The 138,497-nt window shown below is 48.5% G+C and overlaps 1 protein-coding gene across 1 annotated transcript; it reads left to right on the forward strand.

Moving 5' to 3' along the window:
• The first annotated feature begins 28,842 nt into the window (after nucleotides 1–28,842).
• On the forward strand, nucleotides 28,843–121,397 carry LOC131211163 (AF4/FMR2 family member lilli-like). The gene is made up of 2 exons (XM_058204537.1): nucleotides 28,843–29,151; nucleotides 118,556–121,397. Exons 1-2 carry the CDS (start codon nucleotides 28,957–28,959, stop codon nucleotides 120,671–120,673), a joined length of 2,313 nt encoding a protein of 770 aa, XP_058060520.1. The 5' UTR covers nucleotides 28,843–28,956; the 3' UTR covers nucleotides 120,674–121,397.
• Nucleotides 121,398–138,497: the final 17,100 nt, after the last annotated feature.

The raw sequence follows: 138,497 nt of genomic DNA on the forward strand, positions 1-138,497 counted from the left end.
CGTGGCGATTCCGGCTTTTGGGCCCGGACACCTCACCTCATCAACTACTTATCAGCAAGGTGTCGTTGTCGTCTTCGCCTCAACTGAAGCAACTCATCGGGCTCATTTGTCGCCACCACGCCTTCCGCTTCTGCCCGCCGGTCATCATCTTCGTCATGAGAAAAATGTTCCCGACTCGGACATTGGTTTCATTATGCGTTCCCGCCTCGAACCAACGGCGGGAGGCTCGTGTGTAGGCGCGAACGGACTGTTTGGCTTCGATTCGTCGATTTTCTCACGTACACACTGGCACGTCGATGGCCAAACAGGTTCCGCGGGGGGCAAAATCATGGGGTTAGTGTGCCGTGATTCATGAATCGGATCATCCGATGTCGGAGTCGCGGAACGCAGCCCGTGATTAATAGTGGCAATTTGCGTTTGAAGTTGAGCCATTGACATAGCATAGTCACAACTACGGTGCGTTACCTTCGAAGAGTGGCTTTAACTAGGGGCGAGAAAAGGGCGATGTTTTGTGCGAAGTTCGAAAAGAATAATGCGGAGCGATTAACATTTGCTTTCTGGTCCGGTTTAACACGAAACCCCTTTAAAATGTCTCACACAATTCACTTATGTGCTGACCATGAAATATACATCCTGCCGAATCAGACACTTGTTTCTTTCTAAACTTTTTTAACCGCGTCCTATTATGTCCTGATCTAATTGAGAGATAGTGATTATTGATCAATAATCGAGCACGGATTGTTTTTGTGGAACGTGAAAACTCATTCTGTTAATTTTATGGGGCGTTATGATTTGCCTACGCATCTTATAGGCAAAACAATAGATCGAACTGTAAGCAAAAACCCCGTCAGAACGCGCTTGGCATTTCGCTAGCGGAGTGATAAATATTAATCCGGCTCTTTCTCGAAGCATGACGACGATGCCGAAGAGTGAAAATTATTTTATCGAGCAGAAACAGTCAAGGATGGAGAGCCGACACTGCCGTTAATTGCCACCGGGGAAATCGTAAAACAGTGCGCATCGTTAATCACGCGGTAAAGTTCACCCGAAAGCCCGAAACTATCTACACGCCAAGAAAATTGCCGCCAAGTATATTTTTCGCTACATTGAAACTTAACTGCCTTTCTCTGGCCGCCGTGGCCGTCCATCATGCGAAGTAAACAGTAGTAATGTCTCGGAGAGTACGGAAACGTACGGTTTGAAAAGTTTGCCATCTAATTGCAAGAGAACATCCCATTAACATCCCACATCATGTTTTGATTCAGCGACCGTGACTCATCGTGGTCAGCATAACGCCAGTGAGCGGGTTTTTTGCTGTCCTCGATCGGCTGGCAACGTTCTACTCGATCGTCAACGCGTCCTGCAAGCCGGCAAGGCTAATTGATTTTGCCCGCTACCCCGTTGGCTACCAACGTGCCAATAAGCTTCGTTAATACCGGAGACGGAAAACAATCACCGGAGCACTGGCGTGGCGGGCGTGCAGGAGTAAACTAAAAGGACAATAAATCGCACCATCGATTCCAGGGAGCTGTTGTAAAAAAAAAGAGGATGCTTCTGAAGGGGCGCCAGCCTGAGAAAGTGGCGTCCGTCCCATAAATAAATTTTATGCGATTTCGGTCCACACGTTCCAGGCAGCAGCATACACAGTCCTACATGGAAGAAACGCCGCGGCCGCCACACGTCCCGGTTCCCGGAGCGGTCAGCTCGGGCCTCGATAGCTCGTTTTCCACACGAGATGTTTGCCAAAACTAATAATTGGCTGCATTATAAATCATTGTACTTTTCTGCAAGTCTCTGCACCTTTCAGCCATCGCTGCTGCTGCTGCGGCCGAGAGGTTCCGGGACGAGAGTCGAGAGCACGATGGATTGCAAAATATATTCGGGGTTGCTCCCCGGACGACTTTTACCGGGGTCCTTCCTGCTTCGGGGCAATCGCTTATCCCTGCGGCGTCCGTTGTCCGGCACATTCTTGGCCCGGAAAACGTCTTGGCCGGTGGCCGGTGATCGCATTCTTGTCTCGGTGCATCCTGTCTCCACCCCGTGTGTGTATGTGTGTGTGGCAACACAGCTGGATATCTCTTGATGATTTGCTCATAACAGCGCCTGGGGGGGGATCGCTGGAGTCTCCAGCAGCTGAATGGGTTTTCGGGCAAAAAATAAAAACCCATCGCCAAGTGCCAAACCCATCGTATTATGGTTTCCGAACGAATGCTGATGCGAAGGGATTTGAAGCTTTGCCGAAACCCGAAAAAAAATGGATGCTCCTTTCTCTCGTTTTTTTTTTTTTTTTTTGGTTGCCATCGGCGGAAGGTGTCCTTTTCCGTACGGATCGGGCTCGATGATTTCCGTCGAACGGGTTGACCAGAACGATCGTTAAAGCTGTCACCCATGGTTATTTCTCTTCCGCCGCCACCGCCGTTGCTGCACAATTTTGAATTCCTTTCCTACACGAAATGCAGCATTCTTTTGTGTGTGGGAATGGGCTTGGGAGGTACACAATTTTTCATTGCAGCACCCTCCCCGTCGGTTCCCGGCCGGGCATGTTTCACTTGACCGAAATGTGCATATCAATATGGTATGTTTTAATTTTGGCTACCCGAAGAACCTTCTTTTGTGAAAACCTTGTCTAAAATATATTCTGTGGAAACGGTGGGTTTAGTAAAGAGCAGAAAGCATTAAAGGTTTAGGTAGATCACCTCACTGTCTGCCGAACGATCAGCGCTATGTTATGCTGATAACAGCTTTAGCGTGGTTTTGGAGCATAAGATTCAGATGTATTCGCCGAATGCCGTGGCCACACATTTGTTGGCGTGTTGTGTGAAGCATATCCGTCTTCCGATAACGTCATGCATCTTGGCAATACTTGGCCCAGCAAGATGGGGAATAGTTTGTAGGGAAAACAAAAAATAGATGGATAATGCGGGCGCACAATGTTAATGTGCCATTCATGTGTGTTAAAAAAACAGAAAGAAAACTCTTCGGTGCGATCGATTTTTTTTTGCTGCAGCTGCCCTTACCAAAGATCGATAACTTTTTTTCAGCCGCCAATGAAACGAGCGTGAAAAGCGAACAAACGTGGCTTAGGTTCGGATGACCCCCCCAACCATTGGTCATGTTTTATCGTCGAAGATAAAACGAAAGAACCAGAAGAACCAGTGTGGTTTGATGAACACAATAGCTCCGGAGAAAGCCGAACCGGGATTTACGCGAGTCCTGCACGCCGTCTGACAAGTATGTGACCTCCGGGGGGTGGCGGTGACGACGTGCGTACGTGCAGCGTATTTCTTTTGAAGCCGATGGCCCAAAGTTACGGTACGCCAAAACTTAAACACGCCGATTCCTGCTCCTGCTGCTCCTGTTGGCTCCCAAATCGATGACAGACGATGATTTACCACTTTTATGTGACTGTTTTTGCCAATATTCATGACCTTCGCCGTCGTCGTCGTCGTCGTCGTCGTCGGGAGACTTTCCGTTCGTTTCGCCGTTTCGAACGGGCAACTTTCCGTGGCTCCCGGCTAATATATGGCGCCATTTTCGCAGATTTACACTTTTCCTTCGCCAGCCATCGGTGGCAGTGAATAACACTTCCTCGCCGGCGGGCGTGATCGATGGAAATCAATATCACAATAAGCTCCCGGGGAGTAATTCGCATCGATCTGTCCGTTTTGAACTGAAACGGTACAGAAATTATGTGCCCGTAAAGTTTACTCACATTTGCCGTGCGATGAGTTATCGGAGGAAACAATTATTACAACAGCCGCTTGGTGGAACGGGGATGTGGTAATTGATAGTACGCTTATTTTGATATAAAGTCAGTCTAGTGTGGACACGTCATACTTTTCATCTTTCACCAAAGAAGTGATGAAGGACTTGCGATTGCGAGACATTCATCCGTGTTACAAATGGCAGTCTAGATTTTTACACTTTCTTTGGATGACCAAAGCCAAAGTTTAAACAATAAATTTGTTATTGCTTTGTTTTTAAAACCCTCAACCATGGCAAAGAACTCATGTCGCAAGCGTAACTTCTTAAGAACTACAGTTTTCTTTCTGATTGAAAAAGTGAGATTGAATGTTGTACAGTTCAAGTTTACGAAACCTAAATAAAGGCCTAATAAAAATGAATATTGTGCAAAAAGCTGCTTAGGCCTCGATGGCACGTCGCGTATTTCTGTTTTCCGCGCGCGGTCCACGCGGCCGATCCCATTTGGTCAGGTCGACCTGCAACGTACTATACGGCTAAGCGTAAACGAGGCGAAGTGTTTGCGCGAGTGTGCGTTCCGGACCGACTTGGTATGGGTTGTAAATCGAAGCGTTTGCGTTATAATCCGAAGCGTTTCGACTCGCACACGCACACGCGCGCACACCACCGACCGGTTGAACAGCTGAGATTTGACGCCAGCAGAAGGCCACTCCGACCTGCTGCTTCCGGGACCGACCGGATCCGAACGAACTTGAACATGATTTTCCACCACCCCAGGTCGTTGATCGTAGAGTTAGGCCTACGGGCCGTGGATTGACAAGTTTTTGTCGAGTCAGCGAGCTTCAAATGTAAGCGAGGAATTTAAGTTTACGAACAAGATTTTTTTGGAGACGATGGAGTGACTAAAGTAAGATAAATAAAATCGGACGTACCTTATTGCTTTTTAATTATTGAACGAACGCGGATATCAACTGCCAAACTGAATATTGAACTTAAAATATTTTAACGGTAACATCTCCACTTTTCTCTCAAGTACTTATCCAACCAAAGTGTCAAGTCAAAAGAACGCCACGCCAAAGTTTCCGCCAGGATCCATTGCCCGTCTGTCTATGTGCGCGGAAAAACCTCGGCTACGACGAAAAGGGACGTCGCGATGACGACGTGTGCAGTATGGGCCCTACGAGACTTGCAAATCACTCCGAAGACGCTGCGAAAGCGGAACACGGCCGTGGAGAACATTCAACAGCTATTTACGTTCGGTTTTTCCTTATTTTCCTCGGCGTTGCCCTTCTGGGCGTGCGTCCGTGCGCGTGTATGTGCTTATGACGCGCCGTGTTTTCCTAGAGCCGGGTTTTTTTGTTTGTAACCGCCGCCCGTGCGACCGTCACAGCCACAGGAAAATCGGACGACAATCGGGGGGTTGGTAGATTTTCCTTACACCTGCCATAGGGTGGCGCATAAATTTACTGCGCCTTGCGTTCACCGCCATTCCGACGACACACCTTCTTCGTGTCTTCGCCGCCATCTCCCAAGCAGTGGGGGGAGGACGGGTGGCCAAAAACGTGGGCCAAATTTTGGCTACGCACTTTTGTTTACCAACAACGCCATTTGTTGGCGTGGCGTCCGCGTGTTGGAGGATCAACAGAAAACGGCATGTCGCTCAGCAAATTCGATTTGTGTTTGGCGTTGTTAGTCCGGTGAGTCCATTCACGTCAACCTTGTCCTTAGGTCGGATGATAAATACGTGAAGCTCGAAGAAAAATGGAAATGGAAAATCAGTGAATGAACTTCTTTTCGAACACTTTTCAACATTCAAATGCGTAAGCTGTTTAAGGGTGACAAATGGAACTGATATGATACTACACAAAAGTGGATGTGCACAATAAATAGTATGAGGTTGGGTTGAAGGTATAATGACAGAATTAAAATGCCTGAGAGTCAGTACAAAATAACATTTAAAAAATGGGTATTCAAATATGATTATAATCAAATTGGCAACTTGGAGTTTTTTTCATGCGATTACAATTTATAGCAATCTATACATAATTGTGATGCGTATGTTGTAATAGTTCTTACGATTGCGTGGCAAATAAATAGACTTCTTCTTAAGGCTGTGATTGTCAATTTATTAAGAGAAAAAATATTCTAAAAGCATCCCTAAGCCTAAAGGTTTCGTTAGCTAATTTGTGATCTATTTCATTCCAATGCAGCTCAGAACACTATTATTCCAAATTTTGTTAATTTACGAAAAAAAATTGAGTAGAAAATATTTTAATAAATAATAAAACATAAAATTGATGATTTGAGAAACAATTGCTTCGTTCGACAATGACTACGTTCGATGAACATCGATCGAATGAACAAACATTGATTTTGTTTAATCTTAGAAGAACAGACCAGGCCGGATTTCTAACGAACATTGTTGTTCGACTGAAATTCGACGAAATTGATTGACAACGCCCTAATAATTGAATATTTTAAAGCCAAATTGAGCAAATGGGCAAATTTTTCATCTCGTTCAAGAGATTCAGAATGCATTCGCAAGTTATTAATGTATTTTTATCACCATTTTTTAACCCAGTTTTTATCCTAATTTCTACTTTGGCTGTTGGCTTTCGGTGCACCATTTATTGATGAAAACTGCTCCGACTGTTAGAAAAACGTTCGGCGTCGCTACATCCAATATGTACGATATGTTATTTTCATCAATTCGATTGAATGACATGAACGAACGATTGTACATTGGGACGCAATCAACCTTTTATGTTGAAAACAAATTGAAGAAACTTTTTGAAATTCAAAATGCAAAAGTTGTACAAAATTTTAGAACATACGAGCGTTGTGGCGTTGTGTAGATGCTGAAAGTTCCCTTTCAATGTTCCATCCATTTATTTCCTTACATAGCCATTCGCTTGTAGCTCACAAGCTCTCTAGTTCGACCTCCACTCGTGTGCTGTTCGCGTTGATACGGCGAAAAACATGCAAATCTCTGCAATCCCCGACCACCCGCGCCCGATTCCCGATTCGGGAATCAATCAATCGTAAAATATTCAAATTAACTTAGACTTTCATTTGGCGGCGCGGCCAGCAGATGTCGCAGAGAGGTTCATAAAATATATGCCGTGCGGTTAGAAGTACAGTTACCGCCGGGAGTGCAATAAAGAAATATGATTAATTTGTTTCACCGCGCCACTGCCGGCGGCCGGAGCTAATAAAACATCCGAAACCTAGCCGGGGTGTACTATTTTCAGCCGAGTGGTGGTGGTCCCGCCAGAGAGAGCATCGAGAGTACGCAAATGCTGGCTAGTGGCAGTCAGGCGTGTCTTGTCTCTTCCGCATCTCTGTCACAGCGGGAGGCCGATTCCGCGGCGTCGATGTGTTTCGATCTCGAAACAGAAGCGAAACCCCTAAAACAAACATCACCGCCGTGCAGGGAGCAATAGGAAGGAGTGGGCTAGGGGCGGCACACATGCACCGGTTGGCGCAACTGCCACCGAGTAGTACTAGTTGGCACAATACGATTAGGACAAAGTTTTGTCATTGTCACAGCTCGCGGCAAAACTGTTGCCTTCCATACCGCCGCCGTCGTGTCCTTGATAAGTCCACGGTGGTTTGCGCGGTAAAACGTATGCAGACAGAGCGCGCCCCTGGCCGGGGGGAGGATTTGATGATTAATAAAATTTTCCTTGCAATTTTCCCGCCTCATCGTCCCGCGGGACCAACGAACCAATGGGACCGACACGGTGCACGTTGAAAGAAGTGCACGCCAGCCCGGGTGCGTCGTGGGAGAGAATTTTCCGTTCCATCATTTGCCGTGCTCCTACCGTGTGCTGCGGATGTCAGGGGAAAAAGTTGGAAAAATTCTTGACTGATGCACATTGTTCGCCGTGTCGTGTGCGCCTGATGATGGACGATTAATTCTGGAATGCACACGTCGTGCAGTGTGTGCCAGCGGCGGTGAATCGTTACGCTTGTCGTTGAACTATAAAATAATCATATAATAACGTTTTCCTTACTACTGTGGTCGCGAAATATCGGGAGGTCGCTTATAACGTGAACAGTTTTTATTTATTCCTCCAAATCTATTTCACCAATAAAATTCAACTCTACTCAATCCATCTATCTCTAGGTTTGTTTCAATGTTCGAAACGGTCCGACAATCAGTCAGTTCTTTTTTGGGAAAGCCTTCAACACATCCTTCGTTTGGGCACCTATCTCAACCATTGACCTGAAGAAGGCGACCTCACGGATCCTCAGGAGTCCTGGCGTCCTCAGGACCTCACACTGGATGATTTTGGGGCACCAATTCTTTTATTGACGCGAAGCTCATCAGTTGATGTTGATGATCCTCGTGCTCTTGTTTTCTATAGAACTTGCTCACCGAACGCTTTCGGCAACATTTTCAACGTTTTAACGTCAGAAAATTCACTCCGCACACAAAATTTAATGGAACCGCGTTGATGAATAGTTTCAGACAGTATGGCAAATGAAGAATTCACTTTTAACCCAATAGCAATTATTATTTTGACGTTTAATGGGTCCCAGATGTTGGTGAATCACAAACAAGTTCAAAATCAAATTTCCCTTCCCTTTTCGGCCACAGTATTATTTCGTTTTGAATTTTCATTTAGCATCTAGATATGTTATAGCCGTGTCAAAAATGACAGAGTTCCATTGCACCTTTTGCCTTCATCGATTCGCCAGTGTATCAACCAGCACCATCTGAGTCGAGTCTTGGTTCGTATTAGGCATGATTTGGAATTTGTTGCTCCACCGCGGGACACGTGCCACGTGTTTATGAGCTCGTAAACTGCGTGCCAAAGTTCAACGTGGCCGTATGTCGTGAGGGTGAATATATTGGTACGAGTCGCGGGCGATTATTGTTTAACGCGTCATTGCAAACCAACCGCAACCGAGCATAAGCTTGAACTTTACGAATTCAGATGGAAACGAGTAAATGTTGCACCATTACTGCTGGTCTAAGTTCAAACGGCGACACGGTGGTCTATTCGGTTCCCTGTTTCCGAGCCTACGCTCGATAAAGCGTAGAGTGCTCCAAAGTAATGTTTTGCCATTTCTAATCGTTTGACATTTATTTGTTTGTATGATCATTTTAAGCGGCATAAATGTTTCGCGAAATAACCCTATCACTGGGGGACTGTTTTCCGATCAGCCATACAGCCTGCAAACACAGCTGGTTGAGCCATCGGACTTGCCCAGTCGTCGCTTCGTTTGCATCAGACATTCTTTTCCAGCGCTCGCCGCTCAGCTGGGGAGAAATTCTTCGCACTAAACGTCACCGACTACACCATATGGCAAGCAGGCAGGCCGTCTGTTGGAGACATTCCAGGCATTACTCAAATCAGCAAGGTCTCGTTCGTAGTACGTCCACTGTTTACCGAGTCGCGGGCACCCGTCGCTGGCCCGTCTCTAAGGAGCGTTGCCGGTTGCTGGCCGACTCCGCCGTTACCTAGACAGATGTTTGTTCAGGTGGCTCGGACCAGCGGACAGGGCGAAAGGTGCTACGTGGCAATGAATCCTCAGATTTCCTGGTTTGAAATTTTTATTTCGCGAAAAAAGGGCATCGCAATCTTGCTCCCGACCACTGGCTGATTTGGTACGTAAAATGAACTGATATGTAGAGTCTACTAAATGATGTTGGGGTTTTTGACGCGGATTTTTGTGCGGATACTTGGCCTGTTGTTGGATACATGGAAGGTGAAATGGATACAGTTTTGCATATTCGTTCCATTCAACTTCGTGACTCCCCAAGAAGTGATAAGAATAGGGTCTAATTTTTCTCGTTCTAGTTTCGTTCAGCAAAGTGAAACCGGTAAAAATCGATTCGAATTTAATATTTGCTTCATTGTGGTGTGGCTCTGTGGCTTTGCTTGCTCGTAACTCGAGCACATGGGGTACGTCTGGAGGGCCAGGCGTGGTCATTCAACCGACAAGCCCTCTCGTGCTGGTCGATGCTGTTTTGTTTTGCAATCCACTCGGACAACCGGACGTCCGGACGATGCACGCACAACACGGGAACTCACCAGTGACTCACGATGAGGTTCACTGCAACGATTATCACGCTCAACTCCGATTCCCCGGACTGCATTGCGATTGCGAGTACTAGTTGGCGGCTTGATTTATGGTTCCTTTAAAGAAATTTGATTTAAAACCATCAAACTAAATTTCATACTTTCAAATGAAGGTTATTTCACGAATGGTTTAATTTATTTCGTGTTTAAAGGTTTCCGTTAGATACTATACAGCGTTAAGCTAATTAATTTTAATCAGTGCGATTAGCCTGAGCTGAAATTTCATTCTCGATCCGAAAGATGATATAAAGCCTGTAACGAAGATTTATTGGCTGTCAACCGTCAAATGCTGTCGTTTCGAAGGAGTTTAATTACGATATCAATTTTATTACCCGTACTATCTGTACCCGTGTGCGATGCGCGATCGATGACCCATTAGATACGGTAAACCTCCCAAATATATCATTAATATTTTCTTCGACCATAAATTGCCAGGCCGCGTAAATGATCGATTGTTAATGCGACGCGCGTTCGTTCGGTCCGCTTTTCGGCAACTGTCCTCTTATCTTACCGCCTTGGGAGCGAAGAACGGCGATCGTCTTGGAAGTTGCTGCGCAAAAACCCATCCAAGGGACAGTGGGCTGACTAAACAGATAAACGCGACGGCTGGTAAGAGAATTTTGATACGACGCATAGGACGGCGGGGTGTCACCGCCGCCGCCCACCCAGCAGGGATCACGCAGCAGGAACGCTCGCAATCACCCGGGTGCAACTGCGCAACCCGCACGCGTGAGCGCAGCGTTCGGTCATAAATCAGCGTTCTGCCCAGTGGCCAGCATTAATGCGCAGCCGCAAGGCAGCATGTTAGTAATTATTTTTATCGGGAAACCTATCAGCTTCCGAGCGGGTGTCTCAAGTGTCCTGCGTACTCACCGACCGCGTAGTATCCCTGCCGTGTGACCCGGGGGATCTCAGCGGCTTCTCTCCAACGAAGTCGACTAGTGGTGTGTGTCTAGTCGGTGGCTGTCAGAACGAAGATCAGAGCCGCCGCCCCGGTTCGCCGTTCTTATCGCGATTCTTTCATCCTGCACTTTGTCGGAAGAACTGCAGCTCCCACGACTGAGAGAGGCTCGTCCACCCGGGCTCTGAGCGCTCCAATCCCGGCGTATCCTTATCAGCGCCCGCGCGCGCGCCTTTGTGCGTGTATCGGTGTGTTGGGTTGTCGGTTGTAATTACGTGGCCAGCACACGCTATATGCGAAAGCCAGTAGTTTCACAGGCGTCGACGATCATCACTCTCGCGATCAGCGTTCGCGTGCTTTAATGACACGCGGACCGACCGACAAAGGGCAGATCCTTTGATTGACCGCCAGATCCGCGGTGGCCCCGGTTGATCGACAGTGGCACTGGTGTGCTTGCACTAATTAATGCTGATAAAAATAAAGCTTGACGTCCAGACATTCGTTGGTTCGTAAGTGGTCAATCCACTTGTCTGCAGCGTGCATCCGTTGCGAAAATTGCAGCGTACAGAGTAGAACCAAAATAAAACTGCAACTGAAGACCTGGGAGGAATTGTGTGACAGATTTTTGTTTATTTTATAAGCAATTCTTATCATATCATAGCTCATATCAGCAAGAATCATTGAAAACCTGCGGGTTTTGGTAATCAACTTTCAGTGTCATGTCAATCAATAAAGCTGTAAATCTCCTGTAGAATTCAGTAAAATTGATAAAATTGCAATTGCTGAAATGTTTCAGGACACTAAAGTCGGATTGTTTGCACCAGCTTTGCCTCTTTTAACGAGCAAAGCAACCGACCGACGAATCTAGGAGAGCAAAACAACAAACGCAGAATGCCGAATGCACATCGAATCGTTCCGCAACCCACAGCACTCGGGTTGGTATACTTTCGCAGAATTTTTTAATTGCTCCCGTCGCCATGATAGGAGCCTTGCTGTGCAGATGAAACAAAACGACCCAATAGCCGGGCCGCGAACGCTCGAAACTTGTGATGAAAAATGTTTCCAGGACCAGGTTTCCATCCGGTGGACCAGAGCTCGGAACCGGGCCCTCGGAGTCTAGATCAATGCGAAATCCCGGACTGGGCTCGTCCAGTTCCCGAGCTTTGATGTTGGCGAATAAAAGTGAATTAAACAGCGACGCAGCGAGGACGGTTCACGTTGCCTGCACTTCATATAAACTGGCCTTCCCAGGACGGCGGGCCGCTGCGATCTTCGGTGTCCATGGATCCGTTACAAACGGAGCGACTACTTTTCGCAAAGTTTCCTTTTTTACATGCCTCTCTAGGCTCTAGGCGAGATGTTTGCTGGGGAACCGTTGTTCCGGTTTTATTTTCGTCGTCGGGATGCCAGCCAAGCTTGACGGGCGAGCGAGTGCGACAGCGGCGACTGAGGACTGCTAAACCGACATAATTGAATTACCGTTTTTTTCCGTGGAGAAATAAACCCACAACAACCATTTTTAAGCATTACCACGGTTCGTATCCGATGCCAGTCGATCCGGGAACCGCATCCCCGGTGCGCGGTGCTGTTGCTCCAGTTGCTCGGGGTTCCCAACCAGTTTATTATGTTGGTTTGGTTACTGAAATACCAGATGCAGCTATTAATTCGCTTAGCAACGGTGTCAGCATCTAGTAGGTCTGCCGGTCTGCCAGCCCTACTTTTCAATTGTTAATCATATTAAGTTGTAATAATTTTTGGTGTTGTACTCCGCAGTCGCTGGCGAGTTTGTTTCGTCTGCATTTCGTTCACGTGACGTAAGAAAATATTATGATTTTGGTTCTTCTTGCCAGGCAATAATTAGGCATGAAACAGATCTACTTCTTTTTCAAACCTTGGCCAAAATCAAATGAAAATAATATTTGGTAAAAGTACAAAGTAACTGGTTTGATATCATAATGACTGTGATAAGCCAAAATTACTCCAGATGGTAATCGATAGATTCGAACTAAATTGTCAAACTGCATGTTATCGAAACATTGATATTTTTGCAGTGGAATTTCAAATTCAATTGCTACGTGTTGCGCGTTAGACGTTACCATATATCTAAACTAGTTTATCTTATGGTAGTGGATTATATGAAAAATATTTGATATAAAATACGATGATTTTGTTTGAAGTGTTGATTAACCATGCTTTGTTTCCTAATTTTTAGAAAACATTTCCAAAACGAAACGATTTCCTGTTTTCGTAGCCGGTTTGAGAGCGATATACTGTCCAGTGGATGAAGAACATTGGCTAAAATATAAAAAATAAGTATAAAAATAATGATAAAAAGTATGCTTAAAGATAATATAAATAAGCTAAGTAATTGCCGTGAAATCTGTAATCGACAGTTATTTTAGAAAACTGAAAAAGTGATTTGGGAGTGAAGCTTTGGCCCAAAGATATTCTTCCCGACTATGGTCATTCAGTTCAGATGCAATCATGAATCATACTGATACCTTAGGAGCCCGATCCATACATCTATCTCAAGTGGATTCGCTCCGTACAAACGATGGCGCAGCACAACACTTCATCGATCTTCCGCCCAACCGTGTAACAATAATAATAACCCCAATTAGCCGTGGTGGTTCTGTTCTATTTTCGTGAACCGACCGGCACACAGAAATGGGAGAAGGTTCGGTTTCGTGTTTCGATCACCTTCTTGCGTAGCTAACGCGCGTTCCGCGTAAACGCTAATAAACGCTAGTTCGGTGCCATCTCTGCTCACCGCGCCGCGCCGTGTTTTGCTGCGATGGGCACGTCGATCGAGCGGACCGATTCCTGCTGGAAAGGGTGCGATTCGAAGGGGAAGGTAAGCACGGTGTCCGCGGTTGCGGGGAGTGACCGACAAATGCTGTATGTTACTGCGCACTTTCCACAGAAAACAACATTACTCCACGACAATGTTGCGGACGGTGGACGGCAGGCAGGCAGGTCCGCTCACCGGGTCAGGAGGCAGATCATGAATCAGTGCTATGCACCCCCCGTATGCACCGACACTGACACCGACACCGACGTCGATCCCGTGCCGCCCGTCCGTAGAGTTCAGGGCTAAATTGCTCCATCATCGCAAAAGTAACTGACCCTAATAATATATTTCCAAGTTTGCTGGCCGATTAAATAGTGCTCATGTTGGCGTGGCACGGCAGCGAGGGTGGCGCGGGTGCCTTACCGTCGCCGGAAGTGAGATCAGGAGCAGCACCGCCCAGGACGGAGCCCACAGGACGGGCCGAGGGACCGGTCTCGGATGCCCTTCAAAACCGCGAGCGAAGCGAAATAAAACTGTCTATCAGTCGAAACGTGCTGATAGCGTGAACGACAAATCCCCGAACCGGTCCCTCGTTGACCATCGCCCACCGTGAGCAGAAACCGCGTGGCTCACAGCGAAAAACAGGGAGAGAGAGGGAAACCGAGAAGAAGTCGTAGGCTGGGCTGCAGCACCGTGGTAAGGAGAATGTCTCAGGTCTGCCTCATCGACAGGCGATGGGTGAAATTGGCGGAAAACAATGTATTACTTTCTGCCGGCGGAGTAAGACATCGTTCGCTAACCATCCGGTGGGGGGTATCCGCGATGTCTGCAGAGTGCCGGACAGCGACTTTGAGGATGATTTGTTTGGATTGATACGCTGGAGTTTGATGGTTCGGCGACGGTGACGGATTGTTTTGAGGTTAGTTTTTCGTAAATGTCCATTTCTTTTGCGTAGCATTCGAGCCACTTGGTTGCAGCAGAGTGCATTACATCGCTATGGTTCACAGTTGCAATTCATTTTTACAGAAAGACAATGAAAATATGATAAATTTTCTCATTTTTGGAGGATAGGATCTTAATATCTTCCATCTAAGAAGCATTTGTCGGCCAAACATCTGTGCTGGACATCTTCCTGATGCGGTCAAGAGGATTTTGTTAGTTTTTAATAAAGCTCATGTCTCTGCGGAGTTCGCAGGAACTGAGATTACAAAAGTTCTATCAGTTAAGCTGGAGAGGATTTCGCACTTTAGGTCAGCTGTTGCTGGTATTACCCGGTATTATTTACTTTTGTTTAATCAGCATGTGAAATTCCTTTCCAAACTTGAGCTACATCGAAGAACCTTCGACCTATATTGTCTGTAAGGTCTAAACCTATGAACAAACTTCTGTATTTTCCAGTAGTTCAACGTCTAGCGTCAAATTAACAGCTAGATCCATCTGTTTACTAGTTTCCTTTCATAGAGCTATTCGCTGATATGGCTGGACTTGTGGTAGGATAGTCCCTGAGTTCCGTATGGCCCCCCTTTTAGGTAATATTTTAAACTATCCTGCGTTCTGTACCTGTCAGATTTTTTTCGTTTTATCAGAGCTCTACGCTACACATTTAACAAAACGTTAAGCAATATTGGGAAATAAAAATAGGCGACACACTCGAGACCCAGCTCATTCAGATGACATCATTCCAATTGACGTCGCCCGGTTGGCTGGTTTGTTATCATTTCACGCCTAAGCCACAAAGAAAAGGGCTTCGTAAGAGATTACTTTTTATTCTACTTTTACAGATCGGACAAACCCCGATCTCTTATCAAATTACGTTTTTAATTTCATAAGCACAGCCCTGACGTGTGGTGGAGACGCGATTGGTTTACCAGTAGCCAGCCGTCCAACCAGTACCGATAATATCATTGATAAAAAAAATCGGACCGTTCATTAACAGCCAATAGATTTGCCTCTAGTGTCCGTATAATATGCGTCATCGGAGCAAAGGACATGTTATCTAAGTAAAAGTTCAGAAATTACGCGTTGCGATGGATTGTCAGATTGTTCACACATGTTTTAGATAGATAACGAAAGGTATAATTCCGTTATCGATGGACACGGTTCCGCCTACCGTGCACCGTGGCTGATGCAATGCTGCGTACTTCTCAACCGATGTGACGATCTATTTCGTGTCCGGCGACTTTATCACGCGATGCGTTCGTGGCTCTCCGATCGGATGCAAATGAATCACATTTGGGGAAAATTTCCTATTTCCCACAATTCCCCCGCTTTCCGAACGCGTATTTTCCCGCACCGCACCGAGAGAGGAATCCGATCCGATCCGAAACCGAATGGTTCGTTCTGAGGGTCTTAGTCAGGCTTTGGGGGGGCAGACGATGTCAGACGTAGAAGCTTCTAGGAACTGTCAAACCAAGTTCTTACTCGCAGCCCTGCGCTTCCTTATCAATCCCATGTGGCCCATTTCTTATGATCACTCTCGGAAATGGGTCACCACAGAGGCATCACGTCAGCGGGGGTCACTTATCACTGTAGGAGTCACTATCACAGAGAGAGAGAGCGGCCAAGGAAGGTGGCATGAATAGCCAATCATCTTCGCCGTTTTGCGACCCTTCCAGGCCAAAGGGTACCCCCGATGCACTCGATGCACCGACCGGCCGTCAGCCGCGCTGTGCGCCAGCATTGCGTAGTGGGCCGCGAGTATGCGCAATGCGCTTTCGTGCATGTGCTGCAACTGCGTCCGCCGCTGCACTCGCCGCGCGACTTGCGCATTCCGCCGCGGCAGACATCGGCCCCATCGTTACTGATGTAACGCGCGATTATAATTCATTTGCTATTTGCTTATTATGCAACCCTCGCTAACCGATCGTCCGGCCGGTCGGCAGTTGCAGCAATCTTCGGCTTTCCGATACATTTTCTGCTCTCCTGCACCGGCACCACCGGGCCACGGTGAGCAAAGGACGTAGACGTAGCGAGGGCCTCCAGTATGCCACCCGGACGCCTTTCCAGCGTCAGGATCGGAACAAAAGGGTGAGAAGCAGTGTTTTCGGATTGTTTTCTACGTTTTATGGACTATAATTATGTTTACCCCATCGTTTGACGAGCGTCAGCCCGTTCCGTCCGTAGGATCGGCCGCCTCTCGAGGATGAGTAAATGCCAAAATATTGTGCCTTCCGTTATCAAAAGCGTGATTTATTGCCGTTTAATGAGCTACTGATAGCAACTGTGAGTTGCGTTGAGTTGTGTGTTGAACAATCGATCGACGGTGATAGTCCGGGTTCCGGTGATAGTCGATCGTACGGGTGAAGTTTGCTTTGTTTCAACCATCAACCCCGTGGCCCTGAACCGTGGTGTACAAAGTTCAGATAAACAGCGATACAGGTGTCAGTTAATACGCATTTTCTAAGGCCAAGTTCCGGCAGCAGGACACTTGGACACCCAACGAGAAGGGATCAAACGACATGTGCTGGATTGGTGGCGCAATAATTGCTGCGTATATCAGTCTAATCAGTATTTTATGGGTTTTGTTTTATTTTTCACTATGGCCATAAGCCCCTTTATTTTCGGGTGCTCTGATTCATAGAATTGTTTTTATCAGCGTTGTGGTATAACGTTAATACGTAATTTTGTTCTCCGAATCGAGTACGCACACCACCGGAGTTTAGTCCGGAATCAAAACGATCGTCATCTGAGTGGGAAGCAACTGGTGAACCTCGTTCAAAGCGCCCGAAAGCACACCAATCGGTTGGGAAGGCCTCAGTACTTTTTTTTTTGGGATCTTGAGAAGAGAAATACCATCAAAAGCGAATGTTATACTACATTATTGGAGAGTTTTAATTGCAAAGAACAACGCACCGTGTTGTCAGATGTTGAGGTCTCTCAACAAAATGCTCATCGGTAAGAAGTTTCGCTCGAACGATGAGGCTATTTTGAGACAAAAACTAAATCGTTCTACAAAAACAGGTTTGAAATTTTAAAGGCGACCTTTATAAATAAAGCCCATTTTGAACAAACAAAATGCATTTTATTTTATAGCCTCGGGACTTTTCAGTTCACATGTTGGCACACTGGAGCTGCTGTGTGTCCTATGTCCGCATCTCGCATTAGATCTCCGTTTGAGCTGCCCACCATTCGGCATGGTGACGGAACGGATGTTGGCTTAAGGTCACAATTCGCTCACATTGGCATTGAAGTACCCGGGGGGGAAGGTCTCCCGGCTCAATGATCCCGGTGACAGAGCGCTACTACACCGACGATGATTGATGAGTCTGATCTGCAGACGAGCGGGATTTTACGCGATCACTATCTTACGGTGGAAACATATTTTCCGTGTGCGGGTCCGTGCGATAAGGCCCATCTGACGCAGCGTGGCAAATTACTCTTTTAAACTGTTTAATGATTTTCTCAGAAGTCCCGGGCAGGCGGGCGCGCTCTCGGAACTGCAACCACCAGCTGGGCGATGCACTGGAAACTGCACCAGAACTGCACACTGACGTGTCCGGCTACCGGGCGGCCGGGCATGTTGTGTGAATTTTTCAACATCTGCGAACACGTGGGAACTGTCGTGTGCGATGTGTGGCGGACCATGCGGTGGCCGGCGACCAGCTGATGCCCCCTCCGTTGGCTATGGACAGTAGATTGAATAATTAACGCTTAGTCAGCGGTTTCTGGATTTCCGTATTTCCCCGCCTCGCGTTTGACCGGAGCCTTCGCCGGCCAAAGGGGTACAAATTTCCAAGCCCCCCAGTTCGTTTGGCTCAATTTCCAGCGTTGGGTCTGCGATCTGCCTTTCTCCGTTGGGTCCGTGTTCAGGTCCAGCCAACTCGAAGGGGGGACCTACGCTGGTATGAATTATTGAAATTTAAGCTCCACAGCGGGGATGTAAAATTTGGTTGGAGCCAAGACTCCAACGGCGTGCTCAGCGTATGCATGGTGCATTGTTGTGTACTTTGGCGTAATTAGAGCTCGGAGCCACTTGGGGGCCCCGTAGACAACACGAGATGCTCGTGGAATGATTGACGGCCGCCGCGATGGAGGGTGCCAAGAGATCGAGCTCAGGGAAATCTAGGTCTTCGGTGCAATGTCGGTGGACGCGTTCGTTGAACTGCTTGCCCTAGCGTTCTTAGCTGGGCTCTGGGATTCTGCATTGGTAGACCCAGGTCAACCTCTAGATCTTCACGGACTCCCGTTAGCTCGCAAAGCTCTTGACTCCAAATTCAAGAGACGGTTGTGAGGGTTCGCCGTCGATAAGTCGGTTGACAGAAGCGAGCCAAGCGAATCGAACAAACAATCTATGAAGGGTTAAGGTACTTGGTTGCATACATTCATGAGATACATTTTCAACCCCCGTTTGAGAACTAAATTAACCAACGATCTCCTTTTCTGACACGACCTTGGCATCGACTTGCAAGGTTAGATAACAGAGCACCAGAAACAATCACCAGTTCACCAGTGCCCCGACACGGGGTTTTTCTGTGTGTTCGTGTGTCCGTTTTCCATTCGATCCCCGTAATCCTTATTCTTCGCCCGACCGTGACGTATTGCTTTGATCAGTGGTGCCGGCGGACATTCCTGCGTGCCATGGCTCCGTGGCGAATGGTGACCGACCGCGATGCGCGAAGCCGCCGTTCGTTAGTTACTTCCAATCCGGGCCGAGAAGCAAAACGAACAAAAAAACCCGACTGGACTGGAATTTCTGACGGTCCAGCAGAGCGCACTTGAGAAGACGATCTCATTTGTCTACGGGCATTCCGGTGTTACGCATTCCAATTCGACACGGAATTGGAGATTGATCGGCCCAGCGGGGGTTGTCGGCCGTCCTAAACTCCACTCTTTCCAAGTCGTTGCTTCTAAACCTCCCCAGTGAGCTGGCAGTAGATCGCGGTTCTAATAAAATTAATTACAGCTAAATAAATAGTTGAGTTTTTTTTGCTTCTCGCGCTGTTCGATTGTGCGGTTTTTAAGGTATGAGATGAAGTGTTCCGCGAGAGTTCCGCGAAGTTGAGATTTCAATGTGCCTCCAAAGAAGACGAAAATCACGCAAACAATCTGCAAAGTTTGGTCTATAAAGCAAAACTGCTATCCAACAGTAGCCATCTGAAGGGACTGCAAAATGTACCACAATACACGTAACGTCCATTTACTTTGAAATTTACTATTATACAAGCCTGAAATCTCAAGTTGATTTTTCTACATGAAAAAAGGATCACGTCGACAGAATGTTGAAGATCACTGATTCAATAGCCGCGACTGTTGGTTTTGTTAGCGTACCGAGCGGTAAACCTACTCAATCAATGTCCTTAAATTGCTCACTTCGAAGACCGTTTCAAAGTAAAATGTCCAATGAGGTATCAGTTGAACGCATTCCGTTTCCATCGTAGCCTATCCACCGTTTTCCTACAAGCTTTGGTCGCTGTACTCACTCATCCAGCATCTTTACTGCATGTTCGCTGTTCCAGGCTGTTTCATAAGTTTCGCGGTTCGATAAGAAAAACACAATTTTATGGTTTGAAATACATTTTATTATCCTCCAGGATCCAATTTATGAGTTCCATCCCTGTAGGGAAAATATAATATTATTTAGTCAAAATATTGCTTACAATGCCCAATGAAATACCTAGGGCTTCCAATATGATATCCTGTGTTTTTCTACGATTTTAGGTATTGTTGCGGTTCTTGAACGTCCTTGACATGCATAGATCAACGTCCAAAAAAAGTCTTGACGTTTTCAACGCTTCTTGGGGCCACGTGCAACTACAGCAAGTTACATTCTACCTTACAAACGTGCTTTCAACGTGCGTTTATAAATTTTCTTTGCTTTTAAGGCTTCCGAAAATAACAATTCAATCACTGCACGATGCTTGATAACACGTCGATACTAAATGGCTTGTAAACAAAAAATGAATGGAAAGAATAAAATTAAACTTCACTTCGGGTAATTGAAGCGCAAAACTTATTGAACAACCCACAAGCACTCCGCCTTGCTCTTGCTCTGGGCCGGCTGTGACCGCTTATCGCTGTGAGGTTCGGTCCGGTTCTTCGCATAAATCGCCATTTATTCTCACCCTCACTCGTTCTCTCTCTTTCTCTCTCTCTTTCTCTTTTCGTTGCTTTGTCTTTCTTCTCCAACCCGTCTTGGTTGTGTTTCTGCGCGCTCGCCTCATCTTCGTCATGTGATCGCCGAGTTCCCAGGGCCCCGCATGTAATCGTATGATGCTGTGTCAATTAGCGAATTCAAAGAAAATGATTATCAAAACTAATAATTTGCATGCTCCGTGGCAGAAGGGGTATCGTCCAGTGTCCAGTGGTGCTGGTGGGTCCGGGCCGCCGGCGATCTGTTTCTCGAAACTCTGCCCCAGTTCCGGGCCGTTGTCACGGTCATCATCCGTCGTCGGCGTAGCGGTTCTGTGGTGCGCCCCTCGGCGGTGATAGTTTTACCGTTCTTAAGAGGCTCGGTGGCAAAACGCACGTGTCCACCGTCGTCGCATTGACACAGTCACTTACAAATGTTGGTAGCAGCAACAGCAACGAGCCTTTGATCATCCGTTGATGTCGCGATCGTAGAGTATCAATTTTAACAATCGTACGGTTTATATTTTCCTCCAAAACATTCGATTAAAAAAATGAAAAATTAACGGTCAAATTATTACGCTTCGCTAAATTTGCCGTAAAATTAACACATGCTCCTGTGGTCTGGCCGGGTCGCCTCGTGCTGAAGTGGCCACCGTGGAGGGAGACATAGAGACGCGCGTACACTGCAGCAACTTATGCGACGTGCCGCACGCGTTGGCCGCAACGCGTGGTCAAATGAATTGGACACGACGCACGATCCCGGAACGCGGTATTATCTACGCCACGCTCTCGCCCTCGCCCTCGTCAGTAGTGGTCCCGGGTCGACCCGGGAACGGCCATGGTACGCGTTACTGGCCCCTTTTTTTTCGCTGCCTCCCATGTTTTGCATGAGATAGCATAAACTGGTCCATTCACACGTGGCCCTCGGGGGCTAGCGCGCGCGATAGTGGATGCAAAAACAAAACAACAAAAAATGCAGCCTCCGTCCATTGGCCACAGTGGGCCACGGTGGGCTGTGGGTTGAACTGGTGGTTTAGGTTTAATGTTGGGGCTTGTTTTCTTTTTCCTTCGCTCCTGCGGCCGTTTGATTGCAGGTCGCATACATAGTAATTTGCTCGCTTTTCTCTAATGTGCAGCGCTTCGCCGGTCGTGTGCCAAACGCCACTTGATTCAGTTCGAGTTTTCGTCTGTTTTGTAAATAAATAAATGTATTTATATTGACATATGGATATATTGATTCATACATAAATATATTGATTTTGTAAAGCTCTACTAATCGATGCTTCGCTGGGTGCATCAGTGCACCATGCCTTTCACGAAACATGAACAAGTTATCAGGAGGATCACAGTTTTTTGCTTGCCTTGCCAAAACGCATCAATTGGTGTTTCGGTCAATACACACATATTATTGACTGAATAGCTTATAATGAATAACCTCCAGCTGATCTCACCAAATGCACCAAATCGCGTTCCGAAAACATTTTCAACAGGTTTTAACACATCTTTATATCACAACAACGAATTAGACCTAAAGCTGACACAGTCTTTGCATAATGATATTTCTTGGATACCAATATTTAAATTACGATTTGAATGGGACCATCTGACTGTGAAGATTTGCATCTTGAAACCTAGTAATTGTACGTTAATTTTATACGCTAAGTTTCTACAACATGTCTGGTGCACCCTCACCAGTAGCAGTTTCCATCCTCAACATTCTTCAGAGTAACGTTCGCTGGAGACGTGAAAACAAACAGTATACGCAAAATCAACAGTTTCGGCAAGAAGTCTGCGGTGCATCCCGGACCCGGAAAAGTGGCAACTTTTTTTTCTCTCTCTCTCTCTCTCTGTCGAAGACTGCTCCGGTTCCGATATCAGCATTTCGAGTTCAGTGTCAACAGTGAAGGAAAATGCAATATTTGCTTTCCATAAAAATAAGAATAATGACTGCATTACCGCTCGCCGGCGACCACCGGAGAGTACGCTCTGGGTGTTGACTCACCGATAAGACGGCTGCTGGAGAGTTTAATTTTTGTGAGGTTTTTTTTTGGTACGCCCTCGGTTTACGAGGAAAGAACTGTGCTTTGCATAATGCATGCCGTGAACTCCTTGTCGCTCCGCCCTGCGGGGGGGGCTTTCAGAAAGCCAAGACCTGCCGATACCGCCACCGATTTTGTCGCCGATGTGCATCGTGAAGACGTTAAACAAATCGTTTGTCTTTTGCAGATGAGATTTAGGTTGTTTTTTTGTTTGGTTTTCGTTGTCCTCCCCACGATACTTCTATTCGTTGACGCCATTTCCATCATTCATTGCAAGTCCACCTGGTTGCGGACGCGTCACTTTACATTCTTCATTCGCCCGACTCGGCGCAAAAGGACTTTTTGTCGATTCGACGGACGGTCCGGTTCGAGGAAAATTTTGGAGACCACTCCAAACCAGACGCCCGACGGGGCACTCGATTACATTTTGTCAACAGGATCCGTCAACCTGTGCACGGCACCGAACACGAGCAACTTGCGATTGACTGATGGGCACTTGAACGTTCCTGAACAAAAAAAGGCTTTGCGAACAACACGGTTTGCTAATGTTTTGTACAACTTGGAGAGCGCATAGCTCGTGTTTCGCAGCGTCCCGACATGATCCGGCCAATCGCAGTTCATTTGCCTTTATTGATTTGCAAACAAACACACCGTGGGGTCGATTTGTTTCTTCTTGCACCGAAAACTGCCAACTTATGCTCTGTCGCGGCAACTCGTTCTATCTGAAAAGGAATAGAAGTGGTAGCCGTTGGACAGTGTTAAATTACAAATTCTGTATTCCTGTGTGTTCTTTAAAGTGCGTGGTTGGCCACCCTATCAGCTATTCGAATCCTTCCTCTGTTGATCTCGAGAATCACTAAAAAAATGTATTCAAAGCGTAGGCATCCGCTCCCGTATCAGGTTTCAAACTTTCACCCTTAAGATTGCTCCCGAATGCCAGGCCGTTTTCGATCTGGAAAAAAAGGTCACAATGGACCAAATCGTTCAGCAACCCGGAAACCAGAGACGAGTGAAATTTTTCGTGTGTACAGCGAATTGTCAGTGACGGTTTATCGCAATGCACCGCGGATCAGCTCTTGGACACAGGAAATCACTTCCGTTGTCCGGTTTCCGATAGCCAATCTGTGCGCAAGGCATCGGCTGCTTATCGTCCGCTCTAAGATGCTGCGGAACTTCCGGCCAGCCCATCGATAGCGGAGAAAGGTCCTGGTCAACGGGTAGCTTGTCATTTCCGGCAGGTTCCTTCGTTGACGAGTCATTGACGGTAACATGATGATCGCCATTCAGAATTCATCGCTCTACATTGCACAACCGACGATTAGTTTCTTTTGCTGATAATATTGCGACGTTTGTATGGCCGTAACGTTTTCCCAACTTATTCGCACAACACTGAAATGAGATGAAAAATGCTGGTAAACGGTGAGGCTCGTTAATGGTGCCGTTTCTTCGATCAGTTTTTACTAAATATTTATTTAACAAACTAGATTTGGTTTGTTTCATTTCCATGGCTGAGTTTGGACCTTGCCTTCAGCTACTCACAGTCTGTGTTTCGTTCAATGAACATAACGACCCATTTAGGTCGCAAAGGTAAGCGGGAAAATTAGATGCAACCTACGCAGCAAATGAGCGATGGCGGTACATTAGCAAACAACATGATCACTCTGTGCTTAATAAACGCACCGGCAGTGCGGTTCGTCCTTAAATTGGCGCTACCAAATGTCGGTCCGGAAGGCCACCCGTGGCGGGGTACGGGGGTACGTAAGCCAGCAGGAAATAGGGTCGTCATTTTGCTACATCATCATCAAAACCAGCAGCAGCAACAGCAGCATCGTCAGCAACCGTCGTCGTCGTCGCTGCCGTCGCAGTTACATCCGTGGCGCATCGAACACACCGTGCCTGGGACACTTCGTCTATACCGTGTGTCCTGCGTGAGGAACCGGGCCTGGATGCTTAGGAGCGCAGCGCATGATGATAGCAATCGCGCCCGGCAAAGGTCGGCAGAACGAAAGGAACAATCTTCTGTGTGTTTATGTAAATACCTGTGTACATTATAATATCACTTTATGCTAACAGGCTGGCCGGGTCGGAGCTTCCCGAGAGCGACTGGGGTTTGGTTGGAGTCTGATCCTTGTTCCTGTGCTGGTCGTCATTTTCCTTTTTTTCCCGGTGGCGCAGATCGTTCGATTGTGTATCCTTTTGGGTAGACCAAAGTCTCTCCATTTCAGCTCGGAAGTAATGCACGACCAAGCGGAATGCAGAGGACACGTCTGGTGTCTGGAGGTTCGTCTCTTGCAGAAGCTGCTAGTGTGTTAGTCGTCATCGTCGTTGTATTGGTTGATTCATAAACAGTTCCCGTTCCGCAACTACGCAGTTATGTTCCAGGTGCATTACAATTGTTGAAAGGAATCCCATTACAAAAATCAGTTTATTTGGTGTGTTGTTTAGCTACTTGTTTAATATGGTAGTAAAAATGATAATGCCAAGAACAAACAGCGCAGATGGTCTTCCGACCCGTGAACATGGCACATATAATTGACCATGGGAAAAACATTGATTTTCCAAATTCAGACCACAAACTTTCAAGGATTGACTAAATAAATAAATAGTAAAAATAGTTGTAACCCTGTCCAGAGACGGCCGCTGAGATGGTCGTGACGAACTGTGTGAACCAGAGTCGGCCTGTGCATCCGAAAGAAGCCAGCCAAAGTGGAGTAACTTGAAAACAAGTTACGCGAAGGAGACATAAGCAAAACATAAATAAAGCACTACGCTCTACGGAGGGCGATCCACCAACACCAGAACGCGGATCATATGTTTTATATTTTTATTTACCATTCCGGGCCGTGCTCGATTCTCGCAATCCTGTTCCTCACACACACCCACACGCACACGCGGACACACATTTTCAGGGCAGTCGTGTTATTGCGTAGCGGTGAAATTATGCTCTCCAGGGTGGCGGGGGTGGCACGGAGACGAGAACTGTAACGAAATGGCATGGCGTGAGCCGCGGGGGGGTGCCGCGGTGGAGGAGGTGTAAAAGGACCGAAGGAACCCTTCTCATCGATTATTTTCCACTTCGTGTCCCCAAGGAACCGAATGTGTTACTCACCACTACCACTGTGCACACCATTGGGTTGCATCGGATGTCGATCGGAGCAGCGGCAGGAAGTACGAGGATGGAAGAATGTTTATGCTGCAAAGTTGCATAGCACACAATACACATACACACCAACACTCCACCTTGGGGTACTTTAGCCGAACGACGAAAAGTATTGCAATTTTGGAGTTGTTCTAATATTTTTCAAATTTCAAACATCTTATATTACCTCTTGATTGAAGATAATCGACGGTTTGAAATCAAATAAATTAATAAGCATGAAATTAATTGACGATCATACACCATGGCCTTCTGCTTGAAGTGCCAGTACAAATTAAACTGTAATTACACGAAAAGGCCAAAAAATCAACGAATGAAATTGAGGGTCTTTCCATCAACGGCCCAGCTAAATATTATACCGTATGAAGTTACTTTGAAGTTACAATTGAATTAAATGTTACACAAAATATTGCAACATTTTGCCGTGACGCTTTGACGATTGGAAACCGGACGTTTTGCGAACGAACCCACGCCCGGCAATAAACGGTGTCTGTTTGACCGATAATAACGAATCGAGACCCGACTGATAACAACGAACTGATGTTAAAAAACCGCTTTGACCCACAAGCGAATCGAATAGAATTGAGCGCGGTGGATCATACGATGTTGTATATCGTACGATAGTATATTCGTACGCGGGGTATATCGTACGATATTGAAAATGTATTGAAAACGCTCTGACTCACACGCAGTGCGTTCGCAGAGAGTAGTATGCCCCCTTGCAGAGCGCGAACGCGCTCACGCACACCAGAGTGCCGTGTCGTGTAGAGTGCAGCGCGTAATTCGTCTATCTACGCGCGACAGCTGATCGCTCCCGTGCCGGTGTGCGTCTCGCTGTTCCGCTGTTGCATTGCGTGCGAACACGTAACGTTCCGTGGTAGTGTGGTGCGGAGCGCAGGCAGGCATTCTAAAGGCGGAAGACAGAGCGAGAAAGCACGCCCGAACGGCTGGTGCGTCGGCTGTGGTGTTGGTGAGCCCGCTGCAGCCCGAGAGCCGAAGCCGAACACCAGAGCACCAGAGCGGGTTGCTGTGTCGCTCGACGTGTTCAGTCTCCGGCGAAATTTCCGGCGGAGCGGACGAAAAAATCGCAGCAAGCGTTGCCGTCGCCGTGTTTCACATCGCGCGTATCACCGCACACACAACACAGCACACCTCTTCCAGGTCGACATCGGCCGGCCGGAAAGCGAAAAGTGTCACGACGAGTGAACGATCAGCGAAAACTCATAATCGACCGCGTGTGGACAGTGTTTCGGGTGTGTGCGGAAAATCGGTGTGACACGAGCCAGAGGAGCATATTGGCCCGCGCCCCCCATTGGAAGGTGAATATGGAAATCGGTTTTCCGGCCGAGTGTCGCCAAATTTTGCCGATGAACCGGAAAGACCCGTCCGCGGTTCATCTCACGTCGCAGCGCCTGTGGACATACGCGCTCGTGACGTGAGTGACGGGCGCACGATATTAGTGACCAAATTTCATCGAGTCAATCCGAATCGGTCTGTGATCAAGATTTTCGTCAACCGTCGCTCTGCGCGCGTGTGTGTTTAGTGGAAATATTATTTTGCCAATCACGACACTATGGCCGCTATTTCCTCGTGCCGAACGTAGAACTTCGTTGTGAGATCGGTCGGTCGGTCGAGCGCAGTGAAAAGAAGATTGTGCGGAAACATGATGTTCCTAGAGACCCTGCGATTGCTATGACTGACAGTTGATAACACAAGACCGGAAGAGAGTTGCCAATTTTCGGTGCTTGAACTTTCGGAGAACTTTCCACGACCCGATCGGTGAAAACTGATTAAATGGTGAAATTTTGTGGGATTTTTTCTCGTTCGAGATGATTGCTACAGTTAATTTTTTTTTTTTCAATTTTTCATCTTTAAATTAATATTCCGAAATACGTGGTCCCCTCGGCACCTGGTGACTTCGAGTGTCGTCTTCTCTACGGATTTTTTGTTTTAAATGTAAAAATCTCCACACACACTGCATACGATGCAGTTCTTGGAGTTGCTTGGATTGAATAGAAATCAACGATCGGAAATGGTTTTTGTTTTCCTTGGCTCTTTGTCTCGGCATCTCTGTGTTGCATACCGTACCGTTGTGTTTCTGTAAGGGTGGTCTTTCGGAGATCGAACCAGTGCATCGCTTATGTGTATTAGCTTGCCTCTTTTTACGATTCCAAAAATGGCGGAATGATTCGTGGAACGTCCATAAAGGAACTCTAGGAACTTGTGGAGCCATTGTTTGCCATTGATTGTGGAGCCAGCCGTTGGTCAATCAATAGTGTCGTCGGCTGTGAACATTGAACGTAGCGTGGGGATGCTGGAAATGGACCCAGATGACAGTGCACAGTATGTCGGCCCAGGACACAGAACCAAGTATTTTTTTTCTTTTGAATTATAAAGCCCTTTGGCAGTAAACAGAACCATGATAATCGCTCGATCGATTATGGCGAAGGAAATTGGTGTGCCTGGTGTGTGCTGTCATCAGAACTGTTGCACTTTGTGTGAAGTTGAACTTGATTTCTGTTGAAATCAATTATCCTGAATCCTCAGGTGACATACCACACGGCACACAGGGAGGAGGACGTTGTGCGTGACGCTCGATCGATCGATCGCGACCCCGTGTTAATGGTTTCCTCGTTTTTCTTTCCCACTACCAACCCAACCAGCTAGAATTGATCGCCCAAGCCCCCCAGAAACAGAAAGTGCTAGTGAAGTGCCCCGAGAGTGAAGAGGTGAAAAAGAAACGATTGGCCCCCGGCGGGCACAAGTGTCGAGAAAATGTTATTAACTGCCGCCGAGCGCCAAGTGCACCCGGAACCGAAGTGCTGCGTGATCGCGAGTAGTAGTGACCCGAGCGAGGGTGATACAAATTGATAATTTTCCGACTTCGAAACACGGTGGCTGCGCGCCGTCTTTTCTGTGTGTCCGCCGGATGTGAAGAATCCGCGCGCAATAGTAGATAGAGTGTGTTTGGTGGTTGGTGCGCGAAAGGTTGGAAGGAAGCCTGTCTTCTGTGGCTGGCCTGGCGCACAGCAGGGAATTGTTTGTTTGATTTGCGTTTTCTTACGTTCGCTGCGTACGTGCTCCGTTTCGGGAGTGGTTGAAAAGGAAGTGTGTTGAGTGGCCCGGAAGAAGGAAGGAAGGTGGTGTGAAGTGCATTCGGGCGGCTTTCGGTGCAAGTGTCCAGGTCCCCGTCAGTGCGATCAGTGATGATACCTCAGCACAATCAGGTCATCAGTGGCGCGTTTTCTCAAGGCGAGATGGATGTGATGGTGCAGCAGTACACAGAGGCCGGTGGTGGTGGCGGTGGCGGTGGCGGAGGCAGTTCGACCCCACCTCCACCCCTGTTCGGCTCCCAGATGGTGGATAAGAATTCCATAACGCCGTACACCGATGCCACGCAGGTGAGTGAACTCTCCGCGCTGCATAAGATTTCGGGCAACAATTATCTCTCGCGGTCCGCGGTGCATGTGCAAGTGTGTTTGTGCGAGATCTGGCAAGTTCGACCGTCTATTTTTGACCACACGCCGCCGACGACGACGACGATGGGTGATGGGTGTTTTGTGCCAAGTTCGCGCGAGATAAGATGTTGGGCTGGTGACGTGTCCGTGCGACTCTGGGGCTTGGGTGTGTTATCAGTTGACGCCTGTAGACTGTTTGGTGCTGCGTTTCTTCTTCTTGCGCGAACTTCTTATGCTTTGAACTCCTGAGCGAGAGTGTGTTGACTTCTGGGCGTCAATCGACGTGTGATTGATTAGAAGGCGATCGCCGCCTCGGAACTGGAATCAGCAAACGCGCATCGTATGTTGGTGGAGAGCGCTGAGGGTTAGCCTGCCACCGCCTTGGTCAAGAATTTAATGACGGAAACACCGGATGGTGGCGAAAGTTCCAAAGAAAGTTCCCCAACGACGTCGGGTTCCAAGATTTGCAGAAAGATTTGCGCAGTTGCGAGTGTTAAAAGCGGAATAAGGTCACCAGATCAGATCGGCCCCGGTTGGGTCGCGGATCCCGGGCCTATGATGAAGAGCTAAAAAGGACATAAAACAAGAGGACATCAGAATTCTTCCCTCCTCTGGTTGGGCCCGAAAAATAAATCAAACATGCCTGCCCCCCCAAAACGCATAAATTCCTCTTCGGGTCGAAGAAAACGCGTCCTCCCGGGTCACTCCGGACGCGGTCATTGATCGTGGGGGGGTTTGTCAACCACCGGGGAAGAGACCCCGATCCTCTCACAGGATGCCAGAGCGCGCGCCACCGATGCCCCCGTAATTTATATCGTCTAGATTAAAACATAAATTTCCATATTATCTGCTTGTTTGCCCCAGAACGGGGGGCAAGGCGGCGGGATACACGGTGGTGGTCGTGTTTTTCCATTTCCGTTTGGCGGCTTTGGCTTGGTTTGGCGCGCACAGCTGCTGCCCTCGTCGTCGCCGTCTGGTGGCCAGTCGGTGGATCAGTTTTCTTCACCGTTGACCGATTTGGGAAAAGGCCCGAACTGGGCTTAGGTTAAAAGTTTTCCGGCGCGGCGAGCAGACGGCGCTACCGCCAGCCGGCCGGTCGCGTTTGTTCGCCAAAAGTTTGCCCCACTTCTCCCGCGGTAAACGCGCCGACACCTTTCTTCCGGTTCTTCTCCGGGTTCCGTGTGTTTCAAAGTCACAGACAGTGCTATCTGCATAATATTTGCTTTGCCGTGCGCGGATTCGATCGGATCAGCGAGGAGAGCGAGCGTATCCAAAATTAAAAGTTGAACTACGGAAAGGTTCTCGGATTTTTAAAGATAGTAGATAGATAAAAAAAAATCACTCCGTGTTTGGTCCAAATGTTTCCACGAAACGCAACAGTCGCCAGATGGACGATAGAACGTAGAGAGATTATCGCAGAAATTGTTATTCACCTTTCTGACACGGGGGGGTCTGCCCAAGGGGCCAGATTAACTCAAGTGGTGGTTCAAAACAATACCGTTGTGCAGCGTTGGTCTTAGCCCAGGATTACGAAAGGTTTTACTTTATTTTTTGTAATCCCACCTTGCGACTTTTGGATTAGCCGTCTACACGTCTCCAGGAACTCGGGGACCTAGAACCACCTTATCTACCAACACGACGCTCTACGTGTGACTCAACACGGGGCCGTCATCCGCTTGGTCTGCTATAACTAGTCACCACTCCTGATTTAAAGTAAACCGTGGTGGTGGATTGTTGTAGCAAGAGAAGATGGCGTCGAAAGCCCCGCCAAAAGAAAGAAAAACGATATTATGAATTATTAAAACTGAATTAAGGATGATGTATTTTTTCGCTCTTCTCGCTTCACTTTTCTTGCGCCCTCGAGGTGTGTATGTTTTGCGTCGTCAAGATGGTCTGATCTGGTACGTCGACGGGCCATAATAGGCGCGTCGTTTTTTTTTAGTGTCCATCGCACGGCGGATTGTAGAGATTTTTGCGCTAGGTGTGTGCCGCGGGTCACGGTTGTTTGTCAAGGCTCGTGGCCCGCGCCCGGCAGTTAGGCAGACAGAGGCCGGCATTGCGAAGAAAGTGCGAACGAAAGGGCGAGCTAAAAAGGCGCGCAAAGTGTTGGGGAGAAGTGTTAATTGGTTGATAAATACGATCGTTTACGCGAAGGCGAAGAAGGCCCGACGGGATGGGCTTTTCTCTGGTCACCGGATTGTGCCAAAATTATGCGCTATAGCTGCCGCCCCGCCGGTCGGTCCGCTATTTTTCCGCGGAAATATTCCGGGCGTTGGTGATGGTGTGACGCGGCCACTTAGCTGTGTTGGCCAACGCTGCTCGCGGAAGTAAAATACTGAAAGTGTCAGAATCTACGGCGCGAATCGGTATGGGTTGTTTCAGCACCACCACTTGGTGGGCTTGGGTAGTTTATGTTTTTGGGTCTAGTTCGGTCTTAAAAAAATGAAGAATTGGACTAGGCGAAAGAGAGGGAAACAGTTTTCCTCCGTAGGCGGGCGTTGCTAATGTTTGCGTTTGGCTATAATCTACAAGTGTTGAAGCAGAATCAGGTTGTGGCGCGTTTCGTTTTTGGGAACCGCTTTTCGTAGAGGAACCGCGAGCTCTGTCCGACTGGCTGGTTGTGATGGCAGCACACCCAACTGTGCAACTTTCAAAAATCGATATAGATTGTAGCCAGGTATTTGAAATGGACAAATAACTAGACTAAATCACATGGCCTTGGAAGAGGTTTGGTTGCGGTCTTATGTAGTCTAGCCAAACTTCCAGGCGGTCAAGCAGAGAAAGCTACTGAGCGGTACTGGGCTATGACAACCTCAGCTATAGAAACAAATGAAGCAGATTGCTGTCACCTACGCTACACCACGACATAGCTTCCCCTCTCGGCGTGTATTTACCTTCGTCCGAAAACGTGATTTGTGCGGAACTACGTGACCTGCTGCTGCTGCTGCTGTCAACCACGCGGCTGTCGACGGCGTAAAATGACGCCACGCGTCCCGGTATCGACGCCAAAGAATTGTGGTGGTCGGAAAAATTCAAAACACAAACGGGAAACTGATACCAATTTTCGGAACGGCCGGCAGAGCATATCTATCGGTCGTGGGTGATAAATTCGTTGGAAAGATGATTCAATCGGGGCCGCTGTGCAAATTATCCGCCAAGCTCTAAAGTGCTATCATGTAGCCACTAGGGCGGCGCGTACTTGGAGGTTGAAGTTGTTTTCAACCGGCCGTGATTTAATCGTTGTTTGCCTTTGGTCAACCAAGTGGCCCCACGTAAGTTTCGCGTCGTCGTCGTCGTCGGGGAAAGATTACGAAGCGCGTCGCAGCTCCTGGTGCACTCTCTGAACGAGGGTGACGGAGGCTCTCCACTGCTAGTCTCAAGAGCAGGTGGTGATACTTGCACTTCGCCACTATTGTAGAACTTGGTTGGCAAAAGGGTGTCCCTTCTCGACCACCCACCAGGTTCTCGGCGGAGATACCGTGGAGATACCGAGAGTGAAGATGTGTTTTGAAGAGTGAAATATGATTTAACAGCTCTCTACACAGCTAGCCAGCCCAGCTATCTCTTGGCGTCCTGGTGGTGGTCATACGTGAAGTGTGTTTGCGAACGGCGGAACCAACGGTGTCCCGTTGTTGGTGTTGTGTTCCCAGGGCACTCCTATGCAACGGGTTACGACTAGACTGCTAGACGACTGCGCAGTGCATTGCTCGCGAGACCAGAAGCCGGTACGCTCTGGTTATTTCGGCGGAAGTGCCGGGTCAGCTTTCGGCAGGTGGTCCCTCTAATGATTCCCAACGAATCTGCAACATATTCTCACCGATAAGAATATTGCAACCGGCGCTTCCCAGACCCCGCAGCACCTCAGTTCAGTTGTGGTAATCCCTTCCCGACTGTGGTCAGTCGGGATTTTTGACGTATGAAGAGAGTTCGTCTATCCGGAACTCTGTTGCCAACACGACGACGACGCTGCCGGGGCGAAATGCTTATGTGTGCTTTCGTATAAAAAGCCAGGCTGTGCCAGGTGATTGTGATGTAACACAGAGACCGCGACCGGCTCCGGTCCTCGGGGTTATGAGTTTGTGTCCGTTATTTTCCGCCGTGTGGTGACCTAGCCTCCCTTCGGCCGCGCATTCTCCACTCCCTGTACCAGATAACTTGCTGCAGAGTGTCCGTGTCCGTGGATGGCTGTGTTTACTAATTTCCTGACGATGGGGCGCTGTCATGACAGGCCCTTCGCCAGGCCTAGACTTGCAGTTTGGACGCCCGATGACTCAGGGCAAGTCGGCGAGGCACCAGCCCAAATGCGCCTGAGATTTTGTGCCGTATGTGTGTTTGCGTGGAATTCATCGGACCCCGGAATGTGGAGTTGCAATTGCAAATGAAGCCACAGAAAGGGAAAGGTTAATTTTTTGCGCCACTGCCCGGTGGTTTGGTTGTCATCGGGTGCCAAGTGCTGGTCCGATTTTTATTTTAGAACTTTGCACAATCTTGCCCCCCCCACCCGGGGATGATGAGGGACGAAATTCAGGTCTTGAGTGGCGGAGCTGACGCAGTTTCGCGGACCCCTCCTCGAAGACCGCGCGAGGTGCAGGTTTTGCGCTAACCCTAATGCATCCGCACGCGGCGCACCGTATTCTAAATTTAGTCCATCGGTCATTTACAATCGCCTAGTTATGGTCATACGGTCTTTCCCCGCACCTTCCTGAGTTTTGTGCCCTTGTTTGATGACACCGATTGGCCGGGGTGGCGGTGGGGGCAGGCTGTGTTGCATGCGTCATTTAGAGGGGCCGGTCTCTCTCTCTCTCTGAGCTGAGCGCACATGAGGCGATTTAACGCCTTTTGGTCGAAAGGTACTTTAACTGTGTTGTGTGTACATTGTGGTTGGTTATGGCAGGAAAAACAATTATTAACTGTGAAGCTAGTGGTTTCCGCTTAATGGAGGTGCTAATTATACGGTGTTCTATTCTCGGAACTTTTTACACAGCTAGGCTTTAAATAAACGTCCACAGAATTAACCTTATTGGTAGCATCGGACTCACTTTTTTGGATATTGATATTCGAATCATTTCGGATTTTATCTATTTCTATTTTATTCAAAGTATTTGCCATCCGTTAGCTATACATTTCTCTCGTCTTTCTCTGGTAATTCGTGAACGCTTTCCAATCTTCTGGATCTTTCCCAGAGACTTTGAATTTTGGGGTACGGGGTGTGTTGAGACACATTTAGCTAATCCGCGAGTTGTCGTTGCCTTTGCATGTAATTTTCGTCCAAACGTTCAGTTCTGAGTCAGCGTTCTGGACCTTTTTTTGGAGTCCTCCAACGGTATTTTGTTGTAGAAATTGCAATTTTCAATTTTTTTAAACCGCTCAAGTCACTGGGACCTTCCAAAAACAAGCTTCGACAAGCATTTGATGCGATTCTGAAGCATTTCATTAACAGGTAGCAGAATAGTAATGATCTCCGCGAAACGTCATTTTCAGGGCACAAAAGTAGACATGGTCTAACCTCTTCAAAGATAGTTTCAGCCTAAATATGTTTCTTTTTCTCTACGTGAAATCGTTTGTCAGATGTCAAAACAAGGTAATGTTGCAAAAAAGCAAAACCAGGAGGACCAAATTGACAGCTAGATCCATCTGTTCAAAAGTCTCCCTTCATACCTGATATTATCTTACACACTAGACAAGTTGAAAATAATTTGTGACGGATACGTTTGAGCAGTAAAATGTGTGACCTCCGTAACGAAAATCGTCCTACCGCTTGTTCTCGCAACGCGATGTCCTTCCGGTCACAAACAGGCGCGCGTCCAGTTCAAGCAAATCCGAGTCCAAGACCAGACTTCCGCCCAGCTACTTACCATGATGAACGACTTTCTTGGAGAAGGTTCTTCACACGCTTCAAGCCGCGTCGTGCATTCCTTGCACTATCCGCAAACTGATCCGATCGCGCTGCTCGGGATTTGCCCCTGATGCAGAGGATTGTTGACACAACAAATCAACGGTAATTTAGTTACACTCTCAAGTGTCGCTCGACGGTCGGCCGGCCACGGGACCTTCGGTTTGATTCTTTCTAGCGCGCGGGTGTTGTTTACGCGTGCTGGTCTAGTTTCCCACGACACACACTGACTGGCTGGCTGGCTGGCTGGCCACAAGATGGGACCAGGAGATGGCGCGGTGCGGTGCGAAGGTCACGATGTGAACCTCCTCGCTGCGTTCCCAATTGCGTTCTTGGGCGGATAAATCAATCGTCTAAGGCGGGGAGGGCAAAATGTGGCATTGTTTATTCAATGACTGTGCGCAATGCCGGTTCAGAAGGGGTTTGGTGTGCAACAAACGGACACTGTGCAATTTTTAATGTGGTCCGTCGTCGTGGTGGCCGCCCCACTGAACGCGACACAGTTCCTATTCCTCCTCGTCCTAGCGCGTTGTACGCACGCGTTTGAACTAGAATCGGGGTGACTCTCGGCGCTGTAACTTTAAGCAGGTGATAGGTCCCCCCGACACCGACGCGGTTAAAGTCACCCACAAATCCTCATCGAATTTCCGTTCTGCTTATTAAAGCCACTCACTAAACGACCTGCTGAAAATGAGCGTGCTTTTAGCGGATTAAGATAGGGGGGCGGCGGGTATCGCTTATTAAATCGGTGCAGATTTAGAAGCCGTTTTCGTCCAAAGTTTTCCTCTGCTGGCCGGCTCTCCGATGGGAGAGCCGTGCGTTCGATGATGGAATTTAATTAAATGATGAAATTTGAAAACTTTCGCGCTCCCCCGGTCATCATTGGCGTCGTCATCGAGCGCGGCCGAAAGATGAAGGGGAAAATCAGAGACTTGCTTTGGGCACGGATTGGGCTAGGTGGAAAAATATGGTGGGCAGTTGTATGGTGGGCGAGGGTGCGTCGAACAAATAGCTCCCGAACTGCTGAAGGATAAGCTGAGGAAGTCTTTAAAGCCTAATATTGGGCAGTTGTTTGCAATCAGCAATTGAAATTCAAAAACTGTCTTTTGGGACTTTTTTGGGAAAACGTGTGGATGTTCTGTGGTTAAAGAGTGATAAATTCCATATAGTTACCGTTTTTTTTATCAACCTTAGTAATTTGTAGATTATAAAGAACATTTGTTTTTCTTTATGTAACCGTAGTTGTGTAACCCACAACTCATTCTCCAATTCTCTAATTCATATTACAATTGATATTTGTAACGATCGATTTTATGATTTGTTATTGAAATTCCAATGTTAAATTTGTTTTAAAGAAATGGTTTCCCCATTTTAATGTTAATTGTAACATTCCATTACCTTGTAGAGCATTTACATTTCTATGTTAGATGTTATGATCTCGATGTCAAACATGAGTTTATAATTGATCAAATAATTGCCTCAAATAATGAAATACTAACATATAAACGGTTCTATTTTTTATGTATGAGCTTATTTCAGTAAAAAAATGTATTTAGTTTGCCTATATTGATACTTGTAAAATCTGCATCAGTCAGTTAGGGTTCCCAATTTCGGCCCTCGCCATTTTGTTGCCGGAGTTTGTTGCTCTTAAGATTTGATGCTTAACCTTTTTCGTATTCTCCTTATATTCAGTCTCCTTCACACTCGGTCGTGCATATTTTTTCGTGCCTTTCGTATTAGGTTATACTTTTCCAAATTGAAATCCGTCTGACGGAAGATGACAGGCGGCTGCGTGCCGTGAATGATAATAAACCCGCAATGGAGAAAATGGAAATGTCCTGATGCGTGGCGTAGTGGTGAATTTCACCAAAACAGCTGCCTCCGGGACGCTTCTGGGCGATGCGTCCATTATGACCGGGGCGTCCCTAAGACGATTCTGCATCTGAAGGAATAAATGATGAGAAGATTGCGGATTATGATTTGCCCATGAGGCCGGGCTCGTCTTGGTCGGCCGGTAACCGGTATTTGTGATATAATTCTTCTGTTGGCCACTTTCAACTGCTGTGTTGTGACTGGTGACTAACCAACTCCCTCCGAGCCCGGACATGTCGGTTTGCGGTTAATTTGGTTGTAATTAATTGGATAAATCCCTCAGTTTTCTTCCTTCATCCTGCCCTGGTGCCTGGCGCTTCTGGGCCGAATTCGAGATTAGAGTTGCTGCTCCGATCCGAAGCAGCAGTAACGTGCTTCTTCGCGTGTGGGCCAAGCATACATGGACCGGTCCGTCAGCTGCCGCGCACCCCCGGAGAAGAAAGGAACCGGAGAACTGTGGACTCCCTGCGGCGGTCAGTAGCAGCGCAGCACCACACACGAGTGCGGTGGAGGTTGTTAGCGCAGATTTAGGCGCGCGCGTAGTGCGTGATTCGATTAAGATGACCTCTGGGCCATCGTCTTACCTCTAGAGCCAAAGACCAAAGACTGCCTCCACCGTGCTCTTACCTCTGACGATGATTGACCGTCGGATAATTTATCACGGTGTGTGCGTGCGTGACGCCGACTGCGGGGTGTGTGCCGATGAAGAAGGTGCCAAACTACAAGTAAAACCCAGCCAGCCCCCTGCGTGTGTGTGCCTGGCTGTTGTGGTCGGCGGGCGTGACTGGAGAAATTTTTTGGCCAAACGAATAGCACGCACGAACAACACGAATTCGGCCACGGAAACGGAGTCGCCACGTTTAGGATGAACGGAGAGCCGTGTGAACGGAAGACTTTGGGTGGAAAATCTCACCAGGAATATATGGACGTTGTCATAGCGAGAAAATTCTCGAGAAAGGACCTGAAGTGCGTGGAATTTTTGAGTCACTTTTATATGTTATTACTTATTATACGAGGTCTAGAACTATAATCGGACTGTGTAAAAATTGTCTCTAGCTGTCAAATTTGTCTTTCTCATTTGAATCTCTTTGAAGAGGTTAGACCTTGTCGACTTTTGTGGCGATTTTGACTTAACAAGCAAAGAGCGTCAGAGGACTCCAGAATAGGACTTTCTGATGGGGTCAGAAAGGTGAGGTGTATCACAAGCTTCTAAAACAACCTGATGAAACTTGGAAAAACGAAACCGTTTATTCAAAGCCACGGTAGCCACGATTTAGCAGAGACAGATGGGAGAGAAATATAGATATAGATAAAGATAGCGATGGCACATACTTTGAGTAAAATAGAATTTCTCGTTTCAACGTAATGAACATTTGATTTAATTTACAAAAAGGGTTTTATAGTATTACACCTGCTAATTGCTAGAAATGGGAATGAAAAAGTGACTTAATTTGATGGTAACTTCCGGCTCCAAGAAACCCTCTGATAGGTTGGTTAGCTCATTTGGAATAGTTTAAGCATGGCAGTGACCTATGTTATAATGTGTCCATTGACTAGTCCTAGTATCGTTCGTCGGGGAGTGTGTTGGGGATATGCATTTAGCTCTCGGATGGAGGCGCCTGGTGCGTTTGTTCATCATTCGTCCATTGTCCTCGAATCGCGCCAATCAAAACGACATCTAAACCATGCGATCAGCGAGAGCGCGTGGTTGGCGATTGAAAACGCCACCGTTTTGTGCAACATCATGTATTAGCCATACATCGATGAACTTGCTTCCCCCCTCGTCCATTCGCTGTCGGTCACCGGGAGATGAAAAATTGGCATAAGCAGTTTATCGCGCATTAATGCCGCCGCCGGCCGCCGTGGTCTAGCCCGGCGTAAATCTGAATAATCATCATTAATCTTCCTCATCGACATCCTTCAAGCGTGGCGCGCCCGTCCCATGCTCGGGCTCGACCGACGGCGAATGGTGATGGTGCTCAATTTCCGTACTTCCGGCTTCCCGTGGAACGAATTCGTTTCTTGTTTCTTGAGAGTCTTCTATTGCTCCATCCGCTTCTAGGCGGCGCACTTTGGACTTGTGTTGTGATTTATTTTTCGATCCCTGGTTCCGCCGTCTCGAGCTGTGTTTTGTTCCGTTTTCGTGCACAATAAAATGAGCGACGCGTCCGGGAGGAAGGACCCTATGTAAATTCCTTTTCGTCACGAAATTTTTAGCGTTCAGTTTTCAAAGACTAAATTGAATGGCCGTGTCCTGGTTGGCTGGCTGGAGATCCTAGTGGGGGGTGGCTGTCGGCACTTTGAGAACTTCTAAGTCACCAAGACTGTTGGTGGTATCGGCGTCTAATCGGGACGTTTCTTCACGATGGCCGCCGGAACTGGTCTAAAATTGTGAGAGAGATTGATTGCGATCTGTAAAGGACCGCGTTATAGTCTGTTCCGGTTTTGGTCTTTCTTTTCCTACGCTTCAACGATCGCGCTGGAGCTTTGTGGCCACGGACGCGTTCCGACCATCATCCGGAGGGCCACGCGGATATATGGTCCCGGAAACTTCATCTGTTGAAGTCGGGTACGGTCGGTTGCCTGAGGGTCATAGAATTGGCTTTGCAGTTAAATTTTGGTTCCAGTTCATGGGCGAGACACTTCAGTGGGCTGTGTCATGGTTTTGGTTAGGTGTCCGCGAAAAGATTGGAGGAGTTGTGCCAAGTTCTTGTCCCCATTAAACCCAGAACAGAACCCGCCGCCATCGGTTGGAGGAATTCGAATTTTCATTTGAAAGTAAAATAAAATTGGCCATAAAAATGAAATAAAAAGGTGTGTCCGCGGCCGCGGCAGGGTGTGACATGAGTGAGGCGCGCGACGGAGCGGACCCAAAAAAGTTCAGGTCCTTTAACGCCACCGCCGCCGCCGTCGTTCCACAGGACCACCACCTTCCGTTCGCAGATTGGTCGCAGATCGACTGAACCGACGCAGACTAAGGCTCTGTGTGTGTGGGCCTGGTCGAGGGAAAATCCTATTTAGGTTTATCGCTTTCGACACCGTTTCCTTCTGCCCTTTCGCCCCTCGCAAGACCCTCGTTTGTGTAGCTTCGGTTTCCGTTCCGGAAGCGCCATTTTCGGTTCTTTAGTTTGGGCCTATCTCTCTCGCCGGTTTGCTGTTCCCCCGTAGTTCTGTGTGGCTACAGCACGATTTGTTTCTTGGGCCGGTGGGCCCCCTTTCACCCCACCGGCGGATGGTGTCGAGCCGAAAATGTATGGTTAATTTAATTTCGTTTGATTCTTTCGTTCGCTCCGGCCATTCCGACGGCTAAATCCCTTGGTTTTTTGAATGCCTGGAAAGGATAAATCGGAGAAAAGGGTCACACAGCGAGCCAACGTCGGGAATGTTCCGGGTCCTCTCTCTGTCTCTTGCTCCGATTCACGTACACTTGCTCCCGGTTAAACTTATTTATGCTTAGCCCCAACATTGGCCGGGGCGGCTGAGAAACGGAAACGCGCACTGAATGGGACGCTTTAAAAATGCAATTTCGAATTATGCTCTCTCCCCGATAGAGCGCGCCACCGCGGGTGGCAAGGTTTAATTTCAACTGCCGACGATCGTAAACACCAATTTCTTCTTCTTCTTCTTCGCCCTGGCCGCTGGGCCGCGCACTCCGACCACCGAGTAGGGCAAGGTAGAAAATCCGGAAGAAACTCGCCATTTCGTCGCTGCCCAAAATGGAGTAGGTCCGTTCTGTGGCGTTCTGTGGGCACCAAAAAATGTTTTATGCAAATCAATCCGACGGCAAAAGGACATTTCATTTTCCCCTCCGGCTACCGGCGTGTGTTCCACAGGCGGCGAAGTGGCATGATGGGGAGAGATTGGTCTCGCAAGCGCATTCCATTGTGCCTTTCAACCGAGTCCTCCCCAGCAATGGCTAGACATTGTTTTAGAATGTGTTTTTTGGTTCACTTTTCTCATGGCTTTTGACTTTTGTCGTTTCAGTTTTTTTGCGCCTCAGACGCAGGTTTTTGTTGCACCCTGCGAAAGGTGAGATGTTTCGGCGACGTCTGAAGGATTTAGGGCAAATTCCACTTCATTATTTTACGGCTTCTCTGCCCCTTTTAAGTAGAGTCCATCTGATACAACCCACTTAACTATGCTGCTGATCCTTCACAACTTCACAATGCTCACAACAAAAGTAAGAAGTAAATGATGACCCAAGGCACACGGACTTCAGACAGGGCAAGATTGTGTGTTCAGGTCTTCAGGAACAGGGTGTTTGTGTGAATAACTCACTCGATTTCTATGAATGTGTTGAATCCGTTAAAAATCAAGTAGAAAGGATCAGGATCAGTAAGTTAGTAACCAGGGGACTGTATTGAAGAGAACAAGACCAAACTCGTCAGCGTCAGTGTTCACGTATCTAGGTCATAGGTTAGCACTAACAACGACAGAACTGGAGAAGATCACTCAAAACATCAACAGGTCGTTCTGCAGCCTTAGGAAACTATTTCGTTCATATCTCGTGTCCAGACGGTGGATGCTGTAATTGTACAAACCCTTGATAATCTCAGAGTTCACTGACGACTTCCTCTTAGAGGATGATGCTCAGATTGATATTTGGTCTCGAACAATAGAGAACTCGCTGCAGATGCGAACTATACGAATTTAAGGGAGAGCTTGCTATCGTGCAACTCATACGCCTCCCAAGGCTCCGGTAGGCTGGCTATGTCATGAGAATGGGTTTGCATTGTTTCACCTCGCATCAAGATTAGCTCGAACACATGTTGTTTGTCATTGGTTTAGATAGGGTTACCTTACCTTAGGTTCGGTATTGTCCACGGGTCTATCTTTATTTGAACGTGTAGAATTCTCACATATTTTATATCTTGTTTAACTGAAAGGGACAGAAATTCTTGAAATTGTTCAACCATTCAATTGACATGTGTAGACATGTTGCTAGAAGCAATAAAAATAGAGTTTCAGTCTACAAACCGTGAAGTAGAGTACTCTGTGTACAGAATCGAACTGTTGGTATCTCTTACAGTCAAACGGAAGTGTAGCCGGAAGAGTGGCCCGTATTGGAATCTACACGGAGCTGGAATGCGGAATGCGTATTGTCAGTGTTTTATCACACAGCAAATTTGAGTGGTTCTTTCGTCAGAGGCTCACTGTCGTTCTCTATTTTCTCGGATCAATAATGAATGATGGAGTGTTGGGCAGCAGGATGGCTAGGATGGGTAGCAGGGTAAAGAATCGAGGTGACTTCTTACTTCAACAAGGTGACTGCAAACAGTCGGCACGTCTTTCGTCTGCATTCTTCGTAGCCGACGATGATGATAGCAGCTAGACATGACAGGCGTCCCTCCCTGTGCGGCCATAACCAAGGTCCTGTGGGTAAATAGTAATAAATTTTTGCCCAGCCCCCCTGTGTGTGTACGTAGCACCCACTGCTTTAGCTCCGAGTTCCGAGGTAGATAGGTGCCGGGCGGTATCCTCTTGCGATGATAAACAACGTGACGATTTCGGTTCACGATGGTGTGGTGCGCCACGATTGACGACGATAGGGTTTTTCCTAGGATTTCCGGTTCCGGCGGCTCGCTCATCGGGGGACCAAAATTTCCATTACCCGCGAAGACCCGTCGGCGACGAACAATAAAAATCGAAACACTTTCATAATTTGTTTCTCCACCAACGCGCGCGCAGCTCGGTGGAGGAGGAGGAATCAGGCGAGGCAAGGCTCTGTTGCGTCCCAAACTCTTCTGGGAAGAGTCAACTGTGCCAGCGGGGCCGGTGGCAACTTTGCTCAACAGCCCCCAAATCATTTGCGTTTCCTCCGTTCCGTCGTGGAAGCGAAAATCCATAACACCTGACGAGAGCGCGCCCGCCGATCCAGGACAAATAGTGGTGGCGACCCTCTCCTTTTTTGCGTTGCCTTCCTCTTCCCTGCTGAGGATCGTCACAGGGGACACTGGTGGCCGCTGAACCGAAAGCGAACAAAACAGAAAGTTTACAAATTACACCGAAAACTTTCACTTGTGGTGTTGCTGGGACGCCGCGGCCGGTTCAATATTGTTCCCCGTAATCTCCTTCCTAAGCGCGGGGCGGGATTCGGAAAACTCTTCCGTCGTGTGTTTCCGGTTTTTTCCCGGCTTTCGAGAGAGTTTCCCATGTGTGTTGTGTGTGTATCCCTTCGCGGCCAGGATCCTTTGCATGCCGTGGATCATTCAATCATGTGTGCTGGTGTGTGTGCTCGTTGTTTATACCGTGGTGCACACACACACACACACATTCTCACACATACACACACACGGGGAGAACTTGAAAGTTTTCCCCGCGCGGCGCCGGCAAGCAACTTGAGGCTTTGTGACGACGGATTTTCCATTTTCCTCGTCCGCGTCACTCAGGAATCAGGGTCGCCAGGAGAGGCAGGGGGTGGGCTGGGGCGGACTCAGGGGCGGTCGGATGATAATAAAATAGCGATGACGGCCGCGGCCGGTGAGAGGAATGATCGAGCGAAATAAAATTGAAAACACGAAGGACACACGGCGGTGGAGCAGCGCAAGGAAGTTGGAACAACGGTGAAGTGTGCCGCCCCGCGATACACGGAACTCTGGAAGACACGGAGTTTTCCAACTCGCTCCCCAGCCCTCCTCGCCGGCGCCCAGCGAAAGTCTCCGCGTGACAGATAATGAAGAAACAGTTCACAGAAAGTTGATGGTCGCACGCAAAAGGTGGTTGGAAGGTGCAAAGGACGGGCGCGCATACACACACGGATGCGGACGGACAGGTTTTCCATATTTTCCGAATTTCCTATCGATTAACGAGACGCGTGCGTGTGTGTACGTGGAAAGCTGGCAACGGTCCTGGGGAAGAGGAAATAAAAGAAAAGGGCATAAAATGTCGTGCATATGGGCGCCCCGAAGGAAGGAATGGTATTTGGCCACCAGCGCGAATGGCAGGCGGATGCGACAGGGGGCTGACTTGACTGGCTGTGGATGGGTGGGTTTCCGTTGAACTTTCGTATCAATCGTTTCCACGGCCCCCGCCCCACATTCCGATCGTCGTGGCCCCCTGGCCGGCCCAAAGTTTTCTTATTTGCCGTTAAGTCTTTTGTGGAGCGCGCCGCCGAATCCTTTCGGTTCTCCCAGGGATGGCAGGGATCGAGAAGCACGCACCCCAAACGTCAGTCAGGGGGGGGGGACCCCTTTTCCGATTTCGCAGCCACAGATAACGGGGACGGCAAAATTAGGTTTCGTCGGCCACGAGGCTCTGACGAGGAACCGTGGCCCGCTGCGGGTGGCCGACGACTCCGTCGACTGTTGACATCATTGACATGATATTTTGCCTCGGAACTTGGGCCTGGCAGGGAAGTAGCAGAGAGCATGGGGAGCGTATAAGTACTTGATGGATCCGGGGGGACGGCGACGACGACTCTGCGCCATTCTTGAACAAACAACCCAATCGACCGAACCAATCTCTGGCAGAGAAACCTTTTCCCCAGAAATCGACTGACGGCAGCAGCAGCCGCCGCCGCCGTGGTGTCTACCTTTACCGTGCAACTGAGAAAGGGCGCACAAAAATCAATAGAGTGGGGAGGGCGCACAACAACAACAACGGAGCAATTGTTGTGGGCCAGGCCCCGGAGGGTCCTCGCTATACAGGCGTTGGAGACAGTTTTGCAGATGGTTTTTTCTTCTCTTATCTATTTTGTGTCCTTTTCCTGGTCGTCCTGGTTCCAAACCCATCCCGCTCCGAGTCCCCCGGATGTCAGAAAGAAGTTGTGTGATAAGGGAAATAAAATGGGGAACAAACTGTGTATGCTTTTTCGTTCGGGCCGAGCCGGAATGTATGGCCGGAAATTCGAACCATCTCGGGGTGGGGCGGTCCGGGGAAAGTATGTGAGTTTTTTCTGATGGTCCCGGTCAGATAGTTTTTCGCTCACCAACAATTAACACTCATCGTATCATCCGTCAACATGCCGATAATTCGATTCTCGATTCGTAACGCATGTAACGCACGCATAACGCACTCAGTTACGTTGTGATCGTTTTCGAAATTGGGTTGCTGCAACTTCTGCTAGATTGTGACAGTCGCCTGTAGAAGTCCCAAGAACATATCTCTACGTTCAATAAGAGGCCGCCTTGCTTTAGAGCACTCCAGAATATCGGTTCCAATCGCTTATGGCGCATCGCGTAACAAATATTTGTTCTCACATTCAGTGCGCCGGCGGCCGGAGACTCTGTTTGTCTTCCGCATTTCGATTCTGGCTTCCACTTCCGAGTGCAACTACTAAGTTGGTTCCGTTCCGCTGGAGATTGGGTTCCGTATTGAGTTTTCCTTAGGCAGTGGAAAAAAAAGTCGCTCACCAAACATTCTTCTGCCACGGATGCGTTTCCGGAACGCGTTTGCGTAGGACAAACATATGAAAATGCCTTCCGGTGTCGTTCCTGCGAGTCAACCGAAAGTGCATTGCTGCACACCACGATTCTCTGTACGACGGAGCAGCTCCTGAGAATTGGCTGGTGCAGGAGATACAAATAACCAACCGAACCAGAACGACCGGCGGAAGGCCCAATCCTGCGCCCAAGAGGAAGGGATGCGATGCATTCCGGCGTTTCAATTGCGTCTCTCGATCCTGGGGTGCTCATCAAAACTATTATTAAGTAATGCTGTTCCAGTTCCAGCCTATTTTAGAAAGGAAACAATATAATAGAAGATGTTGGGATGTCTTTTTTAAGATTTTTATCTTTCATTAGAAAGTTTTTTCATGTAAAATAAGTTTAATTCTCGGGCTCAAGCTCAAACTCGAGTTTAGTTTTTTTACGTCCTTGATTATTATTTTCTTCATTTGAATTTAAAGTTTAATGAAGTATTTTGGAGTTTTTAGTGATTAGATGCATCCATGTGAGTGGTAGTTTCGGCATTTGAAGAGTGGTGATATTGATCTGAAAGACAACGATCATCCTGAAACAGTTGAAAGGTTTGAAGACGAAAACGTTTATTGGAAAGGAACCCACAATTTGCCTTAGCGATGGACGAATTGTCGTACGAACGTTATGAAAATTATGTCATCGAATCATCGGAAAAGTCGGACAACTTCAACTCTGTACACCTGTCCCCCGGAGCATTAGACTCATCTGCAGGGCATTGTCACTGTGCTGTCGTGTTGGTTGAAATTAGACAGTCGCCTCAGTTGCAGTGAAGCTTTTTTGCCCATGAAAAACAGTCTAGTTTAGGGGGCACATTGGCATCGGCATTGTCACCGATTTATGTGAAACCGTTTCTACGCTGCTGCGGGGATATTCTTTTGCATTTCGAATTAATACACGTTATGTTTGGGTTTTTGTTTATGTTTGCGTTTTTCAAATTTATGCTAAGTGCGCTTCCGAACGGTGTAAATTCAGTTATGCGGCAGCTACCAGCTACTTCACAGCCGAGCACAGAAAAAACAACATCGTTCGGAAAGTGAAGAGAAGCATAAATTATGCTCTTTGCAGTCAAACTTCGCGCCCTACAGTAGTGCGCAAGAGACTCGCGAAAACTCCGGCCGCGGAAATGGGCAACCGTGCCGAAAAATTCCAAAATCTCTCCTTCGTCGTCAATTCCCCACCTTTCACCGAAAGTGTGGCCATTTACCAGCGACTACCACTGTTGCTGCTGCTGCTGCACGCCGTCCCACACTTACTACTGCGCCAAGGATGCTGAGGAGAGATCATTTATTATCTTCCTTCGTGAATCTCATGAATAAAGATTCACTAGACGCGCGGCGTCCATCTTCGTCGTCGTTGTTGCGTCGGCGGATGCTGGCGTGGGCCGCCGCGCCTGATCTGGGGGCGAGCTTTTCGCAGATCATTTCAATTTTCCCGTGCCCCGATGGCCGGCGGCCGCCGTCGCTTTACTCTCTCATATTGCATTCTCTGGGAGTCGACCGCCGGAAGGCACAAAAAACAAAAAGAAAGAAAGTTATGTGCCTAAATTCGGGCCGTTTGCTTACAGCTGATTTTATACGCTGGCCGCGTGTTAAGGACCTTCGCACGCGCGTGTGCCCTCCAGCCGATCGGTGCAAATCGGTGCCTCCTTTTCATCCTTTTTGGCCCCCGGTGATCGTGCTTGGATTCTCGATGCTTTTCCAACTTTCTCTTCGTGCTTCATGCGTTTGCCTCCCGGACACACGTCGCGCCACTTGGCCAACTCGGCAGAGTGAGTGTGAATAATTTGATTTCCTTAACTCTCGATATCTAATAAAATAAAAATCATTCAATTTTATTTGATTCTCTGCCACCACACATCTAAGCGGAACTGGGAGGCGGTCCACTTTTGCGTGTGGTGCGCCGCGTTCGTTCATCAAGGAGGCGCCGTTCGCGTGAGGTCGCGATTTCAGGGCGCTTCCTGTGGCCTGCCGTTAACTGGCTTCTTTTCTCCCTCTTTCTCTCTCTTTCACGGGTAAAACGGGCGTTTCTTTTGGGCGCTTCACGCTTTTACCATTATTGCATTATCGATGAACCCCCCGAGAATGGGGCGAAGAAGTAGTGAGCTTAAATGAATTATAAATAAAAATAAACACACTCAGCGGAATTATCTCTGGGGCCGGCCGTGCTCTCGCCGCCCTTCCCGGGGGATAGCCATCGGGACGGCGTGGTTTTAGGCGGCCGAAGAATCGATGCAATCATAAGCGGGAGACCACAACATTATCATCAGCATAAGGCCATCACCACCGAGCGCGTATCCGTAACGGCGTTGGACCGTAGCCACAACCGCGCACTTCCGAACGTTACATAAACAAACGCAAAGTAAGAACTGGAAGCTTGAAAATGGAGAAGTGGAAGCGTTTGAAAAGAGAAAGAAAACAAAAACATTGTCCGAAACAGAAATCATCTTACGGTGGCGGAATCAGCAGGACAGCAACTCACTCTCACAGGATAGCATCCTTAGCATGATAAACCGTTCCGTTTGACGATTGCTGGCGCGTTCCTGCTGGGTTTTTTTTATGTCCATGTTAAGGATAAGCGTTCAATTATTATTATTTCACATTAATAAGTCATTGAAATCACTAATCAATTGAGGTTGTTGTTACCGCTAGTGTTTTGATTTTTTTTAATTTGTATCATTTATATTGTTTCTTATGTTTATTTCTTTGCAGGTAATTTGCAATGCTTTTGGAAGATTTTTTTACATTGTTATACAATTATTGGTAAGTGGTGACGAATCCTTTCATCGGTATAGAAACTAGAACAACTTTTTATTATTATTATTATTATTTTTATTATTATTGTTATTATTTTATTATTGTTATTACTTTTATTATTATTATGATCCGGTTACAACTGCCGAGCGGTCTTGGGATGCACCGGAGACAACGTTAATATCTGTTGCTTACTGATTAAACCCTCTAATTAACATGGCAATTACCATTGGCGATCGTGTCGTGTCCTGACCGATGTAGCGCTTGAGTTACTTTCATGTGAAAATTATTGTTTAATATGTCGACGGAGATTAATGTCTTTTTTCCTTTCTATAAAAACAAACATTTGCTCTGTCTGGCGCACTGCTGCGTGTGTGAGGTTTAATATTTTCCAAATGTCCATCAGCTGGTTTGCCATGCACCATGCTTTGGTTTGCATTTGAAGGCGACCGATAAAGAAAAATTGTCGCAAAAACCACCTACACCACCGTAAAATGGTGCAGTGAAAATGCACAACCTTTCACCTATCACCAGAGGACAGAACTCATCAAACATTGTACGTTGGCTTCAGTATCCACCAACAACCCAGCTTGCTAATAACATTTCGTCTTTTTGCTCGGCGGCATGTCGCCCACGGACCATGCGTCCGTTCTTCCTGTTTGTTGTCCAAATAAAATCACACCGGCAGAGAGAGAGAGAGAGAGTCAATGTCCGGTCATGTTCATACGGCCCCAGTGCCGCCGGATCAGTCCGTGTGTGTCAATATTTAATTAAATTGTGCATATTCTCTTCATCTCGGCGCCTACCGGTCAGAAGTTCCATTTGGGGGAGGTAGTTTTGTTTCTGACTCCAAAGCGTTACTTTCAAAGTTGCACGAGGACACCCGAATCCGACTGCGGCATTTAAAGCGTCAGGCATAGTTTTGATCAAAATTTAAAACATCACTTCAGTCAGAGTCAGCACACAATGATAGTATTTCTGATTTTGCGGTAGCCTTTTCCCATTTGGTGATTTTTGTCCCCGGGTCCAGAAGAGTCAAAAGGAAGGTATCCATTTGGACATTATCTTTTCGACTCAGCGACCATTATGCTCTGTTCTTGCCCAAAAGAATGACGAGAACTATAAAAGATGTTCGTGCGATGATGTAACCTGATTCATCGTTTCCCGCATCTTGCGTATTGCAGCGGCGTATTTAATGTGCAGATTTCGCTACGGTCATCATTATCGTAATCTTCTTCTTCATGGCCACCAACGTTTGAGCGGAAGGGACATTATTGATATCCGAGCTTTGTCCGCGGCCTGTGTGAAACTTTTGTGGCTGACATTTTTCAAACATTGATAGCCAGGCACTGTGACATGGTCTTTCTACTGCTAAACGCCAGTTGATATTAACAACGAATGTTAAATGTTCGTATTGCGTGTTGCTCGTCCTATCTCCATACAACCGTCCTGTACGTCTTGTAGGAACAAACTGTCCAATTTATTTGTTAATTTTGTGTGAGAATCCTAAAAAATATCCTTCGGAAGCTTTAGAAACGCACATAACTTTAATCCGTTTGAATCTGTTCTTAAATATCTGAAACATTCAAAACAATGTAACCGCTTCAAACGAACTGGCCGCTTACCGAGTTTCCAACTTCCTGCACTAGCGGGGAGCGCTCATGTAACACTCATGTTCGTTGCACTTTCCACCGTCCGACGATGACCGCGATGTGGTCAACCACATGCGGCTCACGACCGTGGCCAGCGGGACGGCTGCCTGGGTGGCTGGCTGGGTGTAGAACGGGCAGCTCAGGGTCATCTGGCCGTTCGCCAACACACACCGCCAGAAGTGTACACATTCATTGCCAAGAACAACACTGAGCGCCTGAAGAAATGGAAGCAAAAAGTGCGAAGGGAGAAAAACGGACCTCGTTTTGATTGGGAATTCGCAAATGTGCCCCGTGGTAGATGTGGAGCAATAGAATGAAACAATATCGGAGAGCGAAAAAGAGAAAGAGAACAAGGTATATTATATGCACAGAAAGTCGGAGTTAGGAAAGTCGCGACGATACCGGGCGGCCAAGTTCGATCTCGCAACAACCGAAGATTAAGTCCGAAAGTGTCCCCGCTGTTGTCTGTGGAGCAAAGAAAGCGAAACGCATCCGTACGGTGCTCCTTCGAACCAGCCCAGAAACCGGTCGTTTACCCGGCGCGACCAAAAACCGCGGTCCACCCATCCACACCCCCACCACACACACGCGCGCTTCTTATGAAACTTTGCGTTTCTTATGCTGCGAAGCGACTTAATATCGCTTCCGACTGACTCCGCGCCGGGAGGTGCTTTGATGATGGTCTCGCTGCTGCTTCTGTGCTGCTGCGTTCCGGTTGCGGCGGGCGACGACCTGGCTGGCCTTCGCTTCTTCTCCCCATATCTCGACCAGTTGATCTCTCGCGAGTTCCTGTTTCTGTAGCTCTGCAGCGAACTAAACACAGCCGTCCGTGTACGGATGCAGTACGGTTCGATTTACAACTTCTAGAGACAACACCACGCGTGACGAGGAAACGCGAGTGTCGGCGAGCGGGAACGATTCACGCAGATCGTCGACTTCGCAATGATCTCTCCGGGCCGGTTTCGTGTCAGCACCTTATTTGGCCGCCGAGTGGCCGAGGCGCACAACTCGAGGGATAATCCCTGTACTTTGGCTTTGGATGGTTCTAGGGATAACTCTTTCGGAGCTGGATTGCTCACCGTTTCATGAACTCACTTGAATTCTGGACCCTCCCGGAATCATAACCGAAAACAATTATATCCATTATGTTGCAAGTGTCCATCGTGTCCTTGACACTAATAAGCCACACAATCGCTGACCAGTGACGAAAGGGCGTTCGTTGGCACTTGGTAACTTTTCGTCCGCGGTTTCGGCTGTTTCGTTGGTGATTAGTTTTGACCCATAAAGATACGCGCATAGTGCGCCAGAATATCCCCAGAGCCTATCAAGTTTCACGGAGCAGCGAGCGAGCGAGAGTAGTCCCCATATCAGAGCGGAATTCCAAATGATACACGACAAGAGGCTAACAAGTTCTGTCGGCGCAGATATTGCGGATCACAGCCAGAACCAAAAACCGAAAGTCGTCTCTCCGTCCGCAATCAATCTTCATTTCTGAGCGCTTCTTGCCACCACCAGATATTCATAAAATGATGTCTTGCGGGATTTGGGATAGAAACTTTGCCTCATTTTTCACATTCGTAAACGGGCGGTGTGCTGTGAGGTCATCGTCGCCCCGATGCCTCTGCTTGTGGTGCTGGTGCTGGGACATCGTCCTCGGAGACCGTGAAACCGTGTTGCTTGTCGTCCGCCTGGCGCTCTCTCTCTGTCTCAGCTGATCAGCGGTCAGCGACAGTTCTTATCGCGTGTCCAACAATTCCGGGACTTATAGGTTATAATTAACGTCTCGTGGTTTGGTGACCGATAAGCCCCGCACCCCTCTTGTCCTCCATCAGCGATTGATGATTGTTGTTGGTGATTTGACATATTGTCGTGGTGCCATCTGGACATCATTTATGCTTTCCAAGTGTCCGTAAGTAAGTCTTTGACACCACTATTGTAGTCACCACTACTAACACCACACACTGGTGGTCTGTGGGTCGTTTTCGTTGGGCACGCCGATTTTCCGGCGTTCGGTCGGTGAAGGAAGGTCCATTGCCATTCGCGCACACCGCGCCTGACGACGGCATATGGAAACGACATGACGCACGTCGTTCGGTCTCTCTATTTCAGTGTTCGTGTCCACTTGGGTTCGCCGGTGGCATTGCCCCTGACATGCGAGAACGCTAATGTGATCGAAAATTGGATTGTGTGTTGAGCTGGGCGCGGCGGTGACAAGGACATGGCGCGACGCGACCCGGGCGATGCACGCGAGACGTGTGACACTCACGCGTTCGCGGCGCCCCCCCAGTGATAGGAGGAGAGGAGCGCGTTGAGCATCACTGCGCCATTCGAAAAATAAACAAATAATATTTTCACGACGCGCGCGGGGTACATTAAGATGCAACAGCAAAGCAAAGTCCCCTGCGTAGCGGTGTCAATGGCCACAGCGGATTCGCGGGAAGCTCGGCCGGTCGGCTGGTAGAGATCTAGAGGGATGGGTCACTTGATGGTGTTATGGTCAGTTTTGTTGTTGTTTTTGCTAACGCTTTGAAGGCCGGCGAACTAGGAGGAAGTTCCTGAATTTTTTCAGCTCTTTAGGTCTGTCAAATACGAAGACTTAGTACACCATCGTCACCAGACTTACTGCTGGTGCGCAGATAAGTAGAACCCGGTCTGGATCCTGGAATCCATGGCCGACCTATGAAACTCTCTGGTCAGTAGGTTGTGGATTGGTTTTATGCAAATGAAATGATTACCATCGATACACATACACAGCACCGGTCACGGCTTCGCTGCCAGTGCCAGGAGTTGGTGCTCGGAACGAAAAATAGATTACCATCATTTTTCTGGTTCTCTTGGCCCTCGGCATCTCTGAAGGGGGGGCGATTGTTCCGAGAAGGCACCACGCTCGTGTGAGGCGGGGGATTTCATCAACTTTGGGGTCTTCCGGTGAGCCGAACAAATCTATGATGAATGCGAAGGCTACCGGAAGCCGGCGTTTCCCGGGGGCTGTGTCTCACGGCGTCGAAAAATTGTTCTTAAATTGGATGATGAGTAATTATGTTAATAACCGAGCAAAATTAATGAAAATCGCGCAAAAAGAGAGACCCTCGAGTGAGTGTGTTACTGTTACCGCCTTTTTATTTCGTTTTTTATTAATTTTTTTTTCGGTTCCGTGAGGCGCAATCGGTGGTGGTGGGTATTATCGCTCGAAAGGGTTTCGTTTTCCCGGCTCGAAGTACTCGATTCTTCCGCCTCACAGACCCCCTAGGATCGACCCTTTCAGCGAAGCGCGCTCGAAGTAATTCAAATAGTGGGTCGATTAGAGAACTAAAATGAGCATTATTGTTGTAGGCCCCAACGTCTGGTGGCGTTGGGAACCGCGCGTGATCTCATCATGGGAGCGAGCGCGGTCATGTCACGGCGCGCGGGCCTTAAGTGTGTGCAGGTCCCGGGACCTTGAGGCATCCGCCGAGTCACCGACGGTGGTGGGTTCATTGTGTGTTCCTCCAACGGCTACCGACTTTCCTTGGCTGTGCCGCGAGCAACGTGATGAAGCTACAAAAACGTCCGGAAAATCTCCAGAAACACCAGAAAGCCACGCGGCGGCGGCGGCGACGGTGGCGGACATTTCCTTGGCAAAGTTGTAAAACCGACCCCGGTACCACCATTCCGGGTACGGATTTTGATGTATTTTTTATGTGTGAGCGGCGGTACCTCTGGTCGGGGCGCGCACTGGGCAGATTCACCTTTTCTTCACGTTACAGCCGGGCCGGGCGAAAGAAAACCGGCGGCGAGGTGGGTGGTGAACCTAAGTTTTTCCCCACCATCCATCCGGGCCAACCGAATGGCGGCCGGTTCCCGAGCTCCCGAGAAACCCTTGGCACGAAGAAGGGCAGCAAAAAAGTTAATTTAACGATTTGTGCAGCTTTAAAGCCGTAAAAGTTTTTCGATTTAGCACCGGGCGGGCGGGCCGGTCCTTTTGGACTTTTTGGGCCGAGTGGCCGAGGGAACTACTTCATCAATCAGACGTGTGGCGCCCTCGTCGACAGTCGGTGGGTCGAGAAGACCCTGAACTCGGTGTCCGAAACATCCCAAAAAGATCATTGGATTTTTCGTCAAAAAAAAGATCACTAAACTATAGCAGCTAATGGAGGAGCACCTGCGAAGGGGGGGGGGGGGCCTGATGGGTCCTGAGTTGCCCTGCCGAGATTTGATGGCGAAGAACTCTTTCGGTGACGTCACCAGTTCTCCAGAATTATCTGTCAATTGGAGCCTGGCGCTGCTGCCTGGTCAGTGTCAATGGGAAGCGGGTCCACGGAGACGAGACAGTGTCCGGTAGCTGATGCAAGCCTCCTCTATTAGGGGGGGCAGACAAAGAAAAGGCGTTGGAATTTGGCACCGGGACTTGCGAAGAAGTTTCGTCCACACATCGAGGAGGAATCCTTTTTCCGGTGCTGCTGGTCGTGGTATGTGTGTTTGTTTGGGTAATCCGTTTTTTTCTGCCTTCCGGCCGGCCACACGGAGCGAAAAGTTTTATATCTCCTAGCAGCTCCCCCCGGTCCTAGCTCTTTTGTCGAACTTTTACATCTATTTGCCACCCAAAGGCCGGCGGATGGCCGCCGCTCAATTCTCTCGATAACAGCCTCTCGGTCGGTCGCCGGCCGAACTTGTCCGAAACTCGTTATTTATTTATATGGCTTTCCCCGGGAGCGTCCGTCCGGGTGCGGTATGAAAATTCGAAGGATCTAGACCCTGCGTCGCACCGACCCCGGGGGGAACTCACTGACAGTACTCTCTTCGATGGGGGCACGGAACGGAACGGGTTGAAGTGGCGTGGATATGAATAGGACGTTTAGGAGTTTGGCTAAGGATCCTCCAAGGAATCATAAATTCGTCCCCTCGTCGTTCGATTCGATTCACTTCACGCGCGCACGGGTCTGTGCAGCTCGGTTGGCGGCGCTCATGTTGTGGCGACATGTGGCTTCTGTGGAGGCCACAATATTTATGTTGCTCCCAAGCCGCGCGCGCGTACCGTGTTTTGGGTCGTTATCGCGAAAAAGTTTTCTAGATGAACTACGCGGCCGACCCAAGGCCCAAGAAGCCAGCCGCTCGGTGCTACCGACAACAAACATACCGCGGTCCTCGGCTGGCCGTGCATACCATAAACAAGTTGTCTGACCTTCGACAGCCACGACCGATCGGACATTCCCATCATCTTGCGCGCAGGGATTTCAGTTATGGGGAAGCAGCATGTCCAACGCTCTCTCTACACCTTTGCGCCGGGCTGGTCCAACGTTCCGCAACTTCCGCATTGAGCATTTCAATATCGCCCCGACCAAGGCAAGGCATGTCTCGGACGCGCGTTGCGTAGATCCAACGCGCGCGTATCGATCCAGAACCATCAGCAGCCCCACCAGGAAGCAACGTGTCTGCGGCGCAACCCGCGCATACCGAACAAATTGCAATGCGTTTACTCTCTACGCGTCTCGTGGCTCTGTCTAGATTGTTAGATCGCTAGAGATGCCAGAACCGAGCCGCGTATTCCCAGGAAGTGAGAGAAGTCGTCGAAGTCGAACGAAAGAACGCCGAGTCGCCGAGCACGCGTTTATCGGAGGCACCGAAATGTGAGACACCCGCAGCCCAGTAGCTCCCTTGAGAGGGGCCACATGCAGTACATAGTTTGATGATTGTGGCCGCGCTCGCCTATCAGCAACATAACACGACCAGCCGGTCGCTGCGCCAAGTCCGCCAAGAAGCAGCAGCAGCAGCAGCTGTTGGAAGTGAAACCTCAGGCCGCCACTGAAAGCTCCTTAGGTGCACGTGTCGTGGCGCGCGGGGTGTAGATACGCTATTATCGCACGATGACGGCGGCCGGTTCGATGGAGCTCCCCGCCACGGTTCTTCGGTCCACTGAACCAACGAACGCCCACGATTACAGCAGCGCGGCGTAGGGGGTTACGTATGTGCGCGACGTGCCGTTTGGCGCAAAACGATCAGCTGTGCATACAAATGGGGGAAGGAAGGCCCCGTGCCGCGCCGTGGTGGTGGTGTTCGAGTGCAATCAGGTTCACGGCGCGTGCGCCATAACTCGCCAACTTTTGGCTTAGTTTCGAGTGCTGATGGGCCTCTCAGGTCCACTGTCAACACTGTTCGCCAACGCCTGAACAGCGCCATCTAGAGTGTTCAATCTTCGTCTTCCGAAAGCAATCCAACATGGCGCGGCTCCCAAGTCCACACTTCCAGCCCAAAGTCCAAGTGTCCCATTTCGATGATTCCGCCGGGCAAAGAAAGTGTCACCAAAGTAGGAGAACCCTTAACACACGGGGGCCATGTGACATATGGGCCGGGGCGGTTGCAATAAGTTACCGGGAAGCAAAGTAGTCATCCCGGGCCAATCAAATTACTTTTTATGACTTCCCTCTAAATCATCATTACTTCCCCTCACACTCGGTAACGAAGAAGATACGGGTTAGGCCGTGTCGGGCGGGGTCAAGTGCACGGGCTGTCGGATACGCTATGCGTCTCTTTCCAATCGATTTCCGATGGCGTTTCCTCATTCCGTCGCCTATCATTGATTGGGCGCGGCGCGCTTGCTCTGGCCATTTTCCTGTGGATGCTGGAACGAAGAAAAGGACTCTCTCAAGGGTTGCCACCGACACCCAGTCCCGGCGTCTTCGTCGTCGTCGTGTTCGCCTCCCAGGGGAGGGAGGTCGTCTTGCGATGACTTGTGTGGCCATCATCATCCTTTTTACGTTATTGGCCTCCTTGGCCTGTGAAAACCGATCAGGGCACGACCCCCCCCGAGTGGGTCTCCAGTTCTTCGGCCTTTTGCCGACTTACGGCTGTGCTTACCTTGCCACATCCGTCTTAACGTCGCGCGCAGTGAGATCTGATCCTCTGATGTGTGTTCCGGGACCCGACCTTTCTGGCCGGCCTTTTCGGAGGAAAGGTGGACATAAAGAATTATTTATTTTTATAGTCCATCATTTCATTGGTGGTGGGACTGGGGGTGGCTGAATTCGGATGAAGAATGGGCTAACGACGAGAGCTTGGAGTATGTGAAGATTGAAAAAATGTGTGTCACTACCACCGAGTCAAAAAATGGCCCAATAGGTTTGTGACAATAAAACCTAAACGGCCCAACTTTTGCCATTGCGATCCACCGATCATTCGTTTAGGTCGGATTGTGGCAAAGAACGGAGTTTAGAGAAGGAAACCCCTCCTGGGCCGAGCATATCACCTTATACAAAAAGTTCCCGGAATATGACCACCGTGTGGGTTACGTCGAGTTAGCGTGTTCCAGTAGAAAATGAAGACATTTGTGATTGGCGTGAATCGATCCGTCAAAAACGTAAGAATTTGGGGAAAGAATACGAATACCTTCCAACAAACGGTGAATACTCCAATTGAGAGAGGAGATAATAGAACAAACGCGGAGATAATAGAACCTGCGTTGCTGCGGACTACTTCGGAGGAGACAATATCGATTTCAATTCCGGGAACTTTTTGTACCAGGTAGCATATTGGAGAATCATAGAAGATCCAGTTCACCGCCAAATTCCTAATCTCGCTGGGATGCTAGCCAGCGCCCTGTGGACGGTTGGGGTTTTGAACCGCTTTTAAAGTTCCGCTCCGATTTTCGTTACTAACACCGTCGTTTCGTCGAAACGACGCGCGATTACCTCCGGCTAAAAAGAAGCCACCAAACAAATCGTCTCGAATAAAACCCCCATGGACCCATGAGGAATTGTGGCGCGAGATGGCGGTGCCGCGAACGAGATAGTCTTTTTGGGTCTACGGCCGCCAGCAGCGCCGCGTCCACATGGTCAATGACTGACTTCGATTCGTTACTCGTGTGTCGCGCACCAGACTTCAACTCTCTTGGCTCTGGCCCACAGCACAAATCTGCCCCAGACGGCGGTGGACGGGTGGCGTGCTTTTTTGCTTCCTTTCATGTCTACACGCGAAGAGACGCGCCTGACTCGTGGCGGCGGGGTTTTCTTCTTCTTCTGGCGGCGCGGGCTCGATGCCCGCGTGAAGTTGTACATCAAATGTCCGTCAGCAGCAGTGAACCGCAGCAGCAGCAGCAGCAACGCCGTCACCAACGGTGCGTCAGCCGAAAAAGTCAAGGTCGAATAATAAAACTGGGCGATGAGAAATACGCGCGGCGAGAAGCCCAAAACGCGTGTTTTCCGAGACATACGGCGGCAGCGGCGGCACAGAGGGCCGACGACCGGGTGTCCAGGGGTCTGGGAAGCATAGAAGTGGAAATAAATCAGGCAACCGTCGTCGTCGTCGGAGCAACAATTCATGAGGTGTCTCTCTTGATGCAGCCAGCCAAGTGTAGAGGCGCCCGAGTTATGTTTGTTTTGCTGCCGACGGGACTACACCGGACTTGGGCGTTAGGTCCCAGAACCCGCTTTGCTCAATAATTCTGCCTTTCACACCACAGTTCTCCAAATTACACTAAAGGGGCGCAGCTCCCAGCAAAACCGTCTTGGTAGTCTTTTTCAAGGTCACTTGTATGTGATCTATGCTGCTGGGGGCAGCGATGCAGTTTAAATGGCAGCTAAAACCCACCCATGGTGTCATTAACTTCGGACGCGCTCACGAGGATACCCTTGAAATGGGGCGGCTACGATCGATCGCGAGCCTACGGCGGACGGAACCACGAAAACAAATTATAGCTTCCCTCAGTTTGTACACCGTGTGCGCGCAACTGTTGTTTGACTGCAACTCGAAAGCAAGTTTGTGACGATGCCCAGTCCGTGTCCGATACTGATCTGGAGCGTCTGGATCCGGATCGGGGACCGCCGCAGGGCACTATGAGCTTCGCTCGTCGTTTGCCGCGCTCTGTATAGCTCTGTAGGAAGCACTGTGCTCCGAGGCACCCGAGGCTACAAATGTGGTGTACTGGACAACAAGTTTTGGGACAGGATCGATCAGTTCACGGTGCGGTCCTCCAGTTATTTCGGTACTCGGTACAGTAATGCTGTTGGGTTGTTCAGTAAGTTTTGCGGTTCACTAACAGGAGGGCGCGCTGCTATGAGTCTAGTTTGTTTTTGTTATGTTGGTACACTCTTCATATGAACGTATGTGAAGTTTCATTTCAATCTGTCACTTAATTTTTTTTACAAGGCATTTAGTATCGAAAGTGTATAAAAACTCTTCGCCTTCAATTAGTACAGTAGAAAGATGGGTTTGCTGAATTCAAAAGTGGTCGTACAGATGCAGGGGAATTTTGAGATGCAAAAGGAATTTTTTTTGTGGATTACCGTATTTTTCCGTGTATAACGCACACCCATATTTTAAAAGAAAAAAATTGGAAAAAAGTTTTTTATTATGCATTTTTCCGATATGTGATATCCAACAAATACCAAATGATAATAATGTATTATTCTAAATATTCTATAAATATTCTAAAGTAGACTAAAGATAAAATGCGTATACATTGCAAAAGACATACTAGTATTTTATTTTTCGTAACAGTCTTCAAACTCAGATTCACTGCTGTCTGACAAATTGATATTCTCCAATTGCTGTTCAATGTACTCCTCATTGTCACTCTCTGAAGAGTCCTCATAAATTGCGACATCTTCAGATCCATGCTGATGCCACATTTTTTAAATGATTTCACAACAACTTCTGTTTTAACTCCCTGCCATGACTTAAAAACGATATTGTATGGATAATTATATTCCTAACAAGTGTTTCATTTTATAATTTATTCAATAATACTATAGAATATGTACCTAAAAGGGCACATTTGTATGCTTGGAGGAGACAAAATGTTTACTACCCTTGTATAACGCGCACCCAGATTTTAGAGCTAAAAAAATTGGGGAAAAGGTGCGCGTTATACACGAAAAAATACGGTACTTGCCATCTGGTGCAACAATAAATTCTGAATATTATTGTAACCTTTTAGACCAGCTGGAGGAACATAATCTTGGAAAAAAAAACTCTGTTTACTGATGAAAAAAATCAACTTTTTCCTTTTTCATTAGGACAACACATCACGAGAGCTTTTTGACAGTTCAATTTGTTGGAATTGTTGGAGCATCCACCGTATTTCCTGGATTTGGTCCCTAGCAACTTCCATCTGTTTCCAGACCTTCCAACGTTTTCCATCTAATGATGAGGTCGGTCATGTATCGAATTCGTAAACTAAAATCTCGTTGGAACCACTTGTATCGTTGCCCAGGGAGACCGTACAGAATAAAAAAAGTTTATTTCAAACCATAAAATTGTGCCTCTCTTAACGAAGCGCAAAACTTATTGAACAGCCTGGCAGTAGTAGGAGAGGCCCTGTTTGCTGCGTGTCTAGGAAGGAAAACAAATCGGCCGCTGTCCGCGCGTGCTGCTGCCCAGCCCGCTGTCAGCTACCCTCCCCGCCCCGGAGAATGAGGAAGAAGGCCGCTGGCCAGCCGGCCAGCTCTACAGCTGGATTGCATTGAACGGTTCCAATGAACTCTCGGGCGATCGCGCGCGCGTGCGTCTTGCGTGTGTTGCCATCGCATCGCGACTGGTCCTGCGCGCCTCGCTATCTGGACGCGCTTAACGTGACGTGTGCGCGCGGACGGTGTGTTTACGACGTGCTCTCGTATCTACAATTCGTGAATGCAGGCAGCACACGCGCGCAGTCATTGCACGATTTCGGGGCCGGTGACACATCGGGGGGCCGGGTTGGGTGAGGGAGAAAGCATCCCCTTGGGGGCTGCTCCTCACCGTTTGCTACTGATACTTGTCCAAAAACCTCCAACAAGCAGCACTTTAATCGGGGTTGTACACCCCGCGGATGAACTGCGAAGTTCAAACCTTGGCCACTCCTTAACGGGATAGAATCGGTCGCGCTCAAGAATCTGACGGCGGCGTTTGTTGGGGACGCGACGACCACGCTTGGTGTGGAGGAAAACCAGTAAAACTGCTGCCGCGGCGCGCCCCGACCTTGAAGTCAATCTTATCCGCGCGTGATAGTCCCTCTGTCGATCGGTCTTCGGGCGAAAGGGCTCCATAAATAATGATGATAGCAATAATAACCGTAACGATAAATACTCCCAATTTCCGCCCTTCGCAAGCAACTTTGGACCGGGCGGTCCCTGGCTGGGCGGGGGCTGGACATTCTGTGCTATTCTGAAGTATTATTTTCACTGAGTATCCGTTTGAATCCAAATCATGCCTGCCGCCGGCGGCGGGCCAATGGCGGGCCGTGACCTTCGAAGAATTCCGTATCCTTGAGCTCTGTTGCTGCGCTGCTGGTCTGGTCGGTCGTGTGGTCGAAAAGGCAACCCTGTGGCGGCGGCGCCGAGGATAGGGATGGAATCGAAGCGCAACACTGATTCACCTTCTATTGGCCAGACCACCCGAAATGGGATGACCTTTTGGCCAAGTTCTTCACCTCCGGTCAGAAGTCGGGCCTGGCTGGATGGACCAGGAAGCGCCCGAGCCCCGGAGAGGGGTGGTATTATTAATGATGGTGCGATTTTTCTTTGGTTGTGAATTTTTCCTACACTTATTTTCTTCCGCCGGTTCCGGCTCGGTTTTCTTTTCCCAAAGTCTCCGGACGAAGGACCAGCAGTGTTGTTGCTGCTGCTGTTGTTGGTGTGCCCCGTGGAGGAAATTGATAGATGAGTGATTGACGTTATATTTTCTCCGAGAATGCGCTCTGTTTTTTTGGCCCTGCAATCGCTGATCGTTTTTCTTCGTCTATTGTGATTTTATCGTGGCGCCCTCTGTCGGGGTCTCTCGAGTGTCGCACGCTTTTGTTGGTGGACCTGGCCTGGACTCTGGGCTTCGCATAAAAGTGGTGCGCCTTTTCCAGATTCTTGCCCGTGATATGACCAACTTTAAATAAATATTAGCTCCTTTTCGTCCCCGGTTGTTGGGCTGGGAAAGATTTTGGGGCGGAAAAATAACAATTCCATTGATTGATGATGAATTTATTTCACGCTCCCAGGCCACAACCGATTTCTGCCGGTGTGTGTGGACCAGCTAAATCTCGACGTTTTCGGGTTTACCTTTCGGCGCCCAAGTCGCTGGGCGGTCGGTCCTGGGAACCTGTCAACCGGAGAACCAGGATAATAATGGCCATTAAGAAGCGGGAGGCAACCCAGGCCTACTTACGAGTTTGATAAATCGTCATCCACCCCAGAGCTCGCGTTTCGTCCTGCCACGGGGACCTCCTATTCCTCTGGCTACCTACTCAGAGGAACTCTCCAGAGAGGCCTCCCAGACGAATCATTATCAAGGGTGAAAATTAAGAAATCAGCCAACCAGCCAAGTCGCGACGTGGGTGACTGGTACAAGACCCGACCGGACGTCGTCCTCTATCACAAGTGTTGGGGCTCGCTGTTTTGGACCAGCGAAAAAAAAAAGATTCCTTTTTGTGTAATCTCCCCCGGGGCCGTGCAGTGTGACAGGCAATCATAGCCCCGATAATAGGCTTATTGTAATGACTTTCAAGAGAGATGTCGGCGAGAAATGTCCTCTCTCTGCCCGAGTCTCGCCGTCTTGCCGGAAGGGATCGCAGGCCGGCCAGCCGGCCGGCTATATCTGCTGCTTGGTAATTATTAATACCTTTGTTTTGGTGTGTTGGTTCTCCTTCTGTGCGCGGGACGAGGGTTGCCAGTTGCGGTGCGCTCTGCACAGAGGAGTGTCATTAGTACCGTCAAACGGAGCCCCGGTTCGACATTGAGTGATTAATCATTTATTGCGACGGCGTGCAGATAGGCGGTGGTGGCGGCCGGTGGATTCGTTGGACGCAAAGTGCGCTCTTGGTGGTGGTTGCTGCGAATTCACCTGGCGGCGAGCCACATCCAGGAATCGGGAACGGGGGGTTGGGGTCCACCCAGAGTACGTGTGGTGCAGGGCAGGGATCCATCTTACGTCCGTGTGCGCTCCAATCGGGGGCCGACTTATAGGCCTTCGAGCCTTCGGGGTTATTGGTGGAGATTTGTTTTCCGAAAACCATAAATCTTGCATCCGAGATTCCGAGCCCCGCTCTGCAGAGAGGCGCCACCATCGTCAGCTTATTTGGGGCATTCAAGAGCCAGGAGCCAGGAGCCAGGAGATGGTGTTTCCAGTCCATGACCGCAGGGGAACTCTCAGGTCCCGAACCCGGGGAGATCTTTACGGGGTTTTGATTCATGTGCTGCAAAATGATCCGCATCCTGCTGCGGATGGTCTCATGGCCGATACGCACCTTGGGTCACATGCACGCACACAGTTACACGCAATCGACCGGAAAGATACATTATGCTGATTACACTCTACCGCAGCACCTTACAATACATGAAAGGCCGGTTCGTTCAGTTCTGTTTTTATTGCCCGAAGCGCATCACATCGGGGTCTTCTGGACGCGAAACTAAGCTATTGTCAAGACGTGAGCCGGAGTACCTAGAGCGATATCGGACTTTCGCTCAGTAGATGCCAAGAAAGATTTGCCAAATTCTTCGCAAGCCGACCCGGCACTCCAGCAAACCTTACGAGCGCCACACATTAGCTGACATTATTTATCAACACAATTGATCGACACCATAACGCCCTGCGGGGTGGTCAGGCTGTAATAAATCTGGGGCCACAAGATACTAGCTTGATTCCCAAGTCCGACCGGCGGCAGACAAGCGACTACCGGCTTCCTTTTTGTACCATCGGAGTGGACCTCTGTTTGTGGCCGCCGCATGTCGGTTGTTTATTTATGATAACTTATCGATTGCCACATCTGAATCGTAGACCCTCGCGCGCGGCCTTTGGGAATTGCTCTATGGCTCTGCATCGCGTTTGACCTTGATTTCCGCAAACGATATCAGGATCAGCACCGGGGACCGGACATCGGGAGTCAAGATTTCGCGTTCACCACAGCGTGTGTAGATTATCTCCCATCAGTGCCATGTGTGTCCTCTGTGTGTTTGTGTGGTCCTTACACGCGAAACGCGCGGAGGTCCCGATCATTCACCTTCTCCTACCGAAGGTTTCACTCAACATGGAAGTACTGCTGCAACACTTCGGCCTGGTTGCAGTTGTGTGGAGGCAATAAAAATAAAGCCCCATAAATCTGCTACCAGTGACACTAATTGGACCTCCAACCTGCGTGTCATGAGCGCCGCTCTCGTTGGGTCTGGGGTCTGCTACTTGTGTTTTGAATTGTTTTTTTTTCTGGTGGTCCGGTTAATGAGCATTCATTGTTGCGCGAATCTTACTACAGATATCGATTTGTTACGTTGCACTGTTTCATAAATGTTTCTGTAATAGAGACACATTAATTTGTTCGAATGGGGAAGGTCTCTTCGGCAATGTTGTTTTCGTTGTCATATTTGAATGCAAAGGTGCCTTGCTAGTGCCTTGCAGGGTACAGTACTTTCGCCGGCTGTTTCGTATCTTTCCCGTGTTAGATCTTTCCGCCACGGGGAGCGAAGGAGTTTACTGCGTCTTCAATGGATTCTCGCTGCACATGCACCGAGAGAGAGAGGTAGCATAAATATAACCTGACTGCGCCCGCCCAGCAGCTGGCCCGGCTCGCGGTGGCTGTCGGTGTGTTGGACTTGATGTGTGTGGTATATGTTTATTCAACATTAATCCTTTGCTCTATTCGTGCGCCTTGTGTGTGTTTCTATCGGAGCAGCATCCTAGAGCCGGGTCGATTTTGTATCTTTTCCATCCGAGGGGTGGGTCTCGTACGGTCGAGTGCGCAGACTGTGGTTGTATCATTTTTTAAACATTCATTATCGAGCGCGCGTCACCAGGCACTGCTCTGCCTGGGCCGTGCTGGTGCCGTGGTGGTCGCTGCCCTTCTGTACTACTTGATGGTGGGGTGCAAACGTGAAATAAAAAGCTGCGAGATGAGAATAAAAACATATGTTCGTTCGCCTCAACCCCGGAGCGTGTCGTGCTACATATGTGAGGCAGACGGTCCGACTGGCCGCTGCTGTGTCTGCGCTGCTCGCAAAGGATACCACTTTTCCAGTCTCGTGCAGTTTATCTTTCCTTTTCTCTTCTCTTTCCTCTGTCTGCAATCGGCTTGATAAGTGGGTTTGAGCTTTGGGGCGCACTTGGGAAAGGTTTACATTATTGTTATCTTTTTCATGCTGGACACTTACATTCGGTTACGCTACATCTAAGGGTGAATTGGGAATGGGACTTCCGACGAATTGTTCTTAAACAGATTTCATTGTACTTATTGTACATTTCGTGGACTTTGAAGTCTGATGTCGTAACTAAATATATTTATTTGTTCTTCTCTCGTTACAGGTACGCAATGATAGGCGGTTGGTTACGGGTTTTTTGCCCCGACACGCGTTTGTTAGCTGTTCTCCATCTGAATATAGTGTTTTATCACACGGAAGCAACTCATAGTAGATGATTCCGTTCACATCCCACCAAATATGGAGTAAAGATTTCCTGGCCGTTAGTTCTGGTTTGCCCATAATTTGAGCTCGCAGAATGGCGAATGGTTTAAAATGGTTCTATGGTCGATCTTTGAAACTCCTGGACGACGCTATGGCTCTTAATGTGCCGACCAACTTTGATTATTTCTGTGATTTTATCGACATTTTTGAGAACGGACCTGTTTGTGCGAGGTGCATCTTTAACATAAAAAATGCGGGAACGCATTCAACGAAACTACAATTGCATATAATTACCGTATTTTTCCGTGTATATCGCGCACCTTTTTCCCAATTTTTTAAGCTCTAAAATCTGGGTGCGCGTTATACAAGGGGAGTAAAAATGTTGTCTCCTCTAAACTTACAAATGTGTCCTTTTAGGTACATATTTTATGGTATTATTGAATAAATTATGAAATGAAACATATGTTAGGAATATAATTATCCTTACAATATCGTCATTAAGTCATGGCAGGTAGTTAAAACAGATGTTGCTGTGAAATCATTCAAAAAATGTGGCATCATCAACACTATGGATGGATCTGAAGATGTCGCAATTTTTGAGGACTCTTCAGAGAGTGACAATGAGGAGTACATTGAAGAGCAATTAGAGAATCTGAATTAGTTGTTAAAATATTGACACCAGAAACACCATTTATAATTTAAAAAAAGTGAAAGTTCTCTTTTTAATGTGTAGTGTCATCTCAACAACGAGCATGAGCTTGAAATTATTTAATCGATACTTTACGAGATAATGTATGACGCTTAATGTATTCGTCAGCCTTCTCAGTAGAAAGCTTATTGACTGATTAATCGTTTAGGAGACAACGTAACGATCATAGCGCATGAATTTTAACTGTTTCATTGTTTACTATTTGCTTGTCAATTCAAATGACATATCAGTCAAGTTCTTTGGCACGCGAGCTCGTTTACTACAATAATAAACGGCATATTTCTCGGATGGGCCCATACTGTGTCACCCAATTTTTTTGTCGATGGATTAATGATTCCGTTTCCATCCCCCTAAACAGCAGCCTCACTGCGGCCCCGTCCGAAGCTCAATATGTACGGGGGGGACCCAATATGTTTGAGTGCGTTAGTAAAATGTAGTTTTTATTGGCAGTTTCCCGATTTTAGTCCCGTCCCACCATGGCGACTTGTTGACAAACATTTACTGCTTCACGCTTGACGCTTGACGGCGCCAGTGGCAAGCCGAAGATTCGTCGGCCAGAATGGACCATCGATCACGCCGCCGGGCGCGCTCTCTCGGGTGGTGAGAAAATCTAGCTCTTGAAATCACGCACATTTCGAGTGCTCGCGGCTGGATACACCTCGTTCGGCGTTCGGCGCACCGCACGTGTTGGAAGTGCTGGACCGTGGACGAGCATTAAGATATGGCAATCGACATTGCGCCAGCCCACCCATACTCGCCACTAGCCGCCAGTCGGTCAAAATTTTCTCCGGCCCGGCTCCGGCTCGGAATCCGTTTTCCACTCAATGCGGCTTTATGATGTGCGAGCGGAAAAATGATCATCTTCCTCACCCCGGGGAGCGAGCGGCGGCCCCAATTTGCTTTCTCGATAAAACAGGCACTTGAGCGCACGGACACTCGACCCGAGTTCCTTGACAAAACGCCGCAGGAAAAAGAGTCGGCTGCTGCTTAGACTCAGTGACGTAACAAATTGGACGATCCGCTGTGGGGGTGCCACCTTCCGACTGTCAACTCCCGAGCTTCTACATTTCTCCACGGTCGATAAATAACACTTCCAAAATTCGAAGGTGCATCGTCACCAGCGCCGCGCGACACCGACCCTCCAGAGCGAAGGTGGCCAAGTGACAAGGTGCCTAGAAGAGATGGCCGGAGATGATGGGCGAGCGTCATCACCTTCAATCTGTTATGGCCAGGAATAGCTGAAGGGTCTGACCTGCATTCACTACGCCACGCACACACTCGCACGCAGAATAAATAAATTCACCGTCTAATTATAGGCAGACGTAGTGGGGTTGATGGTGGTGCCGCTGCCGTGTGTGATAGGAGGGCATGCTGTGGATTGCCCATCTGCATCCACGTGCTGCTGCTGCCCAGCCGTACCTATTTTCGTACCGTAAAATGGCCACTACTTTCGGTGAGGTCGACACCTTTTTGGAATCTGGAACGCAGACTCCTTGGAATTCCAGACCAGTAAGGTCTGGGGTGTGATGTGTTGAGAATCACATTGAGAGATTCGCGCACCGCCCAATTCTCCCTGGGGCTGGCCGTAATTTGGACGTAAACTTTGGAGAAATAAAACAGACAGCTAGTCAGTTCGATCCACCGTTGTTCGGACTTAGCTCAGGATGATGATGTCGCCTAGTTCTCTTGATCTCACGAATGCTGGACGCGCGGTGTCGTCCCGGGATGCACTAAATGGACGATTAAGCTCAGTACCGCGGACACACACGTTAGAGCCGACATGGCAGCTAGCATTAATTGACGCCACCGTTTCTTCACTTCAGTGAGCAAAACGGTCTGCGGTCTTGTTTCGTGAGCCCCCATCAGCCAGCCAGCCAGCCAGTGGATGCGGATCGTCCTCAGGACAGACCTGGGGGACTGTCCGCCGACTGGCGCCGGCCCCAGTCCTAGCCGATGGAAAAATCAAGCAAAACATTTATCAGTGCGCTAATATGGTGGAGATAAATTGTCGGAAAAGCGCAACGTCCATCGGCCGCGGCGCTCAACCAAGTTCAACTCCTCTCTAGCCCCTCTAGCTTGTGAGGCGGCCAGAAGAGCGAAACAGGAGCATAACTGTGTGGTGTGCAGCTTCCACAGTGTGGAAAGATAAACGAGTAAGACGCTGATTAATATTGCATTACACGACCGCCGTCGTCTGCGTTGTGCGCGGACTTCTCCAACTTCGCCTTGGGTACTTGCGGGCATATCGGGCATATGTGTGCGCCTTGTGGTGGAATCCCGACCTCACTTGTTCTTCCGTCCAACAGGCTGGCTGGCGCATCATCTGTTGTTGCCGCCCCAGTGGTCGAAGCGGTGTGGTGTCTGTTCACTTCAATTATGTCGCCATGGCGCGGCGCAGAACTGAGGAACTGAGGACCCCAGATATTGCGCGATGCACGTCGCGATGCTTTCTGCAAGTCTGATGGACGATGAAATGCGGGTTAACGTGTGCCAGAAACCACAATGCAGGGGCCCCGTTTTGCAGAGCGCCCTGCAGGACCCAATTCTTGTGGTGCCTCTGCAAAAATGGGCGCTGTGACCAACAACAGCTGGAGCAGAGAGAGAGGCTGTTTATGAAATTTTACTTTCATCCCATCAACATCTGATAGCGCCCTACCAACATACGGGTTGGTGGCCTTGATGATCGATCAGCAGCAATACTTCTTCGCGTTCGCTTTTCACCCCAGCCACACACTGCTCCATTCGTCGAACGAAAACGAAACCGGGCCTCTTGGAGTAGCGGAGCCGGCGGGTCCTACGCACCACATGGCGGCGGGCCGCGGTGGAATCCAAGGCAGAGGAAGGAAGGCAACAATTTGTGTTGTTATTGCTGCCGGTGCCGCCGCCGGCTGATTGCAGCTTTTTCGGTTGAAAATGGATTCCACGTTTTTTTCTCTTGGGGGGTTTCGCCTTCGTCCAAAACACTATTTCTTCGTCTGTGTGTTGGGAGAGGAGCCACCGCCAAAAAGGGTCACGCCGCCGCCGGCGGCCGGCGGTCGGTAATTTCGGCAAATGACTAGGAAACCGGCCAGCAGCGAGACCACCGAATGTCTGGGGCCGCCGTCGATGGTTGTTTAATGAGTTTGCTGTTTTCGCGTTCGCGGCTCGCCGCGGCGGCGGCGACCTTGAGAGCTGGCTACGCTGGCTGGGCCCCCCCACTGGACCTGGGACCCACTGACCGAGGCTGACTTTGGCGCTCGCACCGGTAATTATATCATCGGAAACGTGTGCTGTGTGGATTCGGGCGGGGAAGTACCGGTTCGCGTGGAGCCCCAGGTCTTTCGACTCAGCGTTCGGTTTGGTGTCCCGGAAACGTCTGCAGACCGTGGGATGTGGGGCTGCCAGCGAGAGGCGTGTGCAGTAATGGAGCTCGCAGGAGCTCTGGTGCCTTACAATTGTAACATTTCGGGTTGGGCTAATGATAGCTACGAGAGCACCGTAGGATTAGGACCGCTGAATTGAGTAGTCAACTTGAACTTACCGGCCCAGCCGAGCCGTGGTGCTCCGTTCGATTGAAGCAGGATTTAATACTGAATCAAGTATCGACTTGAGATGTTGGCTGGAGTTTTCCTTAGAGGGTTCCATTGAAACTGCTATAGAATACGGTATGAAAAGCTATTTTCACATATCGCGGTTTGTTTGGAGAAGTTTCCACGCAACAAACCAGTTCCTTCAACTCAGAAACTTGTTCGAAGAAGTTCCAACGCGTAGCTCTTAATGGAGACACTTGAATTGAGCGTTTTATGATTGGAAATTTATTTTAATTATCGAAAAGCGATTCTCGTTTCAGTTTTGGCTTCTGCTGGTGGAAGCCTCGGTGAAGTCGAAAGTGTCCCATGCCCATGTTCCCCATGCTACTTCGCAAATGATATTTCGCTCCCAACCGCCGGCCTCTGATGATGAGCTCAACGGCGTGGTTATGGATGCTCCTACTGGAACCGCTGTGACGGGCGTGTAGAATTCACAATTTTTCCAGAACCCCCCCGGGGTCCGCACCAAGCGCGCGCGCCACCGTGCATAATGTCGTAAAAATTAATGAAGCTTTCCAAAATGGCTTTCCCCAGCAGCGATACACCGCTGCTCTGCCCGGCGCTACCGGGGACCGCTTTCTCCAGCAGGCGGAGGACGATTGATCCTTCGGTGTGTTGGTACGGCTGGCTGCTGTGTCCTTGGTGTGGGGTCCGGTCCCGAGTCGAAATTGCTTCCTTTTGATGCATGCCCGCCCAATCCTCTCTACAATCGGTGTGGTGGTGGCGGAACGAACTTCTGTGCTGCGCTGGCCATCGCTGGTGGTACGCAGGAGGAATGTAAAATCTCATCTCCGCCCAGCCGCCATTCAAAGTTTCTCTCACATCCTGAAGCGGACGATGGACAAAGATTTTCACCACGACGAGAACCACCACATCGCCCCCAAAAGTAGTCGCCTCTGAACCGTGTCCGAAACCACCGGGGACTTCCTTGTGCGCCAAGTACTCCCGAATTGGCGGCCCTCTGGTGGCGGGAAGCTAAAAATTAAAGTAAAATAAAAACATTTCGGACCGCGCGATAGCCGGGACGGACTTCGACCTGGGGAGGGGCCGCGGTCGCGAGTAGCAGCAACTAAAATACGACATAATTAAGATTTCTTTTCCACTAATTATCTGTAATCCTGCAGAGAATACATTTTCTCGACTTTTTTGGCGACAGAGACCCCCGGGAGAGGGGGGTCAGGGCGCAAAACAGAGAAAGACTTCACCCCCCGAGAGGCGATCAAAGAGAGGTCACTTCGAGGGCCGGGTGCCCGATTCGCAACGATCCGAAACGACATTTCCACGAGGCTCGAGTCCTTGAAGACGACGGTTTGCGCCTGTCGCTCCGATTGGCCCAACGCCGAGTTTGTGGGCACACTTTCTAGGCGGTACCGTTCCTCTTCCTGCGCTGCTGCTGTTGTGTGGAGAATACATTTTGGCAATTGTTTCATTTGTTATATGCGCCAACCGCGCCCGGCCCAGCCCGGAGCCTGAAACCGTCCTCTACCGACAAATCCGTCCCCAGATTATCCTTATCTGTGGTAATAATAATGAAATTTTCCTATTGTTGGAAGTCGTCCAAAAGAGAGGTCCCTACTCTCCCGCGCTCCGAACGTCTAGCGAATTCGACCTTTGCGAACGGAAAATAATACATGTTCTTCTTGCTCTTGGTGTGGGGTGGACTTCTTGCAGAAAGATTTGGGCTGGCCAAATGGCCTTACGCGCGCGGTGCTGGGCTTTGCTTGTGTGATTATGACCTCGGCGGTCCCCAGAATGTCCTCATCGCCGCCTAATCGCTGTCGGTCCGCTTTTACCTTCTCGGTTCGACTTTTCTTCCTAATTCGCTTCGTGCTGCTGGTAAGACGAGACTCCTCTTCGCCGGAAGTTTCCCGGCGAGGAGTCCAAGTGGAGATCCTCGCATCGTCCGGGGGGTCGTTAAGCAAGACGCGCCCAGACTCGCTGGCAGCCTCTCTTCTCAATATCCACTCAATTAAATAATGAGCCAGTATTATTTCGCCGCGTATCTCAGTGTCACCAAGTAGTGTGCTCCCCGCCGTTCTTCGGGTGAACTCTGTCAACCCGGGACCAACCTCTTCGGGTGGGTAGAGGGTCACACTGGAAAGAGGTGGAGTCGCTGTCATTACAGAAGTAGAGCCACGTGTGTATGTGTCGGCGAGGGCTGACATGTCCCCGGACCACCGAAGACAGCACACCCACCCGGACGTAGACGAAGGTACGTGGTGTTTGTTGTGGCACTAAGAAGGCGCGAGGAAATGCGATCCATTTTCCGTGGTTTGTGGCTCTGTCGAGGCTAAAGTTTCATCGCTCTCTCTCTTTCCCGCTCCGGTCGGTAAACTTCCACTCGAGTTGGTCTTTTCGGAGGAAACGACCCGTACGTCGAACGAGGAGTTGCGAATAATTTGTGATCACTGGCCGCGTGGTGCGAAGTTGTTGGTGAACAAAATGTTGTTATCTCGTGCGCCGAATAATGACATCCGACAGAGGCAGGCCGAGGCCGAGGCAGTTGCTGCTGGTGGGAAGTTGGTCAAATGGGTGACGGATGCCTGCCCGGGGGGGGAGTTTTCAAATTGTCAACATTCTGTGGTCGGCAACCCTGGTTTATTAAATTGTCGGGAGAAAAAAAGCTCTGAACTAATCCGGCTAATCCTACGGGGTCTAGTAGGGGGACGACACACTGATTGGGATCGCTGGTTATGCATCGGTTTCCGGAACCCAGGCACGGTCTAAGTGTGGACGCCGAGAAGAGTTCCTGCGAAAAAAATGGGTTTCTGCTCAAAACTTTGCCAATTCTTCTCGACACCACCATACTCACTGATCCGTGCAGTCAAAACCGGTGACGTTCGCCCATAAGAGAACCCATAGGTGTCCCATCCATGGCGGGGGCACCCTTCGCCGCTGTTTATGTTTGTTTTACTTATTAGAGCATCGTTTATTTATCTCCATCGCTGCGCTGCTGGCTGCCGCCATCTCGTACACGTTGCCGCGGTTTTTGGCGGCCTCTTTGCTGGAAGCACCCCGAAAAGGCGGAAAATTGTGAAGTGTGTAACGCGCCAACATGTGTGTTCCGTGCTCCATCCGTGGCGGAGGAGCATTAAACTACACAAACACACGCGAAGACGCACATATGTAGGCTTATCGAAATCGGGTGAACCCGTTTCGGGGTTGCGTTGGGGAAGCCGCGTTGTGTAATGCGTTGGAACGCATAATTTTTAATATGATACGCATCATCATTACTCACCACCGCCTTCTGGAAGCTGCTCAGGGGATTCAAGAACCTCAAACTACGACACGGCGGCGCTGGCTTCGGCAACATTTACGATAATGCCCATATATTACAATAGGGAGCTGCTTTTCACCTTAGGATTCCAAAGGGGGGAACCTGCGGCATTAATCTTCCATGTTACATCAGCGCCCATGTGGATTGTGGTACGCCTGGGGGGGAGAACTGGCATCAAAGCCCCTGCAGGCGCGAGCCTGACAAATGTTGTGTTCCGCGGATGACGTCTCACGGTCGAGAATTGAGGGTTGTCCTCTCATGCAATCAGATTCACATTTATGTACAACATCTTGTAAACAGATGATGTGGTTGGTCGGTCCCCCTCTTTGTGAAACAGTATGGAGTAGCTTTGGGTCAAATCTGTGGCGTATCCCAAACTCGGGGGGATGAGTCCAGAAGCGCGCCAAACCTATCAATTGCATAACCGCCTACGGGGGGTCTGAACCAGTGGAGGACGACGGGGTGGTGGAGAGCTGTGTCTGCTCGGGAGGCGCTGGTCATTTATCTAAATTAAAATGATAAATTTATTTTTAAACTTCCACCTCGCTGCTTAATATTTCAATTCTCCCCCCAAACCACCGGTGAAAAGGTGTTCTGGCGTTCTGGCGTTCTGGCGTTCTGGTTTTTCTCTGCCGCCAAGTCCTGGACTGGAGTCCTCTGCGCTCTCTTCTGCTGCGTTGCGAAATCCATGCGGCAGGTTGGCAGACGGAGGAAGTTATTGATCCCTTCGGCGGTTCTCTGGACCCCCCCAGATCAGACCCGCGTAGCATGATTTCCGATCCACAAATAAATAAAGGGTCATACATTTCCCCGTCACACAGTGACCCAGCTTCGCAGACGAGAGGCCCTGCTGCGAGTGCTGCTGGAGTGTCATGCCACGGAGGGAACGTCAGCCAGCCCAGTCAGCCAGAGCCAGCATCATCAATCGGTGGCGCTCTGCTGATGGACACAGGATATGAACATTTTTGTATTTATGCCTTCCCCGTTCATCTGCGGACAGAGCGTGTTCGCAAGTGTCCGATTTCAATCCCCCCCACACTCTCAGGAACCGGTTCCCGGAGAGATGCTCACATGCTATTTTCAGATTAGGGGATTAGACGCGCCCGTTACGTGTCTTCTGCTGCTGCTGCTCCCATCTGGTGGAAGTGTCCCGACTCGTCGACACTGGCTAATGTGAGCTGACGGGCCGAAAATGATATCACCCCGCGAAAGGGTTCCTACTTGGGTCCCGGATCACCGCAGTTCACGTGAAACCTGATAGGCCTTCCTCGGTAGTAAGTAGGCTGTGCGGGGCACGAAATTCCCAAACTTTTCGGTTGTTTTCGGCAGAGCTGCTCAGTCTAGGGCTTCTCGGCGGGGGGGACCGCTACTGAAGGCGACGTCGTGCATCGAAGTGCACTGCCTCACACGCTCGGACCGAAACGGTCGGTGACGTGACCCCCAACCGGGGACCGGTCGATAGCGTGCCGATTACCTCCAGCCGTCGTCAGTTCAGTTACCTGAGCCGCGTGGTGTCTCTCTCTACTAGGCGTACTACCGAACATACAAGAGTTCATTCGGTCGAATCTGAGTTCAAGGTCCCCCCCCGGTGGTGGTACCTCGTAGTATAGGAGATTCAAAATGGTTCGTGTCACTGATGGATGGTAAGGGTGACCAGGCCGTCACACGTGCGGCTTCAGTAGTTCTTGCCGTTAGAGTTGGGTGGTGATTGAGCCAAGAAAATGTCCAAAAACTGGGGAAACACTGAGCTCTAGTTTGTTGTCTAGAGGGTGATCAAGTGTTTGGATTTTGAACTACCCATCTTTATTCTGGAAATTGTAATCTTCTAAAGAGAATTGTTTCTTCAACTCTCAAAGTGTACGACAACTTGATCGACATGTGGTTTCAGCTGGACCTGGACGCTACGTGCAATACAGCGACAGCCACAATCGATATTTTGTGCGCTCCATCTTTCGAATCCAAACACTAGACGGACCACCAGTAATATACCCGGTCAGTAGTAATACAGACTGAGCCGAACCGAATGGAGTTATCGAAACCTGGGGCGAGTCTCAGGGTTCGGAGATAAAACATTAATGCCATCGTTTGTTCAACTACCAACTTTGCAGTCGGCAACGCAGCTCTCTGGGTGAATCCATAATTCATTGCTGGGCCCCGGACACACTGGACCGAACAATGCTCCACACGCTCCGATATATGGTTGTGGTGGTACCGGAAAAGGAACTAATTTTGCAGTGGAGCAGAAGCCTTGCCGCGCGGCCGCTTCACCTTCGGGCGGCCTCTGTTGTTGCGCTGCTTATTGGTATTGTTGGCTGCTTATCTGGCTCATCACGTCCGCCCCCGGCGGACTGTGGACGGCTGGTGCGAAGGTTCATTATATGCTTAACCGTTGATACAGTTTAACCTTTTTCTGCTAATGCTGACCGCCAGGGCCTCGATCGACGGTGGCGGGGTGCTATTAGTAGATGCCGAACCGAACCTTCCGGAACCACCCGCCAGCTAGGCTAGGGTTTATGTTCGGTTCGGTCCGAATGTGTGGCCACCAATCGTTATTCGCATTCCGAGCGGTACAGTAACTGTAGTGATTTGGCATTCTTCATAGGAGAGCATCCTGGCTGCTCCAGCTGCTGTGTAGTTCTTTAAAATCGTGCTGGGAGACCCATCAGAGATAGGATAGGGGTTGGCTGGCGAATGCGTGTGTTGCATTGGGGTGCGTCTAGCGTTTTGCAGCCTTTTCGCACACAAACACACGTGTGAGTTGTTCACGCACACACGGCACGCTAAAGTCCACAGGAAGCGATTTTTGGAGGTCGCGCCGATGCCATGGTAGGCTTTTTGGTCTGGACGAAGTGGCAGTCGGTAGGTCGTTTTCCTTTTGAGCTGACGGCCGGGAGAGACGTGCATATTTATGTGGAGTTTGATAATAGAGACATGTCTGCAATAGTAATCAGCTGTTCGGTGGTCAGCTCGGTGTGGAGCGCTGGTTTCTGGGGGACCCAACCACAACAACAACAACTGCGGGTTGTATTCCGCAATCGGGGCCCGCGAACCGTTGCCAGAGTCCGAACTTCGAACTCTCTCTGGGCCCCGCCGCCCCCCGGAGGGTCCGGTTCGTTGCGTATCGAGTTAATTTTCGGGGGAAGTCTTGTGGAGATACCGAAACGTGCCCGGCATACTTGAACGCAGCGTGGAGTGCTCGGTTTGGGATTCGTTTAGTTTTTGTCCGGTTCCCTTGTCACCATTCGAATGGACACACTCCTCCTCCCAGGTTGAGCTCTCCAATCGGGGCGTGGGTCAGGGCCTCTCGCAACCCCGGGATGCACCTAGGCCATCGGATGGTAGTTTGTCAGCGCCATCTGCTGGGGAGTGGGCTCGTGTCACCGTTTGTGGTCCGAGTCCGGCAGATTTGTTGGCAAGATTTTTGTGTGGAACCTGTGGAGCAGTGTGTAAAATCGATCTGTTCCCCGAAGTAATCTAACTGCGTCCGGACGAAATGGACCAAAAATGGAATCTTCGTTTTTTCTGGAATAATATTAAAAGTAGTTTCATTGGCCTTCGAAAATATTACGCAACAAGGACGGAGTTAAATAGCTACGGTACACCTCCGTTGAACTGAATCCCTCGGTGGCCTCTGTTCACGGATCACTACGAGGTCTCAGCCGGCAACATCAAGGCTACCGCGCGGATTGCCAGTCTTTACCAAAGGGCCTCTTAATTGGGATGGGTTTTCTGAAGGCCACACACTGGTGTAGTTATGCATCCGTGGTGCTGCACTTCCGTAGCCATTCTACATCGAACCGATTGGCCACACAAGGAAGCGTATCGAGGGAATTGACGATCGACGCCAAGTTCCAGTTTGCATCTTAAACAGTGATTTCTCGGTGACAAGCGGCCCATCATCCGTGGAATGCAATCTTCGATCAGCTTCGAATTATGCTGTTTATGGCTCCTCTCGGTGTTCGTGACCGAATCAAAACTCCAGAAAGGTCCCACACAGTTGGCGCTACACGCCAGGGATGACGGAGGGTTCTTTTATGGTGTGATTTGTTGTGTTACGTTGCTGCTCACACTTTTGCGTTCCGCGTTCATAACTTAAGAAACACGTGCGACGACGACGACGACGACGAAGGCTTACGTACGACGACGGGGTGGCACTCCTGGGTTGCTGGGTGCTGCTTTTTCCGGTTTTCCGCATGTGGACCACGAGTCTCGTTTGGAGTGGGTGCGCTCTTGACGACTGCTGGCACCTTATTGCAGACCCTCTCTCGACGAGACCAGCAGCGCTCCGTTGCCCTGTGTTGTATGTGCGAAAAGCAATTAGGGGCTCGTTTAACCATAAATCTATGGGGCAAAAATGGGGTTTCAAAATGGCGCCAAAGGCAGGCGTCAAAATTATGGCGCCGCGACGACACTCTCTGCCTTTCGCTGTGTTGTGTGTTGGTTTGGTGTGGCGCCAAGCAAAAGGATGCCGATGCCGCGTGAAACACGTGATTTGACACCCTCCAAACCCCCGACGGAAGGTTGCTGGAACGCGCGCAGCACACAGTTGCTGCTAATCAAAGCAAAATTTGGTCCCCACGTTCAAACGTCGTTTAAAGGACTTGACTTGTTTTCGCTTGAAGAATCTATATTTCGTCGGGAACGTCTCTGTGTTCGATCGTTTGTACGAATCTCTGAGCATTATTTGGAGAGAATTATGTGAACAAGTAGCGCCACTCGCTCGATGATGAGATAAATTTTAATTAAAAGCCGATTTATTTTCCGGTCGCTGCCAGATACGCTACCGGCAGCGCTGCTTCTCGCAGCAAAGTTGCTTGCATTAATTTACGTGCGCTTCAGTCGATGAGTTGGCGACAGCAACGCGCAATTCGGTTCGAAATTTGAGTTTGCTCGCGGTGAAAATTATTCATATTTCACTGAAAAACGAAACATCTCTTCCGATCTCTTGTTGGGGTTACCAACAAAAAGTGGTTAGAAATGAATCCACTGAGAATTATCGGGAATTCGGGCTTAAAGCTTGAAACATCTTTCTTCTTCTAAATCACCGTCATCACCAGGAAAATGGTCCCTACTCTATGCAATTCATCTAAGTCAACGCTTGTTCGAATTTAATATGAATTGTTAAACTGATGGATCAAGCTGCCAATTTGGTCTTCCTAATTATGCTTTTTTGACAACATAAGCTTGTTTTGATATAAGAGAAATTTCTTTTACATCGAAAAGAATATATTTAGTTTGCAACCTATCTTTGAAGAGGTTAGACCATGTCGACTTTAAACGAAACACAGCAGGAAAACTGAAAAATTAAACGTGAAATTCTGCTCGACATGTACAAAAGGAAGTCATTTCTCCATCCTCAGATCGTTATTGGTGATGGAAAGTGGATTCGTTTTAAGAATATGTAAGATCGAGTCAGCAAAAAGACAATACTGTGTGTCTGATGGGACCAGAAAGGTGTGGTCTATCACAAGTTCCCAAAACCTTGTGAAATCGCTTCTGACAACAAATGATCCATCATCAGGCGAATCCGATAGTTGCGGAACGATATGGGTCGAGTTGTTAACGAGGAAGTGGAACCATGAATCGTCTCTCCACAAATCTGGCCGTTTTTAACGCACAGATAATCGATGGAAACTGGCTCCCGTTATTTTTTGGCGACAGTAGGAGACATTACTTCGTTCCTTAACTGGAGGTGTTCGTCGGCTGTGTAAGACACTTCTGTGAGGGGCCAAACCATTACGCTCGTCTGACAGCATAATCAATTAATATTTCCCACGGACACACACGGGCGCAGTCGTGCATTATTTATGCTACATGCTACAGAGGGGGGCCGTACTCTGGCGCCAGACGAGCCTCGTGAGAAGCCGTTTTCCGCACCAATCCCCAGGCGGCGGCAATCGAACCGTTTCGACCAGCAGCAGCACGTGTTCATGTGGTGGGGCCAGCAAAAGGAAAGCGAAAGTGTGTGCTGTTGTGGAGGTGTGGACAGTGGGCCATGGCATGTGGCGGCCGGCCCCCCTACAGTGCTAGTCTCGACAATACACCAGCAGCAGCACTACACGTGTGTAATGTTTTGCCCAATTGGACTGTCCCTTAGGTAAGGAATGTCTTCTTCTAAACGAAGGCGAAAAGCATCGAACGAGGCGGCGGCGGACAGGTTAATGTGTTGCCTTCCCCGGTTTACGGTATGAAGACGTTGCACGCGCAAAACGTACGCAGCGAGCAACACATCGCACATTACATGGCGGCGGAGTTGGCCTAGGCCGTGCTGCTCCTCGATCGTTGCTAGTCCGACGTTCCAACGGTTCCGACGCCGACCGGGGAGTGTCTTCATGCACACAGAAACCCGAACCTATTAAGACATAAGTATTGCATGCGAATATTTAATGTGTGTTTTAAGCTTAATCGCCGGATCGCGTAAACATGATTGAAGCAATATATGCACACACCACCCTCCCTGGGCTGGTGTCGGCTCGCGTTGGTACGCGTTTATCGGTCCACGATCCACACACAGGCCAGCCGGTCGATGATGACGCTTCCTCTCCCGAGTGGCTTCCCGAGTTCGCCATGGCGCCCCGACGCCGCACACACGAAACCGGCAAATGTCTGTCGATAAGTTGTTAAAGATAAATTATGTGCAATCCGGCCATAAATTTATTACCTAGCGGCGGCGTGACATGATACCGCAACCCGGGGGAGGGCCACGCGGCGTATTGCACTCTACGTACCCGGCTTGGCCATCGTTAGGGGCAAGTGCCTCCAGCTCGGTGTGACTCGGACTAGGATGGCGAACAGCAGAGCTCTAGGACATGGGTCGTGTGCAAGCTAGGCAGAAGAACTTGGGTGAGTTCTGAGGAAGGAGTTGCTGGTCAATATGTGGTGTTAGGCACTGGAAGTGTTCCTAGCAAGGCAAACAATTACACCAGCAGCAGCTGCGACCGTGTCTGGATCGCGAACGGTGTCCCCGTGATCGAGATTCACAATATCGAGAGTGCACGATGGGACACGCTGTACCGATTGGTCCTGTGTGTAATTAGAGACCATTTTCCAGTGATATAATTAGTAGCCGTCGTCCCCGTGTCCCACACGGGCCCATCTCTCGCCGCTAGACGCAACACGAACTCTGATGCAAGAACACTCTAATTCGTGTCTATCACGTCAAAGCGCCAGGTCTTCTGGTTCGCACGAGGACATTTTGTTTCGCTGTGTCGGTGTCCCCGCCCCGGGGGAAACACCGTTCACACCATCATTTCCCACTTTATCATTAGCCCGGATGGAACTTTTCCTCGACGGATGGGCGGTTCCACGAAAAACACACTGGAACTTTGGTCGTTACCATCGCTGAAAATGGCAGCACACCCGGTGTTGGACAACCACCAACTCGCTGAGCCACGTGCCAGGCCAGGCCCAGGTCCCTTTGTGAATTTGGTCCGCAACTTGTCATTAATCGTCTCTTTAGCCTTTGATCGAATGGCAGCGCGGCCATAGAACTTGCAAGTTTTATGAGGACATCACGCAGCACCTAGTAGAGATTGTTGAATATTCCGACAATATCGTATCAATATCAATATTCTATTGGCCCGGATTCCGAAGATGGGGTGCAACATTTCGATTGTGGCCGCCAGACCGAAATTTGCAACAGTCACTCGTTATGGGTGTATTGGCTTCTCTTGCACGACGTGGGGGTTTTCCTAGACCCAAATACGACAATTTTGCTTATTAACATAACAACCGAGGTGGAAATGAAAAGAGCATTTCAAACTTCGTACAGTTTCAGTTGAAGACTCAATTTTCTTTACAAGATTTCCACAACAAAGTTTGACGTTTAAAAAGTCAAGCACTCTTGATGTACTCTCTTGAACTGTTGAAGTATTCGAAATGGTGTTTTAGGTGCGGTTCTACTTGCAAAACAAATCTGGAGCATTATTTCCTTGCCGTAAACGTTGTTAGCCTAGCCTCCCCGATGCTCATTAGGGGGGCTGGATGGATGATCCACTTTTTCGCCGATTGTTGTTGTCCACAACAACCTCCGGAGCCATTCGCTTCAAACGTGTTCCGTTCGGGGAACCATCAGATAAAGCGAGCGCATAATTGTGTTTATGCTTTTATGTTTACTACCACCCCCGGTTTACTCCCGTGCCCCGAAACTACACTGTGAAACGCGGGGGGGAGATGTGCACAGCTTTGGCCAACATCATCATCGAACGCGCGGGCATAATTAGTTATGATCACCAATCTGCCAACGAAATGGTGCGCCCGAGCGACGACGACAGCGGCGCTGGGGTCGTCTGTGGCGGGTGCTCTTTTTAATGCTTCGCCCCAAACTGGGACCTGGGAGTCGGGGCCCCTCAGACCCGACCCGCGAATAGCGGCTCATCAGCGGCATGAAACGAGAGAGAGAGAGACCCCCACGACGAGGTCTGGTGCCCTTTTTTATGATGCTGTGAGGCCGCCTTTTCTGCTGTTTCACCGTGCGCTCGATTCGAAGTCCAGCGATTTAGCGGAACACACGAAAGACGCGAGCAAAAACGGCGAGGCCCGTGGGCGGGCGGCGATCGCCGGTAGCATCCCTCCCAGGGGGTGGAGCGGGTCGCTCCGCTTCGGCTACCGGTCAACGCGCGGGCGAGCTACTTGGGCGGTCAACCCGTCGTCGTCGTCGGCCACGATGCGGGAAGGCTTTTTTCGGACAAAACGGTTTCGGTTTATGCTCCGTGTTTCGATGCTCCTCTTCCCCCGTGTGCGTGCGTGCGTGTGTATGTGTGACCGGTAGCCCCTTGCGCGGGTTTTACGATCGACTTATTAACACGCTACCCGCCCTTTACGGCGGCACACACGGGCTAATTATAAATCCAAAGCGATTTACAACTTAGCCCATTGTCTTTCCCCGCGGACGACGCACGCACACGGGGTCCGCTGAGACTTTTGAGGGCGAGGTCTCAGGCAGAGGTCGGTCAAAAGAAAGCGGAGTAGCGGGGCCTGATGAGAGGGCACCCATTAGAGGACTCGCCTCCCACTAGAGGTCCCCTATACCTGTGTCGGTTATCGTCGGTGCTTTATTCCTCCCTTTTTTCTGGAGGTTTTGTATTTCAAATAGAGCCCCATGTAAGGTCCCGGAGTGTCTACCTCAAATTCAAAGTGCGTTTGAACCGGCCCTGAGATCGATCATCCTCGTTGAGCATATTTTGTTTATAGACTGTTTCATTATGCACGATTATAAATTAGCTCCAAAAATTCAAACCGGAAGTGAACCCTATTTTTATTTCTCTTGTAATGCTCTGTTATCTTATTTAACAGTACTTTTTTAGAAAACTACATTTCTGTTAACCGTATGCCAATGAACGGGTTTCTGAACGAACACCACGCAGTTGCTTCTGTACAGACCGATGTCCGATCATTTTGGACACTTTTTTCGAATTTTTGGCGAATATTTCAATGATGTTGGTTGGTAAGTGCCCAAAAAGTTTCTATCAGTCTTGCCTGTGGACAATTTGTCGGATTCATCTCCTTCGGAACGAACTGCACCCCGTTGGATTGGAACCAGGCTACCGTATCCTTGGAGTAATGCACGGATGCTAAATGTGGTCAAAATAGTACCGGACCTTTCTGTTTTCGGATCATAGGCAGTAGGTGTCGATTCAGACATTCGCGGATGTTAATTTCGGATTTCATCGTTGTCACGAACGATTCGGAATGCATACCGTACTCCCGAATATGGCTTGCCTTTTTCCCAAACCATTGCCTTTCTTCCGAATTTTTCACTAAAAATGGATGTATCTGCATCTTCAGCATTCTGGCGATCCAGAACAGTGTAATCCTAAGAATTCGGAAGAGTTTTGTTGTCAAATTTGCAATAAGTTTCATCGTCCATGATGACGCAAACGTTTCGAGTTTTTCTGCTTCTTGTATGTCTTCAGACCTAAACTTATTTTGACACGACAGGACAGTACTCACAGTTGATCCTAGTTAAAACACAACTCTACAGAAAGCAACACGAGATAAACATTGTTCCTGTGTCTGCTACCCGGCCAAGACCCAGAAGACTTGAAGTGTTGCACTCACTCAAGTTGATGTGGATGATCAAGCGCAGCCGGGGGGGATCATCCGCGGTCGACCCGTCGTTTTGTTGATACTCTCGAACACGTCCAGTATCTGCCACGGACCCCGACCACGGTGGACCGCGTTCCTGTGATCGTTTAACCGCGCGCGCCAAATTGTTGCACAAAACTGTTCTGCCTTTTTTGATAGCTGGTCGTTTCGTCTTCGTCTGGGCTGCACGCTGAAACACTGGAGGGCTACTTGGCGAAACAATCTTTTTATCCGGACGCGCGCCCCACAACACTGCCCGGACTGTGGAACGAACGACCGTTTCGGGGTGATACGATCGGTTTCTGCTCGAAGATATATAGAGATATTTTGTTGCGTCTTCCGCGGCGGCGAGGGCATTTATGTGTGGGGCTGGGTCGGGTCCAGGGTAAAAAAGAACCCCAGAGAAGGGTCTCTCAACAAAGGCCTTGCGTGTTTGCCGAAGGAAACCATAAATCTACTTTACTATCAATTAGATGTGAAAGTTAAGATCTAGGCTAGGCCGATAGGGTCTCTCTCGCTACCGACGCAACCCCCCGGTAGTGGTTTACACGCGTTTCTTCGTCTCTAGTCTTCGTTTGCAGCCACAGGACACAAAACGGGCACAGGCTCCTCCAGCAAAAAGGGTCCGTGTGTGTTGTGTGTGCATCGTGCAAATATTTTATTCATTGGCGCGCCAACTGCTACTCCAGAGCCAGAGCCCCAGAGCCAGGTGGTTGGTAGCCGCTGAGTCGCCAACAATGTCTCCTCTCGATTACGGCTCAGGTACCTGCGAACAGCTCTCGCGGAGCATTGCCCCCAGTCAACGGACAGCCAATGCATCATTTTTTAATTGATGTTGTGACATACGCGGCAAGACCGTTGGGGCTGTGCTTTGTGCTCAAATCGATAACGTTACGCCGCCCGCCCTATCGTAAATTATAAGCTGCGCTCGGCGAAAGACCCTTTCGCCCGGTGGTTCTACCTTTCGGTTTAGTTAACATAATAGGTTGCCTCCAACTATTCCCGCTAGAACCGCTAGCGTGTGAAGGAGAGGTGATCGAGAACCTGCCAAATTCGCCAAATAACCTCACACGACTAGGCTCCTCCTTCGTACGTAACCTGAAACCACCGACAGTTGGTGTCGCACTTCCGTTCCAGCACCACCTCCCAGGGGTTTCTTGTGTCTTCGGAATAGTCCGTTTTCTAGGGCCGCGCGCTGTTGTTTCTTCATCCATCAAAAGCCATCACCCCGAGGCGGAGGCCCTGGGTGTGTTGCCTTTAGGGACTATTACTCTCTCCCTGCGTACAATATAAATCAATAAACTTTTTCCTATTTTCACCAACCGACCCAACCCGACCAACGACCTCTTCTGGAGGAGGGTTCTCGTCGTCCTCGAGAAGCAGGTCCTATAAAAGGGTTCGGGTTTCTGTACACGCATCCTGCGGGTGGCGCTCCGGCCCCGTGCTGGAGCTAAATTCTATTTTACGATTGTCAATCAATCAAAGTGGCACCACCGAGAGCGAGCATCGGCGAGGCAGGAGTGTGGGACAAGTCGGTTCCTGAGGGTGGCGTAATAAAATTGGCGTAAGATTTTAATCAACTTCCAATTGATTTCCCTATTCTCTCCCCACACAGCAGCATCGGCGGCGGGTGTTGATGGGAAGCGTGAGTGGGGTCAAATTAATGAGCCCATCGAACACACCGCGCCCCCGTTACTTGTGTTCCGCTCCCTCCTCTCTACGAATGCAAATTTGAAGAATTACGTCCGACCGGTAGTTCTGGAGTTCTGATTTAGTTTACTGCGGCGGTAGCCGATTGTGAATTACGGTAACGCCCGAGAGCGGAGAATATCCGGTTTAATTTTCGGATTTTATCGACACTTTAAGTCCAGAGTTCGACACAACCCCGGCCAGAGACCCCCCAGACCACCTACCACTTGTGTTTGGAAGTGTATTTCTGTGGCCGCCACAACACCTCACACGCATTGGTCCTTTGTAGAGAACCGTTGTTTAATTGCCTCTCTGTCAGCTCTGGGTGCTTACTTTATCGCGAATCCCCGAAACCTAGTCGGCCATAAACTTTGGCAAACCCTCCTCACAACCTGCCGCTGCTCTCCCCCCTATCTACCCGGGTGGAAATCATGAACCGTGACGACGCGCGGGGCCGGCCTGTCGGTTGTGTTCGGTGGCTCCGAAAACAGTCGATGCCGGTGGTCGTTCGTTTTGATTTATAGATTTCCCATAAAACTACATAAAACCATAAATCTATGTGTTCTTAAATCGCCACAGCCCACCCCTCAACCCCTCGGCGCCTGCAATCGGAAGTTCCTACACCGTGACCCCGGCGGGGCACACCTCTCGGGAAGTCGGTGGTCCACAGTATATTTAACACTTTCTTTTAAGCTGATAAATAAGCAGCACCGGCCAGGAAAGGCACCCGACCCCCCAGGCGCACTGCTAATCCCTCCCGAGACCTGAATGGGCTCTGAATTATTGATTACGCATAACCCTTTTTAGTCCCGTTGCTTCAAAAAACAAAACGACCGCCCTTTCTGCCCCATGCTTTGGGCCCCGACCGAAGGTTTCAGTGCGTGACCTTCCCCCGGTGGCCGTGGAAGGGTTTCGCAAGTAGTCGGAAAGACGACGGACAGAGAGAGAGAGAGAGATGGTGGTGGGGTACGTCGTGGTGTCGGGTGAACCATCTTTCGGGTTTATTAGGAGCGATGGGCTGCGAAGTTCGTGCGTGGGATAGCAAATGGTGTGTTTCGTGTGTACTCCGGTCTGTGGAGTTATTTTGTCACCCGAATCTCCGCTTTCCGTGGTGGAATCCAGTCAAGAATTGGGCAGGTTCCACAAGACTCTGTAACTCAAGAACGTTCGTTTAACTTTAACTGGGTGTGATTCATGTGTGACCGCGCGGCAGCATTACGAGTTGGCTTCTCGTTAGCATCTTCTGCCCCCGGGGTCTCTGTGGTCTCTCTGCGGCTGACAGCGAAGATTTGCACCTTTCCATCGTGTATTTGAATGCGCACGCGACGCGAGATACGTGGATGAACCCGCGACACGAGTAACGCTGCCCGGGGATTGATGGGGACCTCACTGAACGTCTCCCGGTCTGGGGCGGGGCCCCCCTGTCGGTCACGTACGTGCGCACGATAAGGGTGCCGGGTATGGTCGATAAGCGTCCTGTGCGCGCGGACCGATATGGAGCGCCGCATGCCACGGCACGATGATGCGTGTGGCAATGTTGACGCGGCTGGGTTGGCGCGTGTTTGGTTGGCGGACATGCAATATAGTAAGGCGCTTCTGGGGGCGCTGTGTGGACCGTTCCGGATCACACGTGCGCTGCGCGCTGGCAAAAGAATATTTGCATGCTTCAAGTTCCTGGCGGACGACGCGTCAGGTGATGGCGCGCATACTTGTTGTGTTTGCCCGGGGAGCGCACTATCTCTGGGAGGGGTCGATGTGGAATGCTGCACTTTAACGTATACAAGACTTGCCTGTGCCGTGGAACAATCTGGTGGATCCATATAAGGCTCCATAGGGTCTGTGGGGCGCACCTATGTGATCAGTCATGAGAGTGGTTCCAAAAACGATTTGTCGTAAGCTCTGGCGTACGACGATCAATTTGGAGTTTAGAAGGAACGCAATTCGCGAATTCAAATTATGTTCAAGTATAAACCGGGCTATTAGTGACATTAAATGCACTGACTACGTCTGGGAACTAGACCTCCGCGACTTTACTCTGTGGCGTCCGATACTTGAAGTCCACACGTTCGACTGGTTGGAACTGAGCCAGCTCCATCCATAGCTCACCCGATGTTTCCGGCTCCGGAATTGAAGTTCTTTACTTCAGACGTGGATGCGTCTAGACGTTTTTCACTCTAGACTCCCCAGTTACGTACTCTGCTAGATTTGGACAGTTGAACCCCATAAATTCCATGTGTCCTAGATTTAGTTGTTGGAATATTTGGACTTCAACGAAAGTTAAGCTTGTATGCGAATATGTCAGCCCAGCGGGGCGTTCTTTGACAGTTCACTAATGATAAAGTAACTCACCACTAAAGATTTGCCCGTTCTGTTCAACGCACAGCAGTTCTGCGAATCGATTCGGACGAAATCGTTAGTCCTCAGAATTCATGGAATTCACCTGCTGTCAGCGAGAGAGAGAGAGAGAGGAGCGCCTGGCGCGAGACCTGGCCGGCCAACTCATTAACCGGTTGGATAACACACAGGGGCTTACCGCTCTCTCGACTCGACCCCCCCCCCCACCCAGTGAAGGACTCAGATTCCTGCCGACCGCAACCGATTCCGCCGATTTCGCGCAATTTCGCGCAATTTCGATTTCGTTCGGTGCTGCTGACGTGTGCTGCGCGCGTGGACTAGAAACTAGAAAACTGCGACGACGGCGCGTCGTAACACAACAACTTAGAGACTAGACGCCAGGGCGGCGAGTGTGTGGGCTGCGGTTGATAATTGTTTTAGCATTGGTCGGTCGGTCGGTCGGTCGATGAGTTTTCGACGCCGAATGCCGATGTGTGTTATGATTTCTTGCTCCGCGTGGCGATGCTCTTGCGGCGGGGGGCTAATCGGGGCTGCCTCGCAACAACACGTCGTTACCCGGCGCTGTGCGAAACTTTCGTTTGGTGCCACGAAGGCGCCCCCATCCGAAGGTAACACCACACCGCCGTGTGGCGGCCGTAAACTTCTCGATGCCATTGCCACGACACTGTGCATAAGTGGAAACTTTTCGTACAACTTCTACCCAACGGGCCGAGCCCGCTCTCTCTCTAGTGGCGGGCCTGGGGTGGCCTCTCAACTACCCAAGTCTGTGAGGGACGGCTTTTCTACGCACAGAATGGCGTGCCTTGGGCCCGCTAAAAAGTCACTAAAAATTAGTCTAATTTTTTCGCGTTCTTTCTTTCCAGGTAATGTTCGAATCCAGTCCGCCACTTCTTGGGCACACACACGATGTTGTGACTCCCCTCTCGGTACTGACGGCCACCGGAACTCCACGCTTCCTGTAGCCAAAGGCGCGCGCTCACCGGGAAAAGGGTGCAGACTTTGACGACGCCGGTGCAATGAAGTTGTTGAAGAGTGTAGTCCCAGCGCGCGGGGCTCGTCGTGTGGACGGAAACTGGTGGTTCTGAACTTTAGGTGTTTAATCATGAACACGTTGTAAGTACGCGCTGGCGTGATTGTAGCCACAGTTGTCCAGGAAGCGAGCCCCATAAAATCACTAAATTTTGCGCAATATTCGGTGGACGACTAACGAACGGGGCGTCGTCGTCGTCTCACGTCACCCTTTCCGGATTTCGGGGAGGTCTGCTGGACGGTCGTAATTTCGCACAGGTGCTACACGACCACACGTCTTCCGGGTCGGCGAAAACTGCAACTTGTAAGAAGAGACTCCCTAGCCGTCCGTCCGTTCGTCGCCATCGTCCCGCCGACAGCAGCGTGTGTTGGTCATATTTTGCGGACTGTTGTGTGTTGACACCGGTGGACCTCTCCTGGACCCGTCGGAGGGACGCTATGGACTTGTGAGGGGGGGCACGTTTCATAAACAAACGAGAAACGGAATCACGTGTTCCGGAGTCGTAAAATCGCACATTCGCTCATACATCCACCATACACCAAGAGAGACTAGTTACATGCACAGTGTGTGACAGTTTGGTGGTCACCCCAGCGGCGGCGGGGACCCCGAGGGAACAGATGGGGGCCCGTTGGGATGGGGAGAAGCCCCCGGTTAAATCGGCCATCAACGACCATCATCAGGTCAGGCGCGCTCGCGCGCTGTGTTTTGGTAGGCAGCGTTTATAAGCTGTTTACTACTTTTATGCTTTTTTATTACACAGACTTTGGCCTCGCGATCCTGGAGCCCCGGTTGCCATGTCCTCACCCGTTCCTTACAGGGGTGGCCTCACTGTCGACGATGACGACGACGGTTGATTAGAGCCCTTATTGCGCCGCGGCTTTTATGTCACCCGGACCCCCCCGGTGCCTTCTACATGCCAAGGAATCCTTCCCCGCCGCCCCGTCCGGACCGGATGTGGTTGGCTTGTTATAGGAAATACTATCAAAATTTCAGTAACTTTGGAATTGCTGCAGGACATGTGAACACGTGTGGTGTCGTCTGTGGAGGCGCCTGTCATATCATATCAGGGACAGTTTGTGAGTCCGGTTTTTTCACCTAGCAGAACCGAAATGGTGTGCGGTTTTTGCTGAGCAATCGTGACGTAGTCAGGTTGTGTCTGTTCTTTAGGGCAATCTATCAAGAGTTTGAATTTTTATGTACACATTACTTGAATTTTGAAACGTCAAACTTTATTCTGGAAATTAGTAAACACTTAGTAAAAACTTTGACATTTACGAAATGGGACTGTAACGGGTAGGGCTTGGCATCCGCGGAGCCAAAGAAAATAATAATTCTCGCTTCTTATTTTTTCCGTTGTTTTCTCTGTTTTGGAGAATTCGTCTTTATTCCGTCACCTTTATTTCTTAACTCTTTCTCACAAGCTTGGGTTCGAGAACACTCCGATTCCGAACCTCTCCAGATCAGTTTTCGTGTTCGAATGAATGAACGCCTATGACACGCTCCTTTTAAAGCCAAGCCAATCGTGTTGAACATTTGACCAAAACTGTTTTCCACAAAAAATGAGATGAATTAGAACCTTTCAAATAATTGTTCAAGCATCGAAAAATATTCATCCGTTTTTGTTTTATAAGCAAATGAAAAAGTACACGCTTTTTTCACCACCCTCTATTAAACACTTATTTCTAAAGTGGTGAATCTTTAACTTAAAGTGTACGATATTTGAAAAGCTGATTTACTTTTTTTTTTACTCATTTCCATTGGGATTCAGAAGACCTACACTACGTCTCCGCAATGGCATCAAAACTAGGGAACTGTGTCTAGTCTAACGCCCTAATCATGAAACTCAAACGGTAACGGAAGCGTTTACTCGAGCGTCATTTTGCTATAGCTTTCTCTTTCTGTCTTCTCTTTTACTGCTATCTGCTTTCTCTCTTGCTCTAGCAAAATGACACTCGAGTAAACGCTTAACTCCGCCGTTGGAGTTTCATGATTGGGGGGTAAATCTTCGACTGCCAAGCGATGACAGCCAAAGTTCGGTCTGCGGTTCCGAGCGATAAATCACTGAATTCTGGGATGATGTCCTCCTGACTGCTTCCTTCCTTGCCGCGACTCCTTCCAGATAACTACTGTACGCCGGTGTTGTCCGTATAATGGCGCTTGCTAGCCTGCCGACCAGAAAGCCACCAGAGACCTCCTTCTGCGTCCCAACTGAGAGTGTCTATAGCCCTGAATAGTTGACTGATTTCCATTCGCGCCTTTTTCACGGACCTTTCACATCGCCGCAACTCACCCTCAACACCATCACAATTGTGCCACCTTCTGCCTGTCTGCCTGCCTGCCTGTGGAGAACACATGTGTACCAATAATGTTTCGATCTTTCGTGCCCCAATTTTTTCGATTCCTTCTTCCTAGTCGTCGCGGCTTTGTCGTCGGATAGCAGCTGTTGCTCCCTGGGCCAGTGAATTCCTGGTTTTTGCACCCTGGCCGTCCCATGATCGGCGAATGGTCCGAGTCAGATTTCTGCTGCCGCCTTCGACAAATCCTTCAAATGGCACGGAACGCGCGGTAGCAGCTGCTGCCGATACGGCTCTGTTGGGCATTCTGTGTATGGGTGAAAAAATTCCACCCGCCAAATGGCTCTCAAGGAAGAATTGGCTCTCTGATGGAAGCGGCGCAACATATGTAAACGGTGCCTCACGTCTCGGGATGAACTCTTCGTTCGTGGTGTTGTGTTATGTTTTCTTCACCTTGTGTTTTCGGTTGGCCATATCGAACCGCCGCCATCTTGAATTGTGTGCAGCGGACAAGGAAGGCCGGAAGGACGGACGGGACGGGCAACAACGTGCTGCAGCCGTTCGCTCTCCGGCATTTGCAATATCCCCGCAGAGTCGTCTTATCACTCGAAATGGGTAGCTACGCAACATAAATTATGTAAGACGCGGGTGCGGACGAAGCAGAGCACCGCGGTGCTCCTTCGGCCGGGGGGCACCACCTCCTGTTGCTGTTGCTGGAAGGCAAGCGGCAGGCAAAAGAAGCGATAAGCGGTCCTTTCTTGCTTCGTTCTCGTGTCCCGTGCGAGATGAGGACCGTTTTTGTTGCGCCGCCCCAAGACACGGTTGCGAGCCCTATTCCGTTTCCGGTGGATCTCACCACCCAGCCCAGGATCAATGAAGGATGATGAGATTTTTTCTGGCACCTTCTCTCCTGGGTGAGCCGCCACTTTTTATAGCCGCCGTTTGGGAACTGAACCACAACACACTACTACACACAAGTTCCGTTGATTGACAGATGAAGCGGAGACGGAGCGTATCCCCTCGGCCCCCCGCTCTCCCCGGACAAGATGAGATACAATATGGAAGCATTCCCTCTCGGAGGACATTCTTGCTGTGGACGAAACTGTCCGGAGCCCGAAGGCAATGGCCTGGCGATAATGCGCCGAGAAGAAGCTGGGTGGGGTCGAAAATTATTGAAAGAGGACTGGATCCTGGACCGGAAGTTGACGGTTACTCGCATTTACGCAGGGCCAGCACAAATTGTGGTCCACGTGAAATCAATTTCTCGAGCGCGCCTCGGACCTCTCGGACCGGCCCGCCGTGATTATGCTTTTAAAACACACCTGGGACCCCGTTCTCGCTCTGGCAGTGGAGGATCCACTGCATCCGAAGCTGCGCCGAGGAGCCTGCCGCGGCGGACGGTTGGCGTTGAGTTATTTAATGTATTATGCAAATAATTCATCGAATTCAAATCCTGCACTCCGTGGAAAGGGTGTGGGGGTCGTCCGCGGGTGTCCATCCACGGCCACAAACCGGAAGTGTTGGGAATTCTAATCCCTACTCTCTCCCTCTCTCGCGCGCGCTCTGTCTGGTCTGGCTGGTCGGCAATTTGTAGACGGCGGTACTGTGGGGGGCTCTCCATGCGGACCCTAGATGAGGGGATGGTATCGGTATCCGGTTTCGGTTGGTCACCCGAATCCCCGGATCCTCCCCCAGCCGTGTGGCGGGGGAGCATCATAATTATTTGCTCGCCCGCGCTCGTCGCCACGCTGCTGCGCGCTCATTATGAATAATTTAGTGGAAAATTTCAATTATCCTTGGCACAACAACGCCGCCGCCCGCCGCACAACATTGATTTTGGTGACGCCCAGGATGCGCCAACAATTGCGTGGAGTCCTGGGGGGGGAGAGGCCGCCCGCCTGCAAATGGCGCTGACCAGATTATGGCGCGTTGCAGCTTCACTAATTCCCCGCCATAAAGTGTCCGGGGTTTTCGAGCTCTCCAGTCAGTGTTGCGGGGATTGATTTTTCCGCTTCCGATTCCCGATTTTTGCACCCACTGGGGCGATGGGGCGCTGGTGGTCCCGGCGGGGGCTGCTGGCGCAAAAGGACCACGGTGCTGCAGGCCTTGGCGGTTGCCGTGCACAATCATCGTGCGGCTGGCTGCGCTTTGCTTCGATTCATAATTAATGTGCCACAATGCAAATGTTGTCCGGGATCGATATTTCTCTGCTGGGTGTGTGTATGTGTGTGTTCTGTCCCATGGCCTATGTCCTATGTCCTATGTCCTATGTCCTATGTCCTATGTCCTATGTCCTATGTCCTATGTCCTATGTCCTATGCGTTACTATCAACTGCAATCCATGTTGTGTAGTCACCATGTTGTGAGGTTTCCACTTCAAACGGAAGAGTCCATACGCAGCCAAATCCAAACTCATCTCAGATCCAAACTCTACTCAGACCTGCTCGGTCGTAAGTCAATGCTCTGAGTGACTGTGTGTATGTGTGCTCTGGCCGACCGAGAGTCAGAGTTGTCCCTGAGTCTCCCTCGGTTGCTGTTTTGTGGTCCGTTCTACAATGTATGCTCCAGTCTCCTGGTTCGGTTCAGGGACCTAGAAGTTTCTCTTGGTAATTTGGATCATTTTGATGAGACCAAAACTCTGAACCTCATTTCTTTTGTGTGCTACATTGTTGCAACGAGGTACTTGAGCCTCGGGCACCTATGTTTTGATACTATGTTGCGTTTGACGCAATTAGCCTACCAGAGTTCCATACGGACTTGCTCTGTTCTGTTCGGAGCTGCCTGTCTTTCGGGACATCTCGACTTCTTCCCGGACCTAGACGATGTTCTCGTGGGTCGGGCACCTCCAGTACAGCCCGGTAACTCCCGTTGCTGGCTGGCAACGAATGCGCAGCGATGCGAGTCAACGGCCCGCGGAAGACACGAGATTTACGTTAATAAGTTTTATGATTTTGATTTTGAATTCCAACCGAAATGAGGCGCGCTTTCCACTAGCTACTAGCGACGTGGACCCCCGCCGTGGTGGTGGGCTCTCTGGCGGGTGGCAAGAGTGCAGCATAAAATTTAATTAGTTATTATGATGATAATAATGATCACCAGTCTGGAGGGCTATAAAGAAAGGCCCTCGGCGGGAAGTGGTTCCTCCCTGTCGACTTCATGGGCCCACCTGATGGAAACGTTTTTCGGCTGTTACATAGTAGTGTAACCCCTACCGCGTTGGCCTGGCCCGCGAAATTATGCTGCAATGTTGGTTTTTCCGTTAAAACCCGATTTTCGTTCAGTGAGACAGAGTGAGAAGGCGCGACCCGGAGCGATTCCAACGTAGAGATACTGTACTCTACTTCTTTTCGACGGAATCCTAGGCTCGTTGGTTACGGAACGCCGGGGTTCACTAGATCGGGGGGGGATGTCTGAAATGATGGTTCCCATTTCAATTGGCTGTTTCTGGGCGAAAGACATTAAACTATGAATGCGGTACGGAATGATGTCAAGCGCGCAGATATTACACAAAACGATGCTAATGGAGACGGAAAGGTGTATAGTTATATCCTACCGATTGACTGAAGTTTGGTTTAAAAAAGGAATGTCTGATATAACGATTTTATTTAATCGGAAAGACATTCTACCCGAGTCCGATCGCTTTTTCGGATTCTATTCGGTTCTATTGTTTGCCAGGACGAATGTTGTAGCAAAACGTAACTTGAATAACACGTGAAAATATGAGTATATCTTCATTTAGAATCGTTCTTCGAAGATGCTGAATTTTATTTCGAATTTCGGCGAGCAAAATGGGAGACTAAGTTAGGATTAAAGATTGAAGATTGGTTTTGGATACTTGCCATGTATTACGCGCGATGAAGAGTTCATGAGACATTAGTTTTGTTTCTGATCTTCTGAATATGAAATCCTTAAAAAAGACCTTGAACAAGAACAACAAGAACAAAGAACATCAAATGGTCATCAATATAAGTTTTAGCAAATAAGATAAACGTACGGTGAAGATTTAAGCTAAAAATCTTCTTCTATCCACCCAAAAATAGACCCAAACCTTCTTCATTCAGACGAATTACAAGCCTCGTCTGTGCACGACATCGGACGTTGTCTATATGGTGCTGGAAATGGAAACGAATGGTATTTTACCATGAGCATTCCTTGAAAACCTCTGAGTAAAAGTGCTCTGGACTGGGGCTAAGCCTCAACAAAGGTAATTGTGGTCTTCAAAGGCGAACTAGCACCATTTTCCCGGTGATTGCAACTCGGAAGCTTACGAAAACTTGTCAATAAAATCCGTTGTGAAGGACCAAGTCTTCTTGCTCAAAATTTCACCTTCATGACAGGATTAAGCAATAGTCAAGACACACTACCTAGGGGATGATTATATTAACGTTTTAGACTATTCTCATCGTTGTTGGTATCAGTCAGTCGTTGAGAACATGCCGGCATTTGATGTATTTGATAAGAGACCCTACGTAGTTTAAAGGAATCTAGCTCAAAACAATCTGGTCAACAGTAATAACTGTGGGGGACTATAGAAAGGACTGTACGAGTTTCTTGCAACTCTCTAAACAGCTCTCGGCAAGTTCCTTCCAGGCTCCTTCTTCGATTCCAGTTACTCGATCGAATTTGAACCACGCACGGGGTTGAAATTTACCATAATAGCCAGAAGGCGCGCAGTAAGGCGCAAGTCAGACGAATACGCGAGCTTGCCTTTAGGACGTTATAATAATACCCCGCGCAACATTATTCACTGAACATCAGACATTGAATTTTAGATTTTGTATAATTGATTGCAAATCACAGTCGCGCGTATTCGGGGCCAAGATTTCCTGCGCAGAGAGGTTACAGGCAGCAACCTTCAACATAACGAGCTTATAATAAAGTAAAGCTACCCCACAATTGATGGGGAATACACTGATGGGGCTAGGAAAGGAGTCGCAGCACTAAAGTTGGTTTTTTCCGTCATACCCGACTTCCGGTGGAGTAGAACGTGCCGCGAGCCAAATCGGTTAAGCGGATTCTAGTGAAGAGTGAGGAATGATTTGTGTGTATTAATACAAAAAATACAGTTGTCACTCGTGACCGGAGCGTAGTATATGTGTGGTGGGGTACGTGGCAAAGGTGGCCCTCTCGGTGGGGCGCGGATAAGTTATGGGCTACTGCTGCGCCATTTCCGCGACCGTTCTATCATCAACCCGCGCGCCGCCAACAGCTTTAACGCCGATGTGTGGCGGTGGTTGTTGCCTCTCCGAACATTGTTGTTAATAATGTTAAATAAAATATTATTTTTGTTTACGATGTCGTCGGGCATACACACGCTACTGTCCGCTGGATGGTTGGGTTGCCAATTACTCCCCAGGAGGGCTCGTCGTCGTCGTCGGTGTGTTTGGTATTAATGTACGGATTTTCAATATCTGAAGCATAGAGCCAGCAGCGTCCCTCCACACACGACGTGTCCCACTTGCTCTGGGGTCCTGCACCACGACCCGGCCGTTTCCCGTGTGTGCCAATGGGGGAGCCGCTCCGTTCTGGGACGTAAAATTTTATACTTTATGTTGCTTAATGCACACAGCGCGCCTTCCTTACGTACGCATTTATATTATTCATGCGAATTTCCTTCTACGTGCGCGGGTGCGGTATCAGCTCCCGTTCCTGACGCGCTGTCGTAAAGCGCGGGGGGGGACCCGTACTTCTCATCGTCGCGTCAGCCACCTCATATGCCTGTCGTCCTGAGAATTGGAACACCTTTTTTCTCCGTCCTGTTTGCGCCGCGCACCTATCGCAACTCCACACGATGTCGACGGCGATAGAAAAATGTAATTAATTTTATTGGAACCTGCCACACACACACACGGGGGGGAGGTCCTTTCTGGGGACCAGGACTTAGTTCCCGTCACTCTCGCACACACACTGCTTTATTTCTGTCTTTCGGTTAACACGCGCGTGTTTCAAGCTGATTCTAGGATTCTCTTTTGAAGGTTCCGGAGCCGAAGCCACCGGAGCGATCTCCTTCCGGTTCTCCTGTGTCTTGCTTATTATTCCCTGGCGCGCGCGTGTGAGGCGGCGTGTACCGGAAAAATCAATTTCTATCCCGTGGCGCAAATTCGCCCGCAAGGAACAACGCTCTCTCATCCACATCATAAATCCATTGACCGTTTTCCTGTGATGCTGTTTTTTTGGGTGCTCTGACAGTCGTTCTAAAAATGGACGCGAATCTACTTCTTGCTCTCAGAGGGCGTGAAGGTTGCAATTTGCCACCGGAATCCGACCTCTCCTTCCCGGCCTGTTCTACTCGGGGTCGTCTCTCTCGGTCTCTTGATTAGCATTTAAATTGAAAGTCTGATAAAAAAGAATTAACTCTGTTGCGGTTTGCCGCGCCTTGCTCTGTCTGGCAACAGTCGGTCGGTGCGCCAGGTGAACGTAAATCAGTTCGCGAACCTCGCGAGAAAATTGGGCTTCAGTTGTTGGGTGGTTTGCCGGTTCCGCCCCATTGAACGAATATGCCACACAAACAGCCTTGCAGGGGGGGGGGGCTTTGGCGTTGGGTAATTGGGAAAACGACGACACGCATTCGAGCAAACTGAACGGAAAATCGGGCACTCGAGCGGCAATTATGGGATTTCAATTAATGTCACCTTTCTGGGCTTTTGTTGACGTTACGCAGGGTACGCTTCTTTTGAGGGCGCCAGGAAATGGAACTCATCGCTCCAAGTCCCCTGCCTTAGAGAGGCCCACTTCATAAAGACATCAACGGCGCGAACGACTAACTGTTGCCACCAGCAGCAGTCTGAGTACCTGTTCCTCCTGGAGGCAATTTTTTCACATTTGCCATTTATTGTGGAGCATCCTTCACAGTGTTATCATTCACCATTCACCCCGTCCCGAACGCGAGCGTGTTTGATTTGATTTTGAGCGTAGAAAAGGACTCGGCAGACTTGGAGTCTCTGCAATCAGCAGCAGCTCGCAATTACCAGAACGAAATGAAGAATTGATGGCAGAGCTCCTCGTCGTCGGGCCCGTCAACAATTACAGTCGACGGACGGTGTAACACTCTGCAGTAAGTTACCGCTGGGTAGGGCTATGTGTTTGCACTTTTCGCCCATTTGCCGACACGCCTTTCCCGATGATCCGACATGACAGCAGCAGCAGCAGCAGCATCAGAGCGCAGCGCTTACCTGCCACGCGTTTTCCTGCTCCCGGAGAGCGATTAAGTTGATTGCGTTAAATTTGATGACGGGGCATCCCGTACCGGGGAGAACCCTCTCTGGTCACCCGGGAGAGAGAGAGAGTGTCTGCAGCTAATGGCAAGTACCGTAAACCGTTAAAGGAACACCCCTGCCGTGTAGTAGTAGGTCATTCGGCACCGGAGACTAAAACGCACGGGCGCACGTCAGACGTGTAATGACCTCTCGTCGGTGGCAGCGATGACCTCTCTTCTACGGGCGCGCGCGCGCGAGACTTAATGTGAGCCTCTCTGCTGACGATCAAGGCCACGTGCACAAGATGGCTAATTTTCCAATCCCGGAAAGCGGACCAGAGTTGCTAGCAAAAAAGTGTGTCGCGTCGGGATGATGCGGTCGACTAGGCGACAGTTTCCTATCTCTCTCCGTGGCTCTAGGATTTCTTCGTCCGAGAGGCATCGACACAGGTTGACATGGCGTGTGTGGGCAATTAACGGTCAGCCACCGTGGTGGGCCTCTCTCCTGCGCGTGTCAGTGAAGTTGAAATGAAGTTTCAACAGTTTCGTCCCACTTACGGTTTACGGCTGCCGCCGCCAGTGCGAGCGAGAATCTTTTATGTCCCAACGTCCCGGCAACGCAGAGCCCCAGCCAGGTCTCGTACTGGAAGGAACCTGGAGCTCTGGTGATGAAGCAATGCACACGTCACTCTGACATCTCCGCTGCTGCTGCCGCTGGTGGAATGAATGCCTGTCTTAATGTGTGCTCCGCTGGAAATCCGGTGGCTCCAAAGTGAATTGTAATAAAATCGAAACCGAGGAAGCTCCCGGTCGGTCGGTCGTGTGTTGGTGGCCCGTCAACCTGACGGAGAATGATAAAATTCCTGCGAAATACCTAAGCGCGTGGGCCGGCCACCCCGTCGGTTCTGCAACTGCGGAAGCTCCACGATTACTACTAGGCTCCCTCTGGCGGCCAGGCCCTCCGAGAACCACTGACTCTCTACGTACGAACGTCTGGAATGACTTTAGGGCCGTGCTCTCGGAGAGAGAGAGCGAGGTCGTGGAGGATAGATTTAAATGCTCGGTAATAAAATTTTATGTCAGCCGGGTCGCGGGGACACACACCAGGGGGAGTGCCCTGCCTCGGCCTGACACAGACCTATATGGTCTGGTTTGGTGCTGTGCTCGTAAAATGAGAATTCAACGTGTCTAATGGAAGTTTTCTAATTATGTTCTTGGAGAGTTCCTGGCGTAGTAAGGATCGGTCGGATCGAGGCACGCACCACGAGCCTCTGGGAGCTTCCGACAGGCTGAATGGCCTGGCTGGGCTCTGTCAGCTCTGTCGGCTTGTGGCCCAAGAATATCACATAATGCAAAGCCATTAGAGAAGTCGAACGCGCGCTTCGCTAGAGTTATCATTCTGCTTGTGGGCCGCTCTGTTGCGGTCTTGGGAAAAACCCCAAACGCTAATGATGAACTCCCCGGCCGGCTGGCCGGGAACCGGCAATAAACTGTGGTAGCTGTGCCTCAATTTCGGACCTACGCTAAAGCCGATCAATGCGCGAAGAATGGCAAGCCGATGTGTGAACGGTTCCATTAAAATTGTCATAAAAGCATAGCGCGCGCCCGTTACGTCTGGCGCGCGGGGGGACCACGACGTCTGCGGCCCGGGGGATCATTTGTTTCTGTCAGCATGATTTCGCATCATGACGTTCGTGTAGAGGCGCAGAGGCCACGACGCTCTGGATGTGAAAAACGCGCACTCAAGCGTGTATGATGTGGGGTCTCTCCGTCCCTCTGACCGGGAAAAACTGGATCACACACTCCATCGTGTGTCTCGTCAGGAGGCCGCCGCCGCCGCCGCCGACTGGGGAACTATCCGGGACCGGGAAAACCCGCCGTCGACGACGACCCGTGCTCCCGACAAAAATTATGTAAATTTTTATTTTCCCATTCTCTCTCTCCAGGGGCTTTTGTGTTTCGTTCCGCGCCCGACTTTTCGCGCCGCTTCGCTTCGGTTGAAGTTTTTGTTTTTTTGCGCGCGCGCCGCGCCCCCCCCATGGCCAAACATGATCTTTTGGACCGTTTTTGGGTTGGGGTCCGGTCGGTCGGCCGGCTGGTGGTGGCGGCGGCGGCGGCGGAGAAGTTATTTAAAATAATAATAATCATTACCATTACGACCGCGCTGAAGTGTGCGTGAAATTAAATTTCTTTTCCGTCTCCGGCGAAGGTGTCAGGTTCCGGTGCTGCTGGTGGGTGGTGGTGGTGCACTCCGGTCCGTCCTCCGTCTGAAATCTTCCTGGGCGCGGTGTCTGGGTTCCGGGGGCGCTCTCGCTGGTCGCGGACAATCGTGGTTGGATTGACGAAGAATTGGCGGACGAAGACGACGGGTGCGCGGTGGTCGTTACGGGAACGACCTCGCTTGAACCTCGTACAAGGAACCGGCGCAGAAACATTGTTGTGTGTAGTTGCGCCGCCCCCCCCCCAAAAGTAATTATTAATTTTTTGTGCTTCATTTTTTGTCTGCGAATCATTTTCCGAAATCACCACCAGAGGGCGCGCCCTCTCGCGGATCATCTCCGTCTCGGCGAAGGGGCGAGCTCTAATGGTTGAATATTTTTATTCGGATTAGACTCCCCCGAAAATTAGCGGTGGTCAGCCGAGAATTTCGGACCGGACACCGGCCGATGGCTTTCTGATGTCTGGCAACAATCCATCACAACAGCGCTCTCCGTCTGTGGCTCTTTGCGTTCTCGACGCATTTCCGTGTCGTTCTCGTGGGCGAACCGAAGTCAACCGAGAGTTGCACGCTGTGTAATTAGATGAACGCGTTTAAGCTCATTTCCTTACCGACTCGGGACGACTTCGCCAGGGTTCGCCTCGTTTTTTCGGGGCTCTGCTTGATCGTCTGCCTCTCCTCTCTGAGCTGAGCTTTAAGGCTTCATCCTCCCGTGAAGTCGCTGCTGGGGGGAGTTTGAGACAGGTCTTCGCCCCAGAAGCGTCCAGGTTTGGGCCTTCGGTCGAGAGGGCGCGCAGTAATTAATCTTTTGCCAGAAAATGCGTGCGCGGTTCTCCACTAGAGCGCCTCGCGCCTCATCAGCATGCAGGTTCGTCATCGACGGACGGCGGAATACGATTACCGCGCCTGGCTGGGCTCCATGATAGGGAAATTGACTGTGACACAGGGTATGGTGCTGGCCGAATGTGTGCTCTACTGAGGGAGCGGCCAGGGTGCGCACCGGATCAATCTAGGAAATGTCTCTATTTAAACGCCTCCAAACCATTCTCGGATGGGGCAATTATCTGGGACGCTTTGGCGCGCATACATTTAGGCTCTCGGAAGGGAAGGGCATGCGTTGTCGGAAACTCTCCGAGGACTGAGTGATCCTATAATATCTGTCTAACTTGAAGCCCTGACCTATCAACTAAGAAAGTCAAACCACAGAAAACGTGCTTTTTTTGTAAGCAGGAATCAGAGTCAGTGACGTCACTGTCAACTGTCTATAGACCAGGATCCGTGCTTTGCCGGTAGTAGAAGAATAATATCTACTACAAAAAGTTCCCGGAATTCAATTAGCATTGCCTCCTTAATCGACCTCATCGCACTTATCCCAACGCTCGAGTCTTAACGCAAATGTCTTAAACATCCAGTTGCAAAGTTTGCTAGCCGTTGTCATCGTTTTGACCTCAAATTTACTCGTTGTTCTATATTCAAATCCAAACATTCTTCAATCCTCCGCTACATTCTGGTCTGTTGATCATTCTGGGGGGGACTTGTTGACCAATGTGGTATATTCCCCCAACTATAAAACTATTCGTGCCGAAGCCAGACTCCTCTTTAAACCGGGTTTGTTGCTCTTCCGATATGCTGCTGGTGGACCCCAAACACCCGAGAGACACCAGAAGCCCCATGGGAGGAGAGAGCGAGAGCGAGAGAGCGCCTGCAAAGTGAAACATAAAAAATCAATTTAAACGAATAATGATTTAAAATTTATGGCACGACCTTTAATTTGTTTTCGTATTAAAGCGAATGAAATATAGATTTTCAAACGCGCCAAGTGGGCAGGCCTCGTGGAGGACCTCTCGGACAGCGAGAGGGGGACGACCTGATGGAGTGGAGTTATCGTCAGCTGTGAGCCCGGGATCAGCGGGAGATTGGGTTGGATAGGTCCACTTTTTTGGTCCGTTCCGCGAGTTTTAGGTCCGGACGGCAGCAAGCAGCGCGGGCACGGGCAGCCCTCGCACACCCCGATGATGGACTGGCCGCTTTCACAGAGAAGCACCTAAAATTATGATTACTGGGGCGCACCGGGACCCCCGACCTCCGGGACCTCTATGCTGGGCGCAGTGATCAGCCACCGCCTCCTGGCCCTGCTGCTGATCGTCGACGATTTTTCGTCGAAAGTTGGACGAGAAGAGAGAAATGCCATTTTTGTCGATTGCCTTCTGCGCGCGCCGGTGTCTTATGAACGCGTCCGTCTGGCGGGTCCACCTTTTCTTGCTCCCTTCCTGCAAAGTGTTTTTCCCCTTATCCCGATCCCGGGGCGCTTTTGATGGATTATGATTGAAAAGTGCACTTTTACGTGCGCCCTTTAGACCCTCCCCTCCCGGGCCGTCCTGTGGCTCTCTCCCTTATATCGGGACAGGTTTGTGGGGCGGGCAGTTTGTTTTTCGTGTCTTGATTAGCACCCGGACCCCATCATCTCTCACCATCGACCAGAAGTCACGATTTTGGACCAATCGCGCTTTCCGGCTTGATTGCACGAACGCTTTTTGACAGACACCAAGTAATTCCATTCCTCCGGAGCTCGCAGGATGAGAGCTAATCTGCAAGGATTTCTTTTTCCAATTTGGTCTCGGAGCTTGAATTAGAACCGAGAATTGACGCGACACCCTCCTCACAATCTTGGCTGCTGGAGCCCCTGCTGGAGCTGGTCCAATAGTTAACGCGCGAATGCACCACACGTCGTCGTCGTCGTCGTCGTCGTCGTCGTCGTCGTCGTGTCTAGATTCTCTGCGTCGCGGTAAAATAATAAAGCCCAAAAGTGTAGCAGTCATGCATGGACCATGCAATGTCGAAGAAGCCGGAAGCCGTGTCCAGACCCGATCACCCTCGCCGATTTCGAAGAAGTTTGTCCAACGAGCTCGGACAGCGCAGAGGCAGGCCCCCCCCCCCCCCTAGTTGACCCCAGAGATCTCGATCACTGCTGAAAGTCTGATTAACTCGCTGGCTACAGGGCGAGAGTGAGAGAGCGGCCAGGGCCCTGGTGGTCGATGTTCGCTTTTGCATGTTGAACATGAGTTTGCTCTTTTGTCTTCCGTCTACTTCCGGTAATTAAAAGTGAACAACATGGCGAACTGGCAGATCCGTCGGACGGACGAGAGGCCCGGCCTGGGGTCTCGGTCCGGCGATGATGGTTGGTGGTGGCGGCCGCGGGGCTGCTGGTATCACAATGGTCGGCGAGGGTTCATGTATCCCAATGTTTCGCCAAGACACAGCGGGAGGGAAGGCGCACGTCGTTAGTCCAGAGTCCGCTGTCCGTCGTGTCTTGTCCGGTTCGATCCAACGACTCGGTTGCATTTTCGGACCAAAAATTTCGGTCCCTTCCCGCCTTCACTTCGGTGCTCCCTCCCCGTGTGTCTTTAACTTCACGGTCGACCCAGTCATTCTCGGGTGCGTTCTTGGGTCGTCAGGGTTTTTATTTTATTTTCTGTTTTTCACTTGGGTCCGGGCTTTTTTTGTGTCCGGTCGGTCTGTATGCCTCTGGCAGAAATGCAGTTTTCGGACCACCGCGCTCCCTTGGCGGGGCTTCGTCCCTCTACAGGGCCACTTTTCCGGAACGACGAACTCCCGGAGAAAGTTGAGGGTTGCGCAGCGCTATCGCTATCACGAACAGAGGAAGCGCATTATTTGCTGTAGCTGTCACTATCTGCTCTTCTACTAGCGCAGACTTTGCGGTACTGCCTCCGCTGCTCCCTCGGGCCTGGGCCTGGACGGTGTGGAGTCTTGTCGTGTCGGACCATTAGATTTACGCTGTGTGCTCCGGATGCGCAATGCATTGTTTTGAACTTCTCTCGGTATCGTGTTAATGTGCGTCCTTTTCCACTTCTCCATGCGGTCGAGGAGAGGATGTGTCTTCTGAAATTGGAGCTCTCTCTGCGTTGGGTTCTTGTTCTTTTCGGGTCCTTCCGCTTTCTGGTCATGGTTCACTTTCCAACGACCGGGGGGGTTTCTCTTCCTCGCGATGCGGAATGGATGTTCTTGGTTGAAGAATTAATTGGATAAATGAAGAAATTTATCTTTCCCCACGTCCGCCTCGAGCCTCGAGAATGCCGAATACAGCCAGACCCAGACCAGAGAGAGAGTGACTATTAATAAGTCGGGGGAATAGTTGGTGGTCAAGTTTTGGTGTTGTAAAACTGTCAGCGGCACAGCACCAGTCAGCCAGCGATCTGTGAACCCCTTCAAGGGGCATTGGACATAGAGCACCGGGTTGGCCACATTTTGTCACTCATTTCCTTACCAATTCTTGAGATGGTTATAAATTGGATCCACACATTTCTAACGAGTTACGCGCTCCATTTTCTTTGCAGGTATTTATCACAGACACAGCGCACGATCCTAATGGAGTCGATGTTTTAGCGAGTTTGCTGAAGAAATTCATTGATCCCCGTCCCAAAGCGCCTTCCTGCGTGAGTAGCCTGGGTTTACAACAACTACTCTCGGCGTAACGAAATACGAGCTGATACTAAGATTTGTATCCTTTGAGGAATTGAGGAACAGTCCAAAAGTTGTTAGTTGAGAGAGCGCCGGGGACCATAGAAACTCCACTTTGCAACAACAAGTATATGGCGATAGATTTGACGCGCAGTCTGGTCCCAGAACCACAAGTGCCCCGAGGTGTCTTAGGCAGGGCGCGCCACCACTGTTGAATATTGAATGTGATTTGAAAATTGATTGGAAATTTGCTAGCCTCGCCTTCCACTCTGGGCGCGAATCAATAGCCAGGAGAGAGCCGGTGCAGTTAAATTGGTCCGTCCTGATGCGCGGGTTCTCGGTTCTTGGTGGATTAGGTACTGGCTGGCTGGCTGGCTGGAGGTTCCGCGACCGCAGCAGCATATTGGTGTAGAGAGCCCAACGTTACTGTCGTCTGATGTTGTGCTACCGATATTGAATGATGAAGGGGCCCCCTCGGTCTGGGTCGATTCCTGCCCTTTTTCCTTGCTGTTGCACGAGGTGAGGAGGTCACTGGACAACTCGCGTAACGACCAGAGCCCGCATTGCTTCGAGGACGCGCGGTACTGCAATTTTCGATCCGCCGAGATCGGTTTCTTCAGGCCGCGTTGCCGGCCTGAGCAGAAAAAACGCGTAGCCCAACTACCAGCAGCAGCAGCATTGGCCCTTGGCCGCGGCCGCGCTTGCCCAACAGATATGATTGAGTAGCAGCACTTAAAAGCGGACAGATACCCGGTCGCTACTGCTGCTGCTGCTGCTGCTCTTCCACGGACGACGAGTTTTCCGCCGCGCCCGCGCGCCATTCACCGGCTACTACATTTTTTCGCGTTTCCATTAGTCACTTCTAACCTTGGTTGTTTCTATTTTTCCACCATTTTATTGCCACGTCGAGCAATGGACACCACGACGCCGGTGACGCCATTCGACCGGCCGCTGGACCAGGCGCTGTCTGGGGGCTCCCTCGCCAAACGAGCCAAGTTTTGCAATTCTGATAATAATCTGATCGATTTTGTGTGAAAATAATTCGCCATGGAGCAGCGGGCCCAACGCAGAGACCTGACCGGTGGCTCGACCGGGGGAGGGCTTGTGAAGACCAGAAGTACGAAATGATTGAAAATTAAATTTTCCCCATTTCCTTCGACCCCGCCGGACCCGGAGATGATATATTTGTTTCATCTACCGCCGACTGTTTTCTGTCTCTCCCTGTTTCTCTCGAGCGAGCGAGGAGGTCTTCATCTCCGGGGGACGACTTGGGGCGCCTGGTCCATATTGGTCCGGTTCTTTTTTGGTGTGCTGTCAGACTTGGGAACTGACAAAATCATTCGGGACGGCCTCGGCGGCGGCGGCACTCTCTAGAAGAAGTGACAGATCGGCATCGGGCAAGCGAAACAAAAAACGGCGGCGGCAAATTCTTCCCCACGCTCCTCCGGGGAGGAAGCAAAGTGAGTACGCGGCCGGGGGCCGGCGGCTCCCTGACAGTTGTAAGACCGCATAAAATTTGACACCATTTAGCCCTCGTCGTCGTCGTCGTCGTCGGCCACACCCGGTGGCTGGCGGGCGGGCGGGCGTGTTGGAAAAGCCCGAGGAAAACCCGGGAATGTCAAAAACTTTCAACTTTGAGTTTTTAATTGGAAATTAAAAACCAGTGAGAAATGTGCCATATGCCGCACGCCGGTCGGTGGCCGCCATTTTTTGCTGGGTCCTCCCTCACCATCCGTTGGGCTTTTTCGTAGAGTTGGGTATTTTTTTCTTCAAGTCCCCCCCCCCCCGGGCGATAGGTTCTGTAATGTTTCCATTTTCGACGTGTCCCAACCAGACGAAGGCAAGCCCGGTGGAAAAAGTTTTCCTTCAAACCACCACACTCGCCATCTTGCAACTGTGTTGTGTGTTGGGAACTCTATTGGGAACTGGTGAAGTTCTCGTACTTCCCAGGCGCGGCCGGTCAGGGCCAGTTCATGAACCCTACTGGCTCCTCCTCGACACAACAATCGAGTTCGAAACCGACCTCTTGCGCGCGACCCACGGGGGGACTGTGAAGTTTTTGGAGAAAAGTTTTGTTGGTCCAAATTGACACCAGTCCAATCGATGTTTCTCCGTTCGGTAATCAAGTTCCAATCAAGCACTCCTCAAAACCCGTCAAGTCGTTGGCTGCGGGCGCATGCAAATTAGGTGTGCACAGAAGGAGCTTCCAGCGGGGAGTAGTTGACCACAAAGGAGGTCCAGCCCAGCCGGACGTGGGGGAATGACTGGTAGCAATGTGTCGATCCGATGACCCAACGCCCTGTGTTTTATCAATGGACACGACGCTCTTTTGGTTGCTCCAGTTTTTCCTGTCAGCGATGATAAGAGGGCATGTAATTTACGGTTCCACAGACAGAGAGGTTAGATTGCCCGGTGGTCCACACAGTCTACTAATGGAACTTCTTCTTGCCTGTTCAGCTCTAGATGCTTTCCCATCACATGGCCCCCCTCATGTGGTTCCACCACAATTGGATTGGTCCCCGATAATTAGACGACGTAGACGGCGAGAGGGCGAGAGATCTCCAAACGAGTCCTGATTGAGGGCCGACGGTACGCAGTTGACGTTACACCTGAAAGCCGCATCGCGGCTTCAAATAGGCCTTCCGATAGCACCGCCGCAAGCTCTGTACGATTCCTACGAATTACGGATCTTCTTTCGCGCGCCCGCGCTGGTCCTTGTCGGCCGCTGTGTGGTAGCAATTGGCCGTCCAATCGTTCGTTAAAAACAATTAACACAGCCGTCCATTCGAAAAGCCGGCTGCAATTTCATTCGAAGCGACTCGCTCTACACACAGTCCTCCGGTCACAGTCCGGTGTGGACGCGGCTGCTGTGTAACAACCTCATCAGGAAACTAATCGACCGTTGAAAGAGGTTTAATGAGTTTTATCACCCGGCTCTCTGGCTCTGTGCCCCCTGTGGATGGTCACGGAGGCTCGTGGGGGTGCAGCAGCAGGCGAAACGTGTTCAGGAGGGGGCCCGGGTACGTCCCGTCTCCGTATCCTGTCCCGAACAGGAGATTATTGATCCATTGCCGACGGCGCTCCATCTCGGTCGCTTATCAAAACCCGATCGAAATTATAAGGATTACACAGAAGTCATTTTCTCTAGCCTAGCCGCCGCGCCCGTCGTTGTCCTTTACACCGTGCTCCTCTCCGGTTAGACGTTGACGAGGCGATGCTTCTGATGGTCCTCCAGAGGGGTCCATCCAGGTCTGTGCCTGCCTGCCTGGTGTAGTGGTAATTTATATCCATTCGATTCGTTCCCATTTTTTTTTTGGAGTGTGCTGTCTCAACAGCGTACTCTCCGGCGGACATCATCAGGAGTGTCCGGCGGAGCGCTCCGGAGACCATCCGGCATCAAACCGAACGGGGCTCGTCGCGGGACCAATAATTAAAATCCAGAGCCACTTGAGTGGCTGCTGCCGTGCCGACGATCGATTGATGATCGATTTCTCGGGCACGGGGTAGAGAGAGAGCGAGGGGTTGGTGTTCATCTCCTGCAGGCTAGCCCAGGAATGCAGTCGGTAGGACTCGGACGACGCGGTGCTGCTGCCTGCAATTGACATTGAGCTAATTATTATCTTCGCCGCCTGCCCGTTAGTTCTCGGTGTAACCGTGACACGGCACGGTGGCGTCTTCGTGCGCTCGTCACGGGGGGCGGTTGTTGTCCTCCGTTTTGTACCTTTTCCGGTGGACGGGGGATCCAGGGGCTCCGTCCTCCGCTTCTGGCCGCCAGCAGAGAGGATCCTCCTTTGCTTAACTGTGGGCGATGTTTGACGATTGCAATTATAATCCTGTCGGTGTCGGATTATAACGAATGTGTATCGAACACAGCTCTAGAGCTCCCGGCTCGAAGCCGCCGGATTCACTTTCAGACCAACGACCACCGACCAACGCCTGCCGAGGGTTGCCTTACATAAGCCATAACCCCTTTTTGCCATCAATCAGACTTGTTGTTCCTGCGCTTGAAGCCGCCAACGCCGCGCGCGTAAGACACTTGGCGTCCGAAGGCGGGCGGAATGATGCTGCTGCTGCGGGAGTTGGGTTTCAAGCCGCGTAGACGTAGTCCGTGGCTTTTTGAGCAGCGCACAGTGGGTTCGTACGCTGGGCAATTTCATTTTGAGCATCATTTTGTTATTTTAATTTCCTGTACCATTTTCTATACTTTCTGGTTTGCCTTAAATCCTAACTTTGTGATCCATCGATGGGAGATCCTCAACAATATCTGTCCGATGGTGTCCGTACTATTACGTTGGATTTGTTTTGTTTTTCATGTATTATAGAGATTTTGAGTAGTATACTCATTCGTTTCTTTTATATACTAGCTTAGCTATAATTAAAATTAATTAATTCTAATTATATTTTATACTATTTTATTTCTATTTATATAGTGTGATATGATAATATGATATAGGGATATAGAGGATCAGATATGATATGATATTGTGTTGTGTTCTTAATCTAGCTTTTCCGTTCCAATCCAGTTGAGTCGAAAGTTTTTTTTTTATAATGTTCGATTCTCTTACTCGGTCGTTCTCCGGTAGATTTGTGGGCATTTTTCCCAGGTCCCCTTGAAGATTATAACCAGAAAGGAAATCGAGTTGTGAAATGCTAGTCTATGATTTGATAAATTTTTAATATTTTTGAATAGGATTAAAGCGGAAGTAAGTGGAAAACTAGTTTATTTTAATTAAACCTAGTAAAATAAGTTAGGATATAAGTCAATATAGTATAATGTGATGTAGTCTAATATGTAGTATGAGGTATGTAGTATGAGTTGGTATGATAGTGTGATAATGAGATATAGAGAAAAGAATAAGGTATTATTACTTTGGATGTAAACGGTTTTAGACGGAGATAGCTCCACTGTGCGTACTGGAGAGTGAGTGGTGTGATTTAGCGTCGCGGTTTGGCCACTACACTTGGACCTGTGAGAGAGGACGCCTCGACGAGGCCCACTTCAGCGAAGTTACATGGCCCATGGAAATCATGTGTTTATTGCACACATTCACACACTTGAGCCGGAGTTTCGTTCCCACTTGAGGGTGCCAATCGACGGGGACGAGATCCAATCGACGAATCGACTACTCTGTAGCGCCAAGGAGGGTGTAACAAGTCTAGACAGAGACCGAGCTGAGGGGGCGCCAGAGCGATATGAGGAACTGTCTATGGTTAATTTCGAGTCAAGAATTTGGAAACAAGTTTTGTTTTGATCGGTCACAAATTCTTGGGCCGATAAGGCACGATAGACGTGTGGGTCTAGAAATGTCCAGCGTGTATACTACTTTAGGGCAGTTTTTTTAGATTCCAATCTTAATTGAATGGTTTCATTTGAGTATCAACTGTAACGATGCCGGATACGAACTTCTATGAATTTTCATCAAATTGGGCCCTCTTATAATAAGCGGCACCTATTGTGTGGGGGTTTCTCGTCCCGGCCGAGGTCTGCCGCAACCGGTCGATCGAACGGGTAATGTCCCAACGACTTTACGTAACTACTGTCCCGTGTCGCGCGGGTGTGCATTAGAAGGCCCCCGGGTACGATGCACAAAATACTGACCACTGACTGGCTGGCGCAGTGCATGCCGGCCGCCGCCACCACCACCACAAGGTGGTAAATGGTTTCGAAAATGGACTACTAATGAGTGCGCGGGCCAATAAAATCCGAGCACAGCCGAGTCCCGTCCCGTTCTTCGTCACACAACCATCAATCATAAAATATGGTCTCCAGCGCTCCAGTAGTTTTCCGGCCGACAAAAGGCCGACCTGAGCGCGCACCCATCAGCTACCGGTCGATACCTGGGCTGACATTTAATTAATTTCCTTTACAACGAACGAGAAGCATCAGTGGAGCATGATGCAGAGAGAGGGATCATAAGACGATCGAGCGCGCACGTGCGCTCTCCGTGGGCTTTCTGCGGTCAAAACGCGGCTGCGGTCGCCACTAATTGAGATACACTGGTGGTGGCTAGACCTGGCCCTCTAGAGTAGTGTCCGGAGGGAGAGTCGGAGCGCCCGGACTCCGGATTGATTAGCGTGCGCGGAAGGCTCTGGTGTTGGTCGGTCGTCGGTAACTCGGAGTGTCACCACCAGGAGGGCGCACACCAAGGACACACAGTCCGTGTGTTCCCGAAGCCTTCGCCGATTGATTGTCAACTCATGGCGCCCTCCTAATGCATTGTCCCGATAACGATCGCGCCAGGGTATGCATTCCGATGGTGACAAAATAAAAGTGAAGCCTTTGTGAAAGGGAACGTGCGCGGGGTACGGTGGTGGCCCCGATGTCGGGCAAAAACATCGAATGCATAGAAAATGCTGGAAAACGGAACATAGGGCCGGCCGTTGTTAGGACCGCGCCGGTAGCATAATATCATTAGGCAGGCCGTTGTGGCAGGCCCCTCGAGGTCCACCTTCCTCCCTCGGTCGGTTCCCGCACTTCTAATGCACTCCGAAGGGCGCGCGCTTATGGTTCGGAGCCTCCAGCGACGTTTCAGGTTCGCGATTTGACCTTCGCCGCGGTCCGTGTGTCATCTCAAGCGAACTGGCGGTGCTCTCTGTTTGCAACAATCTACCACATTCTAGGTGCGCGCGGCGGCGTCGGCGGCAACTGGCTCTTGATGTTGCGCGCTCTCCACAGACACGCTGGAAAAGGAGATCGAACACAGCACACAAAAGCGCGTCATTTTCCCACCATAACCAGCCATCCGTGACACGTACGCTGCCTGGCCTGGCGGCAAGATGAATAATAATAGGCTGAACCCTGAGTCCATCACCCTTCCAGGGGAGCTTCGTGGAGGGTCCCCAATTCTCGGCCAGATCTTAGTTGGATGCCTTTTTCTGAAGATTTGAATACGTGGGCTGTTTAAAAAATTTAGCGACTTTTGAGATTAAAAAGAAAATATTCTAGTCTAGTCAGAACTCTTCAAAAACAGAAAACATCACAACTCTTCAGAACTCGTCAAAATTCCCACAATTTTTTGAATAGCCCTCGTTCATCAATGTAATTGACAATGGCGATGGCAAACTCATGAGGTGCATTGAAAAGCTGAATTCTTCGTGCGCCTTTTCGAGAGACATTTGAAGAGGTCCACATCCGTTGTGGTCGCTCCACGTCAATCAAGATTCCGAAGAAGACAACACCCTCCAATCGTCTCGATTGTCTCTGCCACAATATCTGGGGTCTGGCGGCTTCGCTAATTTACCAAAGCGAACAACTAATGCAACAGAAACTTTTTGGCTCACGTTAGAGACCGATTCTTTTGAGGGTAGAACGGCAGGGTCTTGATTGCGTGACTTAAGCCCCCTCACTAGTTCGGTTGTGCGCTACAGCGTTTAATTCTGCGTCAAAATTGCGTGACATGCCTGGGCATCGTCGGAACCTAATATTCCGACGGAGGTCTTGGGACGCACGCACCGTGCTTTCTAAAACTGAACCAAAACTGCGTTGATGCGCGCAGCAGTGGTCCAAAATGACGGTTTTGAGTTCCGGCGGAGTCTCTTCATCTTCCGTTCAAAACGGCCACAGTACAAATTGGGTCTTTTTGAAGCATTATTGCGTGTGCAAATGACAAATGATCGCTTTTCAACATGTCCCGTGCCGTTAGTAACGTGTTCCTCCGTGTTTTAAGAAGGGCATAAAAAGTCTTGTCTTTTTTTCGGCTTCCCTGGAGCTGTCGGTTGGTTTCCTTATCAATCCTATTTATCATTTCCACAACTACTTCTCTCGCATCGAGGAAATGGCGGGCCAATACCCACAGGCGGCGCACAGGATGTTATGGGCCTTCCGAGGAGGACGACGTCCATTGTGTTGCATGTGTCCCACTTTTATCAAACACACCACGCCGGCGTCGTCGTCGTCGTCGTCGTCCGCGGGACCCATTTTTGACGTACGATCGTAAAAATTGAATTTATGACTTCGCATGTTTCACACTAATTATAACAATCAGTGTGTCCGTCCGAAAGGTCAAACAAAGGTGTGGGGATGGAGCCGCCACCCCACAGCCGGAAGTGGGGAACCATCTTCTTCGTCCTTCCGGGTGCGGTTCGTTCTGGGTTTCCGGTGTCATCATCGGACTGGGAATTGGGCGCACGCAGGATCACGCCAGGGTTCAGTGTGGAGAACGCGACTCGACGAACCTCGTCGTCGTGTGACTCGTGACGTGATAAAAAGAGGCGTCCTTAATGGACAATTACGAGCATTATTAATAGGCGATGTTGCCGCGGCGACACGGCGAATAACGGAATAGATTTACGAGCAGCGTCGCCGTCGCCGTCGCCGCCGGTGTTGTCTTGTGGGCGTAGATAATCGATGCAGACCCCAGTATGCGTGTGTTGAAATTGTATTTTTTCTATTATCATAAAACGTGCTGGGGTTCTAATAAGAGGGTGTGTGCTCGCGGACGTAAGGACGTTAGTGTCCACTTAGTCCACTGGTTCGTAGTTGAGCGCAGTGTTCTTGACAGTCGAACTACTAGAGGAACAACCAGCACCAATGATAAATACACCGAACTGAGCTGCCGAATCATCGACCGGCGACCTTACTGCAATCGCCACACATTGGAACTCTCCCCGTAGGCCTCGACCAATCAGTGTCAAACTTTGTCCACCATAATTTTGTCACTGTTGTTTACGAGCGCGCGGTGTCTGAACTGAGCTCTCAGACCTTACGATAGCCGCCAAACTTCGAACTTTCCATCTCATTAACAGCCGTCAAGACACGGCCCCGTGGTGTGGCCCATACTTCTCGAGGTAGTGTAATATTTTTCGATATAATTAACAGTGGGTCTGCCGTGTGCCAATCGCTGCCCTTCTTTCAGTATGTCTCTCTCATCGCTCATCGATGCGAGAGGCGATGCTGCTACGTACGGCCCCGACGTCCGAATGCCATTCTTCTCGGAGTTGCTTTTTCGAGGGTGTCACCCGGTTTCGAATGTTTCGATCGTAAATTTTACCACTTGCTTTACGACCATAATCACATCATTAGGCGCACGCTGCATTGAAATTGCGGACAAGTCGTGCGAGGCTGGGCTTAAGGTTGTCGGATCACTCGCTGTTGACTGGCCGTGCCCCTTCCTTAAGGTGTTGGAGAGAGTAAAGAAAACCCCGCTTGCTCCAAGAACTAAAACCCAAAACTAGTAGACGCCAACATCTGGTTGACAGAATTTGTGTCGAACAGAGTCGAAGCTTAGTTGTATCTGTTTACTCGACGAAAAATCTCCCCGACTGGGCGCCTGGCCTGTTTAACGGGAAGCGTCATCTTCATCGTTTATTATGATAAATGTCAAATTATGTGATTTTCTTTTCCGGCCAGAATTTTACGTCCACACGTTGGCGGAGGCCCCTCCGCGCGGTTAGTGATGTCGTTTTATGATTTTTTAATGGTTTTCATGTGTTTTTCCCAAGCCGGGTCCACACGCGGTCTCCAAGTATAACCATTCCAGCCGGGGGCCCCGTCACTTGTGTGATGTGGTGGACTTTTTTGTGAAGTACATTTTCTCCTGTGCACAACAAAAAAAAACGCCTTCCGTTTATCGCGCGCCCAGGTTGGACGATAATTTACCAGCAAACGTAATCACTGGGCCTCTCTCTCCGACCCGCCGCGACCGTTCATCATCAACGGTCACGCTGTAGGTTTTTGTGTTGTTGCTAAACCCTAGGACCCTAGGAGGTCTGGGGAAAAACTGTTGACTCCCTAACTTCGAACCGAACCCGGTCGAGTTGCTGCTGCGGTCTCCTCCTGGAACGTCTCCAACGGCGCAATCTGGGTCGTAGATGTAACTCGTCGGGAGAGGCTTTTGATTGATTTCACAGGCCGGGCGTCGTAAATTAATTAATTTCGACTTTCACCCGACCAAATCTCATCACATTTCGACGACCCGTTTGTATGTCTTTTTTTTTTTTACACAGCCCTCAACCACCTTTAAAAGGCCTGTTTCTGTCGATTCCGGTTTCCCATCGGCGGTGTAATTAGGTGACCCGTAGGACCGTGAAATTGAAGACATTTAATGTGTTCTAATTTAATTTGTCAGCGCGCGCACAAAAGTAACTCTTCCGAATGGGTCCGCGACCCCGAAACCATGCTGGCGAATGCCCGTTCTGTCGTTTAAATTCTTCAGCTTTCCATTAATTTCGTCGAATCCAAGGGTCGTTCATCAGGGAAACATTCACCCACTAGTTGTGTATTTTGTTCGGCTCCGTTTTTCCTGCGGTCGTGACTTTCAACTTTGAGCCTGCGTCAGAGGCCCATTTTCCGGGGAAGACTCTGTATGCTCAACGCCCAAGATACCCAGTGCCCCAGTGTGGCGCCGGAAGATGCAGGCGCTATTCGGACGATCCCTTATGTTGTTGCCGGGGAGGAGGTAGAGAAGCGAGAAAGGTGAATCCGAGAAAAACGGGGCAAAAGTTAAATAACAGAATAAACAACTTAGTCACATTTCGGTGGGCGCGCACATCCACAACATCTCGACGGTGGTGGTGGGCACACTTCACGTTTTTTCAGTCTAATTGCGCCTAACGATGATCGATTGTGATTATCCCCACCGTCGGAAAGGGTCACAGCGGCCGCCGCCGCCGGCCCCATAGATGAGAATAGATGAAGGTACAATAAGTAGTCGTTAGGGTTTTTTCTTGCTCTGGTGGTGGTGTGTCTAGCATTATCTCTGTCTCTTTGAATTATTTTTCTTCGCGCTTTGGAGGAAGGAATTTTCGCCCCCCATCATCTACTAATCTGATAATCCGCAATAGAGCAGCACCAAATACTGATTGTTGAACAGCATTGGTGTCGGGGTAATTTTTAGGCCCCGACTGGCCTCAACTTTTCAACGTAGTCGACCTAATCGTGTGTCCATCTCTGGCCAACGCCTGTGCCTGGTGAAAATGGTCTTTTGAAGGGGGCGATGTTGAGTGTGAATGAAAAATATTCGATTCCGCCTGGCGAAGAAGAAATATGGTTGTCATTATGTCATTATTTGTAGTTACCAGTCATTTACTGGCATTTATCTGGAAAAACTGTCGAAGCACGTTGAAACCATTAAACTTTCGTAAAATTATTCTCCTAACGGTTTGTCGATTTTTATTTATAATTATAAGTTCATGAGACATTGGATAAAATCAATTCCGAAATGTATGCTCTATCTGTGACTTACTGCAATTTTTAATAAAAACTCCATTCCCCACATCCACTTGCCATATGCGCGAGAAACGGTCTTTCACCCCAACTCTGGCCGCTGGCCTCATGGCGGATTCTTCGGATTCGATCATCAATGTTAAACCATGTGGAAATCATAATCGCCGCATGATCTGTGTTATTTATTGCCCACCGACGCCTAGCAGAGTGAAAACGTTATGGGGGGCTTGTTAGTTCTGAGCAGAGTTTTATTTTCGTTTGGCACCAATTTCTGGACCTTCCTTGCTGTGGTCAGAGGGCGGCTGGTTTTTCGAAAGGCGAATTTTCGATCGATCCGTGTATCTCTGGTGGGGGGGATCAGGACAAAAGTTTAAGGACCGCTGGCCGCCACATGCATTCATATTCATAGAGCTCTCTGTGGCGACGATATTAAGGCACTTGTTGACCGTTTTATGGCAACCGTCGGGTTCGGTCTGTGCCGGGCCGTTTGCTTTTGAATTGTTCTTTAGCATTTTCCAACAAGTTGACCGAGAGCGAACCGCAGGGGACGGAGCCGCATAAAAAGGCCAAATAATGAAGAAATTCGTTTTGCCCGTTTCCGTGTTCCGTTTGGAAAAGCTTTCCTTTCGAGTATCGTTTTGCGTTTCATTTTTTCGCGTGCCCGTCCCTTTGTGTGTCGGTTAGGCTTTAACAATCAATTACCAACCCAACCAGGACTTTTTTAAGGACCCTTGAATGGCGTAGCCATCTAGCGGCGAAAAATTAAGATATAATTCGATTAGTATGTACTTTAGTGTGCCGCGTCCGAGAAAAAGCTGATCTGGCGAAGTAATTAACAAGAGGCAAACGCGGGGGGCGTCCTGGTAAAGTTTTCAATTACTTCTATACCCAAATTAACTCCATTTCCCGGCCCTGCTTTGCCCTAGTACTTTTGCCGATTTTTACAGTTTGTTAAGGATGTTGAGGAAAAGAAAACCACACACCAAATTAAACAAGCGCCAAAAACTTTGGCTACTTCGGGCTTCCCACGAGCCCATTTCTGTTATTTCTGATGAAAAAGTAAATTGTTTAATTGATCAGCGGTCAGGTTTTCCGGTGGTTGTTTCGGTAGGAATTTTTTTGTGCTTTGAATATACACTATGTTTTTGCTTTGCTTTGTGTTGTACTCCATCATGCTCCTTGGTAAAGTATGAAGTGCCTTAACAATTGCGTGTACTTTAGATGAGGATGGCGAAAAATGGTTTTTTAACTTCTAAAATGACTTACATCGCCGTTAGTGAACTGATCCTTTCGTTTTGTCTAAACAAACTTGGGGATTGGAAATAACCATCATGAAGTAACGAAAAGAAGTGCTCAAAATAAAGGAAACTCAAATTTTCTCATGAATAAGCACATAAAATTAGTTGGAGTAAAAAATGTTACTGAGACTTGATTAATGAACAAAATAATAGCAAAAAAGGCCCATTTTGTTGTGTTGGGTGGCCACAAGGTTAGCATCGATTGATAATTTCGAATAGACTATTTTTATTACTTGCTTGTTTCCGTGTTGTTGTGCACTGTTCAGTAAAGGCATTTATTCATTTATTAATCCTCTTTCCTTGAATATATCAGTGGAGCCGCCAAAAGAACTGCGCGAAAGTGCATCGACTGTATAGAAATGGCATAAGCGATAAACAACACATCGGGCAAGGCCTAGGTCAGAAAGGAGCCGTAGTTCTCTCGCTCTATGAGTCTGAAATGTAAAGTTTAAAGTCGAAAGCGATCTGGGAGACCGCGCTTTGCGTACGGCAACGACGAAGACGCGATTTAGAGCGATAGACTCCGTTTGGGTCCCCGACGGCGGGGGGCGCGATGAGCCGCGTGCTGCAATGGGCCACGGAACAGGTCTCGACTTATACGGGCATCCGAAGGACGCTCACGTACCTAGGCACAGGGTACCTTCACCGCCACCGCTGCCGCCTAGTGTCACGCTCGTTAGAGCAGCGTGCACCACACGTCAGTTTACGAGTTTTACCGCCCAGATGCCGGTGGTCGTGGTTCGCCGGCGGATGGAGGAGGCATCATCGGGTGGCAGGATTCATTGGCGGATAGGCAGGCAGACGGCCACTTCCTTGTCGGGGGAGCTAAATACCGCGCACGCATTTGGCGGCCACACTGCAACTGTTGCAGCTGCGCGCACGGGTGCGATTACGGTCGCGATTTATGCATTCTTATAAGTGCACTCCTCGCCGCACGATGAAGCCAAGGGTGCCTGGAGTGCAATGGTGACAGTACGGTGGATGTGGATGTTTGCGTTACGAGGTTAATCACGGAAATTGAAAGCTAAGATTGGACCCGGGTTTAATTCTAAGACTTGATTAATCAAATCCATCCATGTTATAATGGTCTTGATTCTAGTTGTGCTTTCCACTCGTCCTTATCCTTAGTGTCACTGTCCTCTTCGTATATTTTGTAGTAACTAAATTAAAGTAAGAACGAAAGTGAAAACAAGCATACAATTTAAAAAATGCAAAATTTATTACTGTCGCCGAGAGTTTGGAACCAACACCAGAGAAGGGTTTTTTTGTCCTTTGTCGTGGGCTATTTTTTAGTTCTGATGTCCGTTGACGATGGACGCGCTGTGTTTTAATTCGCAACCAGAACATGGATCAGCAAAAACCAGCCCGAAGGTCCATGTTCAGTATTATAAAATTATACGCACGAATGCCAGGGGACCATCAGAGGACCGTCGAAATTATTATGCTTTCGTCGCTGGTCGTCCACGTCGTCCACCATTTGACAGTCGAAAGGGTTACAGAAGGGCGTGGATCGCTATTTCGGTGGTGACCATATTTTTTTTTTTATTGAAGCCATGCATTTCAATCACCCATAGGTTACCGCCGCTGGCAAGGAGCTGAAAAAAGGGATGTGTGTATAATTTCATTACGCTAACAGCCCTGGCTGGATTCGAAGCTGAGCAGACTTTTCTTGACCCGGCGGCGAAAAACAAACGGAGTTGTTTTTGGGTTTCTCCCGGCGCGCTTACAGATGAATTAAAATTGGTTCGTCCGGCCGAAAAAAAAAATACACACGTTTGGGAACGGAGTCTGTCCTAGAGTCAGAATGAAAGTTGAGTGGCCCGTGTAATGTAAACATAATAAAACCTCAACCCTCTGGGCCTCTCCAATGCGACGTTTGTGAAACATTTTCCCGTAAAGCAGCGTGTATCCCTACGCAAGGAAAAAGTTGTTTTAGAACTTACGGTTTTTCTGTTGTTGAACCCCGAGACTCAGGGACTATAGAAATGAAGTATAGAAAATGAAAAAATAAATTAATATAATGTCGTGATCGTTCTAATCAATTTATGTCTGATTTCTCCTCTTTTCTCCGTAGACGAAAAAACACAGCCCCGGTCATATCAAGCGACCGATGAATCCGTTTATGGTGTGGAGCCAGATCGAGAGGCGCAAGATTTGCGAGGTTACGCCAGACATGCACAATGCGGTCATATCGAAGAACCTGGGTCAGCGATGGAAACAGCTAAGTCCCGAGGAGCGCCAACCGTTCATCGACGAAGCGGAACGCCTCCGTCAGCTGCATACGCGCGAATACCCGAACTACAAGTACCGTCCAAAGAAGAAGCAGGTCAAGGCAGGCACCACCACCCACAAGAATAACAGTAGCGGCAGTAGCAGCTCGTCCCCGTCCTCGGCGACAACCGGCGGCTCGCCGGAATCTGTTTCTTCGCCTGTCAGCTGTTCCTCGCTGTCCTCGTCATCGTCCATCACGTGCTCGCCTTCGACGGGAAAGTCGTCGCCAAGCGTTAAGCGCAACCGCAGCGGGAAGATCTCGAAGAGCCACTCGGCGGCAGCCACCGGCGGTAGCGGTGGCCTGTCCAAGTCCAAGAAGGCCATCATTATCCACGAGATCGGCCAGCAAACGATGGCGGCGGTGGCGACGGCCGCTACAGTAACGACGCACGCCGCCCAAGGCGAGCAACAGGACTGTCTGTCCTTCACGACCTCGAAGCTGCTGCCGAACTCGCCCGAGAGTGCCACCCAGTACGACGATCGGTCGCTCATATCGCCTGAACCGAACTTTGGACCCTACGATACCCCATCCATCTTCTCGAGCGATCTGTTCGACGAGAGCAAGGATTTCGATCAGGACAGCGGAAAAGCCTACCTCCGTTACGTTGATCGCGTCACGGACCTCAACGCAACGATGGACATTAGCACTGGTGGTGGCGGCGGCGGCGGCGGTAGAGAAGCCACTCCCTGCCAGAGCAGTCCCCATCCGGATCTGAGTCAGCTGGTGGTGGACCACAGCAGCAACCACCAGAGCTGCGCTAGTCCGAACCTCCTCCAGCAACAACATCCCATGCTTCACAACAACAACAACAACAACAGTCTTCACGTGAACAATAATCACCTTCACCAGCACCACCAACAGCAGCACCAGCAGCAGCAGCATGGCGACGAATCGGATGTCAAGCCGCTGCTTTTCGGTTGCCAGCAAACCTCAAAGTCCTTGTACGCCGTCGACAACGACGTGGACTGCGTCAAGGCGGAGAAGTATTTTGATGAGGATGACTGTCAAAGCGAACAGTTCGGGGCTAGCATTCTGGAGGACAGTTGTCTGGACGTGCCCGGCATCAACAGAATGGACGTATCGCTGGACCTGGGCGGTCAGAGCGGGAACTCTAACACTGGCGGTGCCAACGGCGAGTGCTTTAACGAAGGGGTCGTCTACGACGGTCAGTTCACACTTACCGTGCATCAGCAGCAGCAGCAACAGCAGACGCAGCAGTATCAACCGCATAACCAATACCAGCAGCAGCAGCAGCTTCCACACCAAGATCATCACATGGCGGAGGGCAGCAATTTGCTGGCGGGCAATCTGGGCGCACTAGCGAGCTTTAAAGAAATTACCAACGGTCAGCAGTGTCAGCCACACCTGCAGCAGCAGTTACTTCAGTCGTATCAACTGCTGCCGGGGGATGTGTCTGTAAAGAATCTGCTGTGGACCAGCAGTCTTCGCCAGCAGGAACACCAAACGCAGCTGCACCAGCAGCAGCAACAGCAGCAACAGCAACAGCAGCAGCCACAGCAGCAGCTACACCACCATCATCAGCAACAGCAGCAGTGCCTCACGGGGGTTGTACCCCTCGCCGATAGTATGAGTCAGCTATCGCCTCTTAGCAGCGCCTCCGGCTCCAGCCTCGTCTCGGTACCCAACTGTCAACCCTCGCCGGTCGGTAGTCCCGTGGACGGTTTCACTGCGTCGGCCGTCGGTGTGGTCCTGGGCGACTGCAACATGGACGGCAGTAGTCAGCCCTCCGACAACAACCTGTCCATACTGGAGGATATGCTCAGCCAGTCACACATGGACTACTCGTTCGAGGGGCTTGAAACGGCGTCGTCATCGAGCGGTTCGCACCTCGAGTTCCTTGCCGATGATAGTAAAATCTTCTTAAACGACCCGAACAATCTGATCGGGTTCAACGTGTAGAGTAAGGCCCCGGCGCGCGTGCGAAGTCTACGGCGGCGGGATGCTACAATTACTAGGTTTAAACTCTATTTCCCAACCCAACTCATGGAACTGGCGGGGTGAGCGAACCTTTCCTCTTCATCCCTGTTTTCAAACAAGTAACAAGTGAAGCCCTCTATTTTTCCATACCAAAATTATCCTACAATCTATCCACATGTACCATTAACATTAACCACTGCAACACACTACTGCATACATTGAACATATTGAAAACTTTCAAACCAGAAACAAGTAAGGCCATTTGTTTCACAACAAGAAAACTCTTCTAAAACACGGCTACCAAACAGAGAGAGGGGAGGGATGATTAAAAAAATTAAGTGCTTTATCAATTGCGGTGTGTGCATGGTTCCCTTGAAAGCGAGAACGAGAGAGAGAAAGTGAGAATGAAAGAGTGAGTGAGAACGTGAAACAGAAGATCCGAGGAAGCGGTCACCGGACGGGTAATGTTGGAGCTGAAGGGATTGTCCGATGGTGACCGATTCATACACACCCTAGCCCCTAAGATATAGAATACTAAAGATGAATTCAGGAATAAACGTGAACCCGAGTGTAAAGCTGTGTGACTAAGAGAATGCGTCAGAAAGGGGTTATAAAACGAAGCAGAAAAAACCGAGTGGCGTATGATGTGCTGTTTACAAAGCAAAATAAATCGTAAATTTACAAAAGTGAAGAGAATACACACAAAAGCGACTTAGAGCTTAAACACATAGGTGAACGGGCAGAAAGAACGGTTTGCTTTCACGGGCACACAGCAGCGCAAAGTCAGAGTTGTTGATGCGAAGCTGAAAAGGAAGCAAAATAAGGTATCGTAACAGCGAACTGTGGCCGGTGGCTATCGCTGAGGATGACGAATGTTTCCGAATATGTCACTGCCGGGAGTATGGGCAATCGAACAGAGGATCAGCAGAATCGTGCGTGCAACTCTGATCTTATTTTACCCCCTGTTGCAAAGATTTGGGTGGACATTTTTTGGTCAGATCCCCGTCGTGGATGTCTGGACTGAGGCCACCGAACGGGGGGGGTTTGCATGCTAGTCCTAATTTGCGCAAGTGTCTTGCGAATGGGGATCCTTTGGACTCCTTTTTTAATCGCCTGTCGCCCCTTACCTGACGCTGCTAGATCAACCTGAATTGTCGGATTCGATCTCGTTCCTTTATCCTGAGATTCTGGTTGGCACAGTAGTGGAGGCGATTCGTTGGAGAAGAACTATGATGAATTATGTCGAGATGTTGAACCTATGGTTTTAGGATATTGTTTTCGGTACCGTATTTTGAGTCACCAGTCGCGTTTTGTACGCTTGAATAACTTTCTTTACCCCCTTTAAACTATGCCATACCATGCTCCGTTCATGTGGTAATTTGTCCATTGGGCACGACAGGATCAACACTCTTTCCGATGGTTTAGCTGGCTCATAGCCTAACGTTTGCTCTTACACCGAGGAATTTGGCCAGAAATTGCATTGCAGCAAAAGTACGTAAGTTCTCCTAGACGCCATCAAAATCAACTTTCGTCGAACTTCCTCGACAAAGTTTCGTCTGCTCTGAAACTCTTCAAAGTTTATGCTTTTCCTTTAAGCGTTAGTATGACGTACTAAACTACCAAACAATTTCGTTATCTACTTTGCCTTTTATTACTGGAAATGCTTTTCAAGCATGTTGGTAATTATATGTGTTCATGTTAAAATCTGTGAACGAATCTGAAAACTTTCTAAGCAAATAGAGTGGTTTGCGTCACCTCTGAAACCCTTGACAGCAGTGTACTGCCTTTTTACTGAATGAAACCTCTATGGCATGTGAGAACTATCTTGAGCAACGATTGGTCGTGGAAGTTTCTTCACCTTAGCCATCGATCGTGGACGTCAGGAGATTGTGCAAACGCCTGTGACCTTGACCATCGCGGAACGTGCATGTATATGGCCGGTAGTACTAAGTATAGAATCTAGTTGTTGATGTTACACATTGCGTTATATTGTACTGTATATTGATTTACCTTTCGATATCTCCGTTTCACTATGTTCCGACTGCGTTGAGTCATACACAGAAATGGATCCCACAGAGTGATTTCAATAGCGCTCCGAGAGACAGTGCTTGAGCACTATTTCTTTGTTGAGATCTTGCTATCTATACTTTACTATCTTCCAAAATTCTGTAGCTATCACTTACGACGAGTGTTGCAGCGAGGGTGAACAGTGTTTCCGGAGCATCGGATCTGTAGATATGAAAAATAACGAAAATAAGCTGAATATGTGATTTACGTAACGGTTAAGAGCAAAAAGGCAAGCATACTTGTAAGCATGCTGGAAAACCACGCAACAAATTGTGGCAGGCATAAAATATTCTGTATATTGTAGTCTGTAAGCTACTAGCTTAGCCGTTAAGTGAAGTTGATTGTAATCTGTCTTGCGATGCATATTGAAAACAGCATTAGCCAAGGCAACAAAACTATCCTCTGTAGGTCTTATCCATTGCCAACGACGGAGCATCGCTGGTCCATTTGGCTTCACTACCGACACATTTCGAAAACACCATCGCATTGAGTACACGCAGTTGTATCCCTCGAAAGCGTCCAACAAATGAAAACAACATGAGTAATTTTGAGCATGTTTTTTAAACATTTCCGGGTTTTAGATGGCCCAGTTTCTACACCGTACGGTGTGAAATGAAAAACCTCTGCAAAAAAGTAATAAAAACAGTATGACAACACGAAAAATGAAAACTATAAGAAGCAACCAACTGGTACATTTTAAGTTGTATTCGGTAATACATTACTATTACTATTATAAAACTATTATGATAATCGCAGACAAATTCGCAAAGAAAATGAAGCATTAATCAATTACCAAAAAAGATGTTTTATTTGTTTTTCCACTTCCTTTGTTCAGTCCTATTTCTTTCGCAAGATGACGACGCACGCACACCATCTCAGGGTAACTCGTGCTACAGCTTCTACCGTACTTCCTTTCACTCTACCAATACGTTACTTCCGGGAACAGGATATCAGCTATGCAAAACTTTCATCAATAGCAGCAGACACACAGATGCCAAATGAAAAAATGGGTTAAAATACTTCTGCTTAAATGTGAGCTTAGTTGGGAATTTTGGAACGAATTTCAATCCAATATGTTACACGTTTTTACAGTGCTACAGCAGTGCGTAGTCCATTGCGAAGATTTGACCACAGATTGTGATCGGCAAATGTGAAAGTTTTACAACAATGGATGGCCACAGTAAGCGGCAAAAAAAAACTATTCAACATAAATGGTTGTTTTCCTATACTAATAAAAGTGAGATCGCACTACTTGCTTGCTCTTGCCGTAGATTCAAGTTTAGTAGTCAGAACATAACTCGTAGTGTTTAGTATCGTATAAGTGGGAAATTTGTGTACATAAACTAACATAGTCCATATCTCTCACTATACTTTTGTGATGAATATGATTATTCTATCCGATCTATTCGTAAGAATTGAGCCAAACCATGGAAAGCTACTGCATCTGAACTCTACTGCAGAGCGGGCGGCATAGAGATGTATGAAGGCGCAGAGTAGTTTCTTTTGCGAGATAAACGAGATATATAGGGAGCACACTTGGTATCCATCCATATTTTTGCTACAACAATGGTTCAATGTTGGGCCACCGATCCACAACGAATGCTCGTGTAACGGGGGGGAGTAAATCAAACAAGACTTTTCGGTGATTTTGAATTTTTCTGTTTCATATGCTCAATTTATGCATCAATTTTGCAAGCAACTCTTTTTAAAAGACAAATATCAGGGAAGCACTTTTTGGGAGAAAGTTTAGAGTTGACCAAAAACGCCATAAAAATGTTCGAAACAGCGCATGCTTTTTAACACTATTTTTGTACCGTAATTTCATACAAGACGCGATCGATAAAAACCCGCAGTTGAATCAAACTTTAGCCAACAGCGAAAAAATCAAACAGACCGCCGACTGTTTTCATCACACACCACATCTATCGCTATCGAAACGCAACCGTGTTGTAGTGCAATAAGTTTTCGAAACCAGAAACATCGTGAACATTTCGACCGCTTACGGGGAACGTACAACATTTCTATCGTCAGTAGGGCGCTGCCAAGCACGGACTTTCATCCGATGGTGGCCATAGAAAGCAAAAATCAAAGCGGAAATTTCGGTTAAATATTTTACATACTGTGTGTGCATACACAACTAAGCTGTAGAATATAGACATGGAACTCATTCAATACAACCAAGAGCATCAACAAAACAAGGTTCAAACCACTAACACAAATAGAACAAATAAAGGTTTTACTGCAATGGCAACAAATTACAAAACTCAGGAAAAATCATTGCGGAAAACTGTGAAAGCTGGTGGTAATATGGGGATAGTAAACAAACATAGTTGGGTCCTCTTTTTAAACTGCAGAAAGTAAAAGTTTAAAACATCTGCCTTCCGGTGATAAGCAAAATACTTGGTGGGATGGTTGATTTTAATAAAATCCTAAGCGTAAATCAGTGATGACGAAACCAGCAACAAAGGCCAAGTGTGCAACTCATGTGTAATGGGAAACCAATGTTATTAGTGGATTTGAAAAACACTACTGTCTTGCTTATTTTTGGGTTCTATTTAGGCACAGCAACAACTACCAAACGGTTGTAACAATAGACTCACCAAAATGACTCTGACGAGAAATAAGCATACCGCCATTAATAACCGAATACTGTGAATGATGGATAATGGTCAGTTGAACGGAATGACGGATCACTCTATCGAATAATTGGTAAAAGTTAGCTTTCGATTTGCATCACACAAATGGGCGAAGCAGCGATTTGCTTCAACCCAGTAACAATCATCGTTCAGAACAATCTCCCAAAAGGAGAATCAGAGTTGGCTTTGAATCATCCAGTATGCAGGAATTCCATCAGAAACCGCAAACATCTTCCAGAACAACAGCTTGGGTCGTATTCTGATTGGTTGTGAGATAGGGGTGTGTGTAATCCAATAATGAACTACAAAACTTATAGCAATCATAAGAAAATACCATGGCAATAGCAAGGTACAGCTTCATTCTCAAGTGCGCGCCCCATGGCGATGGAAAAACGGAGCAGTCAACGAGCAATTTGGTTTTTGCAATACGCCGCCATCCGCGTTAACCAGATTAACGAGATAGGGTCGTAATTTGGACACCATTGGTTTGTTGCAGGCATTTGAAACGCCAATGAAGGTAATTGAAAATAGAACTAAATTTTTACATTAAACTCATACACATACACATCTAGATGATACTTATTCTATGCAAAAATTACCAATGCAAATTACTGTTTGAAATACAAAGGTGTTAGTGTCGGTGTTAGTAGTATATTTTTCTTGGACAACCTAGCCGCATAGGTATGATCAAATCTTGCACTTGAAAGTCCGCGAGGACGTTTACCGGTTTAAGTTTTGGACACACCTTGTGCAGAGGGAAACGATTCTTCAGAAGCTGATCACTACTCACGGGTTGGTTTAAGACTGAGAAGAAGTAGTACGCACAACATTGCAAACCATCCATAAGACACGTACGTTGGATAGCGAAATCGTCCATAAACATATGCTTACTTTGTCTCACTTTGAGCGGTTCATAACGAGCTACAGTTTTAAACATATCGAAAACGATGCTTCTTTAAGATCGAAATGACAATTGTTCAGTTCATCGTTTCGAAAGGTTTCAGGCTTTGTTTTCACCACACATTAGGAAAGTTTTTCTCACACGCGTGCTGCTTAATTTGGTGACGAAACTTTCCTACAAAAGCTAGCTAGTGCACTTTGCAGAAAACGTCCATTTTATTCCATTGCTGCCCCAATACATTGATCAGTTGTTGTGATTACACGTATTTCATTGCAAGAAAGCACAATGTTTAGAGTTCAAGTAGAGCATCGTATGATCAAAGATAAACTAGCGAGCAAACGAGAGCGATTAAGTAAAATTTGAACGAGTCCCTACAATTGAGAAATAGGCGGGAGAAACCCCAAATCCGCAGAAGAATCGTTGGAGGGCTACCGAGGAAGCAAAAACATTATTTTAACAAACAAACCGTTACCCCAAACCAAAGGTGATGGCGCACAGGTGATGATTTCTAGCATAGGTAACTAGAAACAACAATGAACAGAAGACGACAACAGTAACGAAGTAATTTTTGAAGATGACGATGGTAAACAAATGAATACAACATTCAGGTATCTAAACAGGCTGTGAAATAGTCTATTGGTTTATTATAGTTTTTATTGACCAAGTTTTAGATCGATGTATATTTTTAATACGTGCATACGTATTCCCTTTTGTTTTCCGACTATTTTTTCCTCTATGTAACGAAGGATAAAATTTAATGTTCACCGGTGATGATGCGTGGCTTTTGTTAATTTTTTTTATGCATTTTGTGTAATTCATTTTATATTTTCCAATCCAGAACTAAACTACCAACCATATGTCACTGATGGAAGCAACCCCAAACAATCATTACCCTATTTCAGACCACGAACGAAACAATTCACTGGGTCAACCGTATTGCGGCAAGATACATTTTCAAAAACCTAAATCAGTGTTCAAATTTTTGAACTCATAGAACGGAAAACAAACAATGGACTAAAACTGCCAAACACATACAAAAAAAAACGGAAACAGATGCATTTTTAAATTTTAAACCTAAGCGAATCCATTAACCGTTTGGCTTTCATCATTTGAGTTCTCTTACTTGTATCGAGTATTTATTTGGACACTCTGTGTCTACGTATCGAGTACTTAGTGCTAATTTTTGTGCTAAGATTACCCAGGAAAGCCAACCGAGAGTATGGCTGGTAAAAGTTTTCAGACCAATTGCGGAACGAACTAGCTGAAACTTTCACTGTTTCAGTTCTGAAGTCAGTTGGACACCGATCCTACAACTCTGCTTGGAATACAATCAAACGCCGGTACACAATCAAACAGATACTCGCACACAAATCTTGCAGACGTTTCATTTTCTGATCGAAACATGGCAATAAGATGGCAGCAATATTTCCTGATACATCGGGTACATTTCAACTGTACGAATTCATTTTTCTCTGACGCAGAAGCTGGTCAGATAAGCGAATGCTGTTTCTTCTTTTGAGTTAGCACCTATATATCGTGTTCTAGTAGTTGAATAAGAATATAAATACTCTTCTCTTCTCTTCGCGCAGGGCCGTCATTAACTACCTATGATAAACGAGCGCTCTAACTTAAGGAAATGACACAAGTAAACTAAACCGCATGCAAACGCATACGATATTTGTTAACATCGCTTTCAATGTGTAGAGGAAACTTCTTTTGTATTAACGTTAATTACACAAACTCAACATACCGTAAGCTCTATATACACTATGAACTGCGTTCGCTCCAAGAACTGTGGGTGAACTCCGAAGTGTGAAATGTTATATTGACATTCATCCCAATAACTGTATGTTAGAACGAAAATCGAAGTGGTTGCGGCGCGGCTATTCAATCCAAATTTTAATTGGATTTACCAGTTGGCCGCGCTTGTATTGGAACATTTTGGAATGCTGTAATACGGCACCGGAACACACACGCAATATTTCGTTGCAACAGGTTTTTGGGATGCTGTTTGAATGTGTGGAAACAAGTTAACTACATTTGCGAATGTGAGTCGATTGACAAGGTAGTAAACAATGTGAGTTACAAACATTTTAAAGAAATACCATAAACAAACAAGTGACAATTTAACCGAAACGAAGCAAAACAAATCATTAAATGTCTATTTATATATTTACAAAAATTGGAAGCAGACGAGAGAAGAGCCATAGAAGTACATGTAGAACAAACAGTTTAAGCAGCAGTAAGAAAAGCAAAGCAGAAGTGTGTAATAAACTTTCTGCAGGCAATCCCTTACCATCATATACCGTGAAAGTAGTACGATCGTTTGCATGTGTTTGCGTTTTCTGACAAAAAAAAAACTTGAGAACGTGTTAACAGTAAAGGAGACTAACTTGCTACGGGGTGCAATCGAACTGGAAGTTTAAATGAACTGGCACAGTGAACCACTTGAATTATTCAATTACATTTTCAAACAGAAGAATTCAGCAAGGATCTTTCGAAAAGTGATGTGGAGAGTATGACGCATATGTTGAACGAAAGCGAATGAACTATGAAGCAGCAATGAAAAAGAATTAAAAAGTACATGCACTAAATCAAGGAGATAAACAGAGAAGAAAACAAATGAGAAACGAGAGTGAATATTTACAAGAGCAACTTACTTCAAAATCACTGTACATGCGACGAAACGGACGAGGTTGATTGCAGATGGGGGAGCATGTTGGTCTATTCGGATGTTACATAGGCCACCCACTCCTTAAAGCCAAATTCAACCAGCCATATGCGAAGATTGTGCAGCATTTGCACACACGATTGCGTCGCAGCGAGGAACTGATTGGAGTTGAATGAGCAATTGTACATTTTGTAGCTAAAATTTTGAGCATAAGAACAGAACTGTTGTTAACCTTTTGCTCGAATGTTGTTTGTTTTTGTTTTTTGAAGGTAGTCGGAAGTTGGTCAGAAAGTTGAGCGTTTGGCGGCTGCATATTGAGCGGTGCGTTTTTTTACTAAACTTTACTGACCCAGGTGCTATGTGATTTGTTCATAAGAGGCAATAGAAAAGAGGATACCAAAACCAACGAACGAACATTTACACGGACGATGCACGCACACACAGACACACATCAAAAGCAATTGAAAAACGGAACGGTCTTAGGGTATTCTCGAATGTAACATCGGTTTTTGGTACATGGTGGCGCATGTGGCGAAGGAGTCAAAAAAATTAAATATCGAGCAAACTTATGAGGAATACCAAAAAAGAAACACACACAAAACAAAAAAAAACAAGTAATGTTCAGAAGAGGTGCAAAGAGAAGGAAAGTATAAGCTATACTATCTTTTAATCATTAGTACAGCGGTTAAGCATAATGTAAGCAAACAAAATTTAAGGCAGGTTCCACAGGAATTGAATGCTTAAATCAACGCACACAAGCTCCGTACTTCTGAGAGGAACAAGCATCGTCGAAGAGGTTTCAATGGGAAAAGAGTGGTTTTAAGGCTTGTAGAGGTCATAAGAAAAGAGGGAACAGATGAATTTTTAGCAAGTGAAAACGCATGCTTACGAAGTTTCATTGATAAGGTTAGATCATGCTTGGGGTGGAACACTAAATCAAGAATAGAGACAGTATCAAACTTGATAAGTTTCACGCGGCAGAGGAAAACATTAAAAATTCAAAGAAATATAACACACTCACACATACACATCATACACTCACAAAATTGTGCTAAATATTAATTAGGGAAACAACATTCGCAGTTGAATGCGAAAGGTGCTAAACTATTTCATTATTTCCAGGTTTATTTCGATTGCTTCAAAAGATCGACCGTCTAGTTTATATTGGCTGAAAGGAAGCAGAAGCCTGTAGTTTTTAGCTGTGAGAGTGGTAAAAATGTGAATTTTGACCATTACCGAAACGAAAAATCAATTGGGGATAACCACACCGTCAAATGAAACTGACACATAACTAACTATAACAATATGCAAAGTATTGGGAAAAAACAAATGGTCATTTTATGAAAGATAGAAAGAGACATGAAGAAATCTTTACACAACCACACACAAACCGCAACCGGGGGGCCCACAGTACCGAAATTAGTAGAAAAACAGATGAAAAATGAATGAAAACAAAAGCAAATGAAATTTTGTGAATATTATGTATAAAGTATTAGTGTATGTGCCGGCATATAAGAGAAAGTATCGGAAACCGGAAGGCGAATGGAAAAGAATGTTTAAGCAAACAAGCAACAAAGAAAACGAATCAAATCAACAGCAAAAGGGAAAACCATGCAATTTAACCAAAAAGATAAAAAAAAGGATTCAAAACAGACCTGCGATACCAAGAAGCGAAGGGACGTGTGGGGGTGCTGTGGTAATGATTCAAGTTAATTACTTGCGTGCGGGGTACTGACAATTGCTACAACCTGTTTTATGGTTAGGCCGTCGGTTTTCTGAACCAACAGTGGAGATGAAAACGAAAATGCGCTGGCAAAAGCCTAGTGTGTTGCGAATGGAGCAAACACGTACCGGTGTTATCCTATCTTAGTTTAGGTGTTCAACTCGGTTATTCTTTGCGTTTTGTATATTTTACTGTAAATAGAATGCAAATAGTGTTTGGAACGCAGAGACAAATGATATGTGTTCCATGGTATGTGCTTTGTACTTGGAACACAAAGGGAAACTGTGTGTCGGAAAGGTAATCGGAATATGTAAAGAGATACACTCGATTGGTAGAACTTAGTAGTAAGCAGCTGTTAAAAAGCAATTGTCCAATTAAAATGGAACAAAACTAAACAAGCAAATCAACGCAACCATTACAATATGGAGACTCTGAGTTACACTTTTAAAAATGGTGCAGAAAAATATTAAAATCTAATTAACGAAGATTACGATAATTAGTTTGTACATGACAGAAATCAATATATCATTTTCTTAAATATATCTGTACAATTTCAATTTTGTTTGTTTCTGTTAAGCAAAACTGATAATAAATAATGCAAACGAGCAAAGAAGTTCAGTTTATTTGCAAAATCGTCTGTTTACTTATTGTAAAAATATATCACAGTAAAGCACAGATTTGATCGCTCTTCGTTTGCTGTGAGCGTAAAGGACGTGACCGTGGTGGGACATTGGAGCCAGTTCCACACATCTCTACTGAAAATGAATCGAATTAGAAACTAATGACAACGGCCCAATTTGGTAAGAAGTGATTTTAATTTGGTAAAGGTTGAAGTGAGTGTAGCTTGAAAGAAAAAACATATCTTGGCAAAGATTGTGATGATGTATCCTGGATCATGATGACTAGTAACTGGTAGTTACTCTTTTATACGGTGATATGGCTATGAAAAAGTTAAAACATCGTATTGAAAGTTGTTTGAAATCAAAACTATGTAAAGTTTTAAAGGACATTGACCCAACTGTTTTAACTGCCAAAATGCTACTAAAGCTGTGAGACTTTTTTGTGAAGCTTATGGTAGTAACGTCTGATGCTGTCCATGGGAAACAATAGCGATTTTTATTATTTCGTTTTGCGAACTTCGACATTAATGATCTATTACATTTGATCTCATTTCGATAAAAAGTTGTTCACTTGATTTAGAGCATTACCAAACTTTTTTTTATTAACTTACTATTCACTGGCCGAAATTCATGAAAATAAAACAAGAAAATGGTTGTGGTGCACCATCAACAACTACTACATCAACCATATCAACACGCTTTTGTCGAAACAATGCTCTTGAGTTTGCGTGTTGTGTAGTTCTTTTATGTATTTTCTCTGCGCTTTTATACGGTTCGGGAAGACTAGTGCTACAATGGGTGTATCCCTCTGGCCATGCGGAAAACTAATTGATTAGGAACAATAGCACGTGAAGTCTATGATTCTGCTAACCTAGAGTGTTCGAGCTAAACCGAAGGGCACCGGCGCGAATGAAAATAGAGCTCGGCTGAGTGTACGCATTTTAATTATCAATTGATTGATTGATGGCGGAGATGCTGGTACAATAATAAAAGCAGGACACGCAAGGAAGCAATTGTAGGACGAATGGCGGAAGTTCGATCAACAAAAGGCTTCTACAATATTCGGAAGTCAATTGATAGACTCGCCAAGCCCTGCCGCCATCCAATGGTCTCGTAAGCTTTTATTTTTCCCACGAGAATCAAAGAGAAATAAACATCCATTACCGTTGGGGGGGGGTATCTTCTAAGCTGTAACGATGAAATGGAAGTTGTGGCAAGTTACGGCAACAGCATGTCGAGAAGCGAAACTGCCAAAGCCAATAGATTTTTTGCACGCGATCTAGAGTATCGATGAAAGTAATTGATTTTGAGAGCGCGGACAGTGGGACTATCGCAGCTAATTAATGTTGTGATAATTAGTAGTCTAAAATGCCCAAAAACATTTTTGTTGCTTACGAGATACAACATTTTCTTACTGTAGAATGCAAAACGTCCTAGGCTTAGTTAGTTGAAACGTTAGCACTGCTAGTAAGAGCGGACCGGACGAAGAAAGTTTGTTTACTTCCTACATTTATCTATTTTTCTATATACGAATATGTAAAACCGAATCAAGTCCATTAAAGATGCTGAGCTCCACCAAGGATCCTGCGTTTAACAATGTTAATCAATACTGTAGCGCCTCATTCTCGAAATAATGGCTGAACTCGACTGGTTGAATGGCTCCTTGCAACGTCAATGACGTGAAGCGGTTTCAACAAGCAAAGTCATGGAGTGAGCTGCCTCGGGAGAAATCGGCCAACATGCGTCCAGTTAGATGCTTGTTATCCTTAACATGGTTCTCGGTGAGTTCTGTTGTTGCAACGAAGCAACGATCTTTTAGAAAGTTTTCCTCTTTTTGAACGATAATCTTGTAAAATTACTCATCCATGCCGAATCGAGAGTATAAACGGAAAAAAAGTTTCATTCAAAACTACGGACGAAGCACATCCTTCGATTTTATGCTTCTCTAGCCTGTTTTAAACATTTTGCTTTTCAACAATAACATGTTGATTCCATAATTAATATTTTGAATGTATATTTTTAGTTTGTTCCAGAAGAAGAAAACTCGAAGGCCCAACCACAGACAAATAAGTAGACGATTCGAATGAGCTGATGTTGTTGGGTCACAACTCTCGCTAACTTTTACTGAAACAAATAATTACGATTTGTTCTTATAAAATGACTAATTTTGAAAAAACACAATCGAGTGTTTGAAGGGTTCACTAGCAAACGGCGGCAAAAGACAGTCTCCTTCGAATGTACCGAAAACTGTATACAGATGCTGCCTTGCCCGAGGGTCAGCCGCCCGCCCGATGGGTGGCAAACGAAGCACAAATGTTTCAGCACGTTTACCGCCCTCGGGGATGCAAAACATAACCACAAACACGGGCCCGGTGAATGTTACGCCGCGCTGCCCTCTCGGTGAATGGCAAATTAGCGCAGCAGAGACCCCAAACATAGGACGGACCCGTCGTACCAGCACCAGGGGCCGTCCCATGAGTTAGTAGTCGAGCGGCTTCCCGTAGGGGTGTGTGCGTGCCCTAGGCTCGTGTGTTTATTTTAATTAATTGATGCGCCCTTGAATTGCGCGCGCGTTGCCGCGGTCGCGCGCGTCGAGATTTATGTTGCCGAATGCTGCTGCCCAGTGCGCGAAGAAGTCATCGACATGCTACCCTGACCTCGGCTCAAACCTCGACGTGGGTGGTAGCAGATGTGAATTCTCCGGTTGGCCACAGGGGTTCAGTTCTGTTGTCTCCGACCAACCGTCGCGCAAACTTTCTGATCACCGCCCGGGGGCCCCCCGAGCCCCCGAGTACGGGAAAGAAGTGACTAACACCCGAAGGAGGATGCAATTAGGCCGCGGACACGCGGTACAATTATCTGCGCAAAGTGGCGAACGCATTAAAATTAATTGATTGCAGGTGGACGCAACTGTTTTTGGCGGTTCGCGAATGTTGCTGGAAGTGGAAATAAATAATATTTTTGAACCACCCACGGCACTAACCCCGATCAATCGGCATCGGATCGAGTTTGCATACTAACTATGCGGCAAAAATGTAAGCTTAATGACGTGCGACAGAACCAGAGCGAAAAGCTGATTTCTACGCTCCTAAAAATAGCACAAAGAACAGACAATCGAATGTAATGGGATGCGTCAGCCCATCATTCACCTACAACATGGTTTGCTTCCCCAATTCCCTAATGAAGTTCAACATTCTCAACAAAGATGTTTCATTACAGATAACATTGAAATAAATTGCCGTGATTTGGCACTAAATATAGTCGGCTCTCATAAAACTTCTACTCTCTTCTTGTCGTTCGTTGAGTCACACTTATTTAAAGTTGGCTGCGAATGTGAGTGGTCAGTTGGACAGCTACAGGTGTTGGGAGAGGCGAGTCTTTTAGCCCGCGGGATTGACAAGCAATAAAGCAGGGTTTCCACAGGGCGGCTCCCTTGGCTTGGCTTGGCCGAATTCAATTTTCCGTGTAGCAATGAAACAGCCCGCTCGAAACTCATTGAATACTAATCGCCGAAACGAAATCGGCGAGGCCGCGCGCTTCAGCGCCCAAATAAGTAATAAGGCGTTGATTTCTCAAATTTCAGCAAATAAATCTTCCCTAACGAAGATCACGACCACACGCGGGGTGCGGCCACAAGGTTGTGCCGGTTCCAGCGATGGGATGGGTCGGCACTTGTTCCAACCGCCGACAGACACACGACTCCGCCGGAAGCCCCATGGGAGTTCTTCGTGACCGATGATTTGTGCTTCTTTGTGGTGCTACGCACTACGCACCAAAGTGCGAAAGCACCCCGAGTCCGCCCACCAGCCCGGGGGTGGCATTATCGGGCGAAGCGCCCCGGGCATAACTGCGACTGCGGAGCCTCGAGTGTTGGCATTCATAACTCTATGACAGGTTCGGTTGAATTTATCTGCAATTAAATCATCACATTTTCCCAATCGTCTCTCAACCCACCCCCCCGGGTGGTGGTCTCAAGCCCCATTCGCGTTTTTCGACACCGGAGGCCGGTCAGGTTCGACGACCAGCATCATCAGCCGGGAACCACCTCCGTTTGGCGTCTCGCTTGGGCAACCCAAAGGACGACATCAATAGTAAATGAAAAATGATCGTAGGCCCCCCCGTAGGGGCTGATGAATAATTAAACATTAAACCGTAATAACCAGAACCAAGGGGGGGTTCGGCTGTTGTTGGCCCTACGCACGCTGTCCGTCTTCGATGGGGTTTGTCGTGCGTTTCGAACGACGGTTGGTGATGCATCGGCGAGTAGGCGGAAGTCGAACTTTGAGTATCACAAATGACTGATTTCCACAATGATCACGACGCTTGTTTGACAGTCTAATTGAATTTTTACGATGAGAATCGATTAACGTAGACGTGAGCTTTGAGCTAGACCTGGAGGCTGGTTCTCTGAGTGACCTTTTTTTTACAAACCACTGTGAGCGCAGCGTTAGTGGCGTTTCAAACTATTGGTTCTCTGTTCCGATCATGTCGCAGGATCACATTCAACTTTGATCTTTGAAGTGAGGTGATTGACATGTGAAAAAGTTTCTCAATATTTTTTTTTTCTAATATTATGTAATCCTTCAAGTGTTTGGATTTTAAACTACCGAAAGCTTGCTTTTTAAAGTGTTAAACTCCAGGCTGGAAATTTCTTAAGTTAAAAGTTCAAAAAAGGAAAGGGTCACTTTTGCTTCGGTGGTTCTGTTGATAAGCAGAATTGTCGTATTTGGGGCTCGGAAAAGCCACACGCCGTGCAAGAGAAGCCAATCTACCTGTAGCGAGTGACTGTTTGGTTTTTTTTTTGTTTTTCTTGTATTATAGAGATTTTTAGCTTGAGCTAATTCGTCTCTTTTATATACTAGCTTAGCTATAATCTAATTATATTATTTTTTTTAAATTTTAAATTAATATTATTTTAGTATGATAGTAAGATATAGAGGATATGATAAGTTGTGATATAGTAATACATATAATAGTGTTGTATGACTAGGTTTTCCGTTCCAATCCAACTAAGTCGAATAATTCTTTTTTCTAAATTGTAGTCTTCGTTTTCGTTTTCCTTGCTCGGTCGTTCTCCGGTAGATTTCTGGACATTTAGACTGTTTGGTGCAGATTTTGGTCTGGCGGCATTATCGGCCCATTTTCTTCGAAAATTAAGAAGCCGTAACCGTCGATGGCTAACACTACCGAGAATTGCATTAGTTCTTGGGCGAAATTGAAGTTGAAAACTTGGACATTCGGTTTCAAACGGACAGCGCTCCGTCCGATAGAGCGACAGCCAACTATTTTGCGCCCCGTTTTCGGAATTCAAATACTATTAGGAGTATGCGTAGAAATTTATCGTTTTTTTACCAAATTGAATCGTTTATTGTTCAAAACTCTTAACAAACTAGTCAATCGAAGTAGTGTCCGTCGCTAGCCACTACTTTTTGCCATCTTTCTGGCAATTGTCGGATTCCATCGCGGAAGAATGCCTTATCTTTTAAGGCGATCCACTGATCAATCCAATTTTTACAATCTTCATACGAAGTGAAGCGTTCCTCAGCTAATGCATGTGCCATTGACCTGAAAAGATGGTAATCCGAAGGAGCCAGATCCGGGGAATACGGCGGGTGGGGTAGGACCTCCCATTTCAGCGTTTCAAGGTATGTCTTTACTGGTTGCGCGACATGCGGCCGAGCATTGTCGTGCTGCAGAATGATCGTGTTATGCCTTTGGCCATATTCTGGCCGTTTCTCCTTCAATGCTCGGTTCAAACGCATTAGTTGGAGTCGGTAGCGGTCTCCGGTAATTGTTTCATTTGGCTTCAGCAGCTCATAATAAATTACGCCACGCTGGTCCCACCAAATGCAGAGCAGAAGCTTGGATCCATGGAAGTTCCGCTTGGCCGTCGATGTTGTCGCATGACCCGGGTATCCATACGATTTTTTGCGCTTGGGATTATCATAATGAACCCACTTTTTATCGCCAGTAACTACTCGATGCAAAAAACCTTTGCGGGTGTGTCGTTGGAGCAGTTGTTCACTCATGCACAAACGGCGTTCCACATCCCTTGGCTTCAACTCGTAAGGCAGCCAGTTTCCCAGCTTTTGGACCATTCCCAACGCTTTCAAACGTCTGGAAATTGTTGTTTGGTCCACTCCACATGCATCTGCAAGCTGTTGTTGTGTTTGGCACGGGTCATCTTCCAGCAATGCTTCCAACTCTTCATCTGCGAACGTCTTCGCTGGTCCCGGGTGCTCCTTGTCCTCAGTGCAAAAATCACCACTTTTGAAGCGCCGAAACCAATTACGACAAGTGGCTTCGCATATAACAGCATCGCCATAAGCCTCCTGAAGCAACCGGCATGCTTCGGCTGCAGTTTTCTTCAGATGGAAGTGATACAACAACACTTCCCGCAAATGACGCTTTGTTGGCTCGAATTCGCACATGGTTTCGTGTTAATAACAATCTCACAATGGAAAATTGACAAATGTGATGATGCAGATTTGTTGACAGATGCCTAAGCTTGACATTTGACAGTTATTTGATGACATTTGTGCCTTCTATCCAACAGTAGCGCCCCCTATATGTAAACGATAAATTTCAACGCATACACCTAATAGATGGACCATCCATAACTTGTATAATGCTTCTCTCATAGATGTCATAGATGAATTTAGTGTTGGGCCACACGGAAGCAAATGATAATAAACGATCGCTTTCAAGTCCCATCATATACCCTATAGCATCTTCCTCAGTTCAATACTTAAAAACTTCGCAGCTGGCAATTCGATTCATCCTGTTTTTTGTTGTTTTTTAGTGTGGCAAACAAACATCGAGCTTCTGTTTGAATCCAGCTTGGTCGAAAACTGTTTTGTGGCCGATCTCTCGCTCCTGGACGATAACATGCCGATCAACTTAGATGACTTCTGTGATTTTATCGAGATTTTCGACGACGAGTGCGAGCTGTATCTTTTACTTTAAAAATAACTGAACCTAACTATTTTTAGCTGCGAGCTGTTTTTGGAATGGAACTAACGAAAAACAGCAAAAGACGTTTGTAATGCGAAGTGTCATGTTGTACACTCTTGATCACTTCTACCACCAATAAAAGATTGGATTTCTTTTTCCCCAACTCAATAAATTACATTCACTGTATTTTTTTTTATTGATTACGATTACGAATTACTTGTGTGCATAGAAGTA

This window comes from Anopheles bellator, chromosome 1, assembly GCF_943735745.2.
Source record: "Anopheles bellator chromosome 1, idAnoBellAS_SP24_06.2, whole genome shotgun sequence".
Lineage (NCBI taxonomy): Eukaryota > Metazoa > Arthropoda > Insecta > Diptera > Culicidae > Anopheles > Anopheles bellator.

What these genes read in the sequence shown, in the direction of transcription:
- LOC131211163 (XM_058204537.1), top strand. Translation starts at nt 28,957, where the DNA reads ATGATACCTCAGCACAATCAGGTCATCAGTGGCGCGTTTTCTCAAGGC. An exon ending in CGTACACCGATGCCACGCAG is followed by an intron (nt 29,152 to 118,555) that starts GTGAGTGAACTC and finishes TTTTCTCCGTAG; the next exon opens with ACGAAAAAACACAGCCCCGG.